Source organism: Portunus trituberculatus, chromosome 41 (assembly GCF_017591435.1).
Source record: "Portunus trituberculatus isolate SZX2019 chromosome 41, ASM1759143v1, whole genome shotgun sequence".
Taxonomy (NCBI): Eukaryota; Metazoa; Arthropoda; class Malacostraca; order Decapoda; family Portunidae; genus Portunus; species Portunus trituberculatus.
In genome coordinates, this window is record NC_059295.1 from 7068488 (window position 1) to 7188487 (window position 120000).

Below are 120000 nucleotides of genomic sequence, written 5' to 3' on the forward strand. Positions count from 1 at the left end.
GCCAGCTGCATTGCCTATTTGATTATATAGCTAGATAAACAGACAGGGTCACGCTGCCAACCTGCATCTTGATCAGATCTCTTGATTAGATGAACATTATTCCCATGACTCTCTGCATCTATATCGATGTCTGTGCGGATGTAGTGGAGGTGCATGAGTGGGTGCTGGTTGTGAGTAATGGAGGCAGGCGAGGCATGGAGGAAAGGAAGGGCGATGTTAGGGAGTAGCAGAGGATTAGAGGAAGAACAACCAGTAGCTTCAATGATAAATAAATAAAGACCATTTGATTATACGCAGATGTCCTTGAGGCTGTGATGGGCTGAGCAACAAGGGATCGTGTACCTCATCGGAGTGTGAGTGTACCAACCTTCATGAGGATGAAACTGAGGCGCCGCAGGTCAATGTGTCTTCACGGCAAAGATGGTGCTAAGACTACTGATTTTTCTGACGGGAAACGGATGCATAGTTAATGATATTTTCAGGATTAGTTTTCGTTCTTTGTTTCTATCAGCATGTCATTTGTGTGGTTCGTTGGCTAAATGTCTGTTCTTATGTAAAAATAATTTGTCTATTTCTAGCTAAAACGACGCCACTGATGAAAAACAAATGATCGTGATTGCGGAAGAGTTATCATTTAAAACAAGAGAAATGCGGAGGTAAAAAGGGGAGAGGAAGAGTTGTCGTCTTTCATTCTCACTGATGGAAGGAATTCTACTCTAAGATCCACCATGTCGCAGCTTGTGTATACTATTACGGTTTATGGCCACAGATAGTTATGACTGTATTTATGGAAGTCTGCCTGTTTGGCTTGGTGGCTTCATTAAGACCCGGAACACGGTCACTTGTTTTGCATTATCTGGTGTGTAACGAGTAATGACGCCTGTAGTGGATGACGCTGTAAAATGAAGAAAGTCTTAGTCTGAACTGCTACAGTCTTGGGATGCAATTTTGTTTCGATAGTACTGATAAGGCAGACCACCTTGGCCTACACAGGAACAACTGCATAATGCCGAGCCATAACTCCTTCATTGATAGATAAGATAAAGTTGTAGCACAGTTAGGGAAACTATATACGTATTGTTCACAGGGATACTGATGCATTTTGCGAATTTGTACAGTTCATAATGTTACGAGTAGGCTTGTCTGTTGAGGGGCGTGAGGAGGGAATCAGAAAGCATCACCATCAAGACACTCAAGACATTTCACAAGCTAAAAAGGCCAACTGTTTTATTTTTTTCTCTGTATTTTTCTTTTTTTTGATAATATTTTAACAATTTTTTTTCCCTTTTTATCAATTGTTGAATCCTTGGCGTGACTCCTCACACACACACACACACACACACACACACACACACACACACACACACACAGAGAGAGAGAGAGAGAGAGAGAGAGAGAGAGATAATAAATAGTGCGATACCTCCATAGACGACCAGATCCAGATAGGAGGGGAGAGAACGTGGTCACCTTACCCAAGTCACTCCCTTCACCTACTGCAGGAAGAAATACAATGTCATACTGCTAGAGGGAGCGATACTTTTTTTTTCTTTCCTAGGGTATACGTGGAGACCAAGGACACATGTATACACACAAAAGAGAGAAGAAAAAGATTAAAAAAAAAAAAACTTAATTGCCGTTTCCGATAATTATAAGAAATAAAAAAGAAGTGAGAGATTTTCAAAGATTTGCTGGTTGAAGAAGATGCACAGCACCTCCCGAACCCGATTCCGGCCAAACACCAGAGTGCCCACTTCGTCCCCATGAATAGACGGCCTGTGTGACGAGCTGCCTGTGGAATGAAATGAACTTGTCGGTGACTTTTTGTTGTTTATATGTTTTAGCTCGTTGTTGTTATTATTATTATTATTATTATTATTATTATTATTATTATTATTATTATTATTATTATTATTATTACTATCATTATTGTTATTATTTTTTTGTTATTGATATTATTATTATTATTATTATTATTATTATTATTATTATTATTATTATTATTATTATTATTATTATTCTCATCATTATTATCATTATTACCATTAATATTATCATTATTATCATCATCATCACTATTATCAAATATTATCATCATTATCATCATTTTTGTTATTTCCATTATGGCGAATGGTGTCAGTTGTCATAACTTTTCATTGTGGTTGGCGAGGATTTATGCAGCAGTGCGCTACGATACTGTTTGATCTGATGACTGACAGCTGAAATATGCATTCGTGTTTAGTAGATTCACACACACACACACACACACACACACACACACACACACTATACTTGCTCAAAACCAAGTTATCAGAAGCACTGGGGGATAAGCAAGCAATTCTTATCAAACATTGCTAGTAAATTAGTGGAAAATATCTGCTAATTCAGGTTAGATGAAGGGGCAATATTCTCAAGCATTTTTTTGTTTCCAGAGCTCTGAGCGTTTAACCTCGCCTGCTTTACCTCAGGACAGCTTAGTGGGATGGCGCACGCCCGCCACGTGGCCCTGAGGCGTGGCGGTGACCCGTGCTTCCTGTCTGCCTAAAGTGATAGTAACAGGTCCTTGGAAGTGTGGCTGAGATGTTGCGCAGAGGGTGTTCGAATCCTTGCTTGTAAGTATGCATGTCTCGCAAGGAGTTTGGCGGCACAAGGCGTCGGGACCCTCGTCGGCTGCCTTTCACATCCTAACTTGTCCCGCCCACTGGTCTCCCTGCTGGATAGAGTACCGTTGCTTATTTACATTATAGTCCTGTTTAAACTTGGAGCCTCTGGGAACCAATTCTACCTTGTCGTGGTGTATGTGGCGGAAGGCTCCGGTCCATAGCCCATGCCAGGCTCCTGCTTTCCTGAGGCGTTTCATGCTAAGTGGTTTCTGTTCAGATTTTTCCGTTTCCGGGTTACAAATGTCACCACATTTACATTACATAAACAAAGAAACATGAAGCGAAGCGTGTATGTGTTTAATTCGTGCCACTGTGGGTGGCCTTAAATGATGACACAGTCTGAAGCGCTGGATCCGGTAACGCTGATAAGTTATATTGCATCCAGAAATTCCCCGTGTGATTGTACAGTTTTGTCAGCAAGGAGGTCAAAGGCTATTAAAGTTGATTAGCGACAACCTGGCGTGACGGAGCGAGACACAGGCAGGCGGGAAGATAACACCAGTAGCCGCCACAGTGTTGGCCGCCACCAATTCACAAAGAGCTCACTGCCTTGCCGTGGGTAACGCAAACCTCACTTAAATTACGACAATTATACCCAAGGACAAGCCGCTCCTAGAGGCTCCACTTCACTCCCCGCCACCCACACCGCTCACTGCCCTAACCCATATCTATTCCTCGAGAACTGGCCCATGCAACTCTATGTTGACTAGATGATACGTGCGAAGATGGTGCAGGCGTTGATGATAGCGATGATGAAAGTCATGTTTTTGCTTCTTCTGAGACCTAAAAAAAAAGCATCTTAATTATTACTCCAGTCTGTCATTTTCCTCTCGTGACTCAAGTTGTGATTTGGAAGACAGCCGTGTGCGCAAACAAGTAACATAATCACATACATTTACTTGAATTAACTTTTCATTAAAGTCCTATCATTAATCATCAATCATCGCGATCATGAAGGTGAGTTAAACTTTTCTGAGGGACGAATGAAAAATACTACGACCTCTCCTCGCAGACTCTCAGAAGGTGATAAGGCGTCGCTTAGTGTGTTCATGGAGAGGAGAGTTCTGCTCGGCGAGGACAACTTCAAGCTTGAGTCGGTGGCTGTATACAAACACAAGTGTTGAAGAAGGGTATGTTTGTGCAGTAAAATGTATGCAGATAATGATTAAATCATTATGAAATGTTTATAGGCTAACGTGAAAGTTGACAGTTCCAGGTTTATAGACTCATCTTCATCAAATTAACAAACTTCAATGACAGAAACCAGCAAAAATACCCTACGTTACTTAATAAAATGAAATTTCAACACTGGACACCAGACCAAGAAAGTGGACTCATGTACTGAATTTTAAGGCAAGTACTTGCACGTACTTGAGTTCATCCTTACCGTGCATGAAGGAACCTTGTGATATTTTCTTTCGCTTACTTGATACTGGTGTACCAAGACTGCGATGACAGAATCCTGGCACTTACGTGTTTGTAAGCAGTTGCTGCGAGTTTACTAAGAGGACCTGTAACTTACTCCCGACACGTCAGATTCTGTCATACTTCATTCTGAGATAGCACCATATGACCATCTTATGGCGCAAGTATATTTAGATCCTTTAATCTTCTTTGAAGGGAAGATGGCTCCAACTGAGTGAGTGGACACATATATCACATGCACAGAAAGACACAACATATATCAGGGAAACAAGACATAGTATTACAGGGGCACAGAAAACCACAGCAAGCCGTCAATTAGTTACAATATGGGAAGTATTTTCCGCCTCAAGCCACGACTCCTTTGTGCTCACAGCTTTATCAAGTGTTGTTCCATCAGTCAGTATATTTTCACTGAGCCTTTCACTCCTGTCAAGATAAACTTTTCATTGAGGAACATGAAAGGAAAGAGGAAACTTCTGGGTAGTCTCTCATCTCGTTCTTTGGTCTTTAGCGGCACTTGATATGAAAACCCACAAAGCTATAGTTATTTGGCAAGACTTCGAAATGTTACCCTTGCACATTGCTCACACCGCAGCCTGAGCACGTGACGCCGCACCACATCGCGAGATGCACTTCCAGTGCAGCGTCACCTGTCAGCAGCGGGCTTGACGTAGCGTGAGGTAGTACTGGGTCACGGTGTTTCTTTCCCTTGATGTTATATTTCACAAATCCATAAGCCACTGAATCTATTCCGTCTGCGTATCTTTTATCAAATGACTAACTTATTAATTTATTTAGACATTGATTTTTCTAACCAAGAAAAATGTCGTTTAGGCAGTAGTTGTTTTATTGACTCTAGACACTTTGCCGCTGATAGCGCTCACGCTCAGTACATCGTCCCTTCGTCGCAGGTGTGATACTCGCCATCATGCTGCACAATCACATACAGACAGAATACACAATTCACCACTCCCAAACCTGCTCTCTTGACTGCCCGGTCGCCCTCACCCACTGTTTTGTTGCAAGTGCAACATGTGTGGAAAGCAGATGAAACTGTGCATGTACAAATTCGATGAAACAATTTCATTCAGTATCTTTATGGTCGTTGCGTCACTTTCATAGCTTCGGCCACGTAATTCTTAAAACTCACCATCTCCACTATCATCACCACCACCACAACCCGTTCTAAATCGATAATCAATAACTTCCACTGCTACCATTGCACCACTACTACACCTACTATCATTATTACTGGCGCCGCTTCGTCGTCGGCGTTGGGGTAATAAACAACCCGGCACACCGCCACGCCAGGTACCGGCATTACTTGTGACTATACAATGGCAGCCTCACCTGTATGTGCCACTTGGTGTACACCACTGCCGGATGTTGTCACACTCCGGATGACACAATCATCAGTCTTTTCCAGCGCTCTAGTCGTAATTACTATCATTACTATACTCAAACTACTACTACTGTTACTACTACTACTACTACTACTACTACTACTACTACTACTGCTGCTACTGCTACTGCTGCTGCCACTGCTGCTACTGCCACTGCTGCTGCTGCTGCTACTGCTGCTGCTGCTGCTGCTACTGCTACTGCTGCTGCTACTGCTACTGCACTGCTGCTACTGCTGCTGCTGCTGCTGCTGCTGCTGCTGCTGCTGCTGCTGCTGCTGCTGCTGCTGCTGCTGCTGCTGCTGCTGCTGCTGCTGCTGCTGCTGCTGCTGCTGCTGCTGCCACTGCTGCTGCTACTGCTACTGCTACTGCTGCTGCTGCTGCTGCTGCTGCTGCTGCTGCTATGTTACTACTGCTACTGCTGCTGGGCTGCTGCTGTTGCTACCACTACTACCACTACAACTGTTACTCCTACGATTAGAACAACAACAGCAAGAACAAGAACAACAATAACAACAACAACAACAACAACAACAACAACAACAACAACAACAACAACAACAACAACAACAACAAAACAACAAGAACAACTTCCACAACTACAACTGCAGGTACTACTACTGCTGCTGCTGCTGCTACTACTACTACTACTACTACTACTACTACTACTATCAACACCAATAACGCTATAACCACCACCACCGCCACCGCCGCCGCCACCGCCGCCGCCACCGCTAGGCAGCAGGTGAAACGAGACATAACGAGGGCGGGAGACAATTACAGGTGGCCGGAGGCTTCACTATTACCTGGCGCCGCTCATCCGCTCTGTCTGGCCCGACCCCTTTCCCCCCTCACCTTCCCGCCTCCTCCCCTTCCTCTCCTCTCCTACCTTGCCGGTTTTCCTTTCCTCTTTCTCCCTGTGTCTCTCCCCACCTCCACAGGCTGCATCCTCTCCCTGTCCACCTTCTTCTCTTGTCTCCATGCCTTTCTGTTTCTTCTACTTTTTCGTTATTTTTTCTCTTTTTCTCTTTTCATTCCCACCTTTTTCATTCCATCTGTCTCTGTGTCTCTGTATTTGGTGCATGTGTTTTGCTATAATTATTTTTTTCTGTTTGTATGCATGTATGTTTGTCATTCTGTCTGTCTGTCTGTTTTGTTTGTCTCTCTCTTCGTTTGTCTGTTTGTTTGTTTGTTTGTTTGTTTGTTTGTTTGTGTGTTTGTCCGTCTGTCTGTTTGTCTGTTTTTTTCTTTCTGTCTTTTTAACTGTTTGTTTGTCTGTCATTCTGTCTGTTTGTTTCTCTCTCTCTCTCTCTCTCTCTCTCTCTCTCTCTCTCTCTCTCTCTCTCTCTCTCTCTCTCTCTCTCTCTCTCTCTCTCTCTCTCTCTCTCTCTCTCTCTCTCTCTCTCTCTCTCTCTCAGCAACGAGCGAGGCGTGGAGTTGCTCTTCTTAGGAACACTTTTAGCCATAATTGGTATATTGCAAGATTGTACATCTTACCTCCTAATTTCTCCTCCTCCTCCTCCTCCTCCTCCTCCTCCTCCTCCTCCTACCTGTCCGCCTCCTTCTCCCCCTCTTCATCGTTCATTTGTAAGCAAGAATTTTCATGTAGCACCATCTCTTTTGTCTCCATGGACTGCAGCACTATCAAAACACTGCCCTCCTTTCAGTGTCTTGGCATCCCCACCCAGATACCCAGACACAGCCACACGAGCCCTGCAGCCAGTCTAGAGGCACAACAGCCTGCCGATGTTTGGTTTGCTCGGGGTGTGATCTGGGCACAGTGCAATAACTTTTTTTTAATTATTTTACCTGTATTTCTTCTTTATAGTTTTTATTACCAACTCTGGCCGGCGGGCTTGAAAATAACCCACCTCCTCCCTCGCCCACGGCTCAGTCCGCCAGAGGAGTATAATTTCAAGCCTGGCAAAGACTTCACCTAGAGGTTCTGTATTTGGTAGGATTATTGTACATATTACCCAAGGCGACGAGAGGCACTTTGCGACAGGCGGAAACGACTGTGTGGAGTGCATGACATGGGTGAGAGGCGACGCTCTGTGTGGTCATGACGGACAAGGTAACCTGGGCATCTCGTCTGATACTGAGTCCTGCAGCCAAGCATGAGATTTCGGGCTGAACTGAATTTTCTTATAAATTAGTGCGTCTGCTCAGCTTCCTGCAGCTGGTCCGGCAACACCTGGCGCCCACCCACCCCTCGCCCCGCACACCGGCCCTTCACCCCTGACCTGGGGCTATGCAGGGCGCCGGCAGGCCCCGCCACTCACTCCTTTCAACTTTTCGAAGGTGAAGGGTGTCAGTTTTCAACATATTTTTAACTCTAATTAAGCATTACAATAACATTGTCTTTTTTGTTTGGCTTATATATCTGAGCTGCTTTGGTGAAGAGTAAAATAAGATGACGTGGTTATGGCATCACTGCAAAGCGTCGTTGACAATAATCATTAGTTTCATTACATAGAGCCACTAATAACTATGAGGGACTTTATAAACAGCCAAATTTTACAGGGCAGCACACTCTTTTCGTTCACACTAACTGACAATAGACTTGACTTACGTCCCGAAGCCACTGTATGCAGTCTGTCGGTCGTGCCGAGATGAAATTAATGACACATACACATGGCTGACTCAGCAGTCAACGGCGCGGCTCCCTGGCATGGGTCCGGGCGGCGCCAGGCCCGCCCACCGCGGGTCGGGTCACCTCGCGGCCGCGTTCCCACCACCACCATCACCACTACCATTACCACCACCTCCTACTCCTGCTGCTCTTCCTTCACACTGTGGCTGTGTCGCGACAATATTCACTAAGTATAATGAGATCTGACAAATATGGCAACAAATTCTGTTGACCTTAGTCATTTCGTAGTGTTAATAACAAATGAAGGCGACAAAGACAGCGATGAGAGTGTCCTGCAGCCAGCGGTGGGTGATGGGGCGTCTAGACGGTCGGTGTGGGTCAGGCACCACAACCCGCCGCATAATCTTAGAGGGACCAATATTGGGATTGATTTTTTCTTTATAAATCTTATTACTGTGTGCCTCTTTGAAGCTGCCAAATTGCCCATGAATGTGTGTGTGTGTGTGTGTGTGTGTGTGTGTGTGTGTGTGTTTGCGCACGTTTTTCTTCTTTGTGGCTATAAAAAGAACACACACACACACACACACACACACACACACACACACACACACACACACACACACACACACACACACACTCAAAAGGACGCACGCACACACACACACACACACACACACACACACACACACACACACACAGAGAGAGAGAGAGAGAGAGAGAGAGCGCGACGAGTGCATGAATGACAAGACAGAGATGATGTTTATCTCTCTCTCTCTCTCTCTCTCTCTCTCTCTCTCTCTCTCTCTCACACACACACGCAAACATGCAGCCCATCCCGCCGTCTAAGCCAGTCTGCACCCCAGTGTCCTCAGGCAGCGAGCGGGAAGAAGAAAAAAAAGGCCAATAAAAAAGAAAAGCTCACCGGCGCAGCAACAGGCCCTGGAAACCTGCCTGGCCGGACGCCTTGCCTTCCTTACACGGCTGCTCGCTGAATGCTGCGTGGCATATACGGAATAATTGAACCGTCGGATAGGAGGAGAGACTGGCCTCCGCCGTGTCATCTCTGCCACCCTCTTACCTTTCATCTCGGTGTCGCCCTGCTAGTCCGTCAACCCTGTTATCTTCCGGGGATCCCTGTCGCCTCATCCACCCTCATATCACCGCCTGGCTTCTGCTACTTGCTGATTGCCGCTACTTGTTCCCCACTCCCTCTCTCCCTTCCTCCTGTTTGTCCCTTTTCTCTCTCTCTCTCTCTCTCTCTCTCTCTCTCTCTCTCTCTCTCTCTCTCTCTCTCTCTCTCTCTCTCTCTCTCTCTCTCTCTCTCGCTACGACAGATCCCACTTCCATCGCCTTGCTTCTCTACATTCCATCATCCACCGTTGCTGCCACACACACCACCACCACGACCACCACCACTACCACCACCATGTTGCCACTATTCTGTATTCTGCACTCATTCCTAGGCTGTCTGTCTCGCCGTCTCTGACACAAACTAAGTCATGGTCCACCCGTCTCCCTCTCCTCTCGCCTAGCCACCAGCCTGCTAGCCTGCTCTCCTCCCGCCCGCCGGCTTGCTGCAAATGCTAACTTGTCTCCATCTCTTCTTGGTACGTTTTCATTCTTGGCGTGTATAACAGGCCAGCGGCGTTGATTGGTGTGTGTGTGTGTGTGTGTGTGTGTGTGTGTGTGTGTGTGTGTGTGTGTGTGTGTGTGTGTGTGTGTGTGAGAGAGAGAGAGAGAGAGAGAGAGAGAGAGAGAGAGAGAAAGAGACAGATAAACAAAAATTGAGACAGGCTAACAGACGAAAAAAAAAAAGACAGAAACAACTGTGTGAATTCAACCCACCATTACATTAAAGGAACATAGAAGCTTAATGTAAAGTAATGAGAACCATCACCTCTTCTCTTCGCCTCTCTCCTTTCGCTCCTTTCATTCCACTCCTTTTCTTCCTGGTTTGCTTCCCTCTTATTCCGCAGCATCCTCCTCTCATCACTCCTCCCCGTGCATTCTCCACACTTCTCGCTCGCTTAGTGCATATATAGCCCCCGTGTTCCGTTCATGTCACCTCCGCCCTCAACTTTTGCTTTCCGCTGGCTGGAACTGCCTGCGTGCATGTCTGTCTGTGTGTGTGTCTGTGTGTGTGTGTGTGTGTGTGTGTGTGTGTGTGTGTGTGTGTGTGTGTGTGTGTGTGTGTGTGTGTGTGTGTGTGTGTGTGTGTGTGTGTGTGTGTGTGTGTGTGTGTGTGTGTGTGTGTATTTACCCAGTTGTATTCACCCAGTTGTAATTTTACAGGGCCTGGGTATCATACTCGTGTGGCCCCGTCTCCATATCTACACACATCCAACTTTCCTTTAAAACTATGCACACTCCTCGCTGACACCACCTCCTCACTCAAACTATTCCACACCTCCACACATCTCTGTGGGAAACTATATTTCTTCACATCCTTCAAGCATATTCCCTTGGCTATCTTTTTACTATGCGATCTCGTAGTTCTATTTAAATTTTCCTCTCTCAACATCATTTGCTCATTATCCACTTCATCCAAACCGTTCAACAGTTTATAAACCTGTATTAAATCTCCTCTTTCTCTTCTTTGTTCCAAGGTAAGCAAATTCATTTCTTTTAATCTCTCCTCATAGGTCATTTCTGCCAATTCCGGAACCATTTTTGTTGCCATTCTCTGCAATCTCTCCAACTTCCTTATATGCTTCTTTTTATAAGGGGACCAAACCACTCCAGCATATTCCAATCTTGGTCTAATTACTGTACTAATTAATTTCTTCATCATATCTTTATCCATATAATGAAAGGCTAATCCAATATTTCTAATCAAATTATGTTTCTCCAAACATCTTGTCAATATGAGCCTCAAACTGCCCATGGTCTTGTATTATCACTCCCAAATCCTTTTCCTTTTCCACCTTTTTCAACACTACTCCTTCACCCATCTTATATGACCCTCTTGGCCGTCTTCCACTCTTCCCCATCTCCATCACATGACTTTTGCTCAGATTAAATTCCATCTCCCACCTCTTGCTCCACTCCCAAATCCTATCCAGATCTGCCTGTAAAATTTCACAATCTTCTTCACTCTTCACACACCTACACAACTTCGCATCATCCGCAAACAAATTAATATAACTGTTTACTCCTCTGGCATATCATTAATATAGACAAGGAAAAGTATTGGTGCCAGCACTGAACCTTGTGGGACTCCACTCTCCACCACCAACCAGTCCGACTTTGCATCCCTTATTACCGTTCTCATCTCCCTCCATCTCAAGTAGTTTTCCATCCACTTTAACACTTTTCCCTTCAGTCCTCCATAAATCTCTAATTTCCAAAGCAGTCTCATGTGAGGTACCTTGTCAAAAGCTTTTTTTAAATCCAAATATGTGTGTGTCTGTGTGTGTGTGTGTGTGTGTGTGTGTGTGTCTATGGAGTGAAAGACATGTTTGTGTATGCATGTGTGTGTGTGTGTGTGTGTGTGTGTGTGTGTGTGTGTGTGTGTCGGGGATAAAAGCTACGATGTGCACTTAATTCCCACTGCAGACGCTGAGGCAGTGACCGTTTGTGGGCGCGTAACATTTTTTCCTTTCTTTTTTTTTCTCTCTCTCTCTCTTCGCTTCATCTTCCTCGCTACTTGTACACTCTCCTACGCTGACTGGAGGGAGGATGAGGAGGCCTGACAACTGATGATCGCCTTGGAAGTACGACACAGGTACGGGAATGATTCAAACGTATAGGTGGAAGGTGAAGGGGCGTTCCCAAGTGTCCGAGGATATCTATACGACAAAGGAGTTATAAGGAGTGACCATAATGCAAACACGTAGCAAAAATAAACCACGAATAGCGTCAGAGGTGAGAGAGAGAGAGAGGGACCTCCACACTCAGTTGCCTTTTGGAGGAGATCCCTGCATTGTCGATGTCTTCGGGTGGCGCCTCTCCAGAAAATAAGGAATTCCCTGTTTCCAAATTATACCTCAGCACCATCGATCGATCGTCCGCTGAGAGGAGATGGACTGGCCGGCTTATTAAGGTTCCTTCTTTGCTTGGGAGGAAACGACCGCGCCCCGATGTGTCATGCGCCTAAATATGGCAGGTCTTACCGCACTGTGGTATTTCTCATGTCTTGATAAATGTCTTTTGTTAGTCTTCCTACTCGGTGATCATGGCCGGAAACTGCGGGGCTATTCTTTTTTTTTTTTTTTCCTACTCTCTTCTACTCGATTTTCTTCTCTTCCATTTGAGCCATCCATTCATCTTCTCATCCCCCAGAACCAGTTTCCAGTCCAACCTGGCCGACGGTATAGGTAGCGATAGAAGCATATGAGGCCGTCCAAACGTAGTTATTATTCGATTCTCCACGGACTTTGAAGGGAACACCTCATTGATTAGCTTGTAGTAAAATACATTTGCTTCCATATCACAAGTTAAGCGATGTGCTGAGAGGTGAGATGTGTGCATCTGAACACATAACAAAGAGATGAGATTATTTTTTGTTTTGTTTTCACCTGTGTTCTGGTTTCTTCATAGATGTGTCAATAAGAAGTTACAAGCGCACACACACACACACACACACACACACACACAGAGAGAGAGAGAGAGAGAGAGAGAGAGAGAGAGAGAGAGAGAGAGAGAGAGAGAGAGAGAGAGAGAGAGTTTTCCTTCATGGCAGTGATACCAAATTAAAACCTTCTATGACACCCCTTGTCTGGTAACATGGCAATCAAGAGCTTTCAGTGTGTGTGTGTGTGTGTGTGTGTGTGTGTGTGTGTGTGTGTGTGTGTGTGTGTGTCTTTGTGGAGGAAGGTTGGTATCAGCGGTGAGTGAGTGAGATAGTATATAATATAGGGGATGATATCTTGGCAACTGATAATCATTATCTGACATCATACTTATAGTTCCCTACCACCTACACACACACACACACACACACACACACACACACACACACACACACACACTTCTCTCTCTCTCTCTCTCTCTCTCTCTCTCTCTCTCTCTCTCTCTTTCCTGGAGCACCCACAAGGGAAAGTAAGCGTGATAAGGAATTCACTACTTCAACAACCGTCCTTCCCTTTCTCCTCCCCCCTCCCAGCCCCTCCCCCATAACACCCAGCCTGCAGAGTTCCAAGCCAACACATTCACCAACAACTGCAGGTCTTTACCGCCTCTTCGCTCTGCATGCACCGTCCTGGCTCAACCACACCTCCCTGGCTCATGTTTCTTTAACGTCACCCTTCTTCACTTCTTTCCCTTTCACTTGTCTTCCCTCCCGTCCTGTCGATCTCTCTCTCTCCTTCGTTTTCCCTCTGAGTTATAAGATAAACCAAGTCGTAGTGGCCCTAGGAGGAGCAGCAGTAGGAGGGGTCTGCCGGAAACTTAACCAGGCGTTTTTGAGATGTTGTGGCAAGCTTTTACTTAACTAATAGAGGGGATAAAGATTTCTTAGCCAAAAGGGACAATTATCGTAGCCATCTTCGAGCACGGGATGAGGGAAGGCTCAGGAGCTGAAATATCTGGCGCTCCCACCGGACCTCAACTTCGAGTTATCATTAAATTAACAGACGAGGATAAGGACGGCGAGAGGGTAGGGTGCACGCGTCGACGTATGGTGAGGAGGTGCACGCCGAGCATGAATTAGTAGGCGCCTTGAGCCAGCGACTATAAAAAACAAAAAAAATCTGCTGGACGTCGCGTCAGTCTCTCTCTCTCTCTCTCTCTCTCTCTCTCTCTCTCTCTCTCTCTCTCAAGTAATCACCAAAGTATTGAGTTAGAGCAGAAGATTGTTGTTGTTGTTGTTGTTGTTGTTGTTGTTGTTGTTGTTGTTGTTGTCATCGTCGTTGTTGTTGTTGTTGTTGCTACTGCTGCTGCTGCTATTACTACTGTTGCTTTTACTCTTGCTGCCATGATCATCACTATCATATCAATTTCCTTCCTCTTTTCAGCACCACATAGGCAAAAATGATGTAAGGAGAAAATACAAGAGGAGGGCTGTGATGCAGCGCCAGATCACATGCCAAGTAACTTGGGCGCAACCAACGCTTCATCAGATAATCACCTGACAACCCAGGGCACTCCCACACCTAAACAACATATGGCATTTCGTCTCCGTTTCCTGGCTGTTTGGTTTCATGGCTTGGTGCAATCTCGGCAACTGTCAAGATAAGTACTGGTGCAGCCTCTGCGCGTGTAGACCGGTACTACCTGTAGTAAGTAGCGTGCAGCCTCAGCCAGCAGCACCATCATATTGGAGGTGCCCAGCAACAGGTGAAGGGCTGGCGGACAGATACAGTGAATTCACAGCATCCATGGTTACTTGGCCACTTTTAACTTCACGAGAACTGAAAGGTCTGGTTATAGTCTGGGGTGCTTTCAACCCTTGAACAACATCGTCCGTAAGCTGCATCCTGTCTCTCGTAGAGTGTCACTCAGGGTGTCGGGGAGCACTTATAATTCTTGCAGCAACCCTCGCGGCCACCGGCCTGTTAGCTAGTTTGCTGCTCGGCTCTCGTGCTTGTCCTAGCATGCTTCACACACACACTGGCCCGTGGCAGCACATAGGAAATGGTTATCTTAATCATGTCACCCCTGGCACGTGTTGGACACTCCACCGTCGTCCCGCAGGATATGACCTGATTAATGTCCTATTTGTTATCAAAACTAAACGTCAAATCTGTGTTGATGGAAGAAGTTTTTATGGTGGTGGTCTCTCACGTGGCGTGAGTTACCAGGCGATGACTTTTGTGGCGTTTTTTTCGCCGTCTATGTGTTTAATTCATAGTTAATGTCTGTGTTCAAGAGATGTACTTAGGTAACCGCTGATGGCAAAATTTTAAAAAATAACACAAGCAAGCAAAGTAAATTCATTCAGTACTAAATAAGTTAGCCTCGAACTGGCGCCTGTGTCAGTAGAGCTGTCATCCTGCCACACACCACTCGCCACCAATAGCAACCGCGCTCTTCCTTCTCCCTGCCAATGAAAATCCCCAAGCTCTTATCGGTGGCCAACCAGGGACGGCTTATAATTAGGGGAACGCAGTCCGACGCGCGAGAAGCTTCAGTACAAGTCTAACAGTGGTAGTGTAAGGATATGTGCGGTCTTGACGCGAAAATGAATCTGTTGTATCTGGCTGTTCCTGCGTGATCTCTCCGTCGTCATGATGGATAACTCGCCGGTTGAAGTGTGGCGGAGGCTTATGCTGTGCATTATGACGGTCATTGTGATGGGCCAAATGTTCACAGACATAATGGTTGCTAAGGGAGAATTTGTGCATAAAAACTTCACGGAGAGTGTTGGTGATAGTGGCCCATCGCTTGGTCTGCGGGGAGAGGATACCACACATGAGACTGAAGGTGAGAACCATACATGTATTGGTATCAAGTATTTATGTGTGGTGAAGGGCTTAAGACTTGGCCGTGTGTAAGTCGTTGTTTGAAGAGTTAAATTCTTATATTCTTACTACTACTACTACTACTACTACTACTACTACTACTACTACCACAATAGTATTACTCTTGATTAATCGTTTATGAATGATAATCCATCCTTGAGAGTGGTTTTATTAGCTATACACTAGTGCAGTGACTGTGTCAGTGGGGGCGAGGAGTGCCAAGGTGTTTATCCTGACACTGCCAACTCACGGCAACATAGCTACTCATCTAAAAATCTGTTATATATCTGGAAATGTCACAGTGTTGATTTGTGTACGTGTGGCCTTGTGAAGCATTATAGACATCCAACAATGACAGTACAGCTTTTAGTGGAGGATTTGCACGTTACTGACACAAAATTCATTCTAAGAGACTTTACACTCAATTGTTGATAATTATTTTGCTCGGAATTTTTGGTTAGGAAGCGTTGCCTCAAACCTTAAAGGCAACGACAGTTTGTGCCAAAAAACTGGTACTCTCAGGTTGCTGCATGGAGAAACGAGTCCTGGTAAGGAGAAAATAATTCCGGCATGGCCATCTCGGCGCCAGGAACCTGCTGCTGCTCCCGCTCAAGGCTGATAGTTGAATGCCTCAGCTTTACGTTGTATTCCTCGCACTGTCTTGCGATGATCCAGGACTGGGTAACCCGCTGCCTTAATTGTACTTTTCAGGACTGAGGTTCCCTACTGCATGTCGGCATGCATGTCATTGATTCCACGTGTGTCATATTTACGTGCTGTCAAGGTGACATGTCTGTAGACTAATGACGGTACAGGTTTTGTCACAGTCTTGTAGACAGATGTTTCTGTTTTAGACCCTATAACTTTATTGTATCTTGCCATCGGATTTTACGTTTTCCGTGATATAGTGAGCTGAGGTGTTTTGCCTTCACCTTGTGTTTGCATCTCTGGGAGACACGTGGCCAGAGGCAAACGTCACCTTGAACCCTGTGAACCAACGTGCCTGCCCCGTTGCTCGCTGAGGACCAGTGGCTCTCACCTCATCCTTTCTCTCTCTGGCGAGACACTCGTCCTCATAATCACGTGTCAGATCACTCTCATTTACTCTTTCACTCACCCTGCCCGTCGGCCAGCCAGCCGCCAGACGGACCGGCCGACTCACCTCGCCGCCCACCTCGACCCAGGGAGTGTCGCTGCCTGTTAGACCGGCTCGTCCTGTCGCTGCTGCTGCCTCTGCTTGTTGTTGCTGTCTCGACTCAGTGCAAGTAGCGTCGACGTCCTACTTAGGCGAGATTGCTGGTCTTATCATATTGTTAGAAAAATAAATCTATGTATTCATATATATGTTTTATGTAATAGGTAATGTACTTATTTTGTTGATCCAGTGTATATAACCGATAGATGTTTATTGATTGAAGTGAGTCCAAATCACAATGGTTGACATGCATGAGTGGAGAGAGAGATCGCACGGCGTCGCTCATATGACACCCACGCCTGCGGATTCTAAGAGCAAGTCTTTCAATTTGCCCAGAATTTCACGTCCAGATTCCTCGCCCCTTCGCCCGCTGTAGGTGTTCCGCCAACATCCTCCCGGTTTCTTAGTACCACCGAGGCGCTCTGCCAGCACGTTGTTTCACGCCGGGTTCCTCTTCTCGGCCTTAAGCATGCTGCTTCTTCGGTGAACCCAAGCTCGTGTCCGTGGGTATCATGACGCCAGTAGGAGCCACTGGTTGCAGTAAATATTTTGGTATTTCTCTGGGTGCCGCTCGTGCACTGCCTTCTCAGTCACGTCCCCTTCTCCTTTTCACAGTGTTCGTCCGTACCCCCGCGTCGGTAAATTGTTTCTCCGCTCCCTCCCCTTTCTCCCACATCTCTTGTCGTAACTCCACTCCACCCACTCTACTGCACTCTATTCTTCTCACTGAGCCACCTATTGTGTGTGCATTTCCTCAGGCTTTTCAAGCTGATGTGGAGAGAGAGAGAGAGTTTAAGTATACTACAGTATGTTTCAACTGATGGTAAAGATAAACTATGCTACATTTCGATGCAGTAAAAGTGATCATGAACTGTTACGATAGAGCAAATACTATCCTTGAGTGAGTATTTGTCTTGTGTGTAAGGGAAGGCGACGACTCGTGAGGGACAGACTGCTGCACACCTCATACTCTTTACGCGAGCTACTTCGCTCTCGCATTAATCCAGCCCCGCACACCGCACGCACACCCAACATCTGCTGGCGCCTAGATGGCAGGTCTGGTCTTTCCCCCGGCTTTCCAGGCGCCACGATCCACTCCCGCCCCGCTCTGCAACACACGGAAAGCTGGGCTGGGCGGTCTGACCTTTTGATGTCGTGATTAGGGTTCAGCTTTTACCCGCACACACTCTCTCTCTCTCTCTCTCTCTCTCTCTCTCTCTCTCTCTCTCTCTCTCTCTCTCTCGATCTATTGGTGAGAGCACTACTACTACTACTACTACTACTACTACTACTACTACTACTACTACTACTACTACTACTACTACTACTACTACTACTACTACTATTACTACTACTACTACTACTACTACTACTACTACTACTACTACTATTACTACTACTACTACTACATCACCACCACCATCGCCACCCCCCCCCAGTCAAAGCTTTACGACTATTGAAACCACCACCGCCATTAGTATGATTGTACCACTGTCGCTCAGGTCTGTCCGGTCCGCTGGTTTGAACAGTCCGCGAATTCTTCATTATATAGCACATGCGTCGCCAGCCAGGTATAGGGTGGGGCCTGCCAGGTGAGCCGCTGGGAGGCGGTTAAGGTGATCGGGCAGCAGGAAAAGGGAATGAGTGGGTTCTGGTCCTGGATAGCGGGCAGGTTGGGAGTGGCTATCTGGTCCCGAGGGTGAGAGGAAGGTAGGGTAGGTGAGTGAGTGGGTAAGAGGTCGGACAGGAGGAAGAGTGAGCCTGGGGTGGGGTTGTTGGGTTTGGGAGCAGCTTGTCGATGTCCTGGGTAGATGAAACCTGTTGAGGATGAAGGGAATGGGTTTTACTGTCCATTCTTCGCTCTCATGTTGTTGTAAGGTAGTGAGGGACGCAGCAAGGGTGGGTGTGGGAGGTAATGGCCAGCACGGGTAAGGGTGGATTACGTAGGAGGAGTTGCAGCGGTGGTGGCAGCGGCGTGCGGATGATGGTGCAGTTTTCTATTGCTGCACTGACTGGTAGCAGCATCTCCATACATCATACAGTTCCTGCTTCTGCTACTACTGCTGCTGGTATTATTACAACAACAGCTACCACTACTACTACTACTACTACTACCACTATAGTCTGTCTACTCTAAAGTGGCTCCTGAATTTAAAACATATTTTAGCTTATTGATAACGTAATTGATTTTTTTGTGAATAATACTTGTTTTCTGTTGATCAACGCACTTATTATAAGGACAGCTCACGGTTTCCGCAAGATCTGACAACCATGCATTCCCTGGGACACCATTCAAACTGGGACCCAGGAGCCACTTTAGAGTAGACAGACTATACTACTTCTACTTCTGCTTCTACTTTTACTTTTACTTTTACTTTTACTTTTTCTACTTCTACTTCTACTACTACTACCACCACCACCACCACCACCACTACTACTACTTGTACTTTACTACTACTACTACTCTTACTGCTATTGCTGCTGCTACTACTACTACTACTACTACTACTACTACTACTACTACTACTACTACTACTACTACTACTACTACTACTACTCTCTACTGCTGCTGCTATTGCTACTACTGCTGCTGCTGTTGCTGCTTCTAGGAATCTAGATAAATAAACAGATACACAAGTACTAATACAGTTATAGTATTTAGGAGTTTGTTAACAACAACACTTAGAAGCCCACCAATGGTAGCTGGAATGATTGTTAATAGCAACACACCTAGTAATCCATCAGTTGTAGTACTTGGATGTGTTATTGAAGTAATGGTAATTGTTGTGGTAATAATAGGAGTAGTAAGTTTTGTTTATTGGCATTAGTAACGATAACAGCAGTTTGTCCCTTGCTCTTTAGAATATAGAAATAGAATTCTCATTGTATAGTAAGAGATTACATAAAACTTAGCTAGAAAAAAAATGTAAATGTGGTTTTAGACAAATACAGAGGGAGGACGTGGCGAGGCTGTAAATGCGAAGACATGTAGGTATATTCTGCTATCCCCTTCTACTATTTTCAGTTTTTTACCCCCATTCTTAAGTTTCGTGATCTTATGACAATCTTTTTACACAACCTAACAATTGGTGGTTTCTTAGCTGATCCAAGAAGTTGAGATTGAGAGGGGATATTAAACAGTAAAATTGATAGAATGTAGTTTACTTGACTGACCACAACTATACCCTTTGAGGGAGAGAGTGAGCAAGGAGAGAGCGAGGCGGTAAGTGTACAGTACTAAGCTTACTCCTCGTTTTCGACTTCATCTAACATCACAATTCTCTTTTGTGGCGAGATTTTAGACTGACACTAGCACTTGATTGGGTCTAAAGCATTTGTCACGGTAACGATTTGTTTGTTTGTTGTTACTGTTGGTATTATGTTGTTATTTATAGTCACACATAATACAGTGATACCATTGTCATGTCAGGAGGCTGCGAGGCTTGTTTGTTCGCTGCCTTCTGTCTCGGGCCGTGCTGGTTTACCAGGCGCATGTCAAGTTTGGATCTTATTTATTTATTTTTTTTTTTTGACGACTGGGTGAAATATTATGGGAAAGTTCCGTCTGCGCTTGGAGATTTTTATGTGTTTGCGTTGGTGCAGTAATGGTGGAGAGCAGGGGTGCCGTGTCGAGTGCCAGTGGGCGAGGCATTTCCCATAAGTGATGGCGGGGGGATGGGTGGCACTGTGTGTTGTGGGGTGGGGATGACGTCGACCAGCTACTCGTCTTTGTCTGCCACGCTGCTACCGGTGTGTGTGTGTGTGTGTGTGTGTGTGTGTGTGTGTGTGTGTGTGTGTGTGTGTGTGTGTGTGTGTGTGTGTGTGTGTGTGTGTGTTGGCGTGCTTCACTTTTTTTTCATTATTCTTTTATTCAGGATCATGGTACAATAGGGAAATATCAGTTCACCCCAAACAATGCAAAGCCCCGCCACGGCATTCAGGCAGTGTTGGCGGCAGTACTGGGCACCTTAGGAACTCTATAATACTGGTGTACGCGTAGATCATACCGCTATTGTGCTCTGAATTGTTGTTCCGCGTGATTTGACGCTCATCCTTTTGGCTTACAAACAGTGTAAGTGGATATGCCAAAGGCGCCGCCTCTGATGGGGGAGGAAGGGGTGGGAGTGGCGTGAGTGAGGCAGCAGGTGTGGACCTCCGGTGAGGGGGGTCGGTGGCGCCGCACCCCTCCCTGCCGGCACCGTGGCGCCAGGCGTCACGCCTCACCCACCCCGTCTAACCAACATATGTCACCCGCCTCTCAATTTTCCTCCAAGGCTGGGAAAAAACTTTTTCCTTCCACCTTACTTGATATTAGAATTTACTTTCCGCTTGTTGGTGTGAGAGTTGGCAGCGGACGGAGGGTCTGTAACTCACACTGGTTTTTACCGAACCATATAAATTATATCAAGTTTAGGACGCTGTATTTAGCTTCCGTCCTTCTGACGCTTGGTATCGTCCATCATACTGCGTGGTTTTGTTGCCAAGTGAACCTTCGGTAGACCTTTCCGAGGCTGACGGGGACGTGAAAGTCTCCTTACCAGTAGTTATTTTGGACGAGTGTTTCCGGGTGTCTCACGCCTTGCTCAGCTCCGGGAGTGGGGCAGCGGGGCAGTCCCTGATCATATCACGTGACACACAGAAGGTATCGTGCCCGCAGGCTGAACGATTCGACATGTGTAGAAAGGAAGAGAATGAAAGGATAACGGGTGATGCTGTAGATTAGCAAGAAGAACCGCCTCATGTCAGACACACCTGGCCGCCACCAGCGGTTGCGTATTACCTTTAGGAACACACACACACACACACACACACACACACACACACACACACACACACACACACACACACATACTGTTTTGTTTCACATATGCATGTAATGAAATGTTCAGGAACCTGACTTTATTATGTCAAGCGACTCAAGAAGCATCACTTAGTATTGAAATGTAACTAAGAGTCAAAATTTGCCAATCCGAGAGGTGATGTACGGGAGAAGAATGTCACTACAAATGGAGAAACAGACATACGGAAATGAGAGAGAGAGAGAGAGAGAGAGAGAGAGAGAGAGAGCCGTCGCCTGTGTGCAGTGGAGGCTTGCTGCAATTTCATTGTTTCCCATTAGTCTGCCTGTCCTTTCTTTGCCTTCCTTCCGTCTAGTCTTTCCTTCATTAGTTCCTCACCTCGACACCACCTTTCCTTCTCTTCCCTTCTTTTATTTTCTCTTCCCCAGGCACGTCTACGTGGAGTCTTCGTGCTGCATCTATCTGGGTCACGTTGTCTATTTACGGAGCAAGAAAGAGGTGGAAGTACCCATGTCCGGGTTTTTTGGTTCTTACGTATGTTTTCACTGCCTTGAAAAGTGTCGTATAGATAATGTTGTTTTGACGCGCACCGGCCGCCCTTAATTAAACTCTTCCCCTCACAGCGCCGCCTTTGTTCTGGAAAGTGTGGATCATTGTGCCCTTCTTTTCCTTCGCCTCGACTCCTGATCTCTTCCCACCTTTTAATTAATTTGCTTCCACAGTGTTCCTTCCATCCTCTGTAGCACTGAAGGTTTCGTAACGCTAACATTGGAAAGACTTTTCATGATAACTGTTTTCTTTGAGTGTAATTGCTCTGATGCATTATTAATGGAATTAGAGAGAGAGAGAGAGAGAGAGAGAGAGAGAGAGAGAGAGAGAGAGAGAGAGAGAGAGAGAGAGAGCACTTTTCACAGTCATCACAACCTGTTACGTACTTATCTCAGAATTCCTTTTTCACAGCCATAATACTGGGCGAGTTAAGCTGTCATATGAAGGCTTGACAGCGCAGAGGAGACCCATGTGTCTGCTGTAAAGGGCTGTTGGTTATTGCTTCGTCGCCGTAGCACATGTTCGTTTTAAAAGTGTGTTTACTGGCCTCCGCATTCAATGAGAAATTACTGAATTTTATACACACTTACTTTCTTTGCTTCTTAACACTTGTGTATAGGTACGAGTGGCCAGATGTCTTACGGGAAGATGACAAAACCAGTGCTTTTGAGTTTTGTCGGACTATGGTATTTTCTTTTTCAGTGTGATTTTCATTAGTGTTGTGGAAATCATGTGGATTTTACCTTGCCTCTGTGGTGGTGGAGTGTTTAGTGTCAGGCTGTGAGTATTGGTGCACAGGCTGGAGGCTTGGCTGTGATAGATGACGGCCAACTTTCAACTCCCAACTGTGGCTCAGGTGATGAACGGCCACCTAGGGAAATCTGGGGAAGGTCAAAAGAGGTAACTGATACTACAGCTGACCATTCCTTGGGCAAAGCTTTGTACGTACTTGTCGCATGTTTAGGGTCCTGGCGTTAATGTGTGTGTGTGTGTGTGTGTGTGTGTGTGTGTGTGTGTCCCTCAGCTCCGCTAATGAGGCAGGGAAAGAAAAAGAAACTGTTCATGTCGCATTAGTGGCGCGAAATGCGCATTCTCCGCGTCTGCTACTCCGTGATTGGCTGGGCTGGCGATTGTCGGGTGAGTGTCTTCCTCTCCGGTCTGAAGCCAAAGGGATATCTGTGCACTGACATTACTGTCAACATCGTTTGGTGGGGTCCGCTGCTTAATATGTTTAATCCATGGACTGCCATGTAGAAAGCTGTTGACTTCTTGCAGTTTCTTTTATGACCTTGTGTAATTATGTTTATTCCTGGTGTTGTCATTCGAAAGAAGGAAAAAAAAAACGAAACACATATTATGAACCTCTCTCAAACAAAGCGACGCCATATAAAAACTGATGCCGTATGCAGTTTACAGGTAACATGGTCATCTTGTAGTTGCTAAAGTATTATACGATATACATCTTTGGTAATACCTTTTTCTTAGAACCGCACTAGGAAACATGTTTGTGTTAGCAATATTAATTCCCCCTGACAGACCGCAGGGGTGGCCAGCGGGAGGCGTGATGTGTGTGCCGAGCAGGGGCGGGGGCATCCTGTGGCCCTCAGCATGAACTGACTGCTTTTTAATCTTGCCTCTCTTTACTTCATCATTTTATTTATTTATTTATTTACTTTTTATCGTTGTCGTTGTCCTTGAAAATTAACTGATAGTTGTGGCGCACCGAGGCAATGTAGAGAATGGTGTACTATGGCCCTCCCTCCCATCCTCCTGGGCACCCCGCCGCTCATCGCCATCTGGCCGGGATGCGACGGGAGGCAGGCTTGGAATGGCGAAGCTTGTCTGCGTTATAAAGTTACTTCTTACGGGACGCTTCAAGAATGCAAGAGCCAATGCTATTCTTGAAAAATGTAGCAGCTGGCCATGCACTGCTTCTTACATCATATCAGTAGACATGTTAGTTTGGTTATAGACTGTTTTATTTTCTTACGTGTGGAGATTCCTGACCTTGAAAAGACCACAATGAGGGAGGAGACGAACACTGAGTCTTGCACCAACAGGAATAAGTGGGTCCAGTGGCCACTTTATTTACTTGGGATAATATTTTATTTTGTAAATTAAGATCGAGTCCTTTAGTGTGTGTGTGTGTGTGTGTGTGTGTGTGTGTGTGTGTGTGTGTGTGTGTGTGTGTGTGTGTGTCACCCAGCCAGTCTTCCCCCATTACGGAGCGAGCTCTGAGCTCATAGACCGATCTTCGGGTAGGACTGAGACCACAACACACTCCACACACCGGGAAAGCGAGGCCACAACCCCTCGAGTTACATCCCGTACCTATTTACTGCTAAGTGAACAGGGGCCACACATTGAGAGGCTTTCCCATTTGCCTCGCCGCACCGGGACTCGAACCCGGCCCTCTCGATTGTGAGTCGAGCGTGTGTGTGTGTGTGTGTGTGTGTGTGTGTGTGTGTGTGTGTGTGTGTGTGTGTATGTGTTAGTAAACGAGGGTTGGTGTGTTACAGGGGCTGAGGTGCGGTGCCAGTGTAACCTCCCGCGGTGCGTCACGCTGGGCTACATGTGCAAGAGTCTGCTGGGCGCCTGCTTTACCAATAACACGCCTGCGCCCACCCACGCCTACACCGGCAACCACAAGCTTCATCATCCCTCGGCGCCCATGCACGGTTGCGTCGAGCTCCTGCCAGAGTAAGTTTAATTTTTGAAGTGATTTGTGTGTGTGTGTGTGTGTGTAATCCACTGTTTGATCTGCTGCAGTCTCTGACGAGACAGCCAGACGTTACCCTACGGAACGAGCTCAGAGCTCATTATTTCCGATCTTCGGATAGGCCTCTGTGTGTGTGTGTGTGTGTGTGTGTGTGTATTGTGTGAACATTCTGAAGGCCCAACCAATCAATTTAGTTGAATTTATAACTGCATAATTGCATAGGATACATACTTTTCGTCTATTGTTACACACACACACACACACACACACACACCACGTGGAGTATGCTTGGTGTCGCAGCAGCTGATTATGATAACATTTATTTTACAATTGTAACTCTAATTTGGTCATTATGGGTACCGCCTAACAAAGTCTGAAGACATCTACATACATTTATCTTTATTTTGCATCTATAAAATGCCCCGCAACTTACGTACAGAAAAGTCTAACTAGCATTTGAATATTCATTGTGAAGTGTGGTTAAATGATAAAATGAATCGGTAAGAGAAGCGCTGTCACTGCTTTTCTTGTCGGTGTTTCAGGAGCTTCGGGATTGTAGTCCCAATCACTGCCGTCGTATCTTTTGTATTTAACATGTTGTAGTGGAAATTCTGAGGGTTTTTCATATGTAAAGCCTTATACTTTCAGTTAAAAATTCTTCTGTCAATAATAAGAATAACTAAAATAAGGCGAAACTTGGTAATCATCTGTGCGATCTTTGGACTACCAAAGAATAAGAATAAGAGTTTTGGATTTTTAAGATTCAGAAACACTAACTTTCTGAACCGTCCTTCAGATTTAGGAAGTAGAATGCGTGGCGGCATTATGATGTGTGTACTATTTATTGACTTGATTGTGTTGACAGGAACAGGCATGCCGAGTGTATAAGAAAAGGGGGAGTGAAGCCGCCCCAGGGAGTCCTCGCCCTGACCCCCACCCCATCCATGCCACCACAGCCAGACCCCGCCCTCACCTGCTGCCGCCACGACATGTGCAACTTCCAAGATATTGACAAGTACATACAGATGGACGGGGATGGCCACACTGGTGAGTCAAGTGCGCTTTGGTACTGTACATGCTATCCTTCATCTCATGTAACTCTTACACGCACACCACTTTTCTATATACGAGTATTACAGCGCTCGTCCTACGTGAACATCCAGGTGTTGAAAATTATTTGCGTGAACGCATTAAGGTTATCTCATCTTATCTAGCCTGCAGACTACCAAAAAAACTATAGTATAAAAATTATTGTTGTCGATGATTATGAGAAAAATGTTTAGTACTTAAATTATATCACACTTACACGTGTTATTCTTCTAATGAGATATGTGTTGCAGAGCATTTGTTTATGTTTGTGAGCGAAAGGAGAGAGGTGAAGGAAGTTGGGTATTGACGGCCGCGAACACGTTTCCACTTGCATCGATCACTTGTCTGTTGCGCCACCTTAACCTTATGACACTCACTGAGTCACTGGGACAGTGATCAGATTCCCCATCCTCCCACCCACCCACCACCCTGTTGTAACTTGTTGAATACACATCGAGATGAATCGGACAGGTGTGAGCCTACTCCTAGTTCTGGCCTAATAACTGGATAACGTGGGTGTCACGTTGGTCGTACCTGGCGGGGTTGATGTATGGAGGTCACTGTGTATTGCTGATCATGGATGCAGTGTGGAATCAATACCTGCATGACATTGACATTCATTGTAGATTGAGGGAATATCTTTTTTTGTGGTTTTGTTGTCGTAATGGAATTTGTTACTATGATTTTCTGTCTTTACTGGCCTTTTATGGTAATCACATTGCATTACTAACATTCACAACATTTGTTTCTAGTTCAAATCTTGGGCTGTGAGACAGAACATAAGGCTTTTTTTTTCCTATTTTTCATAAATATTTAGAATCACATGAAGTTCCCTATACACTATCATGCATTCTGTATCATCTTCTTTAAATGCCAGCTCCACATACAAGACAACCTGTGATTAAATTAAGAATTTTTAAAGGATTAATTGTTCCCCAGTGAAAAACAAATTACATGTCTCTCAAGTGATCCATGAAATTCAGAGTCCTAATTTTCCCTTGCTGTTGCAGATATGAAAATACGAGATTCAGAATTAGAAACATTGTGGTTCCGAGCAGCAACAATAGCAGTGCCCATTGCTGGGGGCTTCATACTGATTGTGCTGGTGCTGTTGGCTACCAAGATGCTTGCCAAGGAGAATAAAAGACAAAGGATGGCACAGGTAACTTCTGAATTGTATATTTCTTTAATGTATATACAGTTATGTACATATGATGCACATTACAATTCATAACCACCTAGATTTGTAGAAAACTTATTAAATCAAGATGTAAGATGCTTCAGAAACTGTTCTGAAGCAGTTTTTGCCATTATTACTAACTGATTTTTTTTATAGTGATATTGTTCTACAATTCAAAACTATTTTATGTAATCTGTGTAAGTGTTGATAAAGTTTCTCCTGTACAAACTTTATTTGTATACAGTAGAAATACAAATAAAGTGAAGAGGCTGGTGCAATGGCTGGGAGGGTATCTCAGTGCATGGTAACTATGGCTCCCACATTAAGTTGTTGGGCCTTATGCTTTGCCTGCTTCTAAGCTTCACTTGTCAGTCTTTTGTTAGGCTTCAGTTTTACAGTGATTGTGTAATTGATTATGGATAACAAGTCTTGGACCTATATGCAAATAGAATTTTGAATTTTGTGATCATGTTAGATAACACTCAAGGGCTTTCTTGTGCTTAGGTTTGGCATGTTAGAGGCTGAAATAATTTATTGAGAATTTAATGTATACTGAATGATGAACTTTATGAGCAGCATAACTTGGCAAGTCACATCAGAGGCAGGTATTCATGTGGGATGACATATCAATTGCTCATCTCAATCTGAAAGAAAAAAAAAAAATCACAAAATGAGAAGCAATTTGAAAGAAAATTACAGCTCTGCACTGGAGGATTGCTGGGGCATCATGTGCCTCCCTTTATCAAGTTAATACACAACAACATATGGGGTAAACATATGGGGTAAATTTCTATATAGATCAGCTGACACATTGTCCAAAAAAAAAAAAAAAAAAAAAAAAAAAAATTCTCTCTCTCTCTCTCTCTCTCTCTCTCTCTCTCTCTCTCTCTCTCTCTCTCTCTATAGCCCACACACCCACAGTATATTTACAAACCACACTTGTTCACCACAGCCTCTTGCATCTATATAAACTTTCCACATGTGTAAACTCAATTCTGTTCCCTAAACCCAAACAAGTGTTGTCTAGTTGAATGATTCTGAAATCCACCTTAATATCTATTATTCCTCCATCCTTAGCATGTAACCTATCTCCTCAACCAGGAAAGCATTCAAAACTACATGAATTCTCCTGCTACTTACCCTTCATGTGCATGTTACATTACTATTTTCATTTATTTTTCTCTAGCTAAATTCTCCTCGGAATTGCCCACTAATAGTATCGTCAGACTCCAGCTTCTTACTTTTTATATTACTTTTACAGTACCCATCCTATTAACAAATTGCTTGCAGTACATCCCAACAATACATAGTTAACATACTTGTACAGTACTACAGGACATATCTTGTCCATGCAGTCTCAAAATGATCTATATCATATTTTCTGTTTTACATGTTAAATATTACATGATGTGTTTCAGGTGCTTATTGCTTGTGTTTTCCAGCAGGTGCTGGGGGAGCATTACTTAAAGGCTGCCTTGTACCCTGGGGGAAGTTCAGCAGCTCTCACTCACTCGTCAATCTGCTGCCACCCACCACTTACTAAAGGTGCCCTCCTGAGTGATATAAGTATAAGAAATACCTCTGAAGAAAAAAATCCCAACTACAGACACCCTGGTGGGCACATCTATAACATTGAGGAGATCAAGCCTTTGAATGTTATCTGTCAAGATGACCAGTGGGACCAAAGACAGGCAGAATCTCCACCCTGTCTTGAACTGTATGCTAGACTTCTCTAAATATACTATATATGTAAATGGTGTTGCTCAGAACTATAGAGAATACTGAAGTGAATGTTTATTCCCATATGCAACTGTTAAGTGCTGATGGTCCAAACGAAACTTGTTTGCACTAGCTACGTGACTCCCTGAACATGGAGGACACACTACCATGGTTTTTTGGAACCTGTGAATAGTGCAGTGCTACTCTTAACAAAATACTCATTTACTATAGTGTTGATGTTTTATAAGTTCATGTGCTTTCAAGTGGAAAGTATGAACATTTTTTATACATATCATCTGAAACCTTTTCCTGAATTATTTACACTAAATAGCATCTTTCCCCTCAAATGTGAGTGAAATAAGTACTTTTGTGATTATTTGCTCAAAAATCAGAACTGTACTGGTGGAGTGAAAATATTTTTTTATTGCATTACTGCAGATATTGAACAGATACAAGTGTGAATTCCAGGACATTTGAACTTATTTGTGTTGAAAAGTTATCACTAGTTAAAAAGTTTACAGGAATTCTGAATTAAAAATATCAATAAATTGTCCCTAAGTTTATAATGAAAGAACTGTGATGACAGTTGTGCAGGCAATGTTACAAACATGCCCATGGTGGGAGCAGTTAACTAGCAATGATCATGAGTTACTTGCACTGATATTAAGGGAATTAAAGCCTGCAGTGTGGGTTGTATAAACTTCCCATGTACAGATGTAGTGCAGTGTTAGCAGTATTATATTGGATCTTAGATGTGCAGGTGAAGCCAGGGAAAAAGTATATTTGCTCACCAAAATATGATACAAGTCTACTTATATCAGGTGATTTAGAAAATGACCAGGCATAACAAGTGCATCACAGAAAACTGAATTTCCTGGACAAAGCTGTGATATGTTTATTTGCTTTTTTTCTTCTCGTGTTGTTCACAAGGTGCTTCAAGTAAGGCGTAGCTTTGCTGCCTGTAAGCCTTCCAGAGCTCAGGACTTTAGCCACCTCAACATTTTTAGCAAAATTAATCAGACTTAGTAGACATGGATGCATCATAAATCAATTATTCTAAATTTATTTGATAGCTCGTTTGGTTTTGTTGATTGACTGTGGCTTGACTTCTTTGGTTTGGCAGAAATCTTTACTATATAATTATGATGACTACATTTTCACATTGATAGTATACAAGATAATTTTGATAAAACAATCTATGTATTGTCCACATATATAGACTGGTAGAAATATTCAGATGTAGATGGTTTGTTAATAAGTTCCTACTTTCTGCATTCCCAATATTATGGTGATTTAGTTACAAAAAAAATTAGTTACTTCCTTTATAGAAGAATGTATGTGTATGCTTTAACTTTCTCCTGTATTTATAAGTTTTTATGTGGTGATGATAATCTGATAAAAAATAATGTGATTTTGGAAATATTTTGAATATTGAGGGGAACAAAACAATGCAATATGGATCAGTTTTTTAGTTAGATCCATTCATAAAATGATGTGTAAACAATTCTTTGTTAGCCATGACATTCATAACAAATAAATGAGGTTCTTGATGTTGAGCAAGCTTATGCAGCATAGCTTTTATGTAACAAGTTATGAAGGTTGAGTGGTGTACTTTTCTACTTTCCCATATGTGATGCTACAATGAGAGCACACTGGTGCTTTAATGTGTCTTTAATGTGCTGGAGGAATTTTTGCAGGCATGAATATGTCTGGTGATATTACTTGCACTTTGTGAATCAAATATTTATTGCAAATATGTTTTTCATTATATCCACTAGAAGATTCTATTCTAAAGGAAATACAGTGGCGCCTTGGGATACGAGCATCTCGCCTTACGAGCAAATCAGGTTATGAGCACAAAATACTAGGAAAAATTTGCCTTGGTAGAAGAGCAACACTGTGGTTAATGCACATCGATCCTGCCACTGCATGATGAAGCACTCTGTGTCCACACACATCTCTCCTCCATCTTGTTCATCTCCTTTCAATTCAGTACCACAATCAATGTGCTTTCTCCTTTTTTGTTTTCACACACCCACACACACATTTTTGCTATTACACTGGTCAATGACACTTGTTCATTAAACTACATACAGACCAGTGTCATTGATTAGCGTAATAGCAAAAATATGTGAAAGGATAATATGCAAATGGATGCAATATCTGGAGGAGAAAGGTATGGTGACATATAGAGAGTATGGATTCAGAAGAGGAAGGTCACGGGTCACAAATTTAATAAGCTTCTACTCGAGTGGTTGACATGGTGCAAGAAAGGGATGGCTGGGTGGACTGCATATACCTAGATCTAAAGGAGAAGGCATTCAACAAGGTCTTGCACAAAAGGTTACTGTGGAAACTTGAACAAAATAGAGGACTAGAGGGAGAACTTCTGAAATGAATGGCTGACTTTCTAAAAGAGAACAATTATAAGAGATAAAAAAAAAAAAAAAATGGCCAGGAAAGTTTTAGGTGGAGTTTTAGTACCAATAATGTTTGCGTTATATGTGAACAATATTCCAGAAAATATAGACCGTTACATCAGTCTGTTTGTAGATGATGCTAAATTGATGAAGAGGGTGGATAGAAAAGAAGATTGTGAGGCACTACAACAAGACTTGGATAAAAAAGTGGAATGGTCACTCACATGGGAAATGGAATTTAAAGAAAAAAAAAAAAAAAATGTAGTGTGTTACAATTTGGAATGAGCAAAAGAAGGACGAAAGGAGTTTACTCAACAGGGAACGAAGAAATTAAGGAGTCTGAAGAAAAGACCCAGGAGTAACCATTGTGGATAACTTGTCACCAGAAAAGCACATAAATAGAATTACAGGAAATGCCTATTTAGACATTGTAGTATTGAGTCTCCACTGTATAAAGTCTATGCTTGTCTGTGGCTGTGTGTCATTCTACTGCAGTCTTTCCCTTACTTCCTATTTACACACTGCAATGGACAAAAGCATGGTATTCATTCTTTCTGCTGTTTGCAATGAAACTAAAGTCTTTGATCCAGTCACCTTTGAAGGAGGTCTTTCTTTTAGGCATTTTTAGACTCCTCAAAGTCTAATCATAAAATGGAAAACCACACTGCACAGTGCTCAACTCACAACTAACCGCGCCATGCTGCCAAACTCACACAGTCGCAATGCTGATTCCTGCACCATTCCAGTCTACTCACTTAACTGTCTAAGTCTGTGGTCGCCGACATTGGCCTCAGTACTCCCAGATATTCTAATTGTATGGAATTATTATTTCTCTAAGGTAATTGATTTGTTTATTAATTTATCAATTTACTGATTAATTAAATTTTTATTCTTAATTTATTCTCTATTTATCCTCCCATGAAAGGAGGACAAATACACGTCCAGCATGAGGTTGTGCCAGATAGAGGATAATGTGCTCAATAGGAAGACTGTCTGGTGTAAAGCTGGATGTCTGGCCACCCTACTATTTCCTTTAGTGTGTCTGCAAGATGATAGACTTAAGCATTTATGTGAATGAGTAACTGAGAAATACTAGTGAGAGATGCAGATGGAGGATTTTGGCTTCTAGTTTAGGCTACCACATGCCACACAACCATTTGAACACAGGCAGCAGAGAGTTATTTCACTTTCATCACTTAACCACAGATGCCAGATGCCCTTTATCATGCAGAGTCATTTTACTCTCATAAGAACGTTTAAATACTGCCTGAGCTACCCTGCTATAGGGAGGCTGTGGCATAGTGGATAAGGTGGTGAGCGTGGGATTGGGCAGACATCCACGTGTAGATTTCAATCCGCCTTGAAACTTTGCCATTTGTCAAGTGGTTTAAAGTTACTTACATGTCACCATGATACCCAGGTTCTAGGTGGTTACACCACAGATGCGCTTGGGTGGCGATATGGGCCCTACTAATGGTACCGCTATAAATAAAATTGCTTGCGCCGCTAATGGGTGGAAGCTTAACAATGCTTCCAATACTCTTCAAGTTACCTACATGCACTATGGACAAGGACATAAAAAAAAAAAAAAAAAAAAAAAAAAAATCACTATTTTCCTTACATATATCAGTTTATTTTACTTCTTTATTGCAATTCAAGCATTAACTATGGCTTATTTAGCTTACCAAACCATGCAGTGTGACCAATGCTTAGAGTTTTAAGGCAGTAGTCTAGGTTTTACATAAATATCACATTTGGTAACATAGCTCTGCAGCGTCATGTAGGTCAAGAGAGAGAGAGAGAGAGAGAGAGAGAGAGAGAGAGAGAGAGAGAGAGAGAGAGAGAGAGAGAGAGAGAGAGAGAGAGAGAGAGAGAGAGAGAGAGAGAGAGAGAGAGAGAGAGAGAGAGAGTGAGTGAGTGAGTGAGTGAGTGAGTGAGTGAGTGAGTGAGTGAGTGAGTGAGTGAGTGAGTGAGTGAGTGAGTGAGTGAGTGAGTGAGTCACCTGTCCTTTCTACCAAGGTGTCACACTAATAATATAATTAGTCCTGTGGAGATAATGCAAAATGGCTCACGGGAAATTCCCATTCTCAGTTCATGCCCAACTTTCTTTCAAGAAAAAAAGACTATGAGAGTTTGGGTTTGCAGGAGATTGAAGTGGAAGGATTGCTAAGTGTGATCCTATTACACTCTTATCAACTGGTCAAGGCAGGATAAAGAAGTTGGTAATGTGAATTTGCCTATTTTATGTGGAATTGTCAAAACTAGTGTGGTTGGGAGCAATGTCTGCAAGGAATATCCTCGTCATTTCGGAGTTAATCAATTTACTGAAACAGCTATCAGCAGGTTTTGGCTTTCCTCTTACTTAACTTTGCATTTGCCATTTAGAACATTATACTTAATTCCTGGCATAGTGCTATAAATTATGTTCTCATTTATCTCCTAGATAAATAACAAAATTGCCCTATCATACTCAGCATGGCAAAAACTGGCTACAACTCTTAATGTCTTTCTCAAAATCTAAGTGCAATGCAAAGTATGACTCACCTATACATCCTCCATGGTGACTGCATGCAAGCTCTGAAGTAGCATTTCACACTGTGGATGGACAGAAACATCCTGCAGGCCTCGGCACAATTTCTGAACTGTGTTTGGGGCAGCGGCATGCAGGAGCACAACAAGTCTGTGTACTTCTTGTGTTATAATCTCAACACTCTGAGGACAAAGAATTCATCAGCTTTGTAAGCATGAACTTCTTCATAATGACAGGGCCCTACAAATCTTTTCCCACATTCTCATTTTAACCTTCAAATAAAAGCAGTTCATAAGTTTTGCACTTTTCCTAACTTACACTAAGATTATAATATATTTTCTTTACATCTATATCTCCAATTTGTATACCTAGAGTGCTGTAAGATTTTCTAAGTTCTCATTATTTTCTCAGAGTGGGTAGCAATGTTTTATTTTGCCCTATTTCTACTCACCCAATTTGTAACCTATGGCCATATCTTGCAAACCTAGTTCAGCTTGCTAACCACACCAACAATTCATGTCTTTTTTTTTCTTTTGAAGGTTCATTACTTTCATTCTCACCACTCCGTTGTATCAAACTACATATACCTTACCAAGAGTTTTACAAAGAATATTAGTACTAATATCAACATTTACTTTTCTCTTCATTATCAAAAAAAATGAACTGGCTTTACATATATATATATCATATATATATATATATATATATATATATATATATATATATATATATATATATATATATATATATATATATATATCTAAACCTCTCAATCCTAACCCTATTTTTTTCAAAATTTTCATATCACTAATTTTTCATTAGTAAAGCATTATGGGGCAGTTGTCACACTTTTACTGTTCATCACATCATGTTTAAAATCTTTTACCCATTGGATAAGATATCAACAACTTCCATTGGTTCATTTCACATTCATTTTGAAAATATAAATGACAATTAAGTTAGATGTCTTTTGTCACCATAATTTTGTGTAATACTCCTATTTCCCTTAGGGGTTAGAGAATCTTTGGAGATCACAAAGCTCCATTCCCACAATGACAAATTTGAAAGGTGAATGTGCTCTGACTTAATGGAGTCACAATAGATTTGTAGCAGAGTTGCCAGTGTGCTGAGTTGCAGTTCGTCGCCAAACAGTGGCAAATGTTTTGGATTGTTCAATATATTGATAGCAGATTCATCACAGCTGAGAGTTGCAGCATGTTCACAGTGGTGTTGAAGCAGTATTGCAGCATTGACACTGCTGTTACAATGGATTCACAGCTGTTTTCTAAAGTCACAGCAGATTCCCAACAGAGTTGCAACATGGTTACAGTACATTGTTGTTTATTTGCAGCATACTTGCAAAGTATGAGTCACAACACATATACAGCAAAGTTGACATTCAGGAGGTTGCAGTCAAGTTGCAGCAGTCAACATCAAAAATTTATCAATGTGGAAATAGGCTTAATCAAACCATCCAGAAGCGGGTTTCGTCTGAGAATAATTTTGCTAACCATTCAAATTTAATCAAATGCAAAACAAAAAACAGGGATTAACTAACCTCTGCCTCTATACCACAGTCTTTCTCAGTCACATCATACAGAAGGCGTACTGCCATCTTCAGCAAGTGCATGGCATGGTAGTGGACTACTGGCCAGCAAGTGTTCACATAGTGTTGCAGGGCCTGCAAAAAATTTCCTCATGAATTATATCTAAATGTTGCAGGATACTATCCTGTGTGTGTGTGTGTGTGTGTGTGTGTGTGTGTGTGTGTGTGTGTGTGTGTGTGTGTGTGTGTGTGTGTGTGTGTGTGTATTTACCTAGTTGTAGTTTTACAGGGCCTGGGCTTTATGCTCGTGTGGCCCTGTCTCCATATCTACACTTATCCAATCTTACTTTAAAAGTATGCACACTCGTTGCAGACACTACTTCTTCATTTAAACTGTTCCACATCTCAATACATCTTTGCGGGAAACTATATTTTTTAACATCTCTCAGACATCTTCCTTTTCTCAGCTTTTTACTATGCGATCTTGTGCTTCGGATGTCATATTCTTCTCTCAGGATCTCTCAGGATTTCTCATTATCCACTTGGTCCATTCCGTTGATCAATTTATAAACTTGTATCAGGTCTCCTCTCTCCTTTCTTTGTTTCAGGGTTGGTAGATCCATAGCCTTTAGTCTCTCCTCATATGTCATCCCTTCAAATTCTGGAATCATTCTTGTAGCCATTTTTTGTAGTCTCTCCAATTTCCTTATGTGTTTCTTTTTATGAGGGGTCCACACTACTCCTGCATATTCCAATCTGGGTCTTATTATAGTACTTATCAATTTCTTCATCATTTCTTTGTCCATGTAGTGAAATGCTAATCCAATATTCCTTAGCAAATTATATGTTTCTCTAAAAATTCTATCAATATGGCTTACTAGTTGATTGTTTTCTTCCATCGTCACTCGTAAGTCCTTTTCCTTTTTAACTTTCTCCAGTTCTACTCCATCTCCCATCTTATAGATTCCCACAGGTTGTCTTTCACTCTTTCCGATTTCCATGACATGGCTTTTGTTCACATTGAATTCCATTTCCCACTCTTTACTCCATTCCCAGATCTTATTTAGGTCTTCTTGCAGTATTTCACAATCCTCTTTTTGCTTTATAACTCTGCACAGTTTCGTATCATCTGCAAACAGATTTATGTAGCTGTTCACTCCTTCTGGCATGTCGTTAATATAAATGAGGAAAAGTATTGTGTGTGTGTGTGTATGTGTGTGTGTGTGTGTGTGTGTGTGTGTGTGTGTGTGTGTGTGTGTGTGTGTGTGTGTGTGTGTGTGTGTGTGTGTGTGTGTGTGTGTGTGTATTTACCTAGTTGTATTTACCTAGTTGTAGTTTTACAGGGCCTGGGCTTTATGCTCATGTGGCCCCGTCTCCATATCTACACTTATCCAATCTTACTTTAAAAGTGTGCACACTCGTTGCAGACACTACTTCTTCATCTAAACTGTTCCACGTCTCAATACATCTCTGCGGGAAACTATATTTTTTAATATCTCTCAGACATCTTCCCTTTCTCAGCTTTTTATTATGCGATCTTGTGCTTGGATGTCATATTCTTCTCTCAAGATCAGTTTCTCATTATCCACTTGGTCCATTCCGTTGATCAATTTATAGACTTGTATCAGGTCTCCTCTCTCCTTCTTTGTTCCAAGGTTGGTAGATCCATAGCCTTTAGTCTCTCCTCATATGTCATCCCTTCAAGTTCTGGGACCATTCTTGTAGCCATTTTTTGTAGCCTCTCCAATTTCCTTATGTGTTTCTTTTATGAGGGGTCCACACTACTCCTGCATATTCCAATCTGGGTCTTATTATAGTATTTATCAATTTCTTCATCATTTCTTTGTCCATGTAGTGAAAGTGTGTGTGTGTGTGTGTGTGTGTGTGTGTGTGTGTGTGTGTGTGTGTGTGTGTGTGTGTGTGTGTGTGTGTGTGTGTGTGTGTGTGTGTAATTCACTGTTATTCACTGTTTTGATCTGCTGCAGTCTCTGACGAGACAGCCAGACGTTACCCTACGGAACGAGCTCAGAGCTCATTATTTCCGATCTTGGGATAGGCCTGAGACCAGGCACACACCACACACCGGGACAATAAGGTCACAACTCCTCGATTTACATCCCGTACCTACTCGCTGCTAGGTGAACAGGAGCTACACGTGAAAGGAGACACACCCAAATATCTCCACCCGGCCGGTGTGTGTGTGTGTGTGTGTGTGTGTGTGTGTGTGTGTGTGTGTGTGTGTGTGTGTGTGTGTGTGTGTGTGTGTGTGTGTGTGTGTGTGTGTGTGTGTGTGTGTGTGTGTGTGTGTTTGTGTGTGTGTATTTACCTAGTTGTATGTACCTAGTTGTAACGTATGAAAAGAGCTATGCTTGTGCTGTTTCACCTTCATATTTATGCAAATCCAAAATTTCTTTGAAATTATTGATTGTCCTTGCTTCAGCGACTCTCTTACCTAAACCGTTCTACACCTCTACACATCTTTGTGGAAAACTGAACTTCTTCATATCTCTCCTGCAGTTGTCTTTTCTTAATTTCTTTCCATGTCCTCTTGTGTCACTGTTGTCCCAGGTTACTAAGTCTTCTATATCTAATTTTTCCAGTCCATTCATCTCTCTGTGCACTGCTATTAGATCTTCTCTTTTTCTTCTCTGTTGTTCTAAGGTTGTAAGACCTACAGTAGTATTCATAACCTTTCTTCACATGACCTTTTACTTAAACTTGGGAGAAGCTTTGTTGCTGCACTCTGTATTCTCTCTAGTTTCTTTACACGTTTCTTCTTGTTCGGTGACCATACTGTAGCTGCATATTCTAATTCTGGGCATATTAGAGTCGTTAACAGTTTTTTTTTTTATCATATCTACGTCTATGTAAGTGAATGCCACCTTCAAATTTCTCAAAAGTTTATAAGCATTTCCTGTAATTCTATTTATGTGCTTTTCTGGTGACAAGTTATCCACAGTGGTTACTCCTAGGCCTTTTCTTCAGACTCCTTAATTTCTTCATTCCCTGTTGAGTAAACTCCTTTCAGCCTTCTTTTGCTCATTCTAGATTCTAAAACACTGCACTTTTTTGTATTAAATTCCATTTCCCATGTGAGTGACCATTCCACTACTTCATCAAGTCTTGTTGTAGCGTCTCACAATCTTCTTTTCTATTCACCATGCTCATTAATTTAGCATCACCTGCAAACAGACTGATGTAACTGCCTATATTTTCTGGTATATCGTTCACATATACCGCAAACATTATTGGTGCTAATACCAACTCCTGTGGAACTCCACTTAAGACTCTTTTCCAGGCTGATTTTTTATCTGTTAGAATTGTTCTCATTTCTCTGTCTTTTAGAAAGTCAGCCATTCATTTCAGAAGTTTAGGTAAGCATGGGATCGGGCAGACGTCCATGCGTAAGTTCGAATCCCACCACATACAGCCTTAAAACACTTTGCCATTTGTTGAGTGGTTTAAAGTTACCTACATATCACCATGATACCCAGGTTCTAGGTGATTACACTCAAGATGAGCTTGGGCGGTGATATAGGCCCTAATATGGGTACCACTATAAATAAAATTGCCTGCGCCACTAATGGGCGGAAGCTGAACAGCACTTCCCATACACTCTTCAAGTGTGCCTACAGGCGCTATAGGCCTTACCGTAAAAAAAAAAAAAAAAAAAAAAAAAAAAAAAACTTTTGTGCATGACCTTGTCAAATGCCTTCTCCTTTAGATCTAGGTATATGCAGTCCACCCAGCCATCCCTTTCTTGCACTATGTCAACCACTCTTGAGTAGAAGCTTATCAAATTTGTGACACATGACCTTGCTCTTCTGAATCCATACTGTCTATCTGTCAACATACCTTTCTCCTCCAGGTATTGCCGCCACTTCTTCTTTATTATCGTTTCACATATTTTTGCTATTACACTAATCAGTGACACTGGTCTGTATGTATGGGCACAATATCTGCTCTTTCCAATCTGTTGGTACTTTACCCTCTGTTAAGGAACTCATAATGATGTGGACTTTGTCTGCTAACTGATGACTGTATTTCTTTACAATCCAGTTTGACACTCCATTGGGACATGAACCTTTCCTTACATCTTGTTCTTCCATTATTTTCCTTACTTCTTCTATGGACATTTGTATTTCACAAACACTATCAGTTAATTACAGTGGGGTTTGAGATTGGAAGTCACTTTCTCTGGTAAAGACTAACTGGAAGCAGATGTTCATCACTCCCACCATATCTTCTGGGTCTTCATAAGTTTCATTACTGTATTTTAGTTTGCTTATTTATCCTTTATTTTTCAGGTTGCCATTTACATATCAGTAAAACGATTTTGGCTGTTCCTTATATTTATCCACTATATCCTTTTCGTAGCTTTCCTGTTCCATTCTTCGAATCTTGATTTACTCGTTTGTTTTCCAGACGTAATCTAACCAAAGACTTGGTCTTCTATTTCTTCTCCATCTATTCCAGCTTTTGTTTTCTTTCCATCCTTGCTAACTCACATCTTCTGTTAAACCATTCCTTGTGTCTAGGCTTGTCTATTTACTTCATTGGCACATGTATCATTATTTCCTCATTATATTTCTCCATTAAAATATTCCACTTGTTTTCAGTTTTCTACGACATATAACATTCAGTCCAATCTGGTTGTTTAAGGTATAGGCAACCCCTGCTTAATGAACGTTCACACAATGAAATTTACAACGAACGTTTCCTTTTACTACCATCTGCTTGTATAATGAACACCAAACTCACTTTAACAAAATTTTATCCAGGTAATTTTTTCCAAGTTTGAAAGCCCCGCCGTATCACGCACGCCGACAGGCTTTTGAATACACAAGCAGCTCTTGTGGACAAAACGTGCACCACTCACTCCCCTACCCTTCCCCACTCTTAGTTCAAAACAATAACAGTGTCCAGCAACAAATTGCTACCAAAACACCCTGCAACCAGCCCTGCAATGTTGCCTAGCATTGCTAAGAAGACCAGGAAGTCTCTTACTCTCAAAGTGAAGCTGGATATTATTCACAGACACGAGAGAGGCAAGAAAACTAATAGCATTGCTTGCCACCATGGTTTGACTCCATCTACTGTCTCAACTATTTTCAAGTCAGCAGACTCTATTAAGAAGGCTGGTGAGACCGTATCCTCCTTGCAAGCTAAAAGACTCTGCAATAAATAAAATGGAAAGCCTTATGGAAATGTAGTACATTAAGTTTTGTATGTGGTACAATGATGCGTCCTTTGTTTACATTCCACAGATTGCCGGCTAGCGTTTTTCCCACTCCACTCTCCCTCCCTTCATTAATTTAAGATATAAAGTTACTTCCATACATACATTAGTGTACATTATAACGACTTAGTCTTAAATTAAACTGCCTAAATGGTTAACTTCATAATTTCTACTTTCATTAAACCTTTTACTGTACTATGATGCACTCTCGCTTTGTTTACTCTCAATGGAAGTTCAAGTCAGGGGTCAAACTTGTTATAATTGGTTCGCTTTACGAAAATTCATGCAACGAACGGTATTTTAGGAACGTAACCCGTTAGTTAAGCGGGGGTTGCTTGTATTTCCATAATTCTGCAAAACTGTAATTGTACCTTCTATTTTTATAGACTTTGTTCCTAATTTCTTCCAGTCCTTTTTTCAGCCTGAATTCAAGTAATAAATTATCAGTTTTACTGAGTGGACTCTTTATTTTCCCAGTTCGAGTATCTCTGCTTCTTTAGTAAATACGTACTAAGTCCAATCATGATCGTTTTTCATTTGCTCTATACCTTGTGCTGTCCTTTACCCACTGAGTTAGGATATCGTCTACTGCTAAATTCAATAGTATTTGTCCCCAAGATGTTTCTCTTCCCTCAGTTGTCAAGTCTTCCCAAAATATTTCTTTGCAATTAAAGTCACCCATCACTGTTATGTTTTTACTCTTTTCAATTAGTCTCTGTAAACATTTTCTGGTATCATTAATTAAGTTCCTGTATTCTTCATTTCCCCATGAGCTTGTTTTGGGTGGGACATAAACATCAGCAAAGTTCTTTTTACGTTCTCCTTGAATTCTTACACGTGCTTACAGCACTTCAGCAATCCTTTCTTCATAAGTTGTTTCATCCACCTGCAGCTTTCTTTACAAGTAACATCACTCCTCCTCCATTTTTTGTTTCTCTATTTTCTTCCATATATTGTAGCTATTGTCTGTATTTATTTAGCTAGTTGCATTTACCAACTTGTACTGTACAGGGTTTAAGCAAGGCTCATAGTGTCCTGTCTTCATATCTCCATTTATCCAATTGTTCCTTAAAGTTATGCACATTATGTGCTGTAACAACTTCATTATTCAATGCATTCCACTTTTCCACTGTTCTGTGTGGAAAACTGTATTTTTCAATATCCTTCACACACTGCCTCATCCTGATCTTCTTTACATGACCTATTGTCCTTCTATCTTCTTCAGTCACCAGCACCAGGTCTTCCTTGTCTATCTTCTCAATGCCAGACTATTTTGCACATTGTTATTAGGTCTCCTCATTCTCTTCTATCTTGTATGGTTAGTAGTTCCATTTCCTTCAGCCATTTTTCATATGTTGTCCTTTAGTTCTGGCACCATCTTTGTAGCAATCTTCTGTATCCATTCTAATCTTCTTGTATCTTTTTTTAGAGCTCGGAGACGACACCACAGCTGCATATTCCATCTTTGGATGTATCATGCTTGTGATGATTTTTTTTCATCATATCTTTGTCCATGAATTGAAATGCCACTCTTATATTAGTCAACATTTTATATAATAATCCCAGAGGTGGGCGTTCCGAACAAATGTTTGCGAACCTTTATCCATTTGTTCGACCAGCAAAATCGGATTTTTCAGGTTCGATTCGACCCGTCAAAAGATCGGACTTCCTTCAGAACGTCTTTTTTTTCGAATCCAACCTCTGTATCCCCGAAGACGACCAAACATTGGTTTTCAACTTTTCCGCAGCATACAGATGTGGTGACACCTATGTTTCTGTAACAACTAGATGCCTATGACTATTAGTATTGTGTTTTACTTTTCGCTTCTCTCTTCTATTTCAGTATCTATTTGTGTGTGTGTGTGTGTGTGTGTGTGTGTGTGTGTGTGTGTGTGTGTGTGTGTGTGTGTGTGTGTGTGTGTGTGTGTGTGTGTGTGTGTGTGTGTGTCTCAAATGACCACTGCTTGAAATGTGCTCGATATGCAAGCCTGTGTGACTGTGTGTGTAATCTCAAACAAAGACTAGTAGTACTGCCTGGACTGCCCTTCTTTGAACTTGGAAATATACTCGTGGTGTTTAACTGTTGCTTTATCTGTACCACAGACTCTCATGTTGTGACTGCAGCTGGCTGCCAGCCAATCAGAACGCTTGTTAGTGACACGCAGCCACCGCGCATGCGCGGTGATTTAGTTAAACAGTGCTACAATAGTCAGACATTCTTCAACCGTTGCACTGACAACACTCTGGAGAGGACACCCAAGGAGGCTAGACTACTCTACTGAAGTTAGTTAAGAGGGAGAGAAAGAGGGCCGACAAGTTAGAGTGAATCTATGAAGAGTGAAGACTGAAGTGTTGTGAATTTTTGTTTTAAAGGTTTTTACTGTTTTTTGTGAACTTTTGTTTTTATCTTTTACTGTCTTGTATTAATAATTTGTTTTTCTAGTAATAATTTGTTTAATAAATAATGTAGATATCTTAAAAACTTTTTTTAATCGGAAATTTAGATTCAGAGATTTGGAATGAGTAAAATTTAGGTTTGGAAATGTTCGGAAGGTATCGAATTAAGGTTCGCTTTGCTATTTTTAAAGATTTGGAGGTTCGTAGACAAATGTTCAGAATAAATGTTCGCACCAAAATTTTGAAAATCGGGTTCGCTATTCGGAGATTCGGAACCCAAAACCGGCGAAGATTCGGGTTCGGATTCGGACCCCAAAAAAAGGTTTGTGCACCCACCTCTGAATAATCCAAATATCTTGCTATGTGTTTTTGGGGGTTCAGATTTTCCTTGTATAATCACTCCCAGATCTTTTTCCTCTTTTAGTCTTCATTATGTGTTCCTCTGCCATTATATAGTTCCATACTGGCCTTCTTTTGCTCTTTGCTAGTTCCATTAAGTGAAATTTCTTGGCAATGAACTCCAATTTACATTTTTTATTCCACTCATAGATTTTGTTATCTTTCTGTAACAGCAAACAGTCCTCCCTGGTTTTGATAACTCTTAGCAGCTTTGCATCATCAACAAATAAATCAATATAACAATCTATCCCATTGTGGATGTCGTTTACATGTATATATATGTGTGTGTGTGTGTGTGTATATTTACCTATTTGTATTTACCTATTTGTGTATTACAGGGCCCGAGCTAAGCTCTCTGTCTCCTGTCTCCTTGTCCACTCCTGTCATATCTCTCTTTCATCTGATTGACACACACTGCGTCAACGACATCACTGCTCAGTTTATTCCACTTATCAATGCTACGATGCGGGAAACTGTACTTTCTCACAGCATTTAGACAGATGTCTTTTATTAGTTTTTTTCCATTCTCGGAGATAATTACTTGTGGTCACCTTTATCAATTCTCTGTCCAATATGTCAATCTTGTTCACAAATTTATACATAGTTATCATGTCTCCTCTTGTTCTTCTCTCTTCTAATGTGGTCACCCCCAGTTTCCTCAGTCTTTCCTCATAGTCTAACTCCCTGAGTCCTGGTACCATCCTTGTTGCCAGCCTCTGTACCCTTTCCACCTTCTTCACATTTTTCTTCATATGCAGTGACCAGACGCAAGCTGCATATTCTAACAGGGGTCTTATTAAGGTGCATAATATCTTCTTCATCATTCCTTCATCTAGGTCAGGGGTTCTCAAACTTTTTAACTCGTCGACCCCCCAGTGAGACTTCAAAATTTTCATCGACCCCCTAGCTTTAAATTAAAGAAAAAAAAATACCAATGTCAAAAGCAATAGTAGTAGTAGTAGTAAGTAGTAGTAGTAGAAGTAGTAGTAGTAGTAGTAGTAGTAGTAGTAGTAGTAGTAGTAGTAGTAGTAGTAGTAGTAGTAGTAGTAGTAGTAGTAGTAGTAGTTGACATGCAGTACGTATTATAAAATCGTTAAACACAGTATGAAAATATGTCAAGTGTACAGTATATGCAACTTAATTCTCAGTGCAACATACCTTTTCCTCCTTCAATGTTGACATCATTAATGTGAAGGATGTGCCTGATGGGCCTCAACAAGGATGCTGATTTTAGGTTGCAGGTTGGTGAGCTTCAGCCGTAGGTCGCCTCGTTCTTCCAAGCTTAGTCTGTTCCTCTGCTTTGTTAAGACTGCATTTGCATGACTGAAACCAGCTTCAACCATGTATGAACTTGGGAAAGCAAGTAAAATGGCTCAACCACTGCACAAAGCTGAGGATATTTAGCAACGTTGTTCTCGTTGATCCAGAATTCACGGAGGCCTTTTCTTCTGAACAAGGCACTTGCTTCCAGGTCCACAGTCATGTCAATGAATTCTTCCTTCAAGTGTAATGGAATGTCTGCATTCCCTATCTCAACATCAAACGGTGTTAGGATCCATTCAGGCACATTCATTTTCTCCAGGTCTTCAAAGCGCACTTTAAAGTCTTCAATTAAATTCTCCAGATGAGTTATGTATGTTTCTAGGTCACCATCAGAAATTTTTTCACTTTGTACCTGTTGTAAGTTTGAAAAATACTGAAAATCTCTACGGGCCAGTGAAGCTCTGAACAAGCCAAGCTTGCCTTGGAATCCCAGTAGAACTGTCCTGGCCTGAATGATGGTAACATCTTTACCCTGCAGGCATTTTTGTGTCTCATTAAATTTAGAATAGAGGTCTGCCAAATAGAAAAGGGCATTTTTGCATTTTTTCAACTCTTCACATAGAGATGAGTCCACGTCTGCCAGGAACTGAAGAGTTGAGCTGTACAAGTCAACAAGTCTTTGTAAGCTGTGACCTCTAGACAGCCACCTTACATCAGTGTGCAGGAGCAATTGGTTAAACATGTCATCATTCTCTTCGCACAGCAGTGCAAACAATCGCGAGTTAAGTGGATGTGCCTTGATTTTGTTAATTGCCCTGATGCACACTTTCAAGGCATCATGCAGTTCACCACTGAGTTTCTTGGCTACAAGATGTTGCCTGTGCAGTACACAGTGTACAGTACGTATATTAGGCACTTTTTCTTTGAGTAGGCTTGCAAATCCTCTGTACCGCCAATCATTGCTGGTGCACCATCAGTAGCCACTGCAGTAATATTACTGAGAGGTATGTTGTGCTTTTCAAAATACTGCTGCACACATCGTAAAATTGTTTCACCTTTGGCATCAGCTGTGAGATATTTAGCAAACAAAATTCATCAATTATGTCCTTTTGACTTTGACTGTAATACCTCACATATGCCATGAGAAGATTAGAGCTGCCAAAAGTTGATTCATCAAGTTGTAGAGACAACTTACTATCCTGAAGTTCAGACACCAAGGTTTTTTCAACATTATCTGCCATTTCATCAATTCTTCTTTGCACTGTACTGTTACTTAATGGCAAATTTTTCAAAACAGAGCTAGAATCCTTCTTCATAACAGTTTCTATAACTTCTTTAATGGCTGGGATTATGAGTTCTTCACCAATAGTGTGTGCCTTTCCTTTCTTTGCTATCATGAGGGAGATGTTGTATGAGGCTTTTAAACCTCCTTCAGTATCAGCACTGGCGGGGGCTTTGAAAAAGGTCTTGATACTTGATCGACCCTTGAGTTTTTCTTTCAGTGTCTTGAAATAGTCAAGGTCTTTGTGTTTCTTATCAGAGTGAACTCTTTCAAGGTGGTCCTTCATCTTTGCAGGTTTCATGGCATCATTACTGAAAGTCTTTTCACACAAGAGACATAATGGCATGGTGTCATTGTTAATGAAGTAATGAATCCATATTTCAATATTCCTGAGAATACTGGCATTTCTTCTTAGCAGCTACAGCAGCCATTATGTCTATTACACACAATTTTCAATGCGTCACAATAATCAATTCACGGACCAGTTACGGAGCTAAGAGTACACTGAATGCGAGCAGCAGCGAGACAGCGAGATGTGTGGGTGGGGGGGGTGGTATGGGAATACTCTCACTCAGTACAGGACAGAGACAGGAATGCTTCCTGTACGGACCCTGGTACAGGCAGTAGAGGTGCGAGACAAGGAAGATTGGTTGAATGTAGTGTTGCCAGCACTGCTAAAATTTCCTATTGTTTGAAATCAATAAATTATGTTTTTTTTTTTTATTTAATGGTGCCCGATATTCTTCAGATGTTTACAAATTATAATCTGGGATTTCTAGTCGGGGGCTTCAAAGGTCCCTTCGACTCCAGCAGTACCATTTACTGACTCTTCGATTATTCATCGACCCCCTTTCGACCCCCTGGATATTCATCGACCCCTTGGATGGTCCCATCGACCCCTGGGGTCGATATCATCACTTTGAGATTCCTTCATCTAGGTAGTGGAATGCAAGGCCAATATTTTGAAGCATGTTATATGTTTTCCAAAATATCTTGTTAATGTGTTTCTCCAGTGACAAAGTGTTTTGCACGGTTACTCCTAAGTCTTTCTCCTCATTGGTCTCTTCAATTTTCTCATCACCCAGCCTGTAATCCCTGTTTGGTCTGTATCTACTTCTTCCCATTTTCATAACATGGCTCTTGTTTATATTAAATTCCATCTGCCACTCTTTACTCCACTCATATATTTTATCAAGATCTTCCTGTAACTTGTTACAATCTTCCACATTCTTTACTCTCCTCATAATTTTGGTATCGTCCGCAAACATATTCATGTAACTGTCAATTCCTACTAGCATATCATTAACATAAATCAAAAACATGATGGGACCAAGCACTGGTTACCTTCTTCCACTCGGACTTCCTTCCCTTCACCACTGTTCGCATTTCTCTTCCCACTAAGTAATTTTCCATCCATTTTGCTAGTTTATCATTTACTCCTCCAATCTTCTTTAGTTTCCACATCAGTCTATTGTGTGGTACTTTATCAAAGGCCTTTCTCAAGTCCAGGTAGATAGCATCCACCCATCCCTCTCTATGTTGTAGTATGTCAGTCACTTTTGAATAAAAACATAATAAATTGGATACACGATCTTCCTTTTCTGAAACCAAACTGCCTTTCACTCAGAATGTTTTCACTTTCTAGATACTCACTCCACTTAGCTTTAATTACTTCTTCACATACCTTGCACAATATACTAGTCAACGATACTGGTCTATAATTTAACGGTTCCATTCTACTACCATTCTTATATATAGGCACAATGTCAGCTCTTTTCCACTCTTTCGGGACTAATCCTGTTCGTATGGAGGTTTCCACAATATCAAATATGGGTTCAACAATTGATCCTTACATTCATTTAGCAACCTCCCAGATATGCCATCAGGCCCCATTGATTTATTAATATCCAGATTGCTTATAATTTTCCTTACATCTTCCTTAGTAACCATGATGTCCTGCATTTGCTTTATTTCCGTAGGCCTTCCTCCCATAAAATGCTCCTCCTTTGTAAACACTTTGCAAAAGTTGTCGTTCAAAATTTCAGCTATATCTAGCATCCTCATATACTTCTTCCCATTTTTACCTTTTCTATTGCCTCCCTTTTATTTAGTTTTCCATTTATGAATTTGTAAAACATTTTGGGTCACTATCACAGTTTTCCACCACCCTCTGTTCATATTCCTTCTGTGCTGTTCTCCTTACTTCAACATATCTATTCCTTGCTGTTTTGTAAACTTCTCTTGATAATACATCACTGTTTTTCTTAAGTTTCTTCCATGCCTTTTCTTTGTTCTTTTTTGCTTCTTCACAATTTCTATTAAACCACTGTTTATTATTTAAAGTCCTCTTTCTGTGATATGGCACAAACTTTTCACAGCAGAGTTATATAAATCCATAAATTTATCGTATTTCAATTGCATATCCCTTTCCTGGTATACCACGGACCAGTCAATTTCATTAAAGAACTCCCTTATATGGTTATAATTTGCCCTAATATAATTTAATTTTTCCTCCCTGTGTTCCACAATCTTATTCGTGCTTAATTCCGTATCCAGCTCAAAGCTTAGGACATCATGATCGCTTTTCCCCAAGGGACATTCATGCTCAATTTCCTCTTTTAGAGATGCCCTGGTAAATACCAAATCCAACCTTGCTGCAACATCTTGTCCCCTGCACCTTGTTGGTGATCTCACCCACTGTGTCATCAAGTTATTTGTTGCTACCTTTAACAATTCCTCTGCCCACTCACCACCGTTCACCACGTAGTCTTCCCACACTATTTCTTTACAATTAAAGTCTCCGACTATCATCACTCTATCCTTTCTGATGAGTTCTTGCTTCATTCTGTCTAGAGTATTTCTCATCACCATTTGATACTGTTCATATTCCCAAGCACTGGTTCTGGGTGGTATGTATACTGTTATAATATTAATGTCCCTCTTGCCATCTGTTATAAGCATACTTATCACTTCCTCATTTCTCTTACTATAGTTCACCTCCTTCACTATCAGATCTTCCTTAGTAAGAACCATTATACCACCACCTCCTTTATTTTTCTATCATTTCTCCATACTTTGTAGTGTTTTACATCAAACCAATCTAGCTTTATTTCGGCCTTAACTTTGTTTCCACACATTATGTCCGGTTCATTATTTCTTAGGTAATCCATACATTCTAGCCTCTTAGACAGAAATCCATCTATATTCGTGTAAGTCACTTGAATTCCATTCCTAGTCTCTTTCTTCCATGTTTCTGTCATGTAATGTCTATTCCGTCTGTTTTATCCACCACTTCTTTAGCCTCCCATTTCTCATCCTCCAAAAACTTGGTCTTTTCCTCCTCTGTTCTTTCTTCATTCCTCTCTCTCACTTCAGTTACAAGCTCTTTCATTTTCATCCTCATCCTGTGACATATTTCTTCTTATGTAAATTGTTTTGGTTTCCTCAGAGTCCTTAAGTTTCCAAGCCCTCCTCAGCAAGTCCTCAGCTGCCACCTGAGACTTTAATTTCAATTTCAATGGTCTACTTTTGCCTTCCTCAAAAGCTCTTAGTCTAACACTTTCTTCTACCTCAGCATATAGGCACTCTTCCTCTTCTGAGATCTTATGTGTGTGTGTGTGTGTGTGTGTGTGTGTGTGTGTGTGTGTTTCACTTTCACTGTTTGATCTGCTGCAGTCTCTGACGAGACAGCCAGAGGTTACCCTACGGAACTAGCTCAGAGCTCATTATTTCCGATCTTCGGATAGGCCTGAGACCAGGCACACACACACACACACACACACACCGGGACAACAAGGTCACAACTCCTCGATTTACATCCCGTACCTACTCACTGCTAGGTGAACAGGGCTACGTGAAAGGAGACACACCCAAATATCTCCACCCGGCCGGAGAATCGAACCCCGGTCCTCTGGCTTGTGAAGCCAACGCTCTGACCACTGAGCTACCGGGCGTGTGTGTGTGTGTGTGTGTGTGTGTGTGTGTGTGTGTGTGTGTGTGTGTGTGTGTGTGTGTGTGTGTGTGTGTGTGTGTGTGTGTGTGTTGTGATCAATTGCAGTTGAAGTAAACATTCAAATCATTAAAATAGTAATAACATCTTTGATCACGTACTTACCTTCAAAATATTTATTCTGTCCTGTGCTGCTGGTCCTTCAAATGTTGCTAAGTAATCTTCACATACATCCAGTAATTCCTTAGACCATCTAGAGAGAGAGAGAGAGAGAGAGAGAGAGAGAGAGAGAGAGAGAGAGAGAGAGAGAGAGAGAGAGAGAGAGAGAGAGAGAGAGAGAGAGAGAGAGAGAGAGAGAGAGAGAGAGAGAGAGAGAGAGAGAGAGAGAGAGAGAGAGAGAGAGAAAGGAGGATAATAATAATTTTTGCAAATACACAGTAGAACGAAGTTTAAAAATGACTAATTAATAAAATCAAGTGTGGAAATGGTAACAATGGGAAACAAACACCTGATGTATGGATGACGGTCGTTGTGTCTATATCCTTCCATGATTCCTCAAGAATTATAAAACACTGAAAATTAATGAAAAATCTACAAGGTATTACCCAAAGCAAATGATATTTTTAAAACAAGTATGGAAAACAATAAAAAGTGAATTATACAAAGTTAACAAAACTACTTTATCAACACTAATTTTTATGTCTTCACAGTGATGTTACATATTTCTTTAAACTCTAAAGACCCGTCCACACTAGGATACTTTGTTTGGAAACATTGTTTCCAAACTGTATGCAAACTGTTTCCGAAAACTTGTTTGGAAACAGTTTGCAAACAATGTTTCCTGTCCACACCTCAGTTGTCGTCATGCCTTTGATGAGTGTAGAAGTTGCTGCAGCAGCCTCTGTATTTTACTTGGCACTGTTGTCAAGGAAGGGCAAGAAAAAGAGAAAGACATGGGTGAGAAAGTTTTTAGAAAAAGGACCCATTTATGGTAACTTGCTTCTGAAGGAATTGAGACTAGATGGAGCAGGTTTCATAAATTTTCTTCGGATGTCCACGAGTGACTTTGAGATACTTTTACGGATGGTGGCTCTCGTGCGGGTACTGATGATTCATTGTCATCACGCACTGCACACACCCGCGCGCACGAAAACACACACACACACACACACACACACACACACACACACACACACATGCATGGTCAGTACAGGAATATGAAGAAATGATAAGTGATACAGGAACATGTCTGGAAGAAATGTTGGGTGGCTGGGAACGAACTATAATGATGGGAGATTTTAATTGTAAAGAGGTGTGTTGGGAGGACTGGTCAATGGAAGGATCAGAGACAACATGGGAAATACACTATTGACACTGGCAATGGAAAATGTGTTAACTCAGTGGGTCAAAGAAGATACTAGGTTTGGAGGAGAGGAGCATCGTCAAGACTGGACTTGGTCTTTAGTACAGAGCCAATGGTCATTGAGGAGATGAGGGTGGAGTGCCCTTTAGCAAAGAGTGATCATGCAGTTTTGGAGTTCAAGGTGATAGATGAAGAGAAATCTAGAAGAAATGAAGAATATAAAGTGGGAAGATGGAATTATGCCAAGACAGATTTTGGAAACCTAAAGAAATTCTTTCAAGAGACAAATTGGATGAAATTCAAGAGTGCTAAGGGAGCAAATGAAAAGTGGAAGGAATTTATAAAAATATACAAAGAAGGTGAGAAAAATTTGTACCAATAAGACAACATAGAAGTTGGAAAGCAGGACTGGTTTAACGATAGATGTGAAAAGGCTAGAACAAGAAAAGAGGATGCATGGAAGAGGTGGAGAAGGAAAAGACGGATTAAGCAGTGGGAAAGTTACAAAAGAGCAAGAAATGAATATGTGTTGATTAGAAGAGAAGAAAGAAAGAAACAAGAAAAGGATATAATTGATAAATGTAAAGACCAACCAAGGCTTTTTTACAGACATGTGAACAACAACATCAAAAATAGAGAAAGTATTGAAAGTTTAGAAGTAAATGGAGTATGCAGTGAAGATCCCAGGAAATGGCAGAGGCTATGAATGGATGCTTTCGGAAGGTATTCACAAAGGAGACTGCTTTTGACAAACCACTGGTAATGGAACAGAAAGGGATTATGAAGGAGTTTCAAGTAACTGTGGAGGAGATCAAGAATATGATGGGGAGTTTAGAAGTGAGAAAAGCTGTGGGACCTGATGGGGTATCAGGATGGATTTTAAGAGAATGCAGGAGCAACTGGCAGAAAAAGTTTGTGAAGTAATTGATGCCTCATTAAGGGAAGGTGTAGTGCCCCAAGACTGGAAAAGAGCTAACATTGTCCCAATCTATAAATCAGGTAACAAGAGAGACCCATTGAACTATAGACCAGTGTCACTTACAAGTGTGGTAGCTAAGATGTGTGAGAGGGTGGTGAAGAATAGATGGACAGACTTCTTGGAGAAAAATGACATACTTTGTGAGTGTCAATTTGGTTTTAGAAAAGGGCGTTCATGCACGACAAACCTGATATGTTACTATTCGAGGGTGATAGATGTAATACAGGAAAGAGATGGTTGGGCTGATGGAATATATCTGGATTTAAAAAAGGCCTTTGATAAGGTACCACACGGAGACTGATCTGGAAACTTGAAATGGTAGGAGGAGTGCATGGCAGTTTACTAAAATGGATGGAAGACTTTTGGTAGGAAGAGAAATGAGAACAATAATTAAGGACAGACCATCAGAATGGGGCTTGGTGGAGAGTGGAGTTCCACAGGGATCAGTGTTGGCACCAGTAATGTTCGCGGTCTACATAAATGACATGGTGGATGGGGTGTCCAGTTATGTGAGCCTATTTGCAGGCGATGCAAAATTGTTAAGAAAAGTGAGATGTGACAAAGATTGCGAACTACTCCAGGAAGACTTGGACAGAATATGGAAATGGAGCTGTACATGGCAAATGGAGTTCAACACGACAAAATGCAAGAAAATAGAGTTTGGCAAGAGTGAAAGAAGAATCAGGAGTATGTACAAGATAGGAAATGAAGACATAAAACCAGTCATGAAGAAAAAGACCTTGGGGTGACAATTACCAATGACCTATCGCCAGAGAGACATATAAACAAAATAATTGGAGAAGTATTGAACTTATTGAGGAACATAAGAGTGGCGTTCGTATATTTAGATGAAGAAATGATGAAGAAAATAATTACTGCAATGATAAGACCGAGGCTTGAATATGCAACAATACAGTGGGCTCGAACTTAAAGAAACACATAAGGAAACTAGAGAAAGTACAGAGGGCTGCAACAAAAATGGTGCCTGACTTAAGAGATTTGACTTATGAAGACAGACTGAAAAGAATGCAACTTCCGACCCTGGAAAACAGAAGAAAGGGAGACCTGATAGCAATATACAGAGTGATGATTGGCATGGAAAAAATGGATAGGGAAGATCTGTGTATGTGGAATGAAAGAATGTCGAGAGGGCATGGGAAAAAACTAAAAATGGCCACTTATAGGAGAGATGTGAAAAAATATAGCTTCCCTCATAGAAGGGTGGAAGCATGGAATAGTTTAGACGTGGAAGTGGTCAACGCAAGGAATATTCATGATTTTAAGAAAAAGCTGGACATTAATAGATATGGAGACGGGACAACACGAGCATAGCTCTTTTCCCGTATGTTACAATTAGGTAAATACAATTAGGTAAATACACAATGTTTCCCATTCTGTATGGGAAACACATACACAAGAAACATTGTTTCCAAACTGTATGCAAACTGTTTCCAAACAGTTTGCAAACTTTTTTTTTTTTATTTTTTTATGTACGGAAGAGGGCCAGCCAAGGGAAAAAAAAAAAAAGAAAGTTAGAAAAAAGCCCACTTGAGCGCTGGCTCTCCAAAGAGTAGAAAAAGTGCCAAAACCGTCAGCCAGAATCAGGGGAGCAAATGCCTCGATACCTCCCTCTTAAAAGAAGACAAGTTGTAGGAATTTGGAAATACAGATGCAGGGAGGGAGTTGCAGAGTTTACCAGTGAAAGGGATGAATGATTGAGCGTACTGGTTAACTCTTGCATTAGAGAGTTGGACAGAATAGGGATGAGAGGAAGAAGAAAGCCTTGTGCAGCGTGGCCACAGGAGGAGGGAGGCATGCAGTTAGCAAGATCAGTAGAACAGTTACCATGAAAATAGCGATAAAATATAGAAAGGGATGCAACATTTCGGCGGTGAGAAAGAGAGTGAAGACAGTTAGTCAGAGGAGGGGAGTTGATGAGACGAAGAGCTTTCGATTCCACCCTATCAAGCAAAGCTGTGTGACTGGAACCCCCAAACATGCGAAGAGTACTCCATACAGGGACGGATAAGGCCCTTATACAGAGTAAGCAGTTGGAGGGGCGAGAAAAACTGGCGGAGACGCCTCAGAACACCAAACTTCATAGAAGCTGTTTTAGCAAGAGATGAGATGTGAAGTTTCCAGTTAAGATTATGAGCAAAGGACAGACCAAGGATATTCATTGTGGAAGAGGAAGACAGTTGAGTGTCATTGAAGAAGAGGGGATAGTTGTCTGGAAGGTTGTGTCGAGTTGATAGATGGAGGAATTGAGTTTTTGAGGCATTGAAAACTACTAGATTTTCTCTGCCCCAATCGGAAATTTTAGAAAGATCGGAAGTCAGGCGTTCCGTGGCGTTCCCGCGTGATCTGTTAATTTCCTGAAGGGTTGGACGTCTCTGAAAGAACGTGGAAACGTGGTGGTATCATCAGCGTAGGAGTGGATAGGGCAAGAAGTTTGGTTAAGAAGGTCATTAATGAATAATAGAAAGAGAGTGGGTGACAGGACAGAACCCTGAGGAACACCACTATTAATAGGTTTAGGAGAAGAACAGTAGCCATCTACCACAGCAGCAATAGAGCGGTCGGAAAGGAAACATGAGATAAAGTTGCAGAGAGAAGGATAGAAGCCGTAGAGGGCAGTTTTGAAATCAAAGCTTTATGCCAGACTCTATCAAAAGCTTTTGATATGTCTAATGCAACAGCAAAAGTTTCACCGAAATCTCTAAAGAGGATGACCAAGACTCAGTAAGGAAAGCCAGAAGATCACCAGTAGAGCGACCTTGACGGAAGCCATACTGGCGATCAGACAGAAGATTGTGAAGTGACAGATGTTTGAGAATCTTCCTATTCAGGATATATTCAAAAACTTTAGACAAGCAAGAGATTAAAGCTATAGGACTGTAGTTTGAGGGGTTAGAACGGTCACCCTTTTTAGGAACAGGCTGAATGTAGGCGAACTTCCAGCAGGAAGGAAAGGTAGAAGTCGATAGACAAAGTTGGAAGAGTTTGGCCAGGCAAGGTGCAAGCACAGAAGCACAGTTTTTGAGAACAATAGGAGGGACCCCATCAGGTCCATAAGCCTTCCGAGGGTTTAGGCCAGCAAGGGCATGGAAAACATCATTACGAAGAATTTTGATTGTAGACATGAAATAGTCAGAGGGAGGAGGAGAGGAGGACAAGCCCAGAATCGTCCAAGGTGGAGTTGTGAGCAAAGGTTTGAGAAAAGAGTTCAGCTTTAGAGACAGAAGAGATGGCAGTGGTGCCATCAGGATGAAATAAAGGAGGAAAGATGAAGAAGTGAAGTTATTTGAGATGTTTTGGCTAGATGCCAGAAGTCACGAGGAGAGTTTGAGTTTGAAAGATTTTGACATTTCCTATTTATGAAAGAGTGTTTGGCAAGTTGAAGAACAGACTTGGCATGATTCCGGGCAGAGATATAAAGTGCATGAGATTCAGGAGATGGAAGGCTCAAGTACCTTTTGTGGGCAACCTCTCTATCATGTATAGCACGAGAACAGGCTGAGTTAAACCAAGGTTTAGAAGGTTTAGGTTGAGAAAAAGAATGAGGAATGTACGCCTCCATGCCAGATACTAACACCTCTGTTATGCGTTCAGCACAAAGAGATGGGTCTCTGACACGTAAGCAATAATCATTCCAGGAAAATCAGCATAATACCTCCTCAGGTCCCCCCAACTGGCAGAGGCCAGTTTGGAAACAATGTTTCCAAACAAAGTATCCTAGTGTGGATGGGCCTTAAACAAACTGATATATTTTGGATCATAATATGAGAGAGAGAGAGAGAGAGAGAGAGAGAGAGAGAGAGAGAGAGAGAGAGAGAGAGAGAGAGAGAGAGAGAGAGAGAGAGAGAGAGAGAGAGAGAGAGAGAGAGAGAGAGAGAGAGAGAGAGAGAGAGAGAGAGAGCAGTGATGAAATTCAACTTAACGTATATATCATATGCTCATGATGAGCTACAATGTCAGGCAAAAACCAATGACAAACTGGTCCCCCAAATATCATTATATTAGCTTGCTAATAATGGATAAATCTGTCCAGGCAAATTCACAATAATGCTGGAGGTGGTAAGATCTGTAGCAGTCTCTCTTAGTGGTAGAAAGAGGTAAACTGTGACTCCACAATGACTATCCAGGTACCTTCATACAATGGCCAGCTGACCAAGTCTTGCATGTGGTGAATTTATTAAGGTAATTTAGGAAATTAGTAGAGTGTCTAAGACAAGGTTCTTCAAAGTATGAGTATGAGTTGAGACCCAAAACTGAGTTGTAAGCTCTTGTTCAGTGGGTCTCCACATCAAAAACAGATACATGAACAACAAGTCTAAATAAGTACATGAAGAGCTTTTTTTTTATGTAGGAGAGGGCCAGCAAAAAAAAAAAAAGGCCCACTCGGGTGCTGGTTCACTAGAAGAAAAGCATTTGCCAAAATTAGAGAGCTCTCTAAATTGAAACCTCCCTCTTAAAGATGACAAGACTTAGGAAGGCAGAAATACAGAAGCAGGTAAGGAGTTCCAGAGTTTACCAGTGAAAGGTATAAATGACTGAGAGTACTGGTTAACCCTTGCATTAAGGAGTTGGAAAAAATAGTGATGATAGGAAGAGGATAGCCATGCGTGTGTCTGTATTTTTACCTAGTTGTATTTATCTAGTTGTAGTTTTACAAGGCCTGGGTTTTACGCTTGTGTGGTCCCGTCTCCATATCTACACTTACCCAATTTTTTTAAAAAACTATGCACACTCGTTGCTGACACCACTTCTTCACTCAAACTGTTCCACGTCTCAACACATCTTTGCGGGAAACTATATTTTTTAACATCTCTCAGACATCTTCTCTTCCTCAATTCTTTACTATGCGATCTTGTGCTTTGAATGTCATAATCCCTCTCAGGATCAGTTTCTCATTATCCACCTGATCCATTCCATTCATCAATATTAAACTTGTATCCGATCCCCTCCCTTCCTTCTCTGTTCCAGAGTTAGTAGATCCATAGCCTTTAGTCTCTCCTCATATGTCATCCCTTCAAATTCTGGAACCATTCTTGTAGCCATCTTTTGTAGTCTCTCCAACTTCCTTATGTGTTTCTTCCACACAACCCCTGCATATTCCAATCTGGGTCTTATTATAGTAATTATCAATTTCTTCATCATTTCTTTGTCCATGTAGTGAAATGCTAATCCAATATTTCTTAGCAAATTATGTCTCTCTGAAAATTTTATTTATATGGCATACCAATTGATTGTTTTCTTCCATCGTCACTCCTAGATCCTTTTTCTTTTTTACTTTCTTCAGTTCTACTCCATCTCCCATCTTATAGATTCCTACTGGTCATCTTTCACTCTTTCCCATTTCCATGACATGACTTTTGTCTACATTGAATTCTATCTCCCACTTCTTACTCCATTTCCAGATTTTATTTAGGTCTTCCTGCAGTATTTCACATCCTCTTTTTGCTTTATAACTCTGCACAGTTTCGCATCGTCCGCAAACAGATTTATGTAACTTCACACCCTCTGGCATGTCTTTTATATATATATGAGAAAAAGTATTGGCGCCAATACTGATCCCTGTGGCACTCCACTCTCTACTGCTCTCCAGTTCGACTTCATATCTTTAACTACCGTTCTTATTTCTCTCCCTCTCAAATTATTTTCCATCCATCTCAATATGCTTCCCTTTAGTCCATCCCTCTCCTCTAATTTCCACAGTAATCTTGCATGTGGCACTTTATCAAACACCTTTTTTAAATCCAAATAAATACAGTCAACCCATCCCTCTCTCTCTTGTACTCCTTCAACTATTCTAGAGTAGAAACTCAGTAAATTTGTTACACACGACCAACCTTTTCTAAAACCAAATTGGCTATTTGATAATAAGTTGTTGTCTTCAAGGAACTCGATCCATTGTTTCTTTATTACTCTCTCACACATCTTGCATATTACACTAGTTAGTAATACTGGTCTGCAATTTAAAGGTTCTTCCTTTCTACCGCTCTTGTATATGGGAAACACCTCAGCTCTTTTCCATTCTACTGGTACTGTGCCATTTTCTATTGAGCATTTTATGATGATGTGTGTGTGTGTGTGTGTGTATTTGCCTAGTTGTACTGTACAGGGTTTAAGCAAGGCTCATAGTGTCCTGTCTCCATACCTTCATTTATCTAATTTTTCTTTAAAGCTATGCACATTATATGTTGCAACAACTTCATCATTCAGGGCATTCCACTTTTCCACTGTTCTATGTGGAAAACTGTATTTTCCAATATCCTTCACACACTGCCTCTTCCTGATCTTCTTTGCATGTCCTCTTGCCCTTCCAGCTTCTTCTGTCACCAGCACCAAGTCTTACTTGTCTATCTTCTCAATGCTATTAATTATCTTATACATTGTTATTAAGTCCCCTCTTTCTCTTCTATCTTGTAAGATTGGCAGTACCATTTCCTTTAGCCTTTCTTCATATGTTAGGTCCTTTAGTTCTGGCACCATCTTTGTAGCTATTCTCTGGATCCATTCAAATTTTCTTATATCCTTTTTCAAGCTCTGTGACCACACCACTGCTGCATATTCCAACTGTGCACGTATCATAATCGTAATGATTTTTTTCATCATATCCTTGTCCAGGTAATGAAATGCCACCCTAATATTAGTCAACATTTTATATGTTGTTCCAAATATTTTACTTGTGTGTTTTTTGGGGCTCAGAGTTTCTTGTATAACCACTCCCAGATCTTTTTCTTCTTTAGTCTTCATTATTTGTTCCTCTCCCATCAAATAATTCCATACTGGTCTTCTCTTATTCTTTCCTAATTCCATTACATGGCATTTATTGGCATTGAATTCTAACTTCCACTTCTTACTCCACTCATAAATTTTGTCTTTATCTTCCTGCAGTAGCAAACAGTCTTCTCAGGTCTTAATTACTCTTAACAATTTAGCATCATCAGCAAATAAATTAATACAGCTGGTCACTCCATACTGTATATCATTTACATATACCTGGAACATAATTGGGGCTAACACTGACCCCTGTGGCACTCCACTTGGTACTTTATTCCAGGATGAGTATATATCCCTGATCACAGTTCTCATCTCTCTGTCCTTCAAATAATCCTTTATCCAATCTAATATTATTCCTCTCAGTCCTCCTATCTTCTCCAATTTCCAAAGCAGTCTGTTATAAGGGATTTTATCAAAAGCCTTTTTTATGTCTAGGTACACAGTGTCCACCCATCCATCTCTGTTCTCTGGTCCTTCCCCTACTCTTAAGTAGAAACTTTATAAATTCGACACACATGACCTTCCTGTCCTGAGTCCAAATTGTCTGTATGATATAAATTGATTTTCTTCCAGATACTCAACCAATTTTTCTTTGATAACATTTTCACATATCTTCCCTACAACATGGCTAAGTGACACCGGTCTGTAATTTAATGGCTCAGCTGACTTTCCTCCTTTGAATATTGGGATTATGTTAGCTCTCTTCTATTCCAGTGGTACTCTCCCTTCCTTTAATAAGCTTGTAACCATTTCCCAAACTGATTCTAAGAATTTATCTTTACATTCCTTTAGTGCCCAGTCCAACACACCATCTGGTCCTATTGCTTTCCTGACATCCAAATTTTCTAGTAGTCTTCCAATTTCTTCTTTGTACCCTATGATTTCTTACAAGCCTTGACAATGCAATGTCCTATTTGGTTCTGCAAAATCCTCTTCTTCAGTGAAAACAGTCTTGAAACTCTCATTCATTATTTTACTGTTGTTTGGTATGTCTTCCCTCCTTCAACTATTTTCTCTACTGCTTCCTCATTTTTCATCTTACTACTTTTGTACTTGTAGAAAAGCTTGAATTCATCTTTGCTTTTCCGTATCACTTCTTTCTCAAAGTTTTTTTCTTCCTCTCTCCTTACTCTAATATATTATTTTCTTGCATCCTTATACTGCTGTCTGCTGGTTTCATTTCTTTGCTTTTTGAGTTTCTTCCATGCTTTATCTTTTTCCCTCTTAACTTCTATACATTTGCCATTGTACCAGGCTTGGTACATATTTCCTCACTCCCTTGTTATAATTCTGTAGGAATAGTTCATATTTCCCCTGTACTGTCTTTCCATTCACAATGTTCCTCCATTCTATGTCACCAAAAATTGCCTAAACTTTTCAAAATTTGCTCTTGCATAATTAAATTTGTCTTTTTTGTAGTCCTCTCTATATCTTATCACATCCTCTTCCTACATTTCCAATATTAATGTTACATGGTTATTTCTTCCCATTAGACTGGTATTGTATGCTGGGAGGGGGCTCCAGCTTCTCTGTGAATACTAGGTCAAGCAATGATGGTTCTTCTTCTTCTCTGTACCGTGTTGATTCTTCCACCCACTGATCCAGATTATTCACCATAGGTAACTGTAACATCTCCTTGCCCATGATCCAGCATTACCCATTACCTCCATCTCTCTCCAGTTTACTCCTTTGTAGTTGAAATCTCCTACTAATAGTATTTTTCCATCTTTTCTTATCATATTATCCAAGCACTTAATCACCTCTTCTTGCATTTTCTTATGTTCTGCTTTCTATGTATTTGTCTTTGGTGGCACATGTGACTATGATTCTCCATTTTTTTCTCCTTCTTCTGTCTTGATTGTTACTCCCATAACTTCTGCCATGGCATCCCCATAGTGCACTTCCTCTACACATATATTATTACGAATCATTATTGGCACTGCTCCTCCCCATTTTCCTTTTCTGTCTCTTTTCCAACTTTTATATTCCACTTCCTTAAAGTTAACATGGATCTCCTCATTTAGCTTTGTTTCTACTATGCACATTACATCTGATTGTTTCTCCTACAAGTAGTCTCTAACCTCCAACACTGAACAGCAACCCATCTATACTTGTGTAAGTCATAATTTCTTGCCTCTTCCATTATCACCTCTTTTCCTGAAGATACCACTTCTTCAGTCTCATATCGAGAACTCTCCACTAGAATTTCTTCTTCTCGAACTCTGTCCTTTTCTCGTTTTTTTCCTTAGCTTCATTTCTTAGCACTCTCTCCTTTTCTCTCTCTTCCAGGTTCATATCTCTTTTTATCCATTTATCTTTAAAATTCAGTATCTTCAGCTAATCTCCCTGTTCTTACCATTATCACCTCTGCTGCCACTTGAGATCTCATTCTCACTTTCAGTGGTCTCTTTCCCCTTTCACTTAACTTTCTCAATCTGATCACTTCCTCCACCTCATGTTCCAATCCTTAATAAAACTCTTAGCCAACTTTCTCTCTTCTCTCTTTCTCTCACAAATTTGCTAGGGTCTGGGTGTGTGTATTTACGTAGTTGTACTTACCTAGTTGTATTGTACAGGGTTTGAGCGAGGGTCATAGTGTACTGTCTCCATGTCTCCATTTATCTAATTTTTCCTTACAGTTATGCACATTATGTGCTGTAACAACTTTATTATTTAATGCATTCCACTTTTCCACCATTCTGTGTGGAAAACTGTATTTTCCAATATCCTTAACACATTGCCTCATCCTGATCTTCTTTACATGTCCTCTTGTCTTTCCATTTTCTCCTGCCATCAGCACCAGGTTTTCCTTGTCTATCTTTTCAATGCCGTTTACTATCTTGTACCTTGTTATTAGGTCCCCATGTTCTCTTCTATCTTGTAAGGTTGGTAGTCCCATTTCCTTCAGTCATTCTTCATGTGTCAGGTCCTTTAGTTTTGGCACCATCTTTGTAGCAATCTTTTGTGCCCGTTCTAATCTTCTTATATCTTTTTTAGAGCTTGCAAACCACACCACAACTGCATATTCCAGCTTTGGACATATCATGCTTGTGATGATTTTTTTTTATCTTATCTTTGTTCATGAACTGAAATGCCATGGTTGTATTAGTCATCATTTTACATGATATTTTATATGATATTTCCTCTCTCCTTACTCTAATATATTCATTTCTGGCATCTTTGTGCTGCCATCTGTTATAGTCATTTCTCTGTTTTGTGAGTTTCTTCCATGCTTTATCTTTTGCCTTTTTAGCTTGTATGCATCTAGCATTGTACCAAGCATGTATTTTTTTCTTAACTCTATAAACAGGTAAAAATTTTTTACTCTTCATTATATTTCTGTAAGAATAGTCATATTTCCTTTGTACAGTCTTTCTGTACATAATATTTCTCCACTCATTATCAGCAAAATAGATCCTTAATTTTTCAAAATCCACTCTTGCATAATTTAATCTCTCTCTTTTATAGTCATCTTTGTAACTTATCCATCTTCTTCCTGAATTTGCATCTTTAATGTCACATGATCACTTCTCCCCATTGGACTAAGGTATTGTATGATTGAGGATTTTGGTTTCTTTGTGAAAACTAGGTCAAGGAACGATGGTTGTTCTTCTCCTTTGTACCTTGTTGACTCCTCCACCCACTGATCCATTGTATTAACCATAGTCAACTGTAACACTTCCTCGCTCCACTGCCCTGCATTATTCATTACTTCCATCTCTTTCCAGTTTACTTTTTTACAGTTAAAGTCGAAGCAATTCTACCTCAAGGATAGCTGGAACATCACAACAAAGGTGAACAAAACACAGCGATCACACCAGCTTATTTCTCACCGATAACCTCTGCAGGTACACATATCATGTTTTTTATAAGGGACATTAGCTTGTTTCATAGAAATAAATATTTTTGATATGAGAATCTGGTATTTATATGTTTTCAGTTTGTATATATTATAACAGCCAAATCCAGGTGCTGTCACAGCCAGGGAAATAACATTGTGTACTTTTCTTTTCAGCATGTTTCCACATTTACGTGACCTAGATCGCATACACCAACGGGCACCGAGAAGAATATTAAAGGATCGTATGGATCCCTTTCATTTCCATACACAGGAAGAGTTTGTTTCCCGGTACAGACTCACCAAGCAGGCTACTAGGACAGTGATTGAGCAGATGTCTCCACAATTACCTGAAGTGCAAGGCAACAGAGGTAAGCTGAACAATTTATTTGGTTGTACACTTTGGTAAATAGTATGCAAAATAGGTCCTCCTTTAGAATCAACCTAAAAATTACACTAACTCTTCTTAATACATGGGTGAAGGTTTTAATGAGCAGTGATAGGTTAGGATAGATTACTTAAGGATCGGTTAGATCAGGTTACGCTTGGTTAGGACCTATTCTGCATAATTACCAAAATCTAAACAAACCTAACACTGCTCCTTAAAACCTTCACTCATGTATTAAGAACAGTTAGTATAACTTTTAGATTGATTCTGAAGGAGGACCTATTCTGCATATTTACCTAGCCTTTTATAGGTGTGTCAAAAATGCTTAAAATTTTAAATATGTGGCTGGTATATAAATTGCACATAGAAATACATGCAACAACTTTATCTTACATCATTGTGTAAATTTCTTAACTCTGCTTACATTATGTAAACTCCCACATAAGCATCAGAACATACAGTATGTGAATTGTGTTTATTTACTGACAATAACTTTGATAGTTTAATACCATCCTTTCTCTCATTATTACCAGTCTGTTCTCTTCCAGACAATTATTCGTTTTTAGGAAACCATGAATTTCATTGAATTATCATGTAACTTTCACATTTTCTTTAACAGGCCTTCCAATTCCACACCACTTTCAAGTGCTAATTGCATTACGGTACATGGCTACTGGCAGCTTCCAGCTCACCATTTCTGACTGCCTTGAGGTATCTCAAGCAGCAGTGTCGAGATGCATTAGCCGTGTATCGAAAGCAATTGCAATGCATGGGCGTCAGTTTATCAAGATGCCAGCACATAATGAAAGCCTGCAGGTGATGGAGGAGTTCAAGGATATAGATGGCATGCCAGGAATAGTTGGATGCATAGACTGCACTCATGTGGTAATCTCCAAGCCACCTGGAGATCGCTCTGAGGTATTCAGAAATAGGAAGGGGAAATTCTCAATAAATGTACAGGGAGTGTGTGGTCCCCAGCTCCAGTTTTTTAATATAGTTACAAGATGGCCTGGCAGTGCTCATGACAGCAACATATTTGCTAGGAGTCGTTTGTGTGCAGAGATGGAAGGTGGCGCACACAGAGGAATTTTACTAGGCGATGCTGGATATGCCTGCCGTCCTTTTGTGTTTACACCTCTAAGAGCACCACAGATGAGCTTTTGGTGTATGGAAGAGGAGATTCAGCTGTGTTGGAAAATCCATGCACATTTGTTAAGAAAATAGCAAAGCAGTAATAGTTGCAACAGCTGTACTACATAACATTGCTATACAGCAACAAGTACCCATGCCAGATGGTGATCCAGATTTTCATAATGATGATGATCCTGAGGAATACAACCCTAATGTACAGGGGCAGGCCACTGGTAATGTTGCACGGCAATGGTACATCAGGGACTTCTTTTAGATTCTTCCTCAATAGACTAAAAATATGTTATCCTTTAAGAGTATTTCATAAGTTTGAACAGATAACATTGATGTGGTTAATAAAACTGTACATGTAAGATATCTATGAAATCTTTTATTCTACATCACTCGTGAATATGTCTAACCACTATGCCGTGGTTTGTCCACTGATCTAATAAATTTCCTAATTTTATTTGATTATCCAACTTCTTGTCTAACAGTTCTAATTTCATTTTTTTTATTTGCCTCTCTAATAGGAGGCATTCTTTTTCTAATCTTAAATTAGAAAAGTGTAAATCATGCTCCTCCTTCTTCAACACCATTGTCTTCTTGTAACACTGATCCTGAAATGACAGGGATCGCATCCTCTTCTGGGCATGTTGTGAAGCAGGGGTAGATTTTGACTGGTGGGGTGTTGCAGGGGGTTCTTGGAGCCCAGAACAAGAAGGTGTGGCCAGAAAAGTTGGCAATGACCTGCTTGAAGAGGGAGGTGTTGGGAGTTGCATGGGGGTGGTGGAACTGTACCTGAAATACCAGAAAGAAAATTAACCAGTGAAAATAAGTTTTCAAGTTCACTTCTTAGCACTTTCTCCGTTTCCCTCTCCTCTAGGTTCATATCTCTTTTTATTCATATATTCTTGTGTTCAGTATCATCTGCCAACTTCCCTTTCCTAGCCATAATTTCCTTTACTGCCACTTGAGATTTCATTATCACTTTCATTGGTGTCCTACCCCCTTCATTGTATCTTTGCAACCTGATCACTTCCTTCACCTCCTGGTCTAGTTCTTGTGTGCTGTCCTGTACTTGTTTGATAACAGTTTTGGCCAATTCTTTCTCTTCATGTTCTCTCGTGAATTTATTTGGATTTTTCTTTTCCTTCATCCCAAAAATCAAGAAGCTTTTTTTCTTGTCCACTGTATCCCACACCAGACCTTCTTTCTCTTTAGTTACTTCAATTACAGTGACTTTCATGTTTTTCTGAATTTGTCTCTTTACAACTTCCGAAAATTGAACTTTTTCCTCTTCCTGTTTTTGCTTCCATTTATATTGTAGTTCCTTCAGCTTGTTTTCACCCAATCCACCTTCTACCCTGTCCACAATCCTATCCTGCACTTTAACCTGTAAACTCCTTAAGGAGTTTTCATAGTCTTGACATGTGGCTTTTAGTACATCATTTTGTTTCCTTATTTCTTGTATCTCTTCTTTTAATCCCTGATTGATTGCACTGACCTTCTTACATTCTACCAATCCCAATTTCAGCTTTGTGTTTTCCCTTGTCAGTCAGTCCTGTTTGTCCATCAGACTAGACATCCCTTCCTTCATATACCTTAATTCCCTTTCTACGTTGATCAACCTTCTCATACTACCTTGTTTGTCCCTAAATCCAGAAAAATCCTTGTCCATGGTATCCTCAGTTAGTTTCCTTAGTCCTACAGGAGTTTCAATGTACTGTTGGTTTTTACATGATGGCATATGTTTTGATAGGAGTTTCAATGTACTGTTGGTTTTTACACGATAGCATATGTTCTGATTCCGTGTGTGTGCGTGTGTGGACGTGTGTGTGTGTGTGTGTGTGTGTGTGTGTGTGTGTGTGTGTGTGTGTGTGTGTGTGTGTGTGTGTGTGTGTGTGTGTGTGTGTGTGTGTGTGTGTGTGTGTGTGTGTGTGTGTGTGTGTGTGTGTGTGTGTGTGTGTGTGTGTGTGTGTGTGTGTGTGTGTGTGTGTGTGTGTGTGTGTGTGTGTGTGTGTGTGTGTGTGTGTGTGTGTGTGTGTGTGTGTGTGTGTGTGTGTGTGTGTGTGTTTTCCTAGTTGTATTTACCTAGTTGTAGTTTACGGGAGGGAAGCAAGCTCATATTGACCCGTCTTTATACCTTGTTTCCTCCAGCTTAGCTTTGAAACTGTGAGCACTGACTGCATTTACGATGTCTATATCTAATCCATTCCAGGTGTCCACAGCTCTATGAGGGAAACTGTACTTCTTAATGTCTCTTATACACTGCACCTTCTTCAATTTCTTTCCATGTCCCCTTGTTTCCAGGTTTAAAAGTCACCATCCACTTTATCCAGGTTATTCACCATTTTATAAATACCTATCAAGTCTCCCCTTTCTCTCCTACTTTCAAGTATTGAAATTTCCAGTTTACTCAACCGCTCCTCGTAAGTCAAATCCTTCAGTTCCAGTACTAACTTGGTGGCTGCCCTTTGCACCCTCTCCAATTTTCTAATATTCTTCTTAGTGTGAGGGAACCACACAATTGCCGCATACTCCAGTCTTGGTCTTATCATAGAACTAATTAACTTTTTCATAATATCACCATCCAAATATGAGAAGGCCATTTTAATTCTCCTTAGCAGATTTGTTACTTCTCCTGTGATTTTATTTATACAGTAAAACCTCAGCTCACGACCATAATTCGTTCCTAAATCCTGTTCGTCACCTGATTTGTTCGCCCCCTGAATCAATTTTTCCCATAAGAATGTATTGAAATACCATTAATCCGTTCCAGACCAAAAAAAAAAAAATCACACTTTTGTCCATAAAACCCTTTCAAAATAGACCTTTAATGTATGCATGACATGAACGAAATTATTATAGAAAGCCTAAATTGTTTTACTTACCTAAATGCTATCAAATTGATAATAAAATTAATAAAAAAGAAAAGGTTATTTACTAAAGAGACTGGAAGTTGATGTCATGATGGAATGGAAGAGAGGAGGATGGGGAGGAAGACAGACAAGATCCGAGAAGACAGTCATGAGAGAGGACTTTGGATGTGCGCAGCATGCCAGAGCTACACAACAGCTGTGTAGCGTCACAAGTCAGTGCTGCTATGTGGGGCCCTGTTATAGTGAACATCGGCGTGGGAAACATAGAAAGATTGCCAGTCTTCATCTCTGCCTTAGAAGACTCTCCCACATGTGTGGGAACAAGTTTGGACTTCCAAGAAGGGAAGTTAAAGGTATGTGGCCAGGAAGTTCCTTTGATCCTCGGAGGTGATGCTCAATGTGAGAGAAGCGGGCAGTAGGGTGGTGTTCCTTGCCAGGCGAGCGAGGAAACAGCTGTGATGGATGTGCCACAATCTGCAGTACCTGGACATGGCCAGGATAATGATGACAGCAACGCTGAGAGCCACCAGAGCAGCAAGGATAACGCTGAGGAAGCTACAGTAGAGCGTGCCGGTAACATCACCATGCCCAGGAAAAACAGGAGAATATCGTGGTGGCACGGAGATTATGTTATGTAATATTTTTTGTATGTTCCTGTTTCTATTTTCTTTTGTGCTTATGTTTTGTTTTGTTGTTGTGTGACAGCCGGGTTGGCTATCACACAAACGGCTCACCTGCCGGCGAGCTGTTTAACCGCATTCGTCCCCCAAAATGTCGTTTGTCCCCTGGATCGATATAATGACAAATTTTTTGGTCGTCTCCCGAATTGTTCGTCCTTAGAGACGTTCGTCAAGCGAGGTTTTATTGTATGCCTGTCTGGGGCTAAGCCCTCTGTAATTGTCACCCCTAAATCCACTTCCTCTTTAGACCTATCCAAACTAAAATTTTCCATTTTGTAATTTACTTTTTCCAAATTCCATGACTTTACACTTATTCAGATTGAATTCCATTTGCCAAGTTCTATTCCATCTACCAATTTTATCAAGGTCCTCTTGCAGTTTCATACAGTCATTTACATTTTTCACTCTTCTCATTATCTTGGCATCATCTGCAAACAAATTGATATAACTCTCAATTCCTTCAGGCAGGTCATTCACAGATGCCAAACATGACTGGTCCCAACACTGACCCTTGAGGTACTCCACTAGTGACCTTTAGCCAGGAAGAACTACTATTTCTTATCACTGTTTTCATTTCTCTCTCACTAAGGTAATCCTTCATCCATTCCAATAATTGTCCTCCAACTCCCCCATTGTTCTTAATCTCCCATAGTAGCCTTTTGTGAGGTACCTTGTCAAAAGCTTTTTTTTAAATCTAAGTAAACACTTGTCTACCCAACCATCCCTTTCCTGTACAACATCTATTACTTTTGAATTAAACAACAATAAATTTGAGGAGCATGACCTTCCTCTTCTGAAACCAAACTGACAGTTTGTCAACACATTGCTGCTTTCTAGGTGTTCCATCCAGGCGTCTTTAATAATTTTCTCACATAGCTTCCCCACTACACTCGTCAGTGATACTGGTCTATAATTTAAAGGGTCTTCCCTACTACCATCCTTATATATAGGTACAATGTTTGCTCTTTTCCAGTCCTTCGGTACTTTCCCTTGCAACAACGATGTCTTCACCAGGCTATGAATCTTCTCTGCCAACTGTTCCCTACATTCTTTCAATATCCAATTTGAAATTCCATCTGGACCAGGTGCCTTATTTACATCTAGATTCTCCATCAGTCTCATAACATCCTCCTGATTTACCTCTACTCCAATTAGTTTATATTCATCCAATTCATTATCTGCTAAGTCAAAGTCTCCTTCTTCAGTAATGACTGTTTGAAACATTTCATTCATCACCTCAGCCATTTCTTGTACTTCTTCATATAGTTTTCCATCAACCCTCAGGCCAGTTATACCCTCTCGTTTCTTCATTTTTCCATTTATATGTCTATAAAACATTTTGGGGTTACTTTTACATTTGTCCATTATATCCTTCTTATAGTTCAGTTTTTCAACCCTCATAATCCTCACACATTCATTTCTAGCATCAACATAATCTTTCCATCTACTTTGCGTTCGCATTTTCCTCCATCTATTCCATGCATTAGTCTTGCACTGTCTAGCCCTTTCACATATAGCATTGTACCACTCCTTCCCTTTTTAACAGTTTACTCTTCACTTCGGTACATACTTCTCCCCTGCAGTATTATATATCTTGATAAACTTGTTCCATTTCTCCTGCAAATCCTTTTCATCATCAAAATATTTCCAGCTCACAGCCTTAGAGTATCTCCTTATTTCTTCAAAATTTGCTTTATTATATCTATATCTTTCTATTTCGTACCCCTCATCTATTTGTGTGTGTGTGTGTGTGTGTGTGTGTGTGTGTGTGTGTGTGTGTGTGTGTGTGTGTGTGTGTGTGTGTGTGTGTGTGTGTGTGTGTGTGTGAATTGGTTTCCATAAAAAAAAAAAAAAAAAAAAAAAACAGAATACTGGTCTAAAATATTCTCAATAAAAATGTGATCCCAATTAATTTGTTTGTTAGATTTAGATATCACTCCCAAAATACAATGTAACACCCCTGAAATGTACAGTAAGATGAGGATGTCTGTGTCAAGATCTAGGATTATAGTTACATGACATTCATGGTACATTAATGAGTGTGGAAAGCTCCACTTGATGCTTCATTTTTAGCTGCTACACTGATTTCTTTATGATCTAAAACTAAATCAAGTACTAATGAATTTGAAATATATGAGGCATTCCACATTTGAAGGGTCACTCATGCCAAAATTTAGAGGGAAAAATGTGCTCAAAGTTTAGAGAACTTCTGACAATCATAATTTTCTAATTATACTTGTACATGTTATGACAATGAACTTGGCCTTAAAATGATAGATGACCAATTGAAATCATGATAATCTCAAAAAAAAAAAAAATGTTTAAGAGTATGACATTCACTACCTAATGTTTGCAAGTCCTTTGCAAATTGTTTTAAGGTTGCAAAAGTTCACTAGTTTCAGTGCATCTTTTCTCTTAACATTGCACACAAAAATGTTACTGTAATTCATGAATATTGGAACATACAAAACACACACACACACACACACACACACACAAAAAAAAAAAAAAAAAAAAACAATAGTATAAAGTGAAAAATAGTGAAGCTCAGCAATTGCTTAAAATTTATCATGTTACTAATACACAACAAAAAGCTGGAAATATCCTTTCTGTGTCAAGAATGACATCAAAATAAGAAGAATTAATTCAGAATTTTTCAAATTACATATAAGAGAAACTCAACCTGGACAGGGAGCTCTTGTAACACGGACCTTTGCTCTGCAGCGTGTTATGTCTGTATTGATGGTCTGCTAGACTAAACATTATTCTCTCCTTGTATAGATTTTAAACCTTATTGATGGGAAACACATCCACTCCCTAAAGAAAGTTATGACATCAATAGAGTGGTATACACAGTTATTTCGGTTTGGGTTTGGCAACACAAATGGCCCTTCTAATGCAAGATGCTTCTAGTATTAATGAAAATGATATATTGAGAGATAGTTTTTAGGCCAGTCTCTTACCTTACAGCAGGCAATTTCAAGGCCAGCACAAGTAGAGGAAGAGCAGTAGCATACACTGAGCGCAGACACAACTTCTGCTCGTAAGCCATTTCTTGTAGCAACTGATGCGTGATGAAGTCAAGAGTGCTGTCCTGCAGGATGAGTAGTTGTATAACACATCAAGCCTTGAATGGAGAGAGAGAGAGAGAGAGAGAGAGAGAGAGAGAGAGAGAGAGAGAGAGAGAGAGAGAGAGAGAGAGAGAGAGAGAGAGAGAGAGAGAGAGAGAGAGAGAGAGAGAGAGAGAGAGAGAGAGAGAGAGAGAGAGAGAGAGAGAGAGAGAGAGAGAGAGAGAGAGAGAGAGAGAGAGAGAGAGAGAGAGAGAGAGAGAGAGAGAGAGAAAGTACTCATATATAAATGGATGCACTCATATATATATATATATATATATATATATATATATATATATATATATATATATATATATATATATATATATATATATATATATATATATATATATATATATATATATATATATATATATATATATATATATATATATATATATATATATATATATATATATATATATATATATATATATATATATATATATATATATATATATATATATATATATATATATATATATATATATATTGTGAGGGACACTGCATTATTTCCCCTTTATTTAATTATATTATATGCGTATGTGTGACGCCACCCAGCACGGGCCCCTCGGGCTGTTCTGTTGAGCAGACAACCCGCCTCCCTCTCCCTGCTTCTCGTTGTCTGGCGAGCGAGTCAGTACCAGCCAGTCTTCAACTGAGGTAACACGTGCGCTCTGGGCACAGGAAGAGACGCGTGTGCTGGACTGTGTGTTAAGAGGTACTCAGTAGTCATTGGTCTGGGAGTTGTGCCCTCCTTTGAGTAGCTGGCTTGCTACTGGGCAGACCGTGGCTGTAGAGCAACGGGCTTGTTGTTCTGAGAGAAGCGTAGTTGGTTTGGCTGCACTTCTCGTGCGTTCGTCCACTCGGGTGTGGCGACGCGGAGGGACGCGTTATTGTTTCGTCCCGTTGTTGGTGGTGGTGGCTGTAGTCACCAGTGTGTTTTGGTGGGCAGCTGCGTGCCCCCATCATCTGTTGTGTAGTATCAGTAGTATACTGTTTATAGTACCAAGGTAGTCTTCAGCTGAGGTGGACATGGACACTCGTGGGTCTGGCACATAGTAGAGCTACGTGTTTGCTGGGCTGCTCTAGGTGCTCACTAGTCATCGGTCTGGGAGCTGTGCCCTCCCTTGAGTAGTTGGCTTGCTACTCGGTTAGACCGTGGCTGTGTAGGACAACGGGCTTGTTGTTCTAAGAAAAGTGTGGCCGGTTGGGTCTGCATTTCCTGTCTGGCGTTCGTCCTGTCTTGTGGCGGCAATGCGTGGGAGAGACGCGGCATTGTCTCGTCCTGTTTGTCGTTGTGGTGACTGTGGTCACCAGTGTGTTTGGTGGGCGGCTGTGTGCCCTCATCATCTTTTGTATAGCCCTGTAGTCTACTGTATTGTAGTGGTTGTAGCCACGCACGCTAGTGAAAGCTGAGAAGCTTCGTGCTGTCGGCCAGTGGTGCGTAGTTCTCGTCCGTCAGACTTGTCTGTGACAAGTATCTGGACTCTGTGTGGCTGTTGTCACCCGTAGGTGGTGTCTGGGCTTGTGTGTACACCACCGGATGTGGCGTACACATCATATGTTGTAGTAGTCGTAGGTTAGGGGTGTCAGTCTGACAGGTGTTAGGAAGCACTTGTCGTAGTAGGATAGTATAGTAATATACCGCGCGTGTTGTCCCAGTCTGTGTTGTCCCAGTCTGTGGGCAAGGCGGGAGGAGAGGCATTAATACTTCATAGAGAAGTGGGTGGAATTGTCCTTGTGGGCGATTTCTCTAGGAGGTATTAAGGCCTCGCCCTGTTACACATAACATCTACCATTTATAAATTCTACTTGGTTGGGTACAGGAGAAGGAGTTGCTAAGGAGATTCCCTTACAGTGGGGGAAGTTATATACTGTTGGCGACCTTTAACCCCTTCAATACGGTGACGCCTATGTAGGCGTCATGAAGCCCCAGTAGCATATATGGTGACGCCTATGTAGGCGTCATATTTCTTTTCTGAGCTTTCTTCAGTTCAGTTGTCCCGTATAATGTGTTGGATACCAACTACACATGCCGTATGCTGTCCTTAAAATCCTAGTGCTCCTCCCACCATCCTTGTCTCCACCAATCACTAAAGATAAGCTACATGCATCCCGCCTTGTGTCTAAAATTACCCAATGGCATAGACTGTTCCCATCTCTCTCTCTCTCTCTCTCTCTCTCTCTCTCTCTCTCTCTCTCTCTCTCTCTCATTTCCTCCCCTCCCATCTCCTTCCTCCCTCCCTCTCCTTCTCGAAGATAAGTTACATGCGTCCCGCCTTGTAACATTCGTGAAAACACACACACACACACACACACACACACACACAAATACAAAAACAACAAATTTTCTAATCTCTCTCTCTCTCTCTCTCTCTCTCTCTCTCTCTCTCTCTCTCTCTCTCTCTCTCTCTCTCTCTTCCCTCTCCTTCCCTCCCTCACCCTCTTCCTCTCGAAAGATAAGCTACATGCGTCCCGCTTGTGTCTAAAATATTAGCAAATGTCACTCTCTCTCTCTCTCTCTCTCTTTCTCCGAAGAGAAAAGCGTCCACTTTCCTCTTCGAAGGCAATATAGTAACTAAAAAAATAGCAGCATAATACACAAAGACGACAAGTATGACAAGCTTGCACGAGTTTCCCGCGCTCGGGCACGTGGCACTACCACCCGTATGTCATACAGGCGGGCTTTTTTAACATCCGGCGTGAAGGGGTTAAGAACCTGAGGGTTACGGCTGCTGTGATTTATAGTAGTGGGGACTCGGTGGAGTGTTGTATTCCCCACTGTACTGACCATAACAAGAGTGGCGACCTTGCCAGGATAACACTCTAGTGAGCTGTAGCAGTTAACCGCAGCCGTGACAATATATATATATATATATATATATATATATATATATATATATATATATATATATATATATATATATATATATATATATATATATATATATATATATATATATATATATATATATATATATATATATATATATATATATATATATATAGTTGTTAGCATGCATAAGAATCCACAAATTGAAGACAAGATGCCTATGAAATGCACTTATTATATTTGATGGTTTGTAACACATGCCTTTTTTTTTTTTTTTAAAGTCTCAGAAAATGAGCCTGTATCTTGTAAGGCCAAAGTTCAGCTTTGAGGCAGTGGCTTATGGTAAGTCTTTGGCAATAATGGCCATTAAACCAAACCCCACACATTTTTACAGATGTAAACAAAGTGATGATGGCTACTACACCACAAAAACAACTTTTCTGCAAGGTAACAACATATAACATGTTATACTTACCAGCAATTCATATGAAAATAAAATAACACCAGTCAGAAAGAAATTACACCTAGTGAGGACATTCACATTGCATGTACCAAAACAAACTCTCACAAAACTTGGCAGCTATATTTAAATAGCATAGATGTTATATATCTAGATTTTAGCAAGGCATTTGATAAGGTACCGCATAGGAGGCGTGTGTACAAATTGAGACTACATTGGATAGAGGGTAGGTTAGTTGATTGGATTAGTGAATGGCTTTCTGATAGGAAACAGAGAGTAGTATTAAATGGGGCAATGTCTGAGTGGAAGGAAGTGGTTAGTGGGGTACCCCAAGGATCAGTGCTAGGACCTCTTCTTTTCTTGGTGTACATTAACGATTTAGATATAGGAATTAGTAGCAAAGTATCAAAGTTTGCAGATGATACTAAGATAGCATGTGCAGTACAGGGTGAAAAGGACAATTACAGAATACAACGAGACCTGGACAGGCTGATAGCATGGGCAGACAGGTGGCAGATGGAGTTTAATTCTAAAAGTGTCAGGTTATGCATTTAGGTAAAGACAACACAAACTTTAACTATGAGATGGAGGGATGTTGGCTAGAGGCAGTAGAGGAAGGAAAGGATTTAGGAGTAGTGATAGACAGGACTATGAAATTTTCAAAGCAATGTTTAGAAGCAAGAAATAGGGCAAATAGGATCCTGGGTTTTATAAATAGAAATGTTAGTTATAAAAGTAAGGAAGTGGTGCGTAGCTTATATAATTCCTATGTTAGGCCCCATTTAGAGTATTGCATACAGGCCTGGTCACCCCACTATAGGCAGGATATCAACATGTTAGAAGCAGTTCAGAGAAGAGCAACTAGGATGATACCAGCATTAAAGCGCCTGGAGTATAGAGATAGATTAAAGGAATTAAACATGTTTTCATTTGAGAGGAGATGTATAAGAGGGATATGATAGAGTTATTTAAAATGTTCTCAGATACAAACTACATAGATGTGAGATCTTTCTTTACCTTAGAGGAGGGAAGTAGGACTAGAAATCATGGCAGGAAGATTAGAAAGCAAGGCTGCAGGTTAGATATAAGAAAATATTTCTTTAGTCATAGGGTGGTAGACTTCTGGAATGCATTGCCAGAGACGGTTGTAAATAGCACTAGTTTGACAATGTTTAAAACAGATTAGATAAGCACTTAAATTTATTAGATTTATAATTATGTATAGCGCTGCATGATAGTTTTATAAGAAATTTACTATAGTTAAACAAGACATGATCCCCATGTATGGGGATCACAGATTGTAGAGGAATTCGCTGCAGGACTTAGCCCTGTTAATGGGCCAAATATTTAGAATTAGTATATAATGTATTGTGTACTTGTAAGTGTATTTTTAAGTCCTGATGACGAGGTCGCTGTGCGACTGATACAGGATAACCTAGATGGGCCCTGGTGGCCCTTTGTTATCCTATTATTTATGTTATGTTATGTTATGTTAGCAAGTCCAATATTCACTGCATTCCTTAGTATGATGCCATATTCCTTCAGGGTATCTATTTTCACACATCTTTATGCTTTGAAAATGTACTAAAATATTACAATTAGAATTATGTGTAGAAATTCTAATTCTAGGTGTAAATCCATATTCATATAAACTATGGGATATAGTAATATACACTAAATATAACAGAAAATACCAGATGAATCCTTCTGTTGGATGCAATGGGGACGTTTTGAAATTAAACCCACCAAACTCCAGTTTGACAGCAGCCTCATCAGTATAATCATTTCAGTTAGGTAGAGTTGGCCATAAACATGACTAAGGAAGAGCTGCAGTTCACTTCTCCCAGGCTATGATAGAGATATATTTTTAGAAACACAATAGTAAAGCCGATGCTTAACAATGGGGTCACTATGGATAGTGTTCGTAGCAACTACAGCCAACCTAAGACTTTGTGGTCATCATCGTAAAACAAACAAAAGAAATAAACATATATACAATGCAAATTTATATTCTATAAATGAAACAGAAAACCAATAATTAATCGGTGCACAAAAAAGCAGCTATAAAAAAGGGTTGAGCTAAAGAATGACGGGGACCCCTTTTTTGTTGTTGGTCAGGGGAGGACAGGGGTCCCAGAGAACCATGACAAGTGAGAGTCACTTTGTGTTTATTTAACACGGTGAAAAATACTTCCCATGAGGTACGATTTTCTATATGTCTAGAATGCCTTATACGATTTTATCCCATTTACAGTGGTAGCTTGAGATACGAGCTGCCTGAGATGCAAGTTTTTTGAGATACAAGCTACAATTTGATGATTTTTAAAATCTTAAGACACGAGTCACGCTTGGGGATGATGCCACTGTGGTTGGCGGCTCATCGCATCAGTCCAGCCTCAGCTACGTGTTTCCTGTGGATCACATGCACTGTGATTGTTCTTTCATCATTTTCACACTATTTACTGACCCTCCCCCCTTTTTTTAATTTTGTCTAAAGGAAGTGCAGTTTTAATTTATGTTTAATGTTTACATGTGAATGGTGCCTGCATCCTTTCCTCCTTCCCTCCTCCTCCTCCACTATTTACCACCATCAGCCAGAAATGTGTGTCTCCAAGGTAAGAACACTAAATAAACTTTTGCTGTTATTTCATATGTTTTCATGCATTGATAAAGTATGCATGTGTACGTAACTGAAAAGGCAAAAAAAAAATCTCATTTCCCTGCCTACCTCCTCCACCTATGCTTATCACGGAGGGGGAGAACCATGTAAACAATCTTTCTCTCTCTCTCTTACTTAATTTATTTAGTGAAGGATTGTCAATGAGTTCTGTGATTATTAGAGCAGCCAGTCTTCTGTGGGTGGCTATATCTGTACACACCAGCTGATCAACAGTCCCAAGTGAGGGTTGGGAATGCAGTAATGACCCATGGAATGCACCCTCCAGGATAAATATACTTCATAAGAGTATATCTATTTATGTTATCTTTTGTAATGTTTTATTTTGTTTCTGTGCAATAATTATTATTTATAAATACCTTTTTCTTACCTGAAAACATGTAAAAAACAAAATATATTTTTTTTGCAGGGGGGGGGAAGCTGGAATAGATTAATGGCAATTCAATTCATTTCAATGGGAAAAATTTTTTTTGAGATACGAGCTCTGTCAAGGAACGAATTAGAATTAAACTTGTATCTCAAAGTACCACTGTACTAATACATTAACACAAAAAAATAATGTAATTAACCCCTTCCCAGCAGAGGATCTATATATATACGTAGACGTTTCAAAGTTGTGATTTTTTGTTGGATCATCTATATACCGTATTTTACGGCTTGGAAGATGCTCCATCTTGGAAGACACACCCTAATATTTGAAAGAAATCTATAAGAAAAAAAAATCATTCTCATACAAGAACACATCCACCATATACCCGACCACTGAACACAAAAACATAAGAAGCAAGGAGTCTGCAAGACACTATCGTTTCAGCACTCATTACAAATTTGCTGCAGCGCTCACCACAAATTTACAACTATGTAAATAAAAACACCATAGGTAAATACGTATACACACAGTGAAGCACTCCATCTCCTCTTCTTGTTTTAGTGGCGGGTGATGGCATGTTTTGGACGTATTGTTTACATTACGGAATCACTTGTTCGATCGCTGAAATCAAATGCGTCAGTGCTGCAGTTCATATTTATTTTATTTTGCAATCGTGCTTCATAGGCTTTATCAATGTGAATATAATTCACAAGTGGAGTTTTGACTCTTGCTTGAACAAGTAAGCCATTTGGATGTTCTATTAATTAAAGTATAAAGGCACCTGGCATGTGTGTGCATTCATGTGCATGTATGTGTGTGTTGCTATGAGACCAGGAAGCAGCCTGTTTTCTCCGCACACCGAGTAGGCTGCAGGAAGGATTATGGTATTGGAAATACTTATAACACCTAAGTATCTGAAATACCCAGACACTTGCCAACAGTGCCTCTTAAGGCCGGTCACTGTTTGTATTTTGTCGGTGATGGATGTACTATGCACATATTGGGAATTTTTGTATTTTTCCTATTTTCTTTTATTATTAGTTTATCATGTGAAGGAGAAAGAACCATACCACATGCTAGCAGTATTACCTAAAAATGAATAGATACAAAATGTGAAAAATATGATGAAAAGTGAAAGTAAATTCAAATCTAATTTGCAATGGATGAGTAACTCCAAACATAAATATAAATATATTGATATACATTATCATCAATCAAACATAAATACATATAACATCTATAAACAGATTCAATTGTTTGCTCAGTTTTGCAGCAGAGACTATATATAGATGTTAATCTGGGATCCCCATCTGCTGGGAAACTATATATAGACATATGGATGAAAGTCAGTAATCTATAAATACAGTTAAGCATGAAATAAGTAAAGAAGTTGGTGAAGAGGAGTTGTGATGCTCATCTTGAAGGAATGCTATTAGCTAGCTTTTCTGCTGCTCTAACTCTTTGTGCACTGCTCAAAGAGTCTGCTTAACACTGATAGCACATGAAGAGTGGTTTCCAGGCAGGAAGAGGGAAAACATAATTTGATAATCTGGCTCTAAGTGTCTTGAAATCTCCTTCTAAAAAAAAACAGGAGTTTCAGAGTTTACAAGAAAAAGAAATGAAAAATATGATTGAGAACACTGGTTAACTCTTTCATCAGAGGTTAATGCAACAGGAGTAGAAGAAAGAAGAAACCCTTATGCAGCAAGACCACACGAGGAGAGGAGTAATGATTTTAGTAAGATCAAAAGAGCAATTAATGTACAAACAGGAATAGTCAGATGTTAGCAAGAGATGCAATGATGATATGATGAGATAGGCTGAAGACAGTCAGTTACAGAGGAATTGATAAGACTTACATGTTTCAGTTTTCCTGCCTTGGCAGGATCAGCCTCTAAAATCTCTGACACCTTTATGATGGTTGGGTACAGGCTGGATAATATCTCAGACTCCTTCGAATACAGCAAAGGCTTCAGGGCATCATATATGACATCTGCTCGACCATACCAGCGCAGCTCTGAACCTGCCTGATTGAAGCACAAAGGGCATAGTTAGACTTTGTACATCAATGAATGCCATGAATTTCTTTTCATAGCATAACTTGAGCTCCTACAAATTATAACATGCTCCTCTGCCATAGTTGGAGATACAGTGGGCATGGGATCAAAGTATTAAAAAGTGAGAGTGCAAAGTGCATGAGCAAAAAAAAAAAAATTGGGCATTTATTTATCAATTAAAATGCATAATATGGTTTTTGACGTTACAATCAAATTATGTTGACTGGTTTTCATTTACAATCTGATCTGGTGGTGAGTGAGCCTATAGTCAAGGACCAAGTCCACCAAGTCTAATTATCTCAACTTTACACTATGATATCACTTGATATGAGATTATTCACATTTAACACTGATGTTTGGAAGACATGCAATTCAACTGCAATTATAAAAAGCAACAAAACACTGACATATTTTCAGGCAATTCATTATGAACGAAATTATCATTGTGTGAACATTGTTTCTTCTTACAACTATTTTTTTTTTTTGGGGGTGTAACGTTAGCTAGTTATTTATTTTTTTTTTAAGTCTTTAAAATATACAAACAGAATAAAACAAAACAGGATCAGTCTACCATAAAAAGAAAAAACAAGTTTTATCAAATTAACTAAAAAATAAATAAAATAATTCTCCATATTATGTGACAAATATGGAGGATTATCATTTCTTAAAGTTAATTTGATAAAATTTTTTTTTTAATAGCAGATTGATTCTGTTTTGTTTTACTCTGTTTGCATATTTTGTATAAGTTGAAGATAAAAAAAAGCCCTAACAAGTGAAAGGTGAGTTGTACCAATGTGACATGTTACAGCTGCTTCCTGGTGTTCCTTCTCCTTCCTTTTTTTTAATTTATGTTTTTTTGGGCACTGTGCTGCAGGCATAGATTAACAACATATTACATTCTCATTATTGTTATTGATACTGGCATTATTATTAATAATAATAACATTATCATCACCATCATCATCATCTCCGTATCCTCACTCTCCAACTTACACTAATAAGTGATGTACATAGCCTACATAAATATATATATATATATATATATATATATATATATATATATATATATATATATATATATATATATATATATATTTTCTGATTACTTACAGTAATATTACTACTAATGTGTACTGTGAGTGGCGGGGAGGTGTGACGTGCATGACGTCATGACCCCTGCTCCCCCGCGCTGGGCCCTCTCGGATGACATGAGCAGATACCGTATCTGTGAGTTTTTCTTACCATATATCGAATCGAGGGTAGTAATTTCCAAATACCGTAACTGTGAATTTACCGGATAAAGAACTACCGTATATCGAGGACTTACTGTATATAAAAAAAATTGTATGTTGGGGCGATTGTATCTCAAGGTATTACTGTATGTATATATATATATATATATATATATATATATATATATATATATATATATATATATATATATATATATATATATATATATATATGTACAGTAAGGTCCCGGGTTACCTCGGTCTCGAGTTACGTCAAACTCGCACTTACGTCAGTCCACCATAAGGCAATTTAAGATTTAAAAAATTTAAAATTTATAAATCGTAAAGCGTGGGGTTTATTGTTATTGTTGGCCGCCAGGCGTCACTAGTGGTTATCCACCACACCGCCCACCTCATGCTTGAATACAATAACACTCTACGTACCTCAGTTCCACCACACCGTCGCCCCTGGCAAGAGTGTTCCTACATCTGCGTTTGCTGACTATCTTAGTATCTTGCTCAATGGCAGCAAAAAAAAACCTCCTGAGTGATAGCAGTGATGCTAAGAAAAGCAAAACCATTACGCTACAAGAAAAAGTGGACATAATTAAAAGACATGAGAAGGGAGGCAGCAGCTGTGTGTAAGGGAGTGAAGAAGAAAATGGGAAGCCCGTTACCATGACAACGGGGAGGTTGACGACCTTGAGGGCTCACGCACCTATCACAACAATAACAACTCCGGAGCTCACTTGCACCGTCTGCGCTTGTCTGCTGATCCCTATTGCCCTTTCCTATTGCATTTCCTGTCCCGCTGCCCACGCTTCTACTCCCACCGCACTGCACTACGCTCCCAGCTGTCCACCCTGGGCGTCACAACATTCGACCTTCCCACCCTCCTGGCGGCCTCAGGCGTCCACCCCTCTGGCAACATGCAGTCCTTCGCGTTCGCGGCCCTAATCAACAACAAAAACAAGCTTGTGTTTCATATTCCTACATACTTGTAAATAATATAACAATATAACCGTGTTTACTTATATAACGCATTTACCGGCATCTACTCCTACCGCACTCCACAAAGCAGTTTCCCAGCTGTCCGCCCTGGGCATCACAACATTCGACCTGCCCACCCTCCTGGCTGGCCTCAGGCCGCCTCCACAAAGCTCCCGGCAACCTGCAGTCCTTCGGCAACCGCAGTCCTTCGCATTCATGCCCTAATCAATATATTCCTACATAGTTGTAAATAATATACCAATATAACAATATAACCTTTTACTTACCTGAATAACCATAAAAATTATTGGTTGAAAACTCGATAATATGCTTTGAAAGTACAAAACTCGAGTTACGTACAAAATCGACTTACGTCATGTTTCAGGAACGTAACTCTGACGTAACTCGGGACCTTACTGTATATATATATATATATATATATATATATATATATATATATATATATATATATATATATATATATATATATATATATATATATATATATATATATATATATATATATATATATATATATATATACAGGCAACCCCCGCTTAACAGAGGTTCACACAATGAAATTTCGCTACAATGAAGGTTTCATTTTACTACCATCTGCTCGTTTAACGAACACCAAACTCGCTTTCACGAAATTTTATCAAGGTTATTTTTTCCAAGTTTGAAAGCCCCGCCGTATCACACAAGCCGACAGGCTTTTGAATACACCAGCGACTCTTGTGGACAACACGTGCACCACTCACTCCCCCTGTTCAAAACAATAACAGCGTCAGCAGCAGCTCGTCTTCCCTCGCTCAACTCACCACCAAAACGCCCTGCAATGTTGCCTAGCGTTGCTAAGAAGACCAGGAAGTCTCTTACTCTCGAAGTGAAGCTGGATATTATTCACAGACATGAAAGAGGCGAGAAAACTAATAGCATTGCTCGCCACCATCTACTGTCTCTACTATTTTCAAGTCAGCAGACTCTATTAAGAAGGCTGGTGAGACCATATCTTCCTTGCAAGCTAAAAGAACCACCTGAACTCTTGACTCTACAATGGATAAAATGGAAAGCCTTGTGGAAATGTGGTACATAAGTTTTGTATGTGATACAATGATACGCCCTTTGTTTACATTCCACAGGTTGCCGGTTAGTGTCTTTCCCGTTTCACTCTCCCTCCCTTCATAAATTTAAGATCATCTACATTATAACGTTACATACATACATACATTAGTGTACATTATAATGACGTAAATTAAACTTCCTAAATGTTTAACTTCATAATTTTTACTTTCATTAAACCTGTCACTGCACTCTCACTTTGTTTACTCTTAATGGAAGTTCAAGTCTGGGATTAAACTTGTTATAATCGGTTCGCTTAACGAAGTTTCGCTTAATGAAGGATTTTTTTAGGAACATTACCCCTTCGTTAAGCGGGGGTTGCCTGTATATATATATATATATATATATATATATATATATCACCAGATGTGGAAGACAAGAGAAAGAAAAATAAAAGAAAGGCAGGATCAGGAAGAATAGAAGTAACAGGAGGTGCCGAGGCAAAGGCAAAACCTCCGACGACCATCATCATCATCATCATCACCACGTGGGGCCGTAACACATGCCAATGCCGCCGACACACATCTGTACTGTTTTTTTTATTAGCATTTACCTTACTTTCTTTGGTGGGTTTTTGGGTGGCATCGTTGTGAAGAAGAGGTGTATCCACGACAAGCACGTAAGCACAACACTCGTGTGACGCGGCAGACTTGTTTACAGTCCAGTACTAGACGTGTATGTCCGCCCGCGCTGCCATCTATAGTGCCCGATTTGCGAACTTTGTCTGGCGCGGTAGTTTGAAATCGACTTGTCCCGGACTTTTTTTTTTTTTTTTTTTTCCCACAGACTTTTGTCCGGCAAATCCGAAATCCGCAAATGGAGGTCCGGCAAATCGAGGGTTGAGTGTATATATATATATATATATATATATATATATATATATATATATATATATATATATATATATATATATATATATATATATATATATATATATATATATATATATATATATATATATATATATATATATATATATATATATATATATATATATATATATATATATATATATATATATATATATATATATACAGGCAACCCCGCTTAACGAAGGGGTTACGTTCTAAAACACACTTAAGCGAAACTTTGTTTAACCAATTATAACAAGTTTAACCCCTGATTTGAACTTCCATTGAGAGTAAGCATAGCTTCAATTCGAGAATAAGACACTTCCTGGTCTTCTTAGAAACGTTAGGCCACATTGCAGGGCGTTTTGGTGGTAAGTTGAAGTAGGGAAGATGAGCTGCTGGTGACGCTGTTATGTTTTGACTGGGGAGTGAATGGTGCACTTGATCTTGATGCTACAGGTGATGCAAAATTTCTTCTGAGTCAGGCCTTTGTATCGGCAGTGCTTGTGTTGTCCACAAGAGGCTTGATCTTGATCTTTATTCTACAGGTGTCTCAGGATTTCTCCTGAGGCAGGCCTTAGTACAAGCAGCTCCTGGTGTATTCAAAAGCCTGTCAGCTTACATGATACGGTGAGGCTTTCAAATTTGGAAAAAACTACCTGGATAAAACTTCGTTAAAGCGAGTTTGGTGTTCATTAAACGAGCAGATGGTAGTAAAACGAAACCTTCATTGTAGTGAAATTTCGTTGTGTGAGCCTTCGTTAAACGGGGGTTGCCTGTATATATATATATATATATATATATATATATATATATATATATATATATATATATATATATATATATGGTTAATATTTGAAATCAGCAACTTTGCACCGGACCTAAATTATTGTATGGTAGCCAAAACAATTATGAGTTCAAAATTTTGCTTGAAAGCCAATTTATTTGAAAAGGGAGACATTCTGCAAATGAGGTTCCACTGTACTTATCAAGATAAGAAAGCCACTTAACTGTACAATCAAAAGAACAATCAAAAGATTCTATCAAATGATAAAGGCTTCCCAAAATTTTTTTATTCATCTCTGTTTCTGTCTATTTCAAACTATTCTTACAAAACATCATATTTCCACTAATGGTCTGACCATTTTATGAAGATCATTTTTCGGGGATTTCCCGGCCTGCGGCATTGTCACACTTTTACCAATATGCACCTTAAGTCAGGTACTTAATACTTTGTAATTGAATGGTGTTGTAGTATATACACATCATAATGCTCTAAAAAGGCAAGGTAGAGTAATTTTTTTTTATTTTCAAATATATTTTGTATTGTTTTGGCAAACACAACAATACTTGACAACGTTGTCACATCCCTATGGGTGACCGAGTGAAGTTACAGGTCAGGGAGAGAGAGAGAGAGAGAGAGAGAGAGAGAGAGAGAGAGAGAGAGAGAGAGAGAGAGAGAGAGAGAGAGAGAGAGAGAGAGAGAGAGAGAGAGAGAGAGAGAGAGAGAGAGAGAGAGAGAGAGAGAGAGAAGGGACAGCTTGACTGACTGGCAGGCATATTCTTCTCAAATTTTAGTAATTTATCAGCAAGTATAGATCTCTGATAGAAATATATTTGCATGAAATGTAAATTCTATAGAGAGAGAGAGAGAGAGAGAGAGAGAGAGAGAGAGAGAGAGAGAGAGAGAGAGAGAGAGAGAGAGAGAGAGAGAGAGAGAGAGAGAGAGAGAGAGAGAGAGAGAGAGGTGTGGGAAGCAAGGTTCTCATTGACACATAGGCTCTAATTCCATAATTTGCCCTGCACCAGGTTTAGCAGCGTCGCAGGCCGGGAAATCCTTGAAAAACCAAACGCCTAAACGATCTTCATAAAATGGTCAGACTATAGTGCTTCCTCTGTCTTGTCTTGTACACCCATTAAGTTGCCCTCATTATATCTTACATTCCTATATGTTGGCTGTTCAAAATAGGAAATGTTTAGAGGAAGAATTCTGATTATGGATGCTGGGAGAAGGGGGTCATAAGTACATACTAAAAAAGATTAGATATCTAGAATATGTTATTGAAGAAACCCATTATGTTAGTCAGGCATAGTTTATAACTATGGAAGTCATGCTGGTTATCTGTAATTAGTTTCTTTCCTTCAAGAGACTATATTTGTTTCTGACAACTTTCTCAATTTGATTATGACTGGGTAATCTATGAGATATGTTGACCCAGCACTGTACTGATGGAACAATTAATCTTATCAACCAGACCATAATGATCATTCTAGCCAATGTGAAATTTAGCTTTTCTTTAACTTTCCTACTACTACAAATCAAAATAATTACAAATGCATGCAAGTATGTAGACACACACACACACACACACACACACACACACACACACACACACACACACACACACACACACACACACCATGTAGTGCAGTGGTTAGCACGCTCGACTCATAATCGAGAAGGCTGGGTTTGAGTCCCGGGAAACAGCGAGGCAATTGGGCAAGCCTCTTAATGTGTGGCCCCTGTTCACCTAGCAGTAAAATAGGTATGGGATGTAACTTGAGGGGTTGTGGCCTCGCTTTCCTGGTGTGCGTTGTATGAGATGTGGTCTCAGTCCTACCCGAAGATCCGTCTATGAGGTCTGAGCTCGCTCCGTAATGGGGAAGACTGGCTGGGTGACCAGTAGGCGACCGAGGTGAATTACACACAGTTGACATCAGGACTTACTGTATTTTCTAAAATATGACTGAGACACTGGATGCCGAGCACTTTGTTCCTGTCTTCCCAGTCATCCACTATGAAGAGTGCTGGAGGCAACAGAACTTTCAAATGTTCTCCTAAATCATCTTTCTGAAAGATCAATAACAAAATCAGATAAAAAACAAAGCAGTGTTTTAGCAATAATTTCATCAAAACCAGGAATTCCATGTATATTACAATCTCTGAATAATGTTCAAGATTTATCACACTGATCCTACTGCACATATGAATAAGTCAAACCGTGAACTCTTCATCCATAGTAAGGTAATTAAAATATATAGTGACTGCAGGGCTTAACTACCAATAAGAGGCTATTCCACTTACACCAGTATTTCTTAAAATCCACCAATATGTCATCTTCAAAGATGGATACATCCTCCAGTTACTTTTGTTCAACATCTCACTCAGTCTTTGTAAAATGGACTTCATAAAACTTTGACTTCCATCCTTAACCAAAACATGTTTGTCATCATGATTTTGTGTTTCAGCTGAATCTCTTCGTGAATTCAGGAGGTCTGTCACAGCACCACACCCACACAAGTCACACAGCTTGTTCATTATTTTTCTAGATACATCAGCTGCTTCAGGACTACTCCATTCATAACTCTGATCACAGTATTCACAAGCAACCAAGAAACAAGAGACCACAATATTTCTCACAAACCCTTGACTAAACTGTTGACTGTGTTTCTTCTTTACAACAGTTACATAGTTCAATAATTTCAATACAATACTAAGACTGACTTCTGCCTCACTTGCAACACCTGCAAAGTTTGCAGCATTGTAAGACACATTTGGATCAGGAAGAGGGGGGACTCGACACAAGTCGTAGGTCTTGGTCAATATTGAGGTGAGCTCATCTTCAGCAAGTTTTTCATTAGTGTTACTTAATTTTTCAACCAGTTTCAAATTTTTTTCATCTCTTGAAGACATTCTTGTAATCTTGATGCAAAACTTGAAGCACACAGGAACTGCAAAAAATGACTTAGTATTAGATTCGCAAGCATTATGACAAGAGCCACATGCTAGGAAGACGAGAAATATGTGTGGGAAAAGTACAATGAAGGATTGGAGGAAGAGACAAACATCAAAGAGAAGGATTATGGATGCAGTGAAGGATGACAATGGTTAAGAATGTAACAGAAGACACAGAAAAAGTAAGATGGAAAAGGAAGAACTGCTATGGCAATCCATTACGGCCACAGCCCAAAGAAGAATATTAGTAGTATGACTAGTTATCCTTAACTACATTACTGAATACACTTCCTCATTCATTAAAGTGAAGTCTGAAGTTAGATGCATAACACAAACTTTTTAGTATGGACAGACAGAACAGGACAGAAACAGCTTATTACTCTAAGAATACAATGCGTATTTAGTCAACCCTCAATTCTCAAAAAATTTAGAATTTAACAGACACTGTATGCTGTCTAGACAATAATCTGGACAAATGGACAAATGTCCATTATTTGAAAATTTGTTCAGTAGGTGGTGGAAGAGACAGCAGCAGTCTGCAATAACAATAGCCTTTGTTCAGAGACAACCAACCCTTCAGGAGGTTAACAGATCCCACAAGGAAACCACAGAAAGATTAATTTTGGATCTTTCTAAGATTTCTGATTGGGGCAGAGAAAGCTTAGTAGAGTTCAATGCTTCAAAACTCAATTTCTCCATCTCTACTCAACACAACCTTCCAGACAACTATCTTCTCTTCTTCAATGACACTCAACTGTTCCCCCACTTATACACTAAACATCCTTGGTATGTCCTTTATTTATAATCTAAACTGGAGACTTCACATCTCATCTCTTGCTAAAACAGCCTCTAAAAAGTTAGACATTCTGAGGCATATCTGGCAGTATTTTTCACCTGCTCTTAGCTATTAACTCTGGTACAAGGGCCTTATCCATCCAGGTATGGAGTATTCATCACATGTATGAGGGGTTTCCACTAGTAAAGTTTTATTAGATAGGGTGGAATCTAAAGCTTTTCATCTGATTAATTTCTTTTTGTCTGACTGTCTTCAGCTTCTTTCTCACTGCCAGAATGTTGCATCTCTTGCTATCTTTTATCACTATTTTCATCCCAACTACTCTTCTGATCTTAATAACTCCATGCTTCCCCTCCTCTCATTCCTTGCTGGACAAGGCTTTCTTCTTCCTCTCACCCCTATTTTGTCCAACTCCCTAATGCAAGAGTACTCTCTATCATTCATGCCTTTCTCTGGTAAACCTTCCTCTTAAAGGACATAAGTCATAAGAAGATAGAAATAGAGAAGCAGGTAGGGAGTTCCTGAGTTTGCCAAAGAAGGGGAAGAATGATTGAGAGTACCAGTTAAGTCTTGCATTAATTAGGAAGTTGGAGTGAATAAGGCTAAGAGGAGTAGGGGTGAGATGAAGAAGAAAGTCTTCTTGTGCAGCAAGGCCATAGGAGGAAGGGGAGCATGGCAGATAGCAAGATCACAAGAGCAGGTGGCATGAAATAGCAGTAGAAAATAGCAAGAGATGGAACACTATGGCATTCAGAAAGAGGTTGAAGACAGTCAGTCAGAGGAGAGAAATTGATAAGACAAAAGGCTTTTGACTACCCTATGTAATAAAATGGTGTGAGTGGAATCTGAATCTCTCCCCTCCATACATGAGTGGATAAGGCCCCTGCACAGAGTTAGTAGTTTGGAAAAAGGTGAGGAAAACTGGTAGAGATGACTCAGAATACCTAACTTCATAGAAGCTGGAAGCTATTTTAACTAGAGAAGAGATGTGAAGTTTCTAAATTACATTATAAGTAAAGGGCACACTAAGGATATTCAGTGTAGAAGAGGGTGAGAGCTGAGTGTCAGTGAAGAAAAGGGGATAGTTGTCTGGATGGTTGTGTTGAGTTGATAGATGGAGAAATTGAGTTTTTGAGGCACAGAACACTACCAAGTTTTCTCTGCCCCAATCAGAAATTTTAGAGATCAGGGGTCAGGTATTCTGTGGTGTCCCTGTGTGATTTAATCTGATCTGATGGTAAGAGATGCAACATTGTACAGATGAGAAAGAGTCAGTTAAAGAATAAAAATTGATAAAATTAAAAAGCTTTTGGTTCCACCATGTCTAAAAGAATAATATGAAATGCTGAATGGATAGCCTAGGCTATGAATGTTATTGAATATAGGTATGGTTCTCTAGCAATGGATATTTAGCACTAATGGACTGTTGCTGGTCCCCTTTTGTCTGTTAAAAGGAGGATTTAATGTACTTTATTTCTGCTAGTCACTTTAGGCAAAATTGAAAGTAAAACTATTTTGGAGCTACTATTACAGAACATCATAAGTAATAGATATTAACTAATAGTACAGAAAAATAGAGAATTATAATAATACAGTTTGCACTACTGATATTAGATAACAAACTGTTCTAGAGTGAGAAGAGAACACCCAGATATTTAAGAGACCAGCAAGATGAATGACTCCATGCAATTTGAAGGAATTCCTTCTCTTAGCTTACCATAGTTGCTTTGTAGTATAAAAAGAAGGTCCTAATCCCTTTTACCTACTTAGGGATTACACTCTTTACTTAATCTTACCTAATTTGAATGCTAATATTATTCTATCCGTCAGGTTAGCTATGTTTAAGAAAGAGTTACAGTAAAACAAGTTTTTCATAGGGTTATGTTCCAAAGGCACCCAAGAAATACTATTAAAATCTGCATTACATTGACACTACCCCTATAATGTCTATTTATTGTTTCCATTCATTAATAGTTGTTGTAGTGATGAGGGAGTTACTGGATGGATAATTGTTATAGCAGAGAGGAAGATGTCTAAAGGAGGAGGAGGAGGAGGAGGAGGAGGAGGAGGAGGAGGAGGAGGAGGAGGAGGAGGAGGAGGAGGAGGAGGAGGAGGAATGCAGGCACCATTCACAGGTAAACATTACACATAAATTAAAAACTGCACTTTCTTCACACAAAAATGAAAGTCATTAAATAGTGTGAAAATGATGAAAGAACAATCACAGTGCATGAGATCCACGAGAAACACGTAGATAGTAACTCAGCTGAGGCTGGACTGATGTGCTGAGCTGCTGACTATAGTGGCAACATCCCAAGCATGACTCGTATCTCAAAATTTTGCTCATATCTCAAAATAAAAAAATGACCAAATCATAAATCATATCTCCGGCAACTTGTATCTCAAGGTACCACTGTATTTAGGAGATTTCTCTACGGCACCTGGAGATTTCCTGAACCAAGATCATGATTTAACTTGTATTTCATCAAATACAGTAGCAAATTTTCTGCGATAAAGTGAGATTTCCGATGTTGTAGAAAAAAAGTTGGATTTCAATAAAAAAAAAAAAAAAAAAAAATGTAAAACTGAACCAGTGATAACTGAACTGAAAAAAAAAACCCTGAAGTTCACCCATTGCCATTTTATCTCCTAGAAAATGTTGTTCTGGTAGAGTTTAACACAATACATATAATTTGGAGTATTTACAATGGTTGTGCCATTAGTGCAATGAAAATCAATTTGCAAATGAGATCTCAAAATTTATCTCAGTTTTCTCACTTTTAACCTTCTGCTGTCTCAATCAGGATTGCATGTTAGTATGCTGGTGTGTATGGATGGTGCATGCTCACTTGAATCTCTCTCACTCAACCAATGAGAACTGTTATTTCAATGACATTAGAATATCATTGAATGTCATTTACTTCTAGGCAATAGATGAATAATTTCTGGTGAATTACCATGCATATACATGGCAGCCATGGCAGTCAGCTGGCTATTCCACAAAGATATCACAGTGATAGCCAAGTAAAGTAGATGCAAAATTGAAATCTGGTATTCTATTGTGTATTTCCATAAGCAAGAAGACTTGAGTGTACATCTCTTAAAATTGCATGGTGTTTTGCTGAAATCAATCAAATGCTGAATGCCTGGTAGCATCAGAAGGTAACCTTTGAAGAAAAGGAACAAGAGGTTGACCAACCATATCCTGGGCCTTCCAATTCCTAATGAGGCATACTCTTAGGTTAAGTTGTTAGTGTCATGAAAGAAGGTCAAAAGATGGTAATACCTCAAAGTTAGGTTAGGTTAGGGTCTTTAACCCTTCAATACAGTGACGCCTATGTGGGCGTTATGAAGCCCCAGTAGCAAATACAGTGACGCCTACGTAGGCGTCATATTTCTTTTCTGAGCTTTCTTCAGTTCAGTTGTCCCGTATAGTGTGTTGGATACCAACTACACACGCCGTATGCTGTCCTTGAAATCCTAGTGCTCCTCCCACCATCCTTGTCTCCACCAATCACTAAAGATAAGCTACATGCATCCCGTCTTGTGTCTAAAATTACCCAATGGCATAGACTGTTCCCATCTCTCTCTCTCTCTCTCTCTCTCCTCTCTTCTCTCCTCCCCATCTCCCTTCCCTCCCTCCCCCCTCTCCCTCTCGAAAGATAAATTACGTGCCTTGTAACATTCGTGAAAACACACACACACACACACACACACACTTTAAGGAAATGATTAGTGAGCAGAATGAAAGGCTTGAAAGGGAATGGGAACTGAAGAAAACACAATGGACTGAGTCGAGGGAAGCAGAGATGGTTGGATTACAAGAAATAATTAAAGATCAGTTGAAGGAAGACAAAAAAGAAAGGTCCAAGGAACTGGTTAATGTAATGAAGAATAAGGAAACATTGATAAGGGAAATAGCAGAAAAGAAGAAGAGTGTGTTAATATTTGGGATGAAAGAACAAAATATAACATATAAGCCTAAGAGAATTAAGGAAGAATTAAAACGGTAAGAGATCTGTTCAAAAATCTAAATGATGATGAAAAAAGACCTACAAGAAGAAGTGGAAGAGATCCATAGACTGGGTCCGTATAAGGAGGGAGTGAGCAGACCGATTAAAGTAGTACTGAAGTCACAACAATCTGGAGGATGTCCTATATAGAACATCAAAGTTAAGAGAGATAGAAGGTTGTAAAGAGGTGTTTGTGAGAAAGAATAGAAATGAGGAAGAGAGGAGAAGATATAAGGAATTGGTGGAAGAGGCGAGAAGGAAAAATGATGAGCGGTCTGAGGAGGAAAGAGAAAAGTTTTTGGAGAGTTATAGGAGAGAGAGTCAGAAAGTGGTATGTGGAAAGAAGGAATACGGAGGAACCCCTAGAGGGAGCAGTGGGTGGACCGTAATGTATACTAATATAGATGGGATACTGTCAAGTAGATTGGAATTGCAAGACTATATGATAGTGGAGAAGCCTGATATAGTGTGTTTGACTGAGACAAAATTGCATGAAAAAACAAAGATAAATTTGGATAATAAATATAATATATGGAGAAAGGATAGGAGAGTAAAGGTGGAGGAGGAGTTATGATTATGACGAAGAAATAAATAAATGTGGATAAGGTTTGGTATGGGAAGAACAACGCAGAAGTGATAAGCATAAGGATAAAAAGTGATGGAAAAGAATTAATAATCATGGTGACCTATGTACCTCCTAAAACAAATTCTTGGACATTAAGGAATACGACAATATGATCAAGGATACTTTACAGAGTTTGGAAAGTGTATTATCTGGAAAAAGAAAGGTGATACTAGTAGGAGATTTTAATTGTAAGGAGGTGGATTGGGAAAATCTAGTAAGTGGTGTTGGAGAGGAAGCATGGGAGAGAGATTTCTTAATCTAATGATGGAAAATATGATGGAACAGAGGGTGAAGGAAAATACTAGATATAGAGGAGATGATGAACCGGCTAGACTGGATTTGGTGTTAACAAGAGAAGTGTACCTATGTGGAGATATACAATACAAGTGTCCTTTGGGAAAGAGTGATCATGTGGTTATGGAAATGCAGATAGCAACAACACAGCGAAGGAAGGACGAGACATACAGGAGTGGTAGATTGAATTATAGAAAGATGGACACAGAAAGTTTGAAAAATTATTTCAGAAAATTAGATTGGGAGGAGATGTTACAAATCAGAGAAGTGCAAAAGAAATATGAGATTTTTATGAAATATTATAAAGAAGGAGTTATGAAATTTGTACCAAAGTATAAACCGAGAGAGGAAGGAAGAAAGGATTGGTTTAATGCAACTTGTGTTAAGGCTAAGGAAAAGAGAGATGTGGCTTGGAAAAGATGGAAAAGAGCAGGAATATACTAAATAAGGAGAATTATAGAGTGGCGAGAAATGAGTATGTGAGGGTAAGGAGGGAGGAAGAAAGAAAATTTGAAAAAGATATTGTAGACAAGAGTAAGGAACATCCAAAATTGTTTTACAGGTTCATAAATGGTAAACTTAAAAGAGAGAGTCCATTGAAAGATTAAAAGGAGAGCAAGGGATAGTAGATGACCCTAAGAATATAGCGGAATTGCTAAATAATAGGTTTCAGCAAGTATTTACTGAAGAAACAATGTTTGTAAAGCCTCAGAATGTACAAGGAAATGTGCACATGGATGACATTAAGATACCTAAAAGGAGTTATATAAAATGTTGGAGGAACTTAAAGATGATAAAGCGATGGGACCAGATGAAGTTTCAGGAAAATTATTGAAGGAGTGTAGAGAAGAATTGATTGATCCATTATATGATATTATAAGGTGTTCATTAGAAACAGGGAAGTACCAGTAGAGTGGAAGAGAGCTGAAGTGGTGCCCATTTATAAGGGAGGCAGTAAGGAAGAGCCTCTTAACTATAGACCTGTGTCTCTAACAAGTGTGGTCGGTAAGATTTGTGAGAGGGTGATAAAGAAATATTGGATACGGTTCCTGGAGGATCATAAGTTATTATCGGATCATCAATTTGGCTTCAGGAAAGGGAGGTCATGTGTAACAAATCTACTGAGCTTTTATTCAAGAGTGGTTGACAAAATACAGAGAGAGAGGGATGGATGGACTGTGTATATTTGGATTTAAAGAAAGCTTTTGACAAGGTACCTCACATGAGACTGTTATGGAAATTAGAGATTTATGGAGGACTGAAAGGAAAAGTGTTAAAGTGGATGGAAAACTACTTGAGATGGAGGGAGATGAGAACGGTAATAAGGGATGCAAAGTCGGACTGGTTGGTGGTGGAGAGTGGAGTCCCACAAGGCTCAGTGCTGGCACCAATACTTTTCCTTGTATATATTAATGACATGCCAGAGGGAGTAAACAGTTATATTAATTTGTTTGCGGATGATGCGAAGTTGTGTAGGTGTGTGAAGAGTGAAGAAGATTGTGAAATTTTACAGGCAGACCTGGATAAGATTTGGGAGTGGAGCAAGAGGTGGCAAATGGAATTTAATCTGAGCAAAAGTCATGTGATGGAGATGGGAAGAGTGGAAGACGGCCAAGAGGGTCATATAAGATGGGTGAAGAAGTAGTGTTGAAAAAGGTGGAAAAGGAAAAGGATTTGGGAGTGATAATACAAGACCATGGGCAGTTTGAGGCTCATATTGATAAGATGTTTGGAGAAACGTATAATTTGATAAAAATATTGGATTAGCCTTCCATTATATGGATAAAGATATGATGAAGAAATTAATTAGTATGGTAATTAGACCAAGATTGGAATATGCTGGAGTGGTTTGGTCCCCTTATAAAAAGAAGCATATAAGGAAGTTGGAGAGATTGCAGAGAATGGCAACAAAAATGGTTCCGGAATTGGCAGAAATGACCTATGAGGAGAGATTAAAAGAAATGAATTTGCTTACCTTGGAACAAAGAAGAGAAAGAGGAGATTTAATACAGGTTTATAAACTGTTGAATGGACTGGATGAAGTGGATAATGAGCAAATGATGTTGAGAGAGGAAAACTTAAATAGAACTACAAGATCGCATAGTAAAAAGATAGCCAAGGAATATGCTTGAGGGATGTGAAAAAATATAGTTTCCCACAAAGATGTGTGGAGGTGTGGAATGGTTTGAGTGAGGAGGTGGTGTCAGCAAGGAGTGTGCATAGTTTTAAAGGAAAGTTGGATGTGTGTAGATATGGAGACGGGCCACACGAGTATGATACCCAGGCCCTGTAAAATTACAACTAGGTGAATACAACTAGGTGAATACACACACACACAAATACAAAAACAACAAATTTTCTAATCTCTCTCTCTCTCTCTCTCTCTCTCTCTCGTTTCCTCTCCTTCCTCCCTCCCCTCTTCCTCTCGAAGATAAGCTACATGCGTCCCGCTTGTGTCTAAAATATTAGCAAATGTCACACACTCTCTCTCTCTCTCTCTCTCTCTCTCTCTCTCTTTCTCCGAAGAGAGAAGCATCCACTTTCCTCTTTGAAGGCGATATAGTGACTAAAAAATAGCAGCATAATATACAAAGACGACAAGTATGACAAGCTTGCACGAGTTTCCGCTCGGGGCGGCACTACCACCCGTATATAATACAGGTGGGCTTTTTAACATCTGGCGCGAAGGGGTTATGGAGGTCCAGGAGGAGAGTTGAAGCAAATTACACCAGTCCTGGTCACTCCATCCCCTAGTTTTTTCAGCCTGCCCCGTATTTGACCCAACTCACTCCAGCCTCCCTAAATGCACTAGTGTTGTTTGAATCCATCAAGTGTTATTTTTCATATTGTTTAAGCTGTTAAAATTGTTAAAGTTAAGAAACACCACAAGACTCAATACCAGCAATGTTTGTGATGAACTTGTATGAATCTATCTCAAAATTCTTAAAGATAACTCACACCACTCGCACCATGCAAACCCTAGGTTTTTGGGGTCTTAAAATACAAATTTACTGGAATTAATATGAAACAAAGTTAATTTGGAGCAAAACCCTGCTACCATGGAAGATTACATACATGGTAGTGCAGATAATTCACACATTTATTTTTTGTGTTAGTCCCACTATTGTATAAGGAAGCCAAATATATGAATGTTTATGTATGCCTAACCAGGGATGGCAAACTTCTTTGTTATCAGTGATGGAAATACAAATCTCTACAAGGCCGAATTTTTACATTGTGTAAAATGTATGAGCAACATGAAATTGCCACTGACCATTTAGTTATGGAAAGCATGTTCTTAGCTAAATGGACTAACACCATAATTTTAAGTCATTTTATACATACTTCTAGTAATTGCTTGGTTCTTACTCAGATAATGATTTTAAATGACTAACAAATATTATATATTTTAGTGTTTTTCACTAGTAATTTTACACACACTTTCGGTAATTCCACTGTTATTAATTGTATGAACAATTTACTTCTCAGACTCACAGCACTGCCAACAACATAGCTTGGTATCACATTGGTGGCTGGAGTAGCTAAGTAAATGGCCAGAGAAACCGAGAGACTGGAAATCATGGGAAGCAAACCCCTCACAGTCAGGCTAGGTTAAGTTAATGTTCTTAATCCTTTCACTGTAATAAAACAATCAACAGTACCAGAAGTAATGAATGATCATCCATTAAAAAAGTTAGCTGGTAAAGGAAAATATTTTTCATTTTTGGTAATTATATATCTATAATATGTCTGCATTCCCCCACCCCTCTCAACCCCTACACAAGCTAGGGGGCATGTAGGGAATTAGGGGTTTTCAGTGAAGGACAGAATATCAACAAAATATTGGTGTTGAAAAGTCTACGAGAATTTTATTACCATTAAGACATTTTACTTAACCTATCCTAGCCGGGGATGGCACAGCTCTCCCTGATACCTCCACTGGATATTAACCTCACCAAACATAAACCTAACCTAAGAAAATGCATCATTAAACATTTCATTGTTTACTCTTGACTGGTGCACAACTTGCTGGACTTAGAAAATCTCAAATTTCAGCCACACTCTCAAGTGTTATTACAGCCATACTACACGTGTCCCGCAATTTCTCTGTTTATGGAATGGTCAGAACCCTTCTATATATGTGACTTTCATGCTCATATCTGATGAGGCTTCATTTGAAAGCTTTACCGTATTTTATACTCGTTCAAAGAATGGACGTGACAGTGGAACAAGCAAGGATGCAATTAGGGAAAGGTGTACCAAGAGGCAGTCAGAGGGTTAAGAGAATTCATTGGTAGTAGCTAGGTACAAAACCCCCACAGACTCACCAATAAATGTCATGGGTTCACTAATGATCAACATAGATCTTACTGGCGACTTTCTTTTCCATCTGGTGTATCTGTTGGCCCAATCTTTTCTTAAAAATGTTTAGAGGTAGAACTTACTTGTTCTGGTAAGGTGTTGCATTCACTTATAATTCTATGTTTAAAAAGTGTTATTTTGTCTGCCTTATTGCAGTGTAATTAATAAAAGTGTCTTATATCTGTTTTGCTGATTTGAAAAAATGTTGTTTTTGGACTTATGTTTTCTAAGCCTTGTATAGTTTTAAATATCTCAATTAAATCTCCTCTTCACCTGTGTTCCAATTTTGTCAAGTCCAGCTGTTTGAGCCGTTCAACTTTTGATAAATTATAGGCTACAAATGTGCCGCTTTCAAAATGTGACATCTTATCCCAAGACAATTTTCATGGATGTTATCTTATTAATTTAAGACAAGATAAAATGGGCTAAAAAAAAAAAATTTCTAGAACAAGTTCTTCCTTCCTATCATCACCAAAACGTGATGTAAAGCGAGTATAACACCATAACATGTAGTAGTTCCATGTGCTACTGAGGACAGATTCTAAATATTAACCAAAACATTCCTAAACTGTGAAATATAAACCCTGTAAATGGCTACAGTTACATACAACGGTGTATTAGTTGACAGAAGAATAAAACCTATGATGTTATAGGCTCCACAATTACTGAAAACAGACTCACCAACACACCACAAGCACACACGATTCTTCACTTGACACACTGTATATTTTGTCCTCTACGCAAGCAATATCTGACTGGCACGAGCCTTTCCTTTATGCCAGTAGAAACATGGTGGCCATACAAATTCTGTAGGCTTGGGTCATGTTTATCTTCTCTATATCGTTCCTTCTTCTCCTTCTAGGAGGTTTGTTGGGGCCGTGCAGGCTGTCACTGCCTCTACTGCCCCAAAGGTGCGGTACCGTGATGAGGTGCTCAAGTTATATGCGGTGGAGTTGATTTGTTTTCTGTAGGAATGTCCTGGTGAGGTTGAGGGTCTTGAAAGCCTGAGTGGTATTTATGCAGCCAACCAAGAAGTCAGTCCGTGTTAGCCTGTGTGGGTAAATAGCAGGCTTTAGGAACATCTCGGCCAATTTTCATCTCGGCCCTTCGCCATCTCGGCCCATTTGAGCTTGAGCTTGAGTTGGGAGTCACCCAGCACTTGCTGTCGGTGTAACCTTTGGATCGGCGTTCTCCCATACACACCTGGAAATGGAAGAGCGGGGCAGGAAGTTTGAAGCATTAAAGCTTTCCCTCCCTCCCCCCTCCCTCATCATTCATCACATTCACACCTGTTCCCCATCCCCATCCCTGTCCCTGAGGGGTCCCTGCCTTTCAATTATTCTCATACGTTCCCTCCAGGAGTCCAGGCACTCTCTAAGAAATCTTTCACACCCTCAATCACCCGACCATTTACCTGTCTCTCAACACACAGCCCCAGCAGGTACTCCATCCATTCCTTAGCATTCCTCTCTCTCATCTCACTACATGCTTCTGCTCCTATTTCTTCTGTCACTACACCTAACATCCTGTCTCTTGCACACCCATACCCCTCACACTCCAGCATCAAATGTTCCACTGTCTCATCCACACCCGTCTCGCATACCTCACACACCTTGCTTCCTCCATTCTTCCACCTATACACCCTGCTGTTCACCTCCAGGGACTTGGTCCTGGCTTTGAACAGCAGTTACCCCCCGCGGCTCCCATCATAAAAACTTTCACACCTAGGCCGGTCCTTTCTCCGATACCATTCTAGCGTTGTCTTCTCACTCATCCCCCTCCTCCACTCTGCTTTTCCTTTCTCTTCCACACGTCTATTGATTTCTCTCTTACTCGCATCTACACTTCCATGTCCTATGGCTCTTCTAACAAGCATTCCTATTTCACCCACCCAAATTTCTATATTAAACGACTCCTGTGCCCACTGTCCATACACGTTCCATTCGTACACCTTTTTTGCCTATTTACTCCCATCCATACTCTGCAGTCTAACCCTATACCTCAACACTGCCTTAGCTAACCTTTCTCTAAATGTACTCCATCCCATTTCTCCTCTGATCGCCTCCACTGCCACATACCTGTTGGCACCTAACGCTATCCTGCCTGTCATGTTCTGCAGAACCTCTAACCTATTCAGCTCTTTCCTAGTCCACACTGTTGTTTCTAAACCATACATGATGCTGGGGATAGCTACTCCCTTCCATAGTCCTCTAACTACCTCATACTTATTTGCCCTGCACCGTGCTACACTACCTAGCCTCCCCACCCATTGGTTAGTCCGTGCTATTCTTTCCTGCTTGGTCCTTTCATACCCTCTTTCATCCACCCAAATACCCAGATACTTGTACTCCTTTGTTCTTCCTATTTCCTCCCCACCCAGCATCCATGTCCTGTTCCTGTCTAATGCATCCCCATTACTAACTCGGTCCACTGCATACCAACTCGGCCCGTTAAAAAAAAAAAAAAAGTAGTTTGAACAGAGAAACACTGAAAGTTATCAAAATACTTTTATTCATGGCATATATAAAAACAAATTATGTGAATAAAAATACAAGTTGATGTAGATTGAAAAAAAGTATAAAAGTATAAAAAGAATGGTAAAAATGTTTAAAGTAATAGTTAAAAAAAAAAAAAATAGTGTACACTGCGATGTGGTAAGATACGGCTCTATGGAGAGTTTTTGCCGACCTTTCACCAGCGTTGTATTCTTCCTAGAGTTTTACAAGTTGTCCATGTTGTTTTTTGTATTTTGTACTTTGTTTAGGTAAAACATCTCATCAGACAGGAGACGCACTTGTAGTGTAACCAGTCTGGCTTCTTTGAGTAATAGGGTAATAAGCAAGTAAAAACTAAGCTGTCCTTTTCTTACTTTCACTTTTAACCGGTGGTGCCATCCTTCCATATCGTTATTTGTGCGTATGTTTCGTCCTAAAGCACACCACGTAGGAGGCCAAAATAATCGAGTCGATCCATTCCTTATATAATTCAAAAGGTAAACAAGTGCTTGACATTCATTTGTTTTTCTGTAAAATCTTACGAATAGTTCTTCAATATGCTCAGGTGATACATCGGGTAATGACAGAACTTTTCTGAGGTATTTGTGCATACCGGCGTCATTTGTGTATGGCACTTGTAAGACAAATTCTTGAATCTTTCTCCACACCGCCTGGCCCCAATGAAAGCTGCAACCATTCATAGGTATACATGAGGCATGATTACTGCAACTGCACGCCAGACATTGTTCAAAATCGATGGTTAAAGCTTCAGCTTTTAGTTCACCCAGAAGGTCTTTAAGATGACACAGTGGATCCTGGCACTGAGTACACTCTGGGTTATGTTAAGGATAGCATAAAGAACTTTGTACATAGTAGCATTAGTGATCAGTTGGAGCTTTGTTGCCATAGGGGCAGTAGCACTAGTCTTCCCTATGCACGTGTCTCCCAGAGCTGTGCTTACACCTATTAGGCCAGTCAAATGAGACAAAGAAAATGATGAGAAAGGAAAAAAATTACGGAAAGCTGCAATTAGTGTCATCACCTTCATAATAGAGTATAATTATAAAAACCTATCAATTTTGCACCCCTCTATCGCCCCGGTTTTGGCGCCCATCTTGAAAAAATGGCGGTGAAAAACAGTTTTTTGTAAATATCTCAGTTAATATTAACTTTAGAGGAAGAAAAGTTAATATAAAAACTATTCTATGAAACATTTTCTACAAAATATGTTTTATACAATTTTCTGTATGGTGCTTGGTTTCGATGCTAATGGTACTCATATATCATACATTTCTTAAATTTTGCGCCTACTTATGTATTATTGGTAGTAAAGTTATTCAATCATTTATCAAGTTCTTGCATTAATTGTAGTTTTCTTTCTACACCGATTGATGATGAACAACTGCAAGGTGCGCTCCATAGGTTCAATGGCATTATTAACCAAATGAAGAGCAAGGGTGACACTGCAAAACTTTGGGTCCAGTACTTTGAAATGGTAACCCTGGTTGAGCAATTCATTGAAGCACAACATTCAGGAAACTGGCAATTACATCTTGAAACAATCCAAAAGATGCTATCCTACTTCCATGCTAGTGGTCACTTTCTCTATGCAAAGTCTGCTCATCTGTTCCTTCAAGACATGTTTAATCTCAAAGAGCACCTCACCCCCAAGGAATATGAGGATTATGTACAAAGAGGCTATTTTACAATAAGAAGGTCAGATAAGTTTTGGTCTGGGATCTGGTCCGACATGACCACTGAACAGACATTGATGCGATCTATGAAGAGTTCTGGTGGGCTGACACGTGGCAGAGGGATGACTGATACAATGCTTACTAAGTGGGTGATTGGAATGCCTACCACTCTGAAGATCACAGAGAAGATTGAAGAATATTGTGATGTTGCTTTTAGTACATCAGAGCAACATGTAGACGCCAGAAAATCACGTATTTCAAGAGATGCTCAAGATCTTCAGAACTTCATGGAATGGTTTTCATCACATCCACCATTCCAAATTTTGATGGCATTATGTCAATAAGTACAGGATTACCAGGAGATGAAAGAACTAATCCTCATAGTGCTTATGAAGTTGGATTGGTTTCAATGTCAAATATTGTTGGCGACAATTTTGCAAAAGTCAAGTTTCAAAGAAAGAAAAGAGTCAAACCCCTAGGAGCTACCAAGACGGGAGTAAAAACCAAAGATTTTGCATGTTCAGATCCTGAGATGTTATTTAGAAGAATTTCATAATCACAAGAACAATTAAAACAAAACTTTCAGCATGAACTGGCTTCTCATCCCTTGTCATTGTTTGATGAACCAGGAATGCGCAAAACCAAGAAATCTTCACTTTATGAAGCATTTCTACCTTTATGTGACGTTGAGATTGGAGATACTGTTTATGTTGTTGATGGGGGATTTCTTATGCATAAAGTTGTTTGGCATCAACGAAAGATCTTTTCAACAATTTTGGATAGATATGCTGAATATGTGAGGAAACACTACAAGGAGACTGCCATCATTATCTTTGATGGGTATCCAGAAAATCTAGACGACAAAGGTACAAAAGGCTACAAGAGACACCATATTTGATGAAACTATGCCAACAACAACAAGTCAGAGCAAATTTCTGTCAAATGAGCGAAATAAGAGCAGACTTATTACAAAACTCATCACCAAGTTGACCTCAGAAGGATTTACTGTAAAACAAGCTAGTGAAGATGCAGACACACTCATTGTTAATACGGCTATCGAAGAATCCTTCAAGACTAACTCTGTAACAATAGTTGGAGAAGATGTAGACGTTCTGGTAATCCTGACCGCATTAGCAGGATCAAACAATAACATACATTTCCTAAAACAAGCCAAAGGAAAAACAGAGAACAAACTGTATACACAATCGTCCTTGAAGTATGGATCAGTCATTAAAGACAATATTCTTTTCTTGCATGCATTTAGTGGGGCTGATACCACTTCCGCCTTTTACAAACAAGGGAAACTTAAGTTTGTAAACCTCCTGGAAAAGCATGAAGAACTTCAGGAACTTGCAGCTGTGTTTAAGAAACCACATGCAGATCCAACAGAAATCGCTGAAGCAGGAAAAACTTTCATCCTTCAGTTATATAGGAACAAAGAATGTTGGTGACTTGAGATATCAATGCTTTGCCAAAACACTAAGTAGAAGTACATTTACCTTGAGTTCCTTGCCTCCTACAGACGCCGCTGCTCGATTTCACTCTCTACTCACTTATCTCCAGGTTCAGAAATGGTTAGGAATTGACTTGCCACCTACAGATTGGGGTTGGAAGAAGACTGAAAATGGATTAGCCCCAATCGCCACAAACAAAGACCCTGCTCCTCCAGATCTTCTAAGCATTATATCATGTAAATGCCTCAAAGGATGTATGACAGCCACTTGCAGTTGCAGAAGGTCAGGATTAAAATGCAGTGAAATATGTGCGTCATGTAAAGGACTATCTTGTACCAACTCTGATGTAAGCATAGATGAGGAGGACTGTGATGACCACTGATGAGATGCTAGAAATCTTAGTACCAGAAGGCGAAACTCATGAAGAAGAGTAAAGATAAGCTCAGATAATTTCCATAAAATTAGGCTATGATGTTTGTGTGGATGGTTGGGTGTAAGGGTGGTAACTCCGCCAGTGAGTAGCAATTCACTGTGTGTCCTAAGCCAGAAAAAAGGAGGAAGGACACCTCTAGAAGATTTTCCTAAGTATTTCAAGTAATAGGGCCAACGAAAAAAAAATAGTAAGAACGTTCTCGTGCGTGTAGAATCAAAACCATTCAATATACAAAAATAATGTATAGAACACTTTTTGTGTAGAATTTTTATGTAGAATAATTAGTATTTCAATACCTTTGCCTGTAAAATAACTATCAAGGCAGATATTTACAAAAAACTGATTTCAGTCGCCATTTTTTCAAAATGGCGGCCAAAACCGGGGTGATAGAGGGGTGCAAAATTGATATGTTATTAAGTACCCCATTATAAAGGTAATAATACAAACTGCAGCTTTCCGTATTTTTTTTTTCCTTCCTAAATTACCATTTGACTGGCCTATATGGGAGACACTGCATCACATGACAGGGTGGCAATGAGGCTCAGATTAGGCTACAAATACTTTTGGAAAGTCAGTGCTTCTCCTGGTGTGTGCTGTGTGCTGTGTGCTGCACCAAGGGGACACACTCTGCCTCATTATATCATGGAATGTCCTCTCGTTGGTAAATTTAGGCCACAAGGTCAACATGATTTGTACAGCATCATTGACCATCTCCTATAAAAAATCTGACCAGCCTTAATTTACGGCCGGGGGGCGAGCGTCTCTGTACAGTGTTGCCACGTTTTCACTACTGTTGTTCTGTTAATCTCTCTCTCTCTCTCTCTCTCTCTCTCTCTCTCTCTCTCTCTCTCTCTCTCTCTCTCTCTCTCTCTCTCTCTCTCTCTCTCTCTCTCTCTCTCTCTCTCTCTCTCTCTCTCTCTCTCTCTCTCTCTCTCTCTCTGCTTACCTTTGATTCTTTAGTAAGTCATTTATAATTGTGTGTGTGTATTATCTTATAATTATAGCAACATCTGGTACTACAAGGTGAGGCTATTCGGCCTGGCAAGGCTGGGTTCATCAGTATTGCTGCCACTCACAAGACTTCTACTATTTTTTTTTATTTTACTTTAGATAATAGATTTTTTTTTTTCCATGCTCATTATCTTATATCTGTAACGCTGATATTATTACACACCCTAAACATACGCTAAGTACCATTATAAGTTACTACAGTTGATATCAGCAACACTGTTGAATATGTATGCCATGTTTGTATGGTACTATATATATTTTTTTATGCATATGATGGTTACTGTTGATTCAGCCATCTATATACACAAGTCGAAATTTTATACATCTCAATTGATGGTATTTGCGATGCCTTGTACACCAATAACTTCCATTTCACATTGCATTTTTTGGAAACGTGGCAGCACTGTAGAGTTACCCTCGCCCCACCACAGCCGTAAATTAAGCCCGGTCAGACTATAAACTCAGCCACTCTCAGGGATATACTCAGGGAATATTCTCAGTTTGCCCCAACACTGTAGGATGTGTATGTAATAAGATGTGCAATATCTGTACTTATTTATTGAAATACTTGTATTCTTGTTATGTATACTGTTTAGTGTTATATTTTTGATACTTTAACCTGAAGTCTTTGTTTGCCCAGGGGGTGGGTGGCAAGGTCCATCCTCCTCCTTTGTTGTAATTATTTATTAATTGAACAATAAATGCATCAATCAATCAATCTTGCCAAATACTTTTTTGTAATACTTGCGCCTCTTTCCTGACATCATTACAAACAACCAGATTTGGGCACGTTACTGAATATCGGGTAGTCCGGTACTGCTCCTCTGGACCTCGAAACGGAGATAGTCCGTACCTGTACTTCCGCGCCTAAAATTTTTTCCCTCGGTCCGGTGTCCCGTGATATTGTGGCTGTGACAGTGTTTAGATGCGTCTTCTGCGCATGCGCGGTCCGGGAGTAGACGACGCCGCGGCCTGCTGTGACAGTGTGGCATGCATGGAAGCATCCAACGGGATTATGGTGAAGGTATGACATACATTTCAAGGCCCATGTCTCGTGTATCATTGAAAAATGAGCTATATTAACACTGTTTTCAGTCACAGCATATTTTAGGCCACCCATATCAAACAAATAGTGATATTTCTCCTCTTTGGTTCATTTTCTACCATAGTCTTTCCACCGACCGGTACATGCTGAAAGCCAATGGCTACTGTAATAAAAAAAAAAAAAAAAAAAATCGAATATCACTTGTCACACTCTGTCATAGCTATAGGCATGACATAATATTATATAGTGTCTGGCGTTTGCTCCCGGGCCGCGCATGCGCAGAAGACGGAACTAAACACTGTCACGGGCCACACTTTGGCATATGACACCGGTACCGCACCTCCGCACCTCAGGTACCGTACCCAAAACTATTAAAGCGCGCCGGAAAAATCTAGTCTGCACCTTTCTTTCTCTATTTTTTTTTTTACACCATGTGGGCTTTTCACGGGAATTTATGGGCTAAAGGGGGTATTTTTTTTGGATAACCTCCTATCTCAAAGCCCACCCGCTAGGAAACCGTTGCCCCGAGTGAGGAAACCCAACCTACACTCAGACCGTGGACAGGATTCGAACCCGTGCGCTTGTAGACCCCGCGGACCCCAAAGCACGCATTATGACACTATTGTCATAATGTCACATACAATTATCACAGCTAGATAATGATTTGTATACTGAAAGTAGACAGAATGACAAAGAGGACGAGATACCTTCAGGTATATGTGTCCTAGATACTCTTTAAAAAATAAAAGCAAAGATACAAGTTTATTACCTTATTATGAAATTTGTTTATACTGATTATATTATGAGTAAAAGCTACTAACTTAAATCTTTAAAAATAATACATTAACTGTAATTAGATACATGTATAAGATGCTTAAAATAGGTAAAGATTTGTGAATATTAATACTAATGCGAAATATACAGAGTATTTAAGAGAGAGAGAGAGAGAGAGAGAGAGAGAGAGAGAGAGAGAGAGAGAGAGAGAAAGGAAGAAATATCTAGAGAAAAAAAAAATAATACATAAATCTTTCTAGCTATTAATACTTATTACTGCAGTAATAGTGCTATGTGTTACTGAGGTCATTATTTAACACAAACTGTATAAGTTTGTGTTTGAATGTAGCAATGCTGCAGATAATTATGTGGTACATGTCTTGCAATATTATTCCATATTATTGCACCTTTATATCTAAATGTTTTCTGCATCATGGCTGTCCTACATAATGCTACATTAATTTTCTGACAATGTCTTGTTATATGGAAGTGAACCTGATGGTTGCTGAGAAACATATCATTGAATATTGGGGGCAAACACCTGTTGCTGTATCTATACATTAGCTTACTGACAGCGAATATATAAATTTTATGGAGAGGCAGTACTTGTAGTGAAAGGAATAGTGGTGCAGTATGATCCCTGTAATTTGCAGATGCAGTAATCCTGATAGCTTTTTTCTGCATTTTGAATAAAGAATCAATATGGCATCTGCTTGCACTACCCCAGACCTCTATTCCATATAGTAGGTAAGGGTATATAAAGCTATTATATATTGCAATGAGGGTTGACTTACACAAAAATTTCCTAGCTTTGACTAACATTCCAATTCCTTTGGCAATTTTGGTTTTAGTTACTCTGACATGCTCGGACCAAGATAAAGTTGTATCAATCATAACCCCTAAAAATTTGACATGATTAACTCTATTGATAGTTTTGTTGCATAAGGTTACATCAATTGTGACAAAAATTCTCTTCCATTAGTATGGGATACCATGCATTTGGTCTTTTCTACATTTAAGGACAATTTGTTTGCATTTATCCAATCCAGCACCTTAGCTAATTCAGCGTTCATTTTAACAATTATTTAATTTATGTTAGTACCTTCTAGAAAAACATTGGTATCATCAGCAAACAGAATGGGAATAAGAGATGAGGAGACATTAACAATATCATTGACATAATATATGTGAAATAGTAATGGTCTAAGAATGGAACCCTGTGGGATACCAAAAGTAATAGTTACTTTTGGTAGAGGACATAACATTGTTTTAGTCAACATACTGGGATCTGTTTGAGAGGTAACTTTTCAACCAGTCATGTGCAGCACCTCTAATCCCATACTTAAACAATTTTCGGAGAAGAATGTTATGATCTATGGTGTCAAAAGCCTTACTAAAATCAAGAAAAACTCCTAATACAAATTCTTCTTCTTCTGCAGCTGCTCCCATGTTCATATGGGGTCGCTGTTCCTCACTAGTCTTCTCCACAAGGCTCTGTCCCCAAACTCCTCTCCACTCAATCCTCTCTCCCTCAGGTCCTCTCCAATACGATCCTTCCATCTTTTCTTTGGCCTGCCACGTCGTCTTCTTCCCTCCACTTCCATATCCAATATCCTTCTGCCGACATATCCTTCTTCTCGCCTTTTGATATGACCGAACCATCGCATTCTCCTTTCTTGTACTTTCTTTGTCACCTCCGTTACTTTGGCTGTTCCTCTTATAAAATTGTTTCTCACTTTATCCCTCCTTGTCACCCCAAGCATCCACCTTAACATTCTCATCTCAGCAACCTCCAACTTATTCTCCTGTGCTTTCTTTATTGGCCACGTCTCCGCACCATATAACATGGCAGGTCTAACCACCGATTTGAACACTTTTCCCTTTACTCTTGCACTAATTTTTCGGTCACAGAGCACTCCAGTTGTTCTTTTCCAATTCTTCCAGCCCGATTGGATACGGTGAATGATCTCTCCATCCAGGTTGCCGTCCGCTGATATATGAGAGCCCAAGTATCTGAACTCCTTCACACCCTTTAACTTCATATCTTGCATCCATACTTCACTCTCCTGTCGACCATTAAAATTCAGATACTCCGTCTTCTCCTGCTAATTCTCAAACCTCTCTCCTCCAATGCTCGTCGCCATCTCTCCAACTTTCTCTCCACACCATCTCTACTTTCATCCACCAAGACGATGTCATCCGCGAACAACATAGTCCACGGTGCCTCCTCCTTTATATTTTGAATACTGTCATCCATGAGTAGGTTGAACAGATATGGGCTCAGAGAAGATCCCTGGTGCAGGCCCACTCTCACACAGAACTCCTCTGTTGCTCCCACACTGCTCCTTACCCTCGTCCTTGAGCCTTCGTACATGTCCTGGATCACTCTCACATACTTCTCTGATGCTCCTTTTCTTCTCATACTAGCCCAAACTTCCTGGCGTGGTACTCTATCATAAGCTTTTTCCAAATCAATGAAAATAAGGTGTAACTCTCTTTGTTTCTCCCCATACTTCTCCAGCAGTTGTCTTAGCGCAAAGATTGCATCGGTAGTACTTCTCCCCGGCATAAAACCAAATTGTTCTTCTCCCACCTGTGTTTCTCCCTTACTCTTCTCTCAATTATCCTTTCGTACAGCTTCATTGTATGCGACATTAATTTAATTCCTCTGTAATTTTTACAGTCCTGTATGTCTCCTTTCTCTTTGTATATTGGGACAATATCGCTGCATCTCCATGCATTTGGGATTTTCTCCTTCTCATAGATCTTATTTACCAACCAACACAGCCACTCAAGCCCTTCCTCTTCTAAACTCTTCCACACCTCTACAGGTATGTTATCCGGCCCTGTTGCCTTCCCATCGTTCATCCTCCTCAAGGCTTGTTTGACTTCCTCCCTTGAAATTGCTGTTGTTCTCCTGTCATTTGGTTCCCCATCCTCCATCACTCCTCTTGGGTTTTCCTCATTCAAAAGTGTCTTGAAATATTCTTTCCATCGCTCTTTTATTTCATTGTCATCAATTAGAACTCTACCTTCCTTATTTTTAACCTGCTTGATATGCGTAAAATCCTTTGTTGACTTCTCTCTCTGTCTTGCTAGTGCAAATATCCTCTTCTCTGCTTCCCTGGTTTCTAATTTATCGTACATGCCTTCCCTTGCTCTAGCTTTCGCTTGTGCTACTGACCTCTTAGCTTCTTTATTTGCTTCTCTATAGGCTCTTTCTGTTTCTTCATTTCCCATTCTGTCATATGTTTTCTTTGCCTCCTTCTTTGCCTTAACTTTCTCTCTCACCTCATTATTCCACCACCAAGATTCCTTATCCTGCGGGGCGTCCTTGCCTGATGTTTTCCCAAATACTTCTTCCCCTATCTCAATTATGTGGCTGCTGCTTGTTGTCCACCATGTGTCTGGATCTTCAGCTTCTACCATACTGTCCAGCACTTTGGTTTTAAACTCCGCTTTCAACGCCTCATCCTTCAACCTCCACCATTTAATTCTTGATGTTCGTTGTTGTCTTCCCCTTCTTTCCTCTTTCATCTCGTAGTCTATCACGATCAGCCTGTGTTGAGGTGCGACACTCTCGCCATTGATAACCTTGAAATTCTTTATTTCCTTCAAGTTATTTCTCCTACACATTAAGAAATCAATCTGACTTTTTCTTCCTCCACTGCAATATGTCCAAATCTGATTTTCCTGTTTCTTATAAAAAGTATTCAAGATTGCCATGTCGAAAGCCACTGCAAAATCCACCACATTTTCACCTTCTTCATTTCTCTCTCCCACACCCCATCCACCATGTATTCTCTCAATAACATTTCTATTTCTTCCCACATGGCCATTCAGATCACCACCAAGGATGATTCTCTCTTCCTCTCCCATCCCTGTGATTTGTGCATCCATCTTTTCCCAAAAATCCTCTTTCTCCTCACTACTACAGCCGACTTGTGGTGCGTAGGCACTGATGATGTTAATTGTGTCTTTTCCATACATTAGCTTAATGCTCATTACTCTGTCACTGCACCTGTTTACATTTACAATGAGTTTCTTCCACTCAGCATCCAATACCACTCCCACACCTCCTCTTCCTTCCTTGTTTGCTCCACTGTAAAAGAGCTTGTACCCATCTCCCAGTTCTCTGGCCTTGTTACCTCGCCATCTAGTCTCCTGGACACAAAGGATGTTAATTTTCTCCTCTTCATCACATCCGCTACTTCTCTACTCCTTCCCGTCATGCTCACTCTCAATCTGGTTAAAGCCTTCCGTATTATAAATGCCTGAACTTGAATTGCCTATCCAAGTCTCTGATAGTCCCAGTACTGAAAATTTCATGTTGATATTTGAGAGGTAATTACTAAGGTCTTGTATATGTTTAGGAATACTTCGAATGTTGAAGTGAAGAACAGAAAATGCATTAGAGTCAATTGCTTTTTCCACTATTCTGTCATTAAACTGGGTTTCTGTAAAATAATCACTATTGAAGTTTTGTTGTGGTGAGAATTGTAGGTAATTCATGTCAGGGTCAATATCATGTAGAGGAGAATGGTTAGCAGGATCATCATGGTCAGTGTGGTTACATTCTATGTTGCTAAGACGTCTGATATCAGATAATGGTAAAACAAAATTGGAATTTGAGGAGTTGGTAAGAAAATCTTCGTCAGAGATGTTAAAAGGAAGGACGTCAGCTGAACAGTTAAGACATAGGTAGTTTACTGCATCTGTTTAATTTAAGTGAGCCTCATCATAGGTGTGAGTTAAACACCCACAAAAGGAACAGATCTGATCAACCATTTAAATAAAGTGGGTAGATAGGTGAACATATTCCAGTTAATAATACAGGTAAGCATTGATCAACGAGCATTACACACTTATTACTTACATATTGCAACTTTGGGTGGGGCCGGAAAAGGGGGACTTCCCGGCTACAGCGTTGCCAAATCTCTCCCAGTACTAGGGCCATTAAAAAGGATTAGAGATCGCCTGACCCTTTTAAGCCTACACCACCCCACCACCACCCACCTCTCTCTCTCTCTCTCTCTCTCTCTCTCTCTCTCTGCATGATTTTGTAGAAAAGGGTAAAGAAAACTCCCAAAAAACTTTCTATACGTTGTATATAAGTTCTTTCTCTCGGCTGTGTATTGGTCCACCACGATTCGTGACGCTTCCTTCCATCTTGCTGGGTGGGTGGCCAGGTGATGAGTGAATGACCCTGACCCACCTTAATCCCTGACCCCTGACCTGCCTGCCTTCCCAGACCTACCTGACAACCCCGCAAAATATCGTTGCCACGTGTCGTGCTATTTATGTATGTATACTAATTTCTATTATCTATATTATAATACTACAGTGCATTCATAACACTACAAACCCTTATTGAATCTAAAAAAACATTTAATGGGAAATAAAACATAAGAATAATTAGTAAATAGGTGACGAATGACACAAAGTGATATATGTTGGGGTTGATTTGGCATAGTGGCGAGCCGGGGATTTACCGCAGCGTCCACACCCAAAGTGACTCCAGAGCGTGGTTTGACTATAGGTGTTATGAAGAAGCTTAAAACTGAGTGTAAAAAATGTAGATAAATAGAAACAAGTGTAAACATGTTTTATGAATTAATGTACATGGGAAACTGTGAATGTGTGATATCATCATAGTTATAACAATCATAGTATACATTCAGTATTCAGATAAGAGCTTGCAGTTCTTAGGAATTTTTTTATAGGATGGATTCGAGCCACCTTACCTTTCATTAGGATATTGCCATCAGCTTAAAAAAATAAAGCAAAATACAAGTCAATAATACATCAGAGCTCCATATATATATATATATATATATATATATATATATATATATATATATATATATATATATATATATATAGACAACCCCCACTTAACGAAGGTTCACACAACGAAATTTCGCAACAACGAAGGTTTCATTTTACTACCATCTGCTCGTTTAACGAACACCAAACTCGCTTTAACGAAGTTTTATCCAGGTAATTTTTTCCAAGTTTGAAAGCCCCGCCGTATCACGCAAGCCGACAGGCTTTTGAATACACCAGGAGCTGCCAATACTAAGGCCTGCCTCAGGAGAAATCCTGGGACACCTGTGGAATCAAGATCAAGATGAAAATCAAGCCTCTCGTGGACGTATGACGTGCTGAGAGAGGTGTGGAAGAGTGTGGCTGTCCCTAGTATAATGCATGGTATGGATGTGATTGCATGGAACGAGAGTAAAATTGACAAGTTAGAAGTGGGACAGTGTAGAGTAGCTAGGCTGGCACTGAATGCACCAAGGTACACAGCAGTAGAAGCCTTAAGAGGTGATATGGGATGGAGCTCTTTTAGGGAAAGACTTATAAAAACGACACTTAGGTACAAGGTTGGGCTTGAGAAAATGGATGATGCAAGAATAACAAGGAAGGTGTATCTGTGGAGTGAAAGTGGAAGCAAATGGAGGAAGAGGTGCATGAGAATGACATAGAGGAATGGTCTACAGGTTGGGTGGGCAGTGAGAATGGCTGGGATGAATCAGAATGAGCTGGAATGGGTCGTGACAAGAGGAGGCAGAGTGGGAACTGAATGGGATGTGAGGAAGTGGAAGAGTGAGATAGACAGAGATGTGAAGAGTATGGGACTGAATGAATGGAGGAATGGGATGGAACGAAAGACTACTCTGGAATGGTACAAGGTGAAAGAGGCCCCGATGTATGAGAGGTGGTACGATGGAAACCTGGATGGTGATCTTCTCTTCAGAGCTAGGGCACAGTGTATGGATGTGAATGCAAGGAGTTACAGGTAGTGTGAGTCCCGCAGCAAAGTGTGCCAGATGTGTGACTCGGGAGAGGACGAGACGGTGGAGCATGTGATGCTGGAGTGTGTGAAGTATGCCAGAGACAGGTATGAGATGATGCAAGTGGTGTTGACTGAGTTAGGGCATAATAGGAACGAAAGAGTGGAGAAGATGGGGAGTGGATGGTACGAGTAGTGCTGCTGGGAATGAGTAGAGAAACGAATGAAAGGATGATTGAGGAGGTGAAGGAGTTTCTGGAGAGAATGTGGCGTGCCAGATGTACGGACGATTAGAGCAAAGAACCCTGTTCTTTTTTCTTCTTTTGTTTTCCTTTTTTTGTGTGTGCCTTTCTTTTGTCGTCTACAGGAGCTGCCGATCCAAAGGCCCGGCTCGGGAGCGATCCCGAGTCGCCTGTAGTATCAAGGTCAAGATCAAGATCAAGACAACACGCGCACCACTCACTCCCCTGTTCAAAACATTAACAGCATCAGCAACAGGTCGTCTTCCCTCGCTCAACTTACCACCAAAACTTCCTGCAATGTGGACTAACGTTCCTAAGAAGACCAGGAAGTCTCTTACTCTCGAAGTGAAGCTGGATATTATTCACAAACACGCGAGAGGCGAGAAAACTATAGCAATGCTCGCCAACATCTTGCCTCCATTTACTGTCTCTACTATTTTCAAGTCAGCAGACTCTATTAAGAAGGCTGATAAGACCGTATCTTCCTTGCAAGCTAAAAGAACCACCTGAACTTGTGACTCTACAATGGATAAAATGGAAAGCCTTGTGGAAATGTGGTACATAAGTTTTGTATGTGATACAATGATACGCCCTTTGTTTACATTCCACAGGTTGCCGGTTAGTGTCTTTCCCGTTTCACTCTCCCTCCCTTCATAAATTTAAGATCATCAACATTATAAAGTTACGTACATACATATATTAGTGTACAATATAATGACTTAAATTAAACTGCCTAGATGTTTGACTTCATAATTTTTACTTTCATTAAACCTTTCACTGTATTATGATGCACTTTCGCTTTGTTTACTCTCAATGGAAGTTTAAGTCAGGGGTTAAACTTGTTATAATCGGTTCGCTTAACGAAGTTTCGCTTAACGAAGGTTTTTTTTAGGAACGTAACCCCTTTGTTAAGCGGGGGTTGCCTGTATAATTATATATATATATATATATATATATATATATATATATATATATATATATATATATATATATATATATATATATATATATATGTGTGTGTGTGTGTATGTATATAGGTGCTACTTTAGCGTGAGGTCTACCGCCATATGTGGCCTACCCAGGTGCAGCCTGAGGTCTACCGCGTGACCTGCGTCCCTCCGGGACCCTCCCCGCGTAACAGAGGAGGAGAATTCAAGCCTGTATTACGTTGCCCTCTAAAGGGGTGTCAACTACATGGTCTGTTCGTGCAGGAAATGAAATTTTCCATTATACGGACATGAGGAACTAATTGCACTGCAACCTGAGCCTGCGTGAAATATTAGAATTAACATTTCTTTTTGTATTAGATATACCAATGTCCACAGTAGGTAACGACTCTCACAGGAAAATCTACCAGTACTGTAACTGACTGATTCAACATGTGCCGAGAGGTGTGTACAGCCATAGTTTCTCATCAACGACGAGAAAAGATGGTAGGAACAACAGATAACCCCATTCAGATTGATGAGGCAAGATTTGCTGGTCGATGGAAGTACAACCGATGAAAGATTCTGAATGGAGACAACGCTCCTCTCTCCGAGGACAGTGACGCAGAACAAGAAAACAACAGAAACCATGGGCGTAGAATTGATGGGCATTGGGTTTTTGGTCTTAAACAAGGCTCAGACTGTCGGTACTTTTGGGTGGAATGGCGTGACCGCAACACTCTAATCCTTATTATTGAAAGGGAGTGTGCATATGGTTCGGCGATTCATTCAGATGAGTGGCCTGCTTATAGCAACCTATATATATATATATATATATATATATATATATATATATATATATATATATATATATATATATATATATATATATATATATATATATATATATATATATAATGAAATTGGGATTATTTATGTATGTATGTAGCTATTATGTTGGAAGGGTGCTTTTCTTTTTCTCATCAGAATTGTGGTAGTAGTAATGATGGTGGTGGTGGTGGTGTTGGTGGTGATGGTGGTGGTGATAGTGGTGGTAATGATAGTGTTGGTATGTTGTTCTCCGTCATATTAGTAGTCACGGTAGTAATGATGGTGATGATGGTGACAGGGGTGATGGTGATGGTGATGGTGATGGTTTCTTTTTTTCAGTTTATCCTTTCTTTCCTTCAGTCTATCCTTTCTTTCCTTCAGTCTATCCTTTCCTTCCTTCAGTCTAATTTTTTCCTTCCTTCAGTCTATTCTTACCTTTCTTTCAATCTATTCTTTCTTTCATTCAGGGTATCCTTTCCTTCCTTCAATTTATTCTTTCCTTCAGTTTTATCCTTTCTTTCCTTCAATCTTTCCTTTCCTTCCTTCACTCTATCCTTCCTTTCCTTCAGTCTTATCCTTTCCTTCCTTCAGTCTATCCTTTCTTCCTTTAGTCTTATCCTTTCTTCCTTCAGTCTATCCTTTTTTCCAGTCTTATCCTCTCTTTCCTTCAGCTTTATCCTTCCTTCCTTCCTTTCCTTCAGTCTTATAGCCTTATTCAGAAACGCTTTGCACTCTCACGACGACTATTTCCAAAGGCTCTAATTGAAGATACTCATGTTTTTAAAGGTATTTTTATGGTTTTGGTGATGAAATTAGCAAGATTTCTAATTGATCATAAGGAGAAACTGTCTTGAAAACCCAGCTAGTTGTCTAAAAGGGACTTGAAATATTGTCGTGGTGAAAAGGCAAGGCGTTTCTGAATTTAGCGGTTATCCTTTTTCTTCAGTCTATCCTTTCTTTCCTTCAGTCTTGCATCCCATGTAACCCCTCACTATCCCACAACACCTGCCCATCACCAGGTATAATAGCACAGGTAACTAATGCGCACCTGACACAAACACACCTGACACAAACACGTCACGTGTAAACAGGTGAGCGGATCCATCAATGCACTAATAAATAAACAGCCCAGATAGAAGCACGGCAGGTAGGCAATATACTCAATTACCTCCATAAGTAGAGAAATTAAATAAAACATGGCAGGTTAGTTTAGTCCACAGAAAAAAAGAGATCTGGTCGTGTACAGTGAGAGTGGGGTGAATCAATATAGAACAGAAAGTATGTACAGGTGAGTCAATAAATGAGTAAGTGTTTTTTTTTCTTTTTTACGTAGGGATGAGGGCCAGCCAAGGGCAATAAAAAGAAAGTTAAAAAAAGGCCCACTTGAGTGCTGGCTCTCTAAAAAGTGTAAAAAGTGCCAAAACCGTCAGCCAAAATTAGGGGAGCAAATGCCTCGATACCTCCCTCTTAAAAGAAGACAAGTTGTAGGAATTCGGAAATACAGATGCAGGGAGGGAGTTCCAGAGTTTACCAGTGAAAGGGATGAATGATTGAGAGTACTGGTTAACTCTTGCATTAGAGAGTTGGACAGAATAGGGATGAGAGGAAGAAGAAAGCCTTGTGCAGCGTGGCCGCAGGAGAAGGGGAGGCATGCAGTTAGCAAGATCAGTAGAACAGTTACCATGAAAATAGCGATAAAAGATAGAAAGGGATGCAACATTTCGGCGGTGAGAAAGAGGCTGAAGACAGTTAGTCAGAGGAGGGAGTTGATGAGACGAAGAGCTTTCGATTCCACCCTATCAAGCAAAACTGTGTGACTGGAACCCCCAAACATGCGAAGAGTACTCCATACAGGGACGGATAAGGCCCTTATACAGAGTAAGCAGTTGGAGGGCGAGAAAAACTGGCGGAGACGCCTCAGAACACCTAACTTCATAGAAGCTGTTTTAGCAAGAGATGAGATGTGAAGTTTCCAGTTAAGATTATGAGCAAAGGACAGACCGAGGATATTCATTGTGGAAGAGGGAGACAGTTGAGTGTCATTGAAGAAGAGGGGATAGTTGTCTGGAAGGTTGTGTCGAGTTGATAGATGGAGGAATTGAGTTTTGAGGCATTGAAAACTACTAGATTTTCTCTGCCCCAATCGGAAATCTTAGAAAGATCGGAAGTCAGGCGTTCCGTGGCGTCCCCGCGTGATCTGTTGACTTCCTGAAGGGTTGGACGTCTCTGAAAGAACGTGGAAAGATGTAGGGTGGTATCATCAGCGTAGGAGTGGATAGGGCAAGAAGTTTGGTTAAGAAGGTCATTAATGAATAATAGAAAGAGAGTGGGTGACAGGACAGAACCCTGAGGAACACCACTATTAATAGGTTTAGGAGAAGAACAGTAGCCGTCTACCACAGCAGCAATAGAGCGGTCGGAAAGGAAACTTGAGATAAAGTTGCAGAGAGAAGGATAGAAGCCGTAGGAGGGCAGTTTTGAAATCAAAGCTTTATGCCAGACTCTATCAAAAGCTTTTGATATGTCTAACGCTACAGCAAAAGTTTCACCGAAATCTCTAAAAGAGGATGACCAAGACTCAGTAAGGAAAGCCAGAAGATCACCAGTAGAGCGACCTTGACGGAAGCCATACTGGCGATCAGACAGAAGATTGTGAAGTGACAGATGTTTGAGAATCTTCCTATTCAGGATAGATTCAAAAACTTTAGACAAGCAAGAGATTAAAGCTATAGGACGGTAGTTTGAGGGGTTAGAACGGTCACCCTTTTTAGGAACAGGCTGAATGTAGGCGAACTTCCAGCAGGAAGGAAAGGTAGAAGTCGATAGACAAAGTTGGAAGAGTTTGGCCAGGCAAGGTGCAAGCACAGAAGCACAGTTTTTGAGAACAATAGGAGGGACCCCATCAGGTCCATAAGCCTTCCGAGGGTTTAGGCCAGCAAGGGCATGGAAAACATCATTACGAAGAATTTTGATTGTAGACATGAAATAGTCAGAGGGAGGAGGAGAGGAGGACAAGCCCAGAATCGTCCAAGGTGGAGTTGTGAGCAAAGGTTTGAGAAAAGAGTTCAGCTTTAGAGACAGAAGAGATGGCAGTGGTGCCATCAGGATGAAATAAAGGAGGAAAGATGAAGAAGTGAAGTTATTTGAGATGTTTTTGGCTAGATGCCAGAAGTCACGAGGAGAGTTTGAGTTTGAAAGATTTTGACATTTTCTATTTATGAAAGAGTGTTTGGCAAGTTGAAGAACAGACTTGGCATGATTCCGGGCAGAGATATAAAGTGCATGAGATTCAGGAGATGGAAGGCTCAAGTACCTTTTGTGGGCAACCTCTCTATCATGTATAGCACGAGAACAGGCTGAGTTAAACCAAGGTTTAGAAGGTTTAGGTTGAGGAAAAAAGAATGAGGAATGTACGCCTCCATGCCAGACACTAACACCTCTGTTATGCGTTCAGCACAAAGAGATGGGTCTCTGACACGGAAGCAATAATCATTCCAGGAAAATCAGCATAATACCTCCTCAGGTCCCCCAACTGGCAGAGGCAAAACGCCAGAGGCATCTTCGCTTTGGGGATCCTGCGGAGGGTTGGAGAAATAGGACAAGATACAGAAATGAGATTGTGATCGGAGGAGCCCAACGGAGATGAAAGGGTGGCAGCATAAGCAGAAGGGTTAGAGGTGAGGAAGAGATCAAGAATGTTGGGCGTGTCTCCAAGACTGTCAGGAATACGAGTAGGGTGTTGCACCAGTTGCTCTAGGTCATGGAGGATAGCAAAGTTGAAGGCTAGTTCACCAGGGTGGTCAGTGAAGGGAGAGGAAAGCCAAAGCTGGTGGTGAACATTGAAATCTCCAAGAATAGAAATCTCAGCGAAAGGGTAGAGGGAAGGAGGTTAATTAAGTTTTCTGGTAATTTTGAGGTCTTGCTTTATTTGGGTTCTTTTTTTTTTTTTTTTTAGCCCCTTCAGTACCATGACACGTTCTCATATTCATTCTGCTTACTATTTGATGATTTTATACAGCTTCAGACACTTGTGTGGGGATTAAAATAGTGAAGCCTGTGGCCATTAATCTTCTGACTTTCATAGACCCTTCCCAACGTCAATAAAATCGTCTAATCACACCCAAAACTCGTGGTAAAAATGCGTCACAGTACTGAAAAAACAGATTTTACTTAAAAGGCAAAAATGAGGTTGAGTACTGAAGAGGTTAAATGTGGCGCCTTTAATGCTGTTTTTTTTTTCTTTCTCTTTTCCTTACCAGTGTTGTTGTCAATGGTCAGAATCTTCCTTGCATATTTTATGTAAGATGGGAAAGCTGGCCAAGGTCAACACAAAACATACTAAAAAACAAGACCCATTTATAGGTCCGAGAGATTTAGCCCCGCCCAGCCCCCACATCCCCCCCCAAAAGGGATAAATATCTTGCAACAGACAGCAAATAAACAAAAGAATGAAGGAAATAAACAGAAAAAAAACAGCTGAGAGAAAAATAAAGAGAAAAAGAAAGTAGAAGTAAATAGAGAAAAAGGAGATAACGAAGAGCAAATAAATACAAGAGAGAGAAACAAAAATGAGAAGGAGAATAGGAACAAAAGAACATAAGAAAAGAGAGAAAACAAGAACATCAAGAAAAGAGGGAAGATAGATAAACAGAGAGAAGAGAAGTGGAGGGAGGGAGAGAGGGAGGGAGAAAGAAGTAGGAAGGGAGGTAAGGTATGGATGGAGGGAGTGAGGGAGAGAAAGGAAGAGGAAGGGAAACAAGAACAAGAATGAAGTAGAGACAAAAATATATATAACGAAGAGGAAATAAATACAAAAAAAAGTGAAACAGATAAACGAAAACAACAGGTGAAGAAAAATTAATAAATAAATAAACAGAGAGAAGAGTGAAGAAAAGTGGAGGGAGGGAAGAGAGGGAGGGAGGGAGGGAGGGAAGGAGGAGTAGAGGGAGGGAGGGAGTGATGGAGGAAGGG

General features: G+C 40.4%; 2 protein-coding genes and 1 pseudogene across 4 annotated transcripts; 1 reads left to right on the forward strand and 2 right to left on the reverse strand.

Annotated features, from left to right (window-relative positions):
• The first annotated feature begins 15136 nt into the window (after positions 1-15136).
• LOC123516606 lies at positions 15137-30482 on the forward strand. Of its 2 annotated transcripts, none has more exons than XM_045276153.1 (5): positions 15137-15440; positions 24541-24721; positions 25606-25787; positions 26840-26991; positions 28455-30482. In XM_045276153.1, exons 1-5 carry the CDS (start codon positions 15245-15247, stop codon positions 28743-28745), a joined length of 1002 nt encoding a protein of 333 aa, XP_045132088.1. In that variant the 5' UTR covers positions 15137-15244; the 3' UTR covers positions 28746-30482. The 2 variants fall into 2 exon arrangements, with proteins under 2 accessions (XP_045132088.1, XP_045132087.1); XM_045276152.1 differs by having other exon boundaries at positions 15138-15440; positions 28452-30482.
• LOC123516604 (TELO2-interacting protein 2-like) lies at positions 26984-98639 on the reverse strand. Of its 2 annotated transcripts, XM_045276150.1 has the most exons (9): positions 98010-98636; positions 86588-87234; positions 86231-86353; positions 79110-79277; positions 70761-70891; positions 49919-50006; positions 35237-35359; positions 33693-33860; positions 26984-27653 (listed from the first exon to the last, which is right to left on the reverse strand). In XM_045276150.1, exons 2-8 carry the CDS (start codon positions 87194-87196, stop codon positions 33693-33695), a joined length of 1410 nt encoding a protein of 469 aa, XP_045132085.1. In that variant the 5' UTR covers positions 87197-87234; positions 98010-98636; the 3' UTR covers positions 26984-27653. The 2 variants fall into 2 exon arrangements, with proteins under 2 accessions (XP_045132085.1, XP_045132086.1); XM_045276151.1 differs by lacking the exon at positions 35237-35359 and having other exon boundaries at positions 98010-98639.
• On the reverse strand, positions 44402-46150 carry LOC123516603 (annotated as a pseudogene).
• Positions 98640-120000: the final 21361 nt, after the last annotated feature.

Excerpts from the sequence above, each read along its gene's own strand:
- LOC123516606 (XM_045276152.1), top strand. The coding sequence starts at position 15,245 with ATGATGGATAACTCGCCGGTTGAAGTGTGGCGGAGGCTTATGCTGTGC. Across the intron at positions 15,441-24,540 it reads TACCACACATGAGACTGAAG|GGGCTGAGGTGCGGTGCCAG; the intron begins GTGAGAACCATA and ends GGTGTGTTACAG. Across the intron at positions 24,722-25,605 it reads TGCGTCGAGCTCCTGCCAGA|GAACAGGCATGCCGAGTGTA; the intron begins GTAAGTTTAATT and ends TTGTGTTGACAG.
- LOC123516604 (XM_045276150.1), bottom strand. The coding sequence starts at position 87,196 with ATGTCTTCAAGAGATGAAAAAAATTTGAAACTGGTTGAAAAATTAAGT. Across the intron at positions 50,007-70,760 it reads TTGAAATTGCCTGCTGTAAG|ATGGTCTAAGGAATTACTGG; the intron begins GTAAGAGACTGG and ends CTCTCTCTCTAG. Across the intron at positions 35,360-49,918 it reads ACAGAATAAATATTTTGAAG|GCCCTGCAACACTATGTGAA; the intron begins GTAAGTACGTGA and ends AATTTTTTGCAG.